Here is a 144,179-nt window from a genome sequence, read left to right as displayed (position 1 = left end):
GACTAAGGGGAGTGCATAAAACTGTATGGAGGACTATGAGGAGTGAATTATACCATGTGGAGAATTATGGGAAGTGCATTATTTTATATGGAGGTCTATGGGGTGCATTATACTATAAGGGGTGCATTATACTGTATGGAGGACTGCAATATACAGTATGGAGGTCTATGGGGAGTGCATTATACTGCATGATGGAATATTGGTAATGCATTATACTCTATGGAGGACTATGGGGATGCATTATACTGTGTGGAGGAGTATGTGGAGCACATTATACTATATGAATGATTATGGGGAGTGCACTATACTTTATGGAGGGCTATGGGAAGTGCATTTTACTGTATGGAAGACTATAGAGGGTGCAATATGCTGTATAGAGGACTAAGGGGAGTGCATTATACTATACAAAAAACTATGGGGGTGCATTATACTGTTTGGAGGACTATGGGAGGTGCATTATACTGTATGGAGGACAATGTGGAGTCTATTATTTTGTATGGAGGATTATGGGAATTGCATTAGTACTGTAAGGAGAACTATGGAGAGTATATTATGCTGTATAGAGGAACTGTGGGGAGTGCTTTATACTGTATGGAAAACTATGAGTAGTGCATTATACTATATGGAGGACTATGGGGAGTGCATTATACTGTATGATTTTTGTGTTTTTACTTTGTATTTTTGCATTCTGTGCAACCTGGGGTGTGGCCTCCCTCTCCTGAGCTGGAAATTGTATTTAAAGGCTTCCCTTGACTGGTGTCCAGTGGTTGGGACTGGGTCCTTGTCTGCCCTTATTCACACAGACGTCAACTTTGACACATGATAAGGTTATTAATACTAGACAGTGTAGAACCGCCCCGTCCACAGAGTCACCTTCTCGATGGTGGGACGGCTTTTATGCTATGTTTGATCAAATACAGTATTACTAAGAACTCTGTATGATTTAGATGCATGTTTGCTTTTTATTTATTTAATTATAGCAGGGTGTTATGAATGAGTCACCGGAGGAGGAAAAAACAAAAATGCAAGCTAAGCCCAGAAAACCGGAGAGGTTGGTAGCTAGCGGATTGCAGACCCCTGATCCTATTCACAACAAATAACAGTAGCCGTGGAGCGTTCCTACGGTGGTCCTAGACGCCTCTTCACAGCCGGAGAACTAAATAAGCCTAAAGAAAGAAAGGGGAAATCTAAACTGCCCCAGAGCAGACCCCAAAAGCAATAGACAGCCCCCAACATGTATTGTCGGTGAAAACAGATGAAAACACAAACACAGACAGAAAGACAGGCAGAGCAAACGATGGGGCCCAACTAACTAGATAGGAAAGGACAGAAAAGATGCTGGCTGCAATCCGCAAAAACCCTACCAAAAATGTCCCAACACGTCTGATAGGAAAAACAGCCCTGAAGTCACTAGACTTCAAAATCCCTATATCAGCACTCCGATATATTCTGAAGACAGAGCAAAAGAGATTTAACCGATCAGGGACAAAAATGGAAATTCAGCAGAGCCCCAGCCAGGGCTGGCAGAACACTAAACTAAGCAAATCAGACAAAATCTCATGGAACATTAACAGAGCAAAACTTAGCTTTAGAAGACAGGAACTGAACTGGAGGCAAGAGCTCAGAGCAGAGAAATCGCCAGCAACCCTACAGGGCATCGGCTGCCTTATATCCACTCAGAAATTCCGGATGTCCAATCGCAATCCACCTGTTCAGGTGACAGGTTTCTCCCATCCAAATCAGTTTCACCACCTCCTTTCACCAGCAGAGGGAGTTCCTCGGACATCAAAGGAGAACGAGAAAATGAGCTCACAACAGCAGGGTTTTTTCATTTTGTCTTTTGTAGGCTTTGTATGCTTTTTGGCCATGTGAACATGCATTTATATGCTGCATGTGTACCAACTCAAACCAAGCTCAATTTGTGTTTTTTCTTTGTATTTTTGCATTCTGTGCAAGCTGGGGTGTGGCCTCCCTCTCCTGAGCTGGAAATTGTATTTAAAGGCTTCCCCTGACTGGTGTCCAGTGGTTGGGACCCGGTCCTTGTCTGCCCTTATTCACACAGACGTCAACTTTGACACATGATAAGGGGTTATTAATACTAGACAGTGTAGGACTGCCCCGACCACAGAGTCACCTTGTCGATGGTGGGACGGCTTTTATGCTATGTTTGATCAAATACAGTATTACTAAGAACTCTGTATGATTTAGATGCACTTTTGCTTTTTACCTATTTAATTATAGCAGGTTTTTTCATTTTGTCTTTTGTAGGTTTTGTATGCTTTTTGGCCATGTGAACATGCATTTATATGCTGCATGTGTACCAACTCAAACCAAGCTCAATTTTTGTGTTTTTTCTTTGTATTTTTGCATTCTGTGCAAGTTGGGGTGTGGCCTCCCTCTCCTGAGCTGGAAATTGTATTTAAAGGCTTCCCCTGACTGGTGTCCAGTGGTTGGGACCTGGTCCTTGTCTGCCCTTATTCACACAGACGTCAACTTTGACACATGATAAGGTTATTAATACTAGACAGTGTAGGACCGCCCCGACCACAGAGTCACCTTGTCGATGGTGGGACGGCTTTTATGCTATGTTTGATCAAATACAGTGTTACTAAGAACTCTGTATGATTTAGATGCCCTTTTGCTTTTTATTTATTTAATTATAGCAGGGGTTTTTTCATTTTGTCTTTTGTAGGTTTTGTATGGAAAACTATGAGTAGTGCATTATACTATATGGAGGACTATGGGGAGTGCATTATACTGTATGAAGGATGATGGGGATTACATTGTACTATATGGAGGAATATGGGGTGTATTATACTGTATTGAGGACTATTGGGAGTGCATTATACTATATGAAGGATTATGAGGGTGAGTTATACTACATAGAGGACTTTGAGGAGGGCATTATATTAATTGAAGGACTATAGGGAGTGCATTATACTGTATGGAGGACTATTGGGAGTGCATAACACTGTTTGGAGGACTATGGAGAGGGCATTATACTACACTGCTCAAAAAAATAAAGGGAACACTTAAACAACAGAATACAACTCCAAGTAAATCAAAAGTCTGTGAAATCAAACTGTTCACTTAGGAAGCAATACTGATTGACAATCAATTTCACATGCTGTTATGCAAATCGAATAGACAACAGATGGAAATTATTGGCAATTATCAAGACATCCTCTATAAACGAGTGTTTCTGCAGGTGGGAACCATAGACCACATCTCAGTACCAATGCTTTCTGGCTGATATTTTGGTCACTTTTGAATGTTGGTTGTACTTTCACACTCGTGGTAGCATGAGAGGGACTCTGACCCACACAAGTGGCTCATCCATTATTTGCAAAATAAGGGTATGTGCACACGTTGCAGATTAGTCTGCGGAATTTTCTGCACAAAATCCGCATCTCTTGGCAGAAACCGCAGGTGAAAACGCCTGCTGAATTCTTGCGAAATTGATGTGGATTTCCTGCGGATTGTAATGCGTTTTTGTTGTGCGAATTTTGGATGAGAGAGAGACACTGGAAAACCCTGCTGCGGATCCGCAAAAAGAATTGACATGCTGCTGAAAAAAACCAATGCAAATTAGCGCGGATTTTTCCGCATCATGTGCACAGCGGTTCTTCATTTACCATAGACAAACATTGCCTGTGCGCTACACTGCGGATTTGATGCAAATCCATGGTGCAAGAACCGCGGCGGATCCGCATCAAAATCCGCAACGTGTGCCCATACCCTAAATGTTGCCAAATCAGACAAAGTGATTTTCTGAATTTGCTTTCTCATTTTGACTCTCATAGTTGTGGTCTACCTATGATGTCAATTAAAGGCATCTCTCATCTTTTTAAGTGGGGGGAACTTGCACAATTGGTGGCTGACTAAATACTTTTTTCCACACTGTACATGACTACACCTCTGAAAACAAACAGATTGACCACTGACATTCCACAGGCCCAATTCTTCTCCCTCCGACATCACATGGTCTGCCTGCTGAATTGAGATCTGCATGTTTGGCTGACTTTCATCTAATCTGTATGGGTTCTTTTAGTTTACATATTAGTAGGAAAGAGAGAAAAAGGACATTAAGCATTGATTTCATTATGGTATACCATCAAATCTGCATATTGATTATTTTTCTGGGCATGTGGGATGACTAAAAGAATTATTGCTATGTCACTGTACTTATCTCAAAGTATGTTGACAGCACCAAGGTTAAGTGGTGTGACGTGTAGCAGGATAGTAAAAACTGTACATATTGAATCCAGTACAGTCTGGAAGTAAGAAAGTACTTCTGTTTTGTAAAACACAAAAATTATTTGAATAAAATGTTGTATGTGCTGCCCTACATTCACCCAGGGTTACCAACTTGATTTTTTTTATTCTTCCAGGAATACTTATCTAAAAATCATAGAAGTCAATATATTTTATGAAAAAATAGGAAAATATTAACATTTTAAATGATATATGCTTATAGACCATAAGGCTTAAATGACCACATTAGCAGCATTCCCTGTACTAAAGAGATGATACATACAATCATAATAATCTGCACAGGCTTCTCCAGATTAAAAAAATATGTGGAAGCACCAATGTTTTTTTTCTACAGACGAGATGAAAAATATCCTCTTTTTAAAAACTCTATAGGAATTTCTGTTACCTTAAAATAACAGTTTCTTCATTTGCAGCTTGCAAAAGCTGAGAGTGACCATGTTGGCTTCATTTAATTTTTTTTCAGTATTCGCTATTATATTTGCTACAATGTATGCCAGATACAGCAACACATATACAGTCATGGTCGAAAGTGTTGGTACACTTGAAATTGTTCCAGAAAAAGAATTTCTCATAGAAAATGACTGCAATTACACACGATTTGTTATACACATGTTTATTTTATTTTTGTGCGTGTTGGAATAACACAAAAAAAAATAAAGGAAAAAAAGACAAATTGAACATCATTTCACACAAAACCCCAAAATGAGCTGGACAAAATTGTTGCCACCCTTAACTTAATATTTGTTTGCACACCATTTGGAGTAAAAAAAAGCAACAATCAATTGCTTCCTATAATCATAGACTTGCTTCTTACACCACTCACTTGGAATTTTTTCACCACTCTTCTTTTGCAAACTACTTCATGTCTCTCATATTTGAAGAGTGCCTTCTCCCAACAGCAATTTTAAGATCTCTCCACAGATGTTCAGTGGGATTTAGATCCAGACTCATTGCTGGCCACTTCAGAACTCTCCAGTGCATTGTTTCCATCCATTTCTGAGTGCTTTTTGAAGTTTGTTTGGGGTCATTGTCCTGCTGAAGACCCATGACCTACAACGCAAACCTAGCTTTCTGACATTGTATACTACATTATGACCTAAAATCCTTTGGTAATCTTCATATGTCACGACTCAGCTGTCAGGGGACCCGGGACCAGGGACTCCTTCCCTGTCCCTAACACTAAGGATCACCCTAGCTTGCCCTATTCCCCAGGATACTTTTGAAGGTGAAGATGTCGGGGCCTCCACCCTTGCCTTATCTCCTGAATCAGCCCTCCATCTGTTCTCTTCCCTCACCCAGGGAAGAGGAGAGCTGCCGTGCACCGCAGCACACCAACCCAACACACAAGGCAACACGAACAAGGGGTATACAAATATTCACTCACATATAACAGAGGAATGCATTGGGAAGTGGAGAACAGGGAAAAACCAAAGTAAGAGGAGAGAAAAGAATTATTACACTTACATACCCATGCGACAGTCACAGATAACTCCTCCAAACTTCTCATATAATCACCAAAACCCCTCTCCTCCAAGCCATGCAGCAAAAGCTAGATCTGATGATGTGTTTCAATCAGGACCCAAATTATAAATGGGATAGGAGTGTCTAACCGAGCTCAGCTGAGAGCTCAGACTCCTAGAGCTACCAACATGGCCTATTAACCCCTGTTCTGCCAAAAGAAATTAATACCATTTAAAAAGAATGGGAAGTGCTTCTTTCAGCACAGGAGTAGGAGCAATCAGACGCTGCGGTTTTCTGGCTCCTCTCTGTTGCGGTAACCCAGTGACACATATTTCATGATGCTTTGCACATAGTCAAAAAACCCATGACTTAGGACATAAACCAATCTTTCTGACCCTGGGCACTTCATTGCGACCCAAATTCCTTGTAATTTCATGATGCCTTGCACACAAAGGGATCAGTCTTGGCTTGGACAGGTTGATCAAGTGTTTGGGGATGATGGGGCTGGTGTGCAGCGGCCGGGTAGTCATAGATGGGAGGCACTGTGTGAGTCCATTCAGACCTTATTGGTTAAACGCACCAAAATTTGGTGGAACCGGGCCTTTTTAGAAAAATATATAACCCGCAAAATTATACCTAGGGGGCTTAGGATTCGTGTGATCCCTGCTTTTCCAATTGATGACGAAGATTTCAGGATCAACTGGGAAGAAGCTTGTAATAATTGTTCACTGACTTTCATGCAGTTACTGATTGGCCTGAATTCGAAGTCGATAGGCGAGCTGGATAAAACCATTGATACAGCACAGGCTGAGCTAAAGGCCGGTTGTCCTCCTGACACTCTAAACAATTTTGAATTACGATTGGAAAAAGTTCTTGATGAGACTGTCAGAAGGATACAGGAATCACAATCTTCTAAAATTAGTAGAGATAATAAGGATTTCCTTCTAAAAAATGTATACCAATGGCGCAAGAAGTTTGATAGAGGTGTTCACTCCTTACATCGGGCTACATCAGTGACCTCGGTCTCGTCATTAAGCACACAATCTGAGGCTTCTATGTCGTCCATGAACACTAGGGCAGGCAATAAGAAAAAGAGGAACTATGGATACCACCCGTACAAATGACATAATAAAAGTTCCGTTGATGCTGCTACCACTAATGATAATAAGGTAATTAATCTAAGCAGCCATGAATTATCTACCACTGATATGTCTTTATTGTCACGAGGTCTCTCTTTTTCTCCTGCCACCGGTCTGGATTCCTTTACAGTGATAAAAGACTTGCATCTCTTCGCGCGGTCACTGTTATTTAAGCGTTTTTATTTTGATGACAATTCTCACCAAATGTTCCCTACAGATGAGGAGCAGGCAGCTCTAAGGATTCTGGAGGATCTATCCTGTGAACATAATATGGTGGAGGGAGGTAAGATACCTTTATCCATTCGGCCACGATCCAGAAAATTTCCTCCACTTTCTACGTGTAGCAACATCGATCTATTTGTTAAGGTAGTTTCCCAGGAGGTGTTACGGCTTAATAAGAACATCGTGCATGATAATTTGACTGGTGATGAACGTCAACGCCTTAAATACTTACAAAATCTCCCTGACGTGGTGATCAAACCGGCGGACAAGGGGGGAAATATTGTAGTATGGCCAATGATTATGTATGAAAAAGAGGCCTATAGGCAGTTAAACAATTCTATTTGCTATAAAAAACTTACTTTCAACCCCTTGTCCGCCTTTGAGATCCAACTCAGGGAGATTATTACTAGGGCTATGGATAATAGCATCATCACTAAAGAGTTGGCAGCTGCACTAATTGTTGTTGAGCCAATGATACCAACATTTTATTTACTTCCTAAAATTCACAAGAATTCCACCAACCCTCCTGGTCGCCCCATTGTTTCTGGTGGGGGTAATTACCTTGAATGTGTGAATCGCTGGATTGATTCTATGTTACAGCCATTAGTTGAGGACCTCCCTTCATACCTGAAGGATACTAATCAGCTACTTCGCAGGATGGACGGTCTATCACTTGATGCGGGGACTCTGTTTGTTACAGCAGACGTAGAGTCACTGTATACTAATATAAGACATAGGGACGGTTTACATGCTATTAGCTATTTTCTGGAAATGTCTAAATTCAGCAGGGGTATGAGGGCTCTCATACTCGAGTTGCTTGAATTTACACTGACTCACAATTTTTTCACGTTTAAGGGGTCCTTCTTCCTGCAGCTCCAGGGGACAGCCATGGGCGCGGCCTATGCACCGGCCTATGCTAATCTGTTCCTGGGACTGTGGGAGAGGGACCTCTTCCTGTCGGATCATGAGATGTCGATGGAGCGTGTCCTTCTGTGGACGCGCTACATCGATGATGTGCTCTTGATCTGGCAGGATACACCCGCGTCTCTTGCACAATTTATTTTGAAGCTTAATAACAATGACCTGAATATACATCTCACTGTTAAATCGGATCCAGATCATATAGAATTCTTGGATGTTAATTTGAGACGAGATTCTTTGGGAAGGGTCCAGACGGACATTTTTAGAAAACCCACCTCTACTAATATGTTACTTCATGCGGATTCCTCGCATCCTGCCCATATGATACGGGCAGTAGCAACCGGCCAGTTCCTTCGTCTGAGGAGCATATGCTCTACAGACGATGACTTTGAGCTGCAGTCACGGGAACTTGAGAAACTCTTGAGTGAACGTGGCTATAGTCATCGGATAATTAAAAAAGCTTACCATAAGGCCAAATACAATTCTAGAAATCTTCTTCTATATAGACATTCTGAACAGGATACTGCTTCACAGCCCATCAGGTTTGTAACTAATTTTCATAGTCAGTTTGAAGCATTACGTAAGGTCCTTTCGAGATCTTGGCCGATTTTAATGGCTGACCCTGTTTTATCTAAAATTCTACCTGATCGACCACTTATTACCTACCGTCGTGCCAGAAATCTTCGTGATCGGTTGGTACACAGCCACTATGCCCCCGCTCCCCTGTCTCATTTTTTAGCCACCTAACCCCTAGACGGGGATGCGTTCCTTGTGGCCACTGTGTAGCCTGTGTTAATGTTGAACGTAGTTCTGTATTCACTGATTCCTCGGGATCACGTGAATTTGACATACGCAAGTTTATAACTTGCACTACTAAGAACGTGATTTATTTTGCTACCTGTCCATGCTCTCTGATATATATAGGTTTGACCACCAGACAGTTTAAGGTTCGTATCAGAGAGCATGTACTAGGCATTCAGGCCGCTGTGGAACACGAGGACGCTTCTACCCTGAAGACCTTACCCCGCCATTTTAAATCACATCATCATTGCGATGCTAGTGGTTTGAGAATTAAGGGTATTGATGCATTGGAGGTGGGCATACGTGGTGGCAGGGTCTCACGACGTCTAGCCCAAATGGAGACACATTGGATTTGGAGGCTTAACACGGTCCATCCCAATGGGCTGAATGAGAGTCTCAGTTTTGCTCCCTTTCTGTGACTGCCTGGCATGCTGTATATTTGTGCCATCTCCATTACCAGTGGTGTGGTTTTATTATGTTTTTAACTTTTTACTAATTTCTTTTCTTTTTTCTTCTTTTTCCAGTTTTGCACATTTTGATGTTATTGACTCCATGTTGGTTGCCTGATGATTTCTACCATCTGGATGAGATGCTGATTGCCTGTTTCCCCTCCTTTCCCTTCCCTTCCCCTTCCCCCTCTCCTTCCCACCCATTTTCCCTCTTGCCCCTATTATTAGTATTGGATATACAGTTTTTTGATACAGTTTTTTGATCTATTTCTGTAAATTTGAAGCATGTTATATGCATTATGTTAACTATTGTATATTATATACATACTATGTAATCCACTGATATTATGTGAAACGGTATTATTTTTTTGATGTTATCGCTTATATGATATTATATTGTATTTTGGACACTGCATATCCTTATTTATATACCTATGCTATTTTGTTCTTTGTTATAGCCTTAGATTCACAGTCTTTTCCTTTCACCGCGTTATTATTATTATCAGCATCTCCCTAATAATCTTATAGGCTGCGCCGCTGACGTGGCGCGTGCGCGTTCGGCTCCCCCGCTCCCGTGCGGCTTTCGGCGTCTCCCAGCCTCAGTGGTTGCCATGGTGCTCCCCTGTGACTTGACGCCGACGCCACTCGTGACCGCGGCTGCTGCGAACGCGGACGCGTCACTTCCGGTCAGATGGCGCTGCTACTTCCGGTTTCTCCGGTATTTAACTAGCATGGTTATTCTATTATCCATACCCCCTGATGAAGGATTAACCATCCGAAACGCGCGTCGGGGTGGGTGCTTGGACTCTGGGAGCCGCTGGGTGTTTGTCCTCAGGTACATTTGAATTGGTTTTTTCATCGTTGTGGCGCCATCTATGGTATATCCGCATAACTATGGGAATGTGTGCCATATTTGCCAACTATTTCTAATTGAGGACATTGGTGATTTGTGTATTTATGAAGACATTACTAGTTTATCACCTTTTGACTGGCTCTCCAGTTTCCAGCCCCTTTTCTGCTGTGCCTATTTGGTATGGTTGTGACACTACGGCCCTTTATCCCCATTTGTCCATATTTTTCTTTCATTTTTCTTTTTGTTGTAATGTGTAATTAATCATAACAATAAATTTACATTTTATGATATTATGTGTGGACCTTTTATCGCATTTTTTTTTAGCTTTGCTCACGTTCTTCTGTGTCTCAATATGCGATAGGTCATATTATCCCTATGTGTTTTCCCTATTATTGCTTTATTATGTTTGATGGGATGACAATTTGTCACTAGCATGCAATTAATCCTTGCACACAAAGTGCCAAGTGCCAGAGGCAGCAAAACAACCCCAAAACATCTTTGAATATCCACCATATTTGACTGCAGGTACTGTGTTTCTTTCTTTGTGAGTCTCATTCTGTTTTCTGCAAACAGTAGAATGATGTGCTTTATCAAAAAGCTCTATCTTCGTTTCAGCTGACACTTTCCCATAAGGACTTTGGCTTATTTATGTACATTTTAGCAAACTGCAGTCTAGCTTTTTTTATATCTGTGTCAGTAGTGGGGTCTTTCTGGGTCTATTGCCATAGTGTTTCATTCATTCAAATGTCAATGGATTGTTGGCACTGACACTGATGCACCCTGAGCCTTCAGGACAGCTTGAATTTCTTTGGAACTTGATTAGGACTGCTTATCCACCATGAGGACTATCCTGGTTTTCCACCTTTCATCAATTTTTCTCTGCCGTCCACGTCCAGTGAGATTAGCTACAATGCCACGAGTTGTAAACTTCTTGATTATATTGGGTACTGTGGACAAAGAAACATCAAGATCTTTGGAGACGGAATTGTAACATAGAGATTTCTGATACTGTTCAACAATTTTGATTCTCAAATCCGCACAGTTTCTTCTCCTCTTTCAGTTCTCTATGCTCAGTGTGACACACACAGATACACAGTGCAAAGATTGAGTCAACTTCCCACCTTTTTACTTGGTTTTAGGTGTAATTTTCACACAATTTTCCACAATTTTGGAAAGGTAAAAACAAAAACAAAACACAAAACAAATATCCTGGAATAAAAAAGTAAAAAAATATATTGCAAAAATTGCATGAAAGTAGTAATAATAGTAATAATAAGGGTATTTAGTTAACATAATTTTGATCAAAATAATGTAGAAGCCATCCCGCCACGTCACGGCAACCCTTGTGGGACAGTCCTAACTCTTGTATTTAAAACCTTTCCACTTGTCAAGTGACGTAAATGTGAACAAGGACAGAGGGACTGAACCACCAGTAATACTATAGGCCAGACAGGATGGATTTTCCAACTCAGACAGGGCGGTCACACCCTTATATGCACAGAATGCACAATGAAACAAACGAGAAACTGGGTCTGAGCAGAAAAAGTAAATTAATGTGCATGCAAAATGTAATTGCATATGAACACATGACCATTACACAGAGAAAAACAAAAACAAAACACAAAACAAATATCCTGGAATAAAAAAGTAAAAAAATATATTGCAAAAATTGCATGAAAGTAGTAATAATAGTAATAATAAGGGTATTTAGCTAACATAATTTTGGTCAAAATAATGTAGAAGCCATCCCGCCACGTCACGGCAACCCTTGTGGGACAGTCCTAACTCTTGTATTTAAAACCTTTCCACTTGTCAAGTGACGTAAAAGTGAACAAGGACAGAGGGACTGAACCACCAGTAATACTATAGGCCAGACAGGATGGATTTTCCAACTCAGACAGGGCGGTCACACCCTTATATGCACAGAATGCACAATGAAACAAACGAGAAACTGGGTCTGAGCAGAAAAAGTAAATTAATGTGCATGCAAAATGTAATTGCATATGAACACATGACCATTACACAGAGAAAAACAAAAACAAAACACAAAACAAATATCCTGGAATAAAAAAGTAAAAAAATATATTGCAAAAATTGCATGAAAGTAGTAATAATAGTAATAATAAGGGTATTTAGTTAACATAATTTTGATCAAAATAATGTAGAAGCCATCCCGCCACGTCACGGCAACCCTTGTGGGACAGTCCTAACTCTTGTATTTAAAACCTTTCCACTTGTCAAGTGATGTAAATGTGAACAAGGACAGAGGGACTGAACCACCAGTAATACTATAGGCCGGACAGGATGGATTTTCCAACTCAGACAGGGCGGTCACACCCTTATATGCACAGAATGCACAATGAAACAAACGAGAAACTGGGTCTGAGCAGAAAAAGTAAATTAATGTGCATGCAAAATGTAATTGCATATGAACACATGACCATTACACAGAGAAAAACAAAAACAAAACACAAAACAAATATCCTGGAATAAAAAAGTAAAAAAAATATTGCAAAAATTGCATGAAAGTAGTAATAATAGTAAGGGTATTTAATTAACATAATTTTGATCAAAATAATGTAGAAGCCATCCCGCCATTACTGGTGGTTCAGTCCCTCTGTCCTTGTTCACATTTACGTCACTTGACAAGTGGAAAGGTTTTAAATACAAGAGTTAGGACTGTCCCACAAGGGTTGCCGTGACGTGGCGGGATGGCTTCTACATTATTTTGATCAAAATTATGTTAACTAAATACCCTTATTATTACTATTATTACTACTTTCATGCAATTTTTGCAATATATTTTTTTACTTTTTTATTCCAGGATATTTGTTTTGTGTTTTGTTTTTGTTTTTCTCTGTGTAATGGTCATGTGTTCATATGCAATTACATTTTGCATGCACATTAATTTACATTTTCTGCTCAGACCCAGTTTCTCGTTTGTTTCATTGTGCATTCTGTGCATATAAGGGTGTGACCGCCCTGTCTGAGTTGGAAAATCCATCCTGTCTGGCCTATAGTATTACTGGTGGTTCAGTCCCTCTGTCCTTGTTCACATTTACGTCACTTGACAAGTGGAAAGGTTTTAAATACAAGAGTTAGGACTGTCCCACAAGGGTTGCCGTGACGTGGCGGGATGGCTTCTACATTATTTTGATCAAAATTATGTTAACTAAATACCCTTATTATTACTATTATTACTACTTTCATGCAATTTTTGCAATATATTTTTTTACTTTTTTATTCCAGGATATTTGTTTTGTGTTTTGTTTTTGTTTTTCTCTGTGTAATGGTCATGTGTTCATATGCAATTACATTTTGCATGCACATTAATTTACTTTTTCTGCTCAGACCCAGTTTCTCAATTTTGGAAAGGTGCCAAAAATTTTGTCTGACCCATTTTGGGGGTTTTGTGTGAAATGATGTTTGTTTACCTTTTTTTCCGTTTTTTTATTGTTCCAACACACGTAAGGTGGCCAGGGTGGTAGTCATGGCAACTGGCTGTTCTGTTCCCGCATCCTGGCGCCTCACAGATGAAACAACAAGTCCTTTCAGCTCTGTATGCGATACTGTACTCACTTCAGCTGGAGTTTCCACATTCCCTGTTATTTCAGCCTCTGATGCATTATTCCCATAAATCATTCGGTACTCCATATTCTTGCTCAACAGTGTAACTTTACTTAACAATAAAACAGACTTTACTTTGACGGTACACATCACTCTTTCTTTCCCTGTCATCCATACAGGCCCTGTTCTTACTAGCAGATTCCTCTGCCTGGCAATCTTTTAAGACAATCTGTGTTCCCCCTGTTTTTCCTGTCACCAGCTTCTTGTCAGCCCTGTGTCTGGCTCCTATGTGTAGAGGTGCCAGGAACGCTTTCACTGAGGCTCCCGCCCCAGTCATAGATCCCGGATCCTAATTACACATTTTTCTCTTTAATACAACACTTAAGAATATCAATAAAATTAATACAATCTCTGTCTAGTGACATTGGTGGGTCAACCGTGACCCCGGATCCGCTTGGTTGGAGCCCTGGAACAGAAAGTTCAAGTCTCTTTAGTGTTGGTCCATCTGACCCTGGTCCCATAGCTCCTGGGACTCGGACACATACGGTGTCACACAGCAAAAATTCAGGCCCATGGGCAAAACCTCTCCCGCTCTGGGTAGCCAAACGAGAGAAGTCTATTAAAACACATGACAACAGTCCATTCAGTCCTGACCCGGCTCGCTCCTCGGGTCCTCCTGCACAGGCTTCCCCTCCCTTTCCTTTTAGTAGATCACGGGCCCTTAAACACTCATGGGTGGCTTTATCAAGGAACAGTTCAGGATTAAAAGAGTTAAAGTTCAGGGTTAAAACAGCACAGTCCTTAAAGCAATCGCACACACAGTTCATACTGATTTACCCTTTCAGGGTTCCAGTCCCATAATCCAGCAGGGGATGCGCAATGGGCGCAAATAAACTTGGATGAGGAAGCGGGGGGAAACAAACAATTCTTTCACTTGTGACTGTATGGGTCACCTTCCGGCACTCAGTCCTGTTGCCGTCCTAGTCTTCCAGGCCAACTAGAGACACAGAACAGTCTCTCACATTTTCTTCTTCTTTGTGTGGGCCGAGGAAGGTGACAGGGCAGAAGTCGGTATGGGAACTGGGATGGGCGCAGATTCTTCACTCAACGATGCTGCGCCCGGCAACAATCCTCTCACGCAATATGGCCTCCATGCCTTTCAGACTTCTTCCGGTTCCAGTTCCTTGGGTCTCACAATGTCCTCGCCCTCTATGGCTTGCTTCTCCAACCACCAGAAAGGAAAGCCACTCCTCCCTCTCTCTCATCTACCAGTCCCCAGAGTGTGGGCCTATCTCTGCATGGGCCACAGATGACTTCCAGTCCTGACATCCAAGGCCTCCACGAAACTACATGCTCCTCCTCTGCATACTATCAGGTAATGGCATCTCTCCTTTGAAGCAAAGAAAAGAAAAAGATATACACAATTTTTGTGATCAACCTGAGCAAAAATATTTATTACAAAATTACAATATTAGTTCACACATAGGCATAGAAAAAACGGATATAAAAACAGTTAAAAAGTCAAGTAGCAATGCCGCTGGAATTTTACACAGAACACATCACTGTTATCCCAAAACAAGGGAGGGACTCATTACTCACCAAAAACTACAGGCCAATATCCCTATTGAATGTGGATCTCAAGATCTTTTCCTCTATAATAGCTAACAGGATAAATAAATGCTTACCTAGCCTTATTCACAAAGATCAGGTGGGTTTAATCCCAACAAGGCAGGCCCTTGATAATATCCGTAAAAACCTAAACCTTATTCATAACGCCAATAAACATAAAACCCCCTTAGCTATACTTGCTTTAGATATAGAAAAAGCTTTTGATACTGTTTCCTGGTCATATATGTTTAATATAATGCACAAATTGGGGATGTCGCAACAATTAATCAACTCTCTCAAACTCCTCTACAACAACCCAGTAGCGAATTTAAAACTACCCTCAACCTCTCCAGAACCAATAGTTATTAATAGTGGAACTAGGCAGGGTTGCCCCTTGTCTCCAGATCTATTCGCTATGGTGATGGAACCATTAGCGCAAAAGATCCGCCTACACCCCGACATTAGAGGCCAAACTATAGGTAAACGTGAATACAAGGTTAGTCTGTTTGCTGACGACCTTCTTTTGACTTTGACGAACCCACATGTGTCCCTGCCTAATCTTATAAATACACTGAAATATTTTGAGGAAATTTCTGGTTTGAAGGTCAACGTTGACAAATCAGAAATTATGTTTCTTAGTACTCCCCCTTCCGAACAAACCATAATTTTGGAGAACTTCCACTTCCACCATTCGAAGCACTATATTACCTAACTAGGAATCAGCCTTACAGTATCCAACTCCATGCTATTTAAGCATAACTATACCCCTCTTCTCCAAAAACTAACTCAATCTTTATCAAAATGGTCCTCCCCGTCTCTTTCCTTTTTAGGAAGAGTCCACTCGATTAAAATGGTCAATATGCCTCAGTTCCTATATTTGTTTTGATCGTTGCCTATCCCAGTGCCTCTGTTGACCTTCAAAATTATAAACTCGCATATAACACGTTTTATCTGGAATAATAAAAACCCCGTATTTCTCAGCAAATTTTGTACAGACACAAAAAACAGGGAGGTGTCTCTCTGCCAAACTTTTCTCTTTATTACAGGGCGGCCCAGATTGCCCAGCTGGCAGGGGTCAACGCAGAACAACACCCCCCCATCTGGCCACAAATAGAAAATTCGCTGATAGCACCTTATTCCTTGGAGAGCCTAATTTGGGCCACGGGACCTTTGCCGAAGGACCTAACTCTATATTCGCCATATACTTCTCACTCCCTACGTCTCTGGAGGGCGAACAGATTCCAATTTTCACTACAATCTCACCCCTCCCCTCTTTTAAACTTGTTTAACAACCCCATGTTTTTGCCAGGAGTTATGTCTCGGAACCATATGTGGTGGCAGCAGAATAAATTAACTAGGCTGCAAAATCTATCTACCCACTTTAAGCTAATGTCAAAACAAGAGTTTGTCGCAAAATATCAAGTTCTGAGCTCTGAGGTCTTTAGACTGGAACAAATTTTCCACTTCCTGCAAAATCTTACAGTAGGTTCTCCAAACATAAAACCTACAATGTATGAGTTATAATGTTTATATGACCCCCTTGGTAATGGCCTTATATCCCATCTTTATTCTATATTTAATCAACCTAGAGACGGCTTTAAATTGAAATTTATGGAGCAATGGGAAGTTGACCTACAAATTTCCCTTACACCTCAAAGGTGGTACAGATGTTACGAGAACATATTGAGAGGTAGTAATCAAGTTTCACTCACCGAAACATCCCTTAAATTGTTTCATAGGACTCATTACGTACCTAGCTTCTTGCACAATATTTACCCTTCTATCCCTGGCAATTATTTTAGAGGGTGCATGGATAGTGGGGATACCCTCCACATATGGTGGACATGCCCGATAGTAAAGTCTCTCTGAAAAGATGTGGTAAAACTGATTGACACTATACTGGGTAAGAAATTGCTTCTGTCACCGTCAGTACTATTGCTGGGAGACAGACCAATCAATGCCAATAATGGGACCTGTCGTCTAATTGACTTTATTGCAATGGCAACGAGGGACCACATAGCTAGCAGATGGAAGACTAGTACGCTATCAATAATGCAGGTGAAGAGAAGGGTTAATTTGATAATGTTATACGACAAAATAGAAGCCATTAGATCTGATTCACTTGATGTTTTTCGTAATATCTGGGACCCTTGGATTCGGGCACATGGGGATGATGACCTTTCCAGGATGATATCTTTATCCACATAGCGTGCTGACATGGTAGCTGTCTCCTACAATTGTAGTCTCTGAAGTGTACTCTCTGGTACCTCACGTCTATTTACTTTATATTATCGGCACTCATTATACATTCCCCTTCTTTCACTCCCTACTCTGTTAAGAATAGATTGATATTACTAAGTCAAGGATAATGTACAACATGCAATGGCGGATCTTAATAGGGGCGGATGGGGCGGTCGCCCCGGGCCCAAGGTTTTTTGGGGGCCCAGGGCAGTGGCGTATCCAGGGGGGGCAGGCAGCATGGGGGCGCAATCGAGCCGCCCGGCCGCCTAATGCAGCGGTCCGCAGTATGCCAGTATCTCCCCCCCCTCGGCGGCTGTGTTCTGCCACTACCAGTCCTGGGAGTCGGCGGTTCTCTGTGTCGGCTGTCAAGCTGACAGCCGACGCAGAGAAGGAGGCCATGCCGGCTCCCAGGCAGCAATTGTACTTGGCGTCTATAGACGCCAGTACAATTGAAGCTCTGACCGCCGGGTCAGAGCGACGTCAGCAGCGTGATCAGGTCATGTGATCACGCTGCTGACGTCACTCCCGGTGCCCAGAGCGAACGCTGGTGGTAAGTGTGCTCCTCTGTGGAGCTGAAGAACCACCGAAGATGGGGATGGGGGTTAATGAGCGGAGATGGGGGTTAATGAGTGGAGAGGGGGGTTAATGTGGGGGTGGGGGTTAATGAGTGGAGATGGGGGTTAATGAGTGGAGAGGGGGGTTAATGTGGGGGTGGGGGTTAATGAGTGGAGAGGGGGGTTAATGTGGGGGTGGGGGTTAATGAGTGGAGATGGGGGTTAATGAGTGGAGAGGGGGGTTAATGAGTGGAGATGGGGGTTAATGAGTGGAGAGGGGGGTTAATGTGGGGGTGGGGGTTAATGAGTGGAGATGGGGGTTAATGAGTGGAGAGGGGGGTTAATGAGTGGAGATGGGGGTTAATGAGTGGAAATGGGGGTTAATGAGTGGAGAGGGGGGTTAATGTGGGGGTGGGGGTTAATGAGTGGAGATGGGGGTTAATGAGTGGAGATGGGGGTTAATGAGTGGAGATGGGGATTAATGTGCGGGGGTTAATGAGTGGAGATGGGATTAATGTGGGGATGGGGGTTAATGAGTGGGGGGTTAATGAGAGGAGATGGGGGTTAATGTGTGGGGGTTAATGAGTGGAGATGGGGGTTAATGAGTGGAGATGGGATTAATGTGGGGATGGGGGTTAATGAGTGGGGGGGTTAATGAGTGGAGATGGGGGTTAATGAGTGGAGAGGGGGGTTAATGTGGGGTGGGGGTTAATGAGTGGAGATGGGGGTTAATGAGTGGAGATGGGGGTTAATGAGTGGAGATGGGGATTAATGTGCGGGGGTTAATGAGTGGAGATGGGGATTAATGTGCGGGGGTTAATGAGTGGAGATGGGATTAATGTGGGGATGGGGGTTAATGAGTGGAGATGGGGGTTAATGAGTGGAGATGGGGGTTAATGAGTGGAGATGGGATTAATGTGGAGATGGGGGTTAATGAGTGGAGATGGGATTAATGTGGGGGGTTAATGTGGGGATTGGGGTTAATGAGTGGAGATGGGGGTTAATGAGTGGAGATGGGGGTTAATGAGTGGAGATGGGATTAATGTGGAGATGGGGGTTAATGAGTGGAGATGGGATTAATGTGGGGGGTTAATGTGGGGATTGGGGTTAATGAGTGGAGATGGGGGTTAATGAGTGGAGATGGGGGTTAATGAGTGGAGATGGGGGATTAATGAGTGGAGATGGGGGTTAATGTGTGGAGGGGTTAATGTGTGGGGGGGATTTGGAGTGGGGGTACATAATGTGTGGGGGGATTTGGAGTGGGGGTACATAATGTGTGGGGGGATTTGGAGTGGGGGTACATAATGTGTGGGGGGATTTGGGAGTAGGGACGAGGGGTTATTGAGTGGGGATGGGGGGTACTTAATGTGTGTGGGGGATTGGGGATGGGGGGGATTTGGAGTGGGGATGGTATTTAATGTATGTGGGGAGATTTGAGGACACAAACATGAGGGCATGTATGAGGAAACAGTATGGGGGATGGGTGCAGACAGTAAGGGGTGCGAACGGGTGAATGCATGTGGACACAGTATGGGGAGTCGGGGATATGTGTGAGCAGACAGTATAGAGAGTGAGGGGGTAAATATATGAGGAGACAGTATGAGGAGGGAGGGGAATAGTGTGAGGAGACAGTATATTGCAGATATTTGTATTTAGAGGCATTATAATGACACTTCTATCTTTAAGGGGATCGTGTGGAGATTTGCTGCAGAAGACCGGAGAAGATGGAAGTCTGCAGAGACAAGATGTGGATGAGCAAACTCATCATGGGGTCTGGACAAGAAGAAGAAAAGGAGAACGACTCCAGAGATGACGTCATCTATAAGGTACCTGGATGTAAATATTATTTGTGATATTGACTAATTCTCATGTTTTTTATTTATGTCAGGAGCATTACAGGGGTTGTCCAGGTCTGTGCTGAGTCTGCAGACATTCTATGTGACTGCAGACTTCTGAATTCTCACAGTGCTCACTGAATGCTGTCAGGATTCTCTCGTGCTGGTAATTTACATACATGCGGTCACATGCTGACTAGACATGTGTGGCCTCACTCAATGAAAGTGAACGGAGCGAGGCCGGGCACGTCTAGTTGGAATGTGGCCAGAAGTATACAAATCACATACTTGTGTTGACATGACTGTATATCGGCAAGGGAGAATCCTAAATGTGTGCAGTGCATTCGTTGTGAGAATTCAGAAGCTGCAATGTCAGGATTCAGCTCTGCAGGTTCCAGTACTCATCACATGGACACCTCACTCATATGCGATTTTCATAGTTATGGTCCTGTGACAACGAGCTTCTCTTCCTGCTTTCAGTTTTTTACTGAACATTGAGAGCATTAGGGAGAGCAGCTCGTGGGTACATGACTAACTGTGCAAGTTGCATATGTACTTGGGGGGGGCGCCGAACCAAATTCTTGCCCCGGGTGCCAGAAAGCCTAGATACGCCTCTGGCCCAGGGGCAGGGGCCCAGGGGCAGGGGCGGGCTGGGCCGGGTGGCATAGAGGCAAATGCCCCCCGGACCGCTCCCCCAGTACCTGTACAGGGCCGGCCGTGCCCTGTGCTGTGACGCCGCCGGCAGCAGACAGCCGCCCGCGTCACATTCTATGAGGGGCCGGGAGCTGTGCACGGCCGTCACCTTGACGGCTGCTCAGCTCCGGCTGTACTTCCGGGTCAGATGTCGGGCGTGCGCGATGACGTCATCGTGCACGCGCCGACATGTCCCGGAGGATGCTGAAAGCAGAGGCGCTGCTGGGGAGCGAGCCGGCTGTGAGGTAAGTATGGGGAACTTTTTTTATTTTTTTTTATTTATAAAATGAATTAAATGGGGGAGGGGGTGAGTGGGGGCTGTACACAATGAAGGGGGGGTGACTGGGGCCTGTATATGATGAAGGGGGGGGTGACTGGGGCCTGTATATGATAAAGGAGGGGTGACTGGGGCCTGTATATGATGAAGAGGGGGTGACTGGGGGCTGTATATGATGAAGGGGGGGTGACTGAGGCCTGTATATGATGAAGGGGGGTGACTGGGGCCTGTATATGATGAAGGGGGGGTGACTGGGGGCTGTATATGATGAAGGGGGGGGTGACTGGGGTTGTACAGGATGAAGGGGGTGAGTGGGGGCTTCACAGGATGAAGGGGGGATGAGTGGGGGCTTCACATGATGAAGGGGGGTGAGTGGGGCTGCACATGATGAAGGGGGGTGAGTGGGGCTGCATATGATGAGGGGGGGTGAGTGGGGCTGCAAATGATGAATTGGGGGTAATGGGGACTGCACATGATGTGGGGGTAAAATTAACTGCACATGATGATGGGGTAGTGGGGCTGCACATGAAGTTGGGGGGAAGGGGACTGCACATGATAAAATGGAAGGGGGGATAAGGGGCTGCAAATGATGAAGCGGCACTGCAGATGAAGTGAGTGGGTGATAGGGGACTGCAATGGATGAAGTAAGGGGACTTCAAATTAAAGTGGGGACATTAAAGTGGATCCCCTATGGCCAGGATCACGTTGGGCGATTTTGTGCGTATTGGCCGTAGGCCTACAGCTTATGTGCAACGTCTTTTTAGGCCATGTCCACACGTGGTGGAATGGTGGCGGGTTTTCCGTATGGACCCGCAGCAAACCAAGTGCTGCGGTCCGTACGGCTGTCAATTCCCGCACGGGGACCGCAGCGCTCAGGTGGGAAGGGGGGTACAGGGGCCCAGGTTTTATGAACAGCCCCGGGCCCATAGTCCACTTAGGCTGGTTTCACATTTGCGTTTTTTAGCGCTGGAAAAAAACGCTAACCTGCGCATGCGTTTTTTCCCCTATATTTAACATGGGTGCGCATACCTGCGCGCTTGTAAGCGCATGTATGCGATTTTCATGCGCTGCGTTTTTTTGGGGTGTGCGATTGGATTTTCCAGACGCATCATGTTGCATTTTTTGGCCCTGCAAAAAAGCGCATGCGCACATATGCGCACGTTTTGCGCTAAAAATGGCCATTATAGCCTATGGATGCGCATATGTGCGCACTGGCATGCTCATGTAAGCGTTTTTTTGCATATGCGTTTTTTTTTTTTAACCATGGAATTTAGGGGTTTGAGTTAGAGTTAGGGTTAGTTAAGGGGGTTTAGGGTTAGGGTTAGGGTCAGGGTTAGGGTCAGGATTAGGGTTAGGGTTAGGGTTAGGGTCAGGGTTAGGGTTAAGTATGGTTTTGTTAAGGGTTAGGGTCAGGGTTAGGGTTAGGGTTAGGGTCAGGGTTAGGGTTAGGGTTAGGGTTAGGGTTAGGGTCAGGGTTAGGGTCAGGGTTAGGGTTAGGGTTAGGGTCAGGGTTAGGGTCAGGGTTAGGGTTAGGGTTAGGGTCAGGGTTAGGGTTAGTAAAGTCATGGTTTGGGTAGTGTGAGGGGCCACCTAAAAATGTTGGAAAAAAACGCAAACGCGGTAAAAACGCACTAAAAACGCATACAAACGCATAAAAACGCTGCGTTTTTTTCATGCATGCTCATAAAAATGCTTGAAAAAAACGCAGCAGTTGTATGCTTATGTATGCGTTTTTTCAATGCGTTTTTTTGCGGGAAAAACGCGCTGCAAAAAAAAGCAAGTGTGAAACTAGCCTTAATCCGCCACTGACAACATATTGTGTTTTTTTTTCTTATATACTTCCCCCTGCGAGGGAATCCTTGAACTTTAATGTGAATGTACTTCATGTTTAATGATGTTTCCTTTTCAATAAAACCGTGGAAACTAAAAAGCCAAGTAGGCAAGGAAACAGAAGCACTGAGCAATGATGGTAAAAGCCCAGGACACTAAAGCACAAATAAGCACTTAAAAAGATTCACAATACACTTTAATTACAGATATTCAGGTCACAAAAAGATAACAAATACATAGCTGGCATATAGGGATAACCCCATAAATAGGGATAACAAGGAGTGACACCTGTAGTCTTAGACAAGTGATTACTGCAAGAGCATAAGCTCTAAGAAAATAGTAGCACATAAACAACACTAAGTGTAGCTAATACACAACACTTAAATCATGTGGAGAATATAATCATTACACCATGCAAGCAACATTAGTTACCCATGAATCACAGCCAGTAAATGTGAGCCTGAACTCTCCTGATGAAGACACTTGTCGATTCGCATACGCGTGGGTTCTGAACTCCCCATGGACCGCACTTAGCACTTTCTTTATTCCTATGTCCGTTTGACCACTTGGACATTTCAGGCTCACATTTACTGGCAGTGATTCATGGGTAATTAATGTTGCTTGCTCTTGCAGCAATCACTTTGTCTAAGACTACAGGTGTCACTCTTTGTTATCCCTATTTATGGGTTTATCCCTATATGCCAGCTAAGTATTTGTTATCTTTTTGTGACCTGAATATCGGTAATTAATGTGTATTGTGAATCTTTTTAAGTGCTTCTTTGTGCTTTAGTGTCCTGGGTTTTTACCATCATTGGTCAGTGCTTCTGTTTCCTTGCCTACTTGGCTTTTTAACTGTTTTTATATACACGTTTTTTCTATGCCTATGTGTAAACTAATATTTGGAATAAATATTTTTGCTCAGGTTGATCCCAAAAATTGTGTATATCTTTTTCTTATTTTTGCTTCATATACTATGATTTATACACATGGCAGATCCTTGTTGCTGGTATTAAAGTGGTGCCTGCTTATTTCTATAATTTTCTGATGGTGTCTCTCTTTTGGGCACGCTTGTTCTTCTGGGCTCCACCTGTTGTGGGTGGAGTCACTTCCAGCTGCCCCACCCATTCCCTTAGATTCTGTTGTAGGGGTCGAGGCCTTTTCTTCTGCTGTGCCCATTATTATGCTGTATGTAGGACCATGGGGAGTACATTATACTGTATGGAGGATTATGAGGGTGCATTATACAGTACTGTATGGAGGACTATGGGAAGTCCATTATACTGTATGGAGGACTATGGGGAGTGAATTATACTGTTTTGGAGGATTATGGGAAATGCATTATACTGTATGGAGGACCATGGAGAGTGCCCTATACTGCATTGAGGACTAAGTGGAGTGTATTATACTATATGGGGGACTATGGGGAGTGCATTATACTGTATGGAGGATGATAGAAAGTGCATTATAATGTATGGAGGACTATTGGGAGTCCATTATACTATATAGAGGACTATGGGGAGTGCATTATACTGTATGGAGGATGATGGGAAGTGCATTATAGTGTATGGAGGAATATTAGGAGTGAATTATACTATATGGAGGACTATGGGGGTGCATTATACTATATGGAGCACTATGGGGAGGGCATTATACTATTTGAAGGACTATGGGGAGTGTATTATACTATGTGGAGTACTATGGGGAGTGTATTATACTGTATGGAGGACTAAGGGGAGTGCATTATACTGCATGGAGGACTATAGGGAGTGCATTAATGTAACATAATAACATAGTTAGCAAGGCCAAAAAAGACATTTGTCCATCCAGTTCAGCCTATATTCTGTCAGAATAAATCCCCAGATCTATGTCTTGCTAAAGAACCTAATAACTGGAAGATATAATATTGTTAGGCTCCAGGAAGACATTGAGGCCTCTCTTGAACCTCTCTACTGAGCTCGCCATCACCACCTCCTCAGGCAAGGAATAAACTATATGGAGGATTATGGGGAGTGCATAATGCTGCATTGAGAACTATAGTGAGCGCACTAATATACTATATGAAGGATTATGGGGAGTGCATAATAATGTATAGAGGACTATGAGGAGTGAATTATACCTTGTGGAGGATTATGGGAAGTGCATTATACTGCATTGAGAACTATAGTGAGTGCACTAATATACTATATGGAGGATTATGGAAAGTGCATTATACTGTATGGAGGACTATGAGAGTGTATTATACTGTATGGAGGACTATGGGGAGTGCATTATTCTATATGGAGGACTATGAAGGTACATTATACTATATGGAGGACTTATGTGAGTGCACAATGCTATATGGAGAACTAAGGAGAGTGCATTATTATTCTGTATGGAGGACTATGGAGTGTGCATAATACTGTATGGAGGACTATGGGGAGTGCATTATACTGTATGACGGTATGGAGGACTATGGGATTATTGTATATGGAGGTATATGGGGTGCATTATACTATATGGAGGGCTATAGGGGTTGCATTATACTGTATGAGGACTATCGGCAATGCATTACACTGTAAGGAGGAATATTGGGAGTGCATTATACTATATGAAGGAGTATGGGTAGTGCATTTTACTGTATGGAGGACTATTGGGATTGCATTAAACTATATGGAAGGCTATGTGGGGTGCATTATACTGTGTGGAAGACTATGGAGAGTGCATTATACTACATGGAGTACTATCAGGTGCATTATACTATATAGATGACTATGGGGAGTGCATCATAATAAATGGAGGACTATCAAGGATGCATTATACTTTATGGAGGACTATGGGGAGTGCATTATACCATATGGAGGACTAAGGGGAGTGCATTATACTGTATGGAGGACAATTGGAAAGTGCATTAGGCTGTACAGAGGTCTATGAGGTGTGTGTTATACTATACGGAACACTATGTGAAGTGCATTATACTGTAGGAAGAACTATGCGGAGTGCATTATGCTAAATGGAGGATTATGGGGTTCATTATATTATATGGAGGACTTGAGGGGGTATATTATAGTGTATAGAGGACTACGGGGAGTGGATTTTACTGTATGGAGGACAATGGGGAGTGCATTTCACTGCATGGAGGACTACGTGGAGTGCATTTTACTATATGGAGGACTAACGTATGCATTATACTATATGGAGGACTATGGGGAGCATTATATATGGAGGACTATGGTGTGCATTTTACTTTAAAAAGGATTATATGGTGCATTATACTATATGGGGATTATGGGGTGTACATTATACTGTATGAAGGGCTATGGGGAATCATTATACAGTATGAAGGACTATTAGAAGTGCATTATACTGCATGGATGACTATGGTGAGTGCATTATATTGTATGGAGGGTTATGGAGGGTGTATTACATTGTATGGATGAGTATGGGAAGTGCATTATACCATATGGAGGACTATATCGGGTGCATTGTACTATATAGAAGACTAAGGGAAGTGCATTATACTGTATCAAGGACTATGAGGAGTGCATTATTATATTGTATGGGGCACTATGGGGAGTGCATTATACTGTTTGGAGGACTATGAGGAGTGCATTATAATATATGGAGGACTATGGGTGGTGCATTATTCTATATGGAGGACTTTGGGGATTGCATTATTCTATATGGAGGACTCTGGGTGGTGCATTATACTGTATGGAGGACTATGGGGTGCATTATACTATATGGAGGACTATGGAGGGTATTATACTATATTGAGGACTATTGGGAGCGCATTATACTTCATGGACGATTAGTGTATTATACTATATGAAGGACTAAGGGGGTGGATTATACTGTGTGAAGTACTATGAATAACTTGCTTGTGAGGCCACATCTACAATATGGGATCCAATTTTGGGCCCCACATTTTAAAAAGACGTTCTGAAATTAGAGTCAGTGTAAAGGCGGGCAACTAGATTGTTTCAAGGGATGGAAGGCCTCTCATATGATGAGAGGTTGAAAAAGTTGGACTTGTTTAGCTTAGAAAAAAGACACCTCAGAGGGGATCTCATTTACGTGTGGTCAGTACAAAGGACTGGCGCATGACTTATTTATTCCAAGAACCATACTAAGGACCAGGGGGTACGCATTATGGGTGGAAAAAAGACTATTCAAGCAGCTAAATAGGAAAGGGTTCTTTACAGTTAGAGTAGTCAAAATGTGGAATGCCCTTCCACAAGAGATGGTAATGGCAGACACTATAACAGCTTTTAAAAAAGGGGTGGATGATTTCCTCAGTACACATAACATTGCGGGGTATAGATAATTTAGTGACAAAATAAAATTGGTGGAGGAAGGTATGGGAAGTATGGTAGAATATAGGGAGTGCATTTTACTGTATTGAGGACTAAGGAGAGTACATTATACTGTATGGAGGACTATGGGGAGTGCATTATACTGTATGGAGGACTAAGGGGAAGGCATTATACTATATGGGGAATTATGGGGAGTGCATTATACTATATTGAAGACTATGGGTGCATTATGCTATATAGAGGACTATGGGGACAGCATTTTAATATATGGAAGACTATGGGGTGAATTATACTGTACAGAAGACTATGATGAGTGCATTATACTATATGAACGACTATAGGAAGTGCATTATACTATATGGAGGACTGGTGAGTGCATTACACTATATGGAGGGCTATGGGGAGTGCATTATTTCATACAGAGGTCTATGGGGAGTGCATTATATTATATGGAGGACTATGGTGGTGCATTAAACTAAAAGGAGAACTATGGAGAGTCATTTAGGCTATTCAGAGGACTATATGGGGTGTTATACTGTATGGAGGACTATGGGAAGTGCATTAGGATATATAGAGGACTATGGGGAGTGCAATATATGGAGGACTATGGGGCTCTTTTTACTATATGAAGAGCTATATGGGGACTATAATAATATATGAAGGTCTATTTGGGGGGCAGTATAATATTTGGAGAGCTCTATGGGTACCATTATAATATTTGGAGGGCTATGTTGGGCCAATGAAATATTTGTGGGGCTATGTGGGAGCCTTTATTCTTTATGGAGGGCTATGTGGGTGCTATTATACTGTATGCAAGCAATTGTGAAAAAAGGTAAATTCAGCTCATCCTTTTTGACGAGTTTCTTTGATTCCAGGAGATCTTGAGCACGGATTCGCGTCTCTGCCAGATGCCTTGTAAATTCCAATGTGGAAGGAAAAAGAATCCAGCTCCAAGTAATAAAATCAATTTCCTTTAATCATATTCATTAAAAATAAAAATAGGCTATAAGACATACAGATACCGGGTATACCGGTGGAAGGGTGCCTGTCTATACTGAACGCATTTTGAACACACATGTGTTCTTAGACTCAGTGTTCTTAGACAGGCACCCTTCCACCGGTTTACCCGGTATCTGTATGTCTTATAGCCTATTCTTATTTTTAATGTATATGATTAAAGGAAATTGATTTTATTACTTGGAGCTGGATTCCTTTTCCTTCCACATTTGCATGCAAGCAATTATACAGTGTGAAGTTTTTCTTTGGGTCCATCATACACAAAGTATATGTATATATATATATATATATATATATATATATATATATATATATAGAAACACAAATTCAGTATATATATGTTCACACATATACAGTATACATGTGCATATTTACACAGATATACACACATACATAATTTATACACATATATAGACACATTATGTACTGAATTTGTACACTCATACATATATATATATATATATATATATATATATATATATTCAAACAATGTGAAAAACATATAGCCAGCTCACCATAAAGGAGTTCCTCTTGATGCAGTAATCAGTGTTCACCCTATACTTTGCACGGATCCAGGCAGAGAGTATGCCCCAACAAATAGAAATATGGATCCCAATTTCCTCATATTTCTATATATATATATATATATATATATATACAGTGCCTTGCGAAAGTATTCGGCCCCCTGGAACGTTTCAACCTTTTCCCACATATCATGCTTCAAACATAAAGATACCAAATGCAAATTTTTGGTGAAGAATCAACAACCAGTGGAACACAATTCTGAAGTTGAATGAAATTTATTGGTTATTTTAAATTTTTGTGGAAATTCAAAAACTGAAAGGTGGGGCGTGCAATATTATTCAGCCCCTTTACTTTCAGTGCAGCAAACTCACTCCAGAAGTTCATTGTGGATCTCTGAATGATCCAATGTTGTTGTTCTGTCCTCAATAATGAACCAGGATTCATGTAGCTTATTCAGGCAGCTATGCTGCTATACCGGGGTCCAATAAGGAGACTGTAGGTTGAATTTGTGCTTTATTGAACGTAGTGGTATATTGATGCGGTGAAACTACAAGTAAAACATATAAATACAATCAGTACTGGATTCATAGGAATACATAATATACATAACATACAGTATCTGCACTACTACCTGAGCAGGGGAGAGCTGACTAATCAGGCTGATCTAAGACAGAAATTATATACAGGAAGCATGTTTACGTACCAGCGATGCTGACACAAGGGGGAAGAGAAATGAGATGTTCCCAGGAAGCAGGCTTGAGAGAAAATAGAGGACTGGAGGGAAAAATGGGGGCTGTACTAAACCATAATGCTTTCCAAACTTACCAGGGTGCTTTGCAGAATACATTGTGAATGGAGGGAAAGCAAAACACAAGTAAAATAGAATAACACTGCAGTTATGACTTTGGTCAGTAGATGGAACCAAAGATACAGAAAATAGTAAAATACATAGAAACCTGTACATTCTATACATTACAGCAAATAACAGTATATTTCCAGATGGACATTCAAATATTGGATTAAATGTTGGAGACAGAACAGTTGTCCTAAATGACTAATGATGATAAATATAATCCACCTTTTTGTAATCAAGTCTCCGTATAAATGCACCTGCTCTGTGATAGTCTCATGGTTCTGTTTGAAGCACAGAGAGCATCATGAAGACCAAGGAACACAACAGGCAGGTCCGTGATATTGTTGTGGAGAAGTTTAAAGCCGGATTTGGATGCAAAATGATTTCTAAAACTTTAAACATCCCAAAGAGTACTGTGCAAGCGATCATATTATAATGGAAGGAGTATCATACCACTACAAATCTACCAAGACCCAGCCTTCCCTCTAAACTTTCATCTCAAACAAGGAGAAGACTGATCAGAGATGCAGCCAAGAGGCCCATGATCACTCTGGATGAACTGCAGAGATCTACAGCTGAGGTGGGACAGTTTGTCCATAGGACAAAAATCTGGCCTTTATGAAAGAAGGCAAGAAGAAAGCCATTTCTCAAAGATATCCATAAAAAGTGTCGTTTAAAGTTTGCAGCAAGCCACCTGGGAGACACACCAAACATGTGGAAGAAGGTGCTCTGGTCAGGTGAAACCAAAATTGAACATTTTGGCAACAATGCCAAACGATATGTTTGGCGTAAAGGCAACACAGCTCATCACACTGAAAACACCATCCCCACTGTCAAACATGGTGGTGGCAGCATCATGGTTTGGGGCTGATTTTCTTCAGCAGGGACAGGGAAGATGGTTAAAATGGATGGGAAGATGGATGGAGACAAATACAGGACCATTCTTGAAGAAAACCTGTTGGAGTCTGCAAAAGACCTGATACTGGGATGCAGATTTGTCTTCCAACAAGGCAATGATCCCAAACATAAAGCAAAATCTACAATGGAATGGTTCACAAATAAACATATCCAGGTGTTAGAATGGCCAAGTCAAAGTCCAGACCTGAATCCAATTGAGAATCTGTGGAAAGAGCGGAAAACTGCTGTTCACAAACGATCTCCATCAAACCTCACTGAGCTCGAGCTGTTTGCCAAGGAAGAATTGGCAAGAAAGTCAGTCTCTCGATGAACAAAACTGATAGAGACATACCCCAAGTGACTTACAGCTGTAATCACAGCAAAAGGGGGCGCTACAAAGTATTATGTTAAAGAGGCTGAATAATATTGCACGCCCTACTTTTCAGTTTTTGAATTTCCACAAAAATTTAAAATAACCAATAAATTTTGTTCAACTTCACAATTGTGTCCCACTTGTTGTTGATTCTTCACCAAAAATTTACAGTTGGTATCTTTATGTTTGAAGCACGATATGTGGGAAAAGGTTGAAAAGCTCCAGGGGACCGAATACTTTAGCAAGGCACCGTAGATATAAGATAAAAAACATAGTTCAGAGCACTCCTGGAGACAAGGTGAATAATCCAAGAGACATAGGACCAGATTAATCAAAACCGGTGATTTGATGAGAGGGCATCATGGAGTCAGACACTCATGATTCGCCTCTTTATGCATCTGGAGCATCTGATGCGCCACACCAGAAATCTTGCTCCAGTCAGCGACCAGACTGAGATTTGTAGTGTATTGAACACAACAGCTCATCATGAATTAGACAAGTTGTGGAGCACACCCCCACCACGCCCCAGCTTCAACTAATTTGTAGTGAAAATACAAAAATTAGCAAAATTTTGTTGCAGAAAAAGTTTAGGAAAGCTTTTAGGAATCAGGCCCATACTGCATCTTCACTGACTTTTCCTTATTTGTGTATATAGGGAGAGACCTGTCAATCTAATGGAGCGAGCAGGATGAAACTGGCAGAGACTAGCCTCCTTGTCTCTGGCCACACTTTCAACTAAGTTTTTCCCCTAAATGCCATAATGTTTCAGAGTACATCAGGTATTTGTAGTGCAGGAGCCATTCTCTAATACTGCTGAAAGTTTGGGAAGCGTGAATCAGCTGACAGATTATTACCTTTAATCATTTCTCTGATGTCAATCACATCATAAAACATGCATCCAGTTTCCTTGTTATTGCTAGAAATAAATCTATCTATTGGCATTGTAATTTCACAATGAAGAAGCTGTGGTATTTATTGGTGGATGCAAGAAATACTCAGTAAAAGGAGGAGTTAAAAGGAGGAGCTCACCTTCTTGCAATATGCCCTCTCCTGTATAAAAAGTCTCAGCAGAGATATGTTACAGTGCAAAGGTGCTGATTGATCCTGACTGAAGGCATCAGTTTCTGCAGAAATGATATTCTACTTGTTCCTCTCCCTCATGCTGCATGTTCTCACATCTTCTGCAGCAGAAGGTAAGCCAGGTCTCATCTTTTTCCTGCTGCCTTAAATTTCACTGACAAATTGCATTGTCTTCTGTTCATTCTACACAAATAAGGAAAAGATTGCAAATTATTATAGAACTCACACATCGTTTATCAGTGCAACATTTTCACCGAAAGGCTGAAGTGAAAAATGCTAAACTATTGGTTTTGTGTTGCTGAATTTATATGAAGATGTGACAATTGAAACAGCTAAAATACCAGTGAACTGTACTATATTTCTATCAATTATTTTATCTGACTGTAAAGCTGATCTTAACCACTAGGAAAAGTTAGGGGAGGCTAGAAATCATGACATCAGTTAATCTTGTCAATTAACATTATATCTAAAGTAGTTAATTATTATTATATTTTGCTTTGTAATCACAGATCGAAGTTTCCATTAATTTAACATTATTATACTATTATAATTAATGTAATTTAGATGTATTTCTGTCGTATAAAAGAGTAGTGCATTTAAGACTAGAGACAAGTTATACAGACAGAAAACGTAGTCATTGAATCAGTGTCAGGGCAAACCAATATTATCCTTTTGATGTGCCCAAAATCCAGGTTAGTGTCAAGAGACCACTGATCTATTAGGTTATTGTTCACATTGTGAATGGTACATGAAGTGAGATGCGTATTTTTCCATATTGTTTGATTTGCTTATTCATTGAGATAATATAGATAAGCATATTTATAGATAGATATAGATAGATATGGGTAGATAGATAGATAGGAGATAGATAGATATGGGGTAGATAGATAGAATGTTATAGATAGACATGGGTAGATAGATAGATAGATGGATGGATGGATGGATAGATAGATAGATAGATAGATAGATAGATAGATAGGAGATAGATAGATATGGGGTAGATAGATAGCATGTTATAGATAGATCCATAGATAGATAGACATGTGGTAGATAGATAGATCTTTAGATACATATACATACCATAGTAACTATGGCATGCTTAATATCATGTGTGCCTAAGGCTTATCTTTGCTTTTGCATATAGATCAGTTTCTGTCAATGTCACAATTATTCAAGTCATTGAATATTTCAGTTTGCTGACTTAGAATCAGTTCTTACCCAAGTCTACCTATATATAAGATGTAGAGAATTAACATTTAGTGTGACTTGAAATTTATATTAATACATGGGAACAATTTTAGTGCCTGTGAGGTAAAAAATATCTATTTATTGTATCAATAGCATGGACGTGCTATATACCAGTAGCCCAGCTTTTTCTCTGGTCTGAACATATACATCATCAGCATGGAGGACAGTTAAAAACTGTGTCCAATATCAGTTCTTTTTTCAACCACCTATGCCACTAGAGCGTTCCTATGATGCAGATTTCTGTTTTTCTGGTGGGATTGAAATTTATTTTTGACCCCATAAATGTCTGGGTAGTGGGTAATAACTTTATCAGTTTCCTTCTAATATAAAGACGTAAACTACAATATATGAACATGCTAGGCTTAGAATGAAGACACAACAACTTTTTAAAGAACCCAAAATAAGTTTAACTATCACATTTTGCCTTCCTGTTTTTTTTCCTTTCTGGGTAGGGGGTCTTATCAAGCTGAATACATTCTTCCAGAACTTTATAACTGAACAGCTGTAGTATAACCTTGAATATGCCAAGTTATCTACGCAAACGTCTAATTTCTGTAACTTGTGTAACTTTTAACACCTGGGCCATTTTTACACAATTCTTCATCTCTGTCCCATCTGTCTAAAGCCCCCATTACACATAGCGATATCGCTAGCAATATCGCTGTAACATCACCGATTTTGTGACATTATAGCGATATTGCTAGCAATATCGCTATGTCTGATACTTACCTCCAACCGGCTCCCCCGCTGGTTATCGCTGATCACGCGAGAACGTCCTAGATCATTTCTCGTCGGGCGCTTCCTGCTGGGCTTCCTGTGGCGCCGACGAGCGACGCGTGGACGCGGGCGGGAGGACATCTGGATCGCCGCGTCTGACAAGTAAGTAGCGACCCCCGACCGCTGCGATGTCGCTGGTGAGATCTGCCTGTGTGGCAGCTCACTAGCGACCACTTAGCGATGTACCAGCGATCCATATCATTTTCGGGATCGCTGGTGCATCGCTAAGTGTAACGGTACCCTAACTTTCAAACAAATCTATCAATTACTTTAGCTGTGTTCAGTCGTAATATCACTAAATCGGAACATGCAATACTCATAATATCATGATCATTTGGTTACATAGGATAGCATTTCCACATATTTACTTTTTTATCAGATGAATAAAATTAAAATTCAATATTTATTCCTCAATATCTCAAAAAGTTATGGAAATTGTCTTCTGGTAAATCTGCCTTTGACATTTATAAGAATGAAAAAATATCAAGGTAATCACAAATGAATGGTGTGTTTCAAATCCTCTCTGCTAGAGCTCTATGGTTGTGCCTGATGCTCAGGGGGTTGGACTAGATGACCGAGGAGGTCCCTTCCAACTCTAACATTCTATGATTCTATGATTTTACACTTAATAATAATAATCTTTATTTATATAGCGCCAACATGTTCCGTAGCGGTTTACAGTTTAACAGTTAGCAGGACATTTACACTGGCTGCCCCACAGCCTTTATAAAACCACTCATCAGCTACACAGCAGTCCATTGGGTCATTTATTAGATTATTTAGACAGGTCAAAGGCAAGTGCACAGAGTTAGCAAGTTAACAATCGTTCTTTGCACAAATACTGTCATTGTTCTTGGCAGAACATGTCCTTTTTACACAGGATGGCATTGTGCTTCCGAGAACGGTGATTTTTTTAAGGAAGCTTAAAAATCATTTCACCCAATGAACAAGTGTTAGCCCTTTAATCAGGTGATTGGCAGCCAGTTTATTGATTACACAATGTTAAATCTATGGATCACTATAACACAATTTTTCTTGGCAACATCACACCCTGTCACATAGTACAGGTTGGCTACAAGCTCCGCTTTCTTGTTGTACAGATGCATCTCACAAAATTAGAATATCATCAAAAAAAGTAAATTTATTTCAGTTCTTCAATACAATAGGTAAAACTCATATATTATATAGAGTCATTATGCATTTCATGTGTCTAGTTCTGTTAGTGTTGATGATTATGGCTTACAGCCAATGAAAACCCAAAAGTCATTATCTCAGTAAATTAGAATACTTTGTAACACCAGCTTGAGAAAATTATTTTAAAATCGAAAATATTGGTCTACTGAAATGTATGTTCAGTAATTGCACTCAGTACTTGGTCGGGGTTCCTTTTGCATCAGTTACTGCATCAATGCGGTATGGCATGGAGGCGATCAACCTGTGGCACTGCTGAGGTGTTATGGAAGCCCAGGATGCTTTGAAAGTAGCCTTCCACAGTGATACTGTTGCCTTTAAACCAGGAATTGGCACTTGTCCACACTGCCAAAAGTACCAAGTCCTGCTGGAGAATGAAATTTCCATCTGCAGTAAGCTTTTCGGAAGAAGGAAGCATGAAGTGCTCGAAAATTTACTGGTAGACGGCTGCGCCGACTTTGGTCTTGATAAAACACAGTGGACCTACACCAGAAGATGACATGGCTCCTGAAACCATCATTGATTGTGGATACTTCACAGTAGGCCTTGGAAATCAAGGTCCCAGAGTTTGGAGGAAGAGTGGAGAGGCACACAATACAAGCTGCTTGAGGTCTAGAGTGAAGTTTCCACAGTCAGTGATGGTTTGAGGAGCTATGTCATTTTGGATTTTAAAATCATTTTTTCAAGCAGTTATAAAGTATTCTAATTTACTGAGATAATGACTTTTGGGTTTTCATTGGCTGTAAGCCATAATCATCAGCATTCACAGAAATAAACACTTGAAATACATCACTCTGTTTGTAATAACTTTTTTTGTTGAGAATAACATCAAGGAGGTTTTACGTATCAAGGTCTATCTATTATCTATTTATATATCTATTTCATATCTATCTTTATATTTTAGTTACATAGAGTTGTAGTGAAATTAAACTACAGGAAGAATGGTGACTAATCTAACAAAATAAGTCAAATTAGATCAAATGCCAACAAATTGCATGGACAGCTAAAAAGAAACAAATGCTACTTTTTTGTATTTTTTGTGCCCCAGAGCAGATCTATTGAAATTATTATTTTATTCTGTTTACAGAAGTGGGAGGCATTGTTGTACAGTGGGGGAAATAAGTATTTAATCCCTTGCTGCTTTTGTAAGTTTGCCCATTGACAAAGACAAGAACAGTCTATAATTTTAACCCCTTTACTACCAAGGGTGGTTTGCACGTTAACTCCCGGGCCAATTTTTACAATTCTGACCACTGTCCCTTTATGAGGTAATAACTCAGGAAAGCTTCAATGGATCTAGGTGATTCTGAGAATGTTTCTCGTGAAATATTTTACTTCACTTTAGTGGTAAAATTTCTTCGCTATAACTTGCATTTATTTATGAATAAAACGGAAATATGGCAAAAATTTTGAAAATTTTGCAATTTTCAAACTTTGAATTTTTACGCCCTTAAAACAGAGAGTTATGTGACATAAAATAGTTAATAAATAACATTTCCCACATGTCTACTTTACATCAGCACAATTTTGTAAACAAATTTTTTTTGTTAGGAAGTTATAAGGGTTAAAAGTTGACCAGCGATTTCTCTTTTTTACAACACCATTTTATTTTTAGGGACCACATCACATTTGAAGCTACTTTGAGGGGTCTATATGATAGAAAATACCCAAAAGTGACACCATTCTAAAAACTACACCCCTCAAGGTGCTCAAAATTACATTCAAGAAGTTTATTAACCCTTCAGGTGCTTCACAGGAATTTTTTGAATGCTTAAAAAAATGAACATTTAACTTTTTTTCACAAGAAAAATTACTTCAGGTTCAATTTTTTTTATTTTACCAAGGGTAACAGGAGAAATTGGACTGGAAAAGTTATTGTGCAATTTGTCCTGAGTACGCCGATACCTGATATGTGGGGGGGAACCACTGTTTGGGCACATGGCAGAGCTCGGAAGAGAAGGAGCGCCGTTCGACATTTTCACTGCACAACTGGCTGGAATTCAGATCGGATGCCATGTCAAGTTTGGAGAGCTCCTGATGTGCCTAAACAGTGGAAACCCCCACAAGTGACCCCATTTTGAAAACTAGACCCCCCAAGGAACTTATATAGATATGTGGTGAGCACTTTGAACCCCCAAGTGCTTCACAGAAGTTTATAACGTACAGCCGTACAATTAAAAAATCATATTTTTTCCACAAAAATGATCTTTTCACCCCCAATTGTTATTTTCCAAAGAGTAACAGGACCCCAAAAGTTATTGTGCAATTTGTCCTGAGTACGCTGATACCCCACATGTGGAGGTAAACCACTATTTGGGTGCATGGCAGAGCTCGGAAGGGAAGCAGCGCCATTTGACATTTTTGGCTGGAATTGAGATCGGACGCCATGTCCCGTTTGGAAAGTCCCTGATGTACCAAAACAGTGGAAACCCCCCAATTCTAACTCCAACCCTAACCCCAACACACCCCTAGCCCTAACCCTAGCCCTAATGGGAAATGGAAATTAATACATTTTTTTTAATTTTATTATTTTTCCCTAACTAAGGGGGTGATCATGGGGGGTTTGATTTACTAATTATGGTGGGTTTTTATGTTTGGCAGCTGTCACACGCTAAAAGACGCTTTTTATTGTAAAAATAGTTTTTGCATCACCACATTTTGAGAGCTATAATTTTTTCATATTTTGACCCACCCAGTCATGTGAGGTTTTATTTTTTGTGGGACGAGTTGACGTTTTTATTGGTACCATTTTCGGGCATGTGACTTTTTTGATCGCTTTTTATTCCGATTTTTGGGACGCAGAATGAACAAAAACCAGCATTTCAAGAATTTCTTTTGGGGGGTGCGTTACACCGTTCCGCATGCGGTAAAATTGATAAAGAGGTTTTATTCTTCGGGTCAGTACAGTTACAGCGATACCTCATTTATGTTTTTTTGTTTTGGCGCTTTTATGCAATGAAAACAATTTTATATAAAAAAATTATTATTTTTGCATCGCTTTATTCTGCGAGCTATAACTTTTTCATTTTTTCGCTGATGATGCTGTGTGGCAGCTCGTGATGATGTTTTCAGTGGTATCATGGTTATTTATATCTGTCTTTTTGATCGCGCGTTATTGCACTTTTTGTTCGGCAATATGATGATAAAGCTTTATTTTTTGCTTTGTTTTTATTTTTATTTTTTAAGGGGTTCAATAAAGGGGTTAACTAGTGGGACAGTTTTATAGGGTGGGTCGTTACGGATGCGGCGATACCAAATATGTGTACTTTTAGTGTTTTGGGTTTTTTTTATTTTGAAAAAATGAATTTATTAGGGAATATTTTTTTTTTTTATTTATTTAGCGATTTTTTTTACAAATTATTTTTACACTTTCTTTTTTAACTTTATTACAGTGTCCCAGGGGGGACATAACTGTCATGTGACAGATCACTGATCTGTCACATCACAGATCGCTGTGACAGATCAGCGATCTGTCACAGGCAGTGCTACAGGCTTCCTCATGCCGGCGCTTTGCAGGCATGAGGAAGCCGCCTCCCTGCAGGCCCCCCGAAGATCCCCGCCACCATTTTGGATTTGGGGACCTGCAGGGAAGGAGACCCCCACAGCAGCGCTGCACATCGCACTGCTGTGGGGGTCTCAGGGAAGCATGGAGGGAGCCCCCTTTCGATGCTTCCCTAAACCCCCTGGTACACTGCGATCGTGTTTGATTGCAATGTGCCAGGGGTTAACGTGTCGGGGGCGGTCCGTGAAAATGTTAAAATGAACCTACCTTTAAAATTATAAACTATTCATGTCTTTGCCAGTGGGCAAACTTACAAAATCAGCAAGGGATCAAATACTTATTTCCCCCACTGTAGCTGATAAAAGGAAAGCTTCCAGCACACAATGCCAGATATCAGAACATCTAAGCTGAGTGTTTTACTGCCTGTCAGTCATCATAATTAGACAAATTACTAACATCATCTGGAAAGATTATAAAGATTTTTTGTTTCTACCACAGTTTACATAAAATGATATAATCCCAGATGTAGAATGTCATTTTATAAGAATAAATTGACATTAACTAGGGGTTATGTTATATTAAAAAATACAAGATAAAATATATCAATACATGTTCCTCTCTGACAGTCAGTACAACACTCATGCTATGTAAATATATGCTTGACAGTAGTAGAATGAAATGTTTTAAAAAGTAGTATTTTGCTGGTTTAATTGAAATTACTTAGTCACAATACCAGTAATAGATTGCTCCAAAGCAGACACACAATGATATCTAATAACTCCAATTACTCACACTATTGGGGGAGAGATATAGTCACGTGGAGATTTTTCTATGCATTGAGAAATATATTGTTTCCCATAAAAAGAAGTATGTGATGATTGTGTATCATTCATGTGACCCATACCGCCATATCTTACCCCCATTTAACCTATTGTGTGCTATACATTACATCAGTAGAGATAATGGTGACCATAATACAATAGATGTCTTGACCCCATATTACTATGCCTTGTGCTCTTTACTTGTGGTTAGAAACATTGGTATCATATTAATAGCTATAGAGAATGTAATATAATGACATTATATATCTGTAGATCAAACATTGCACATATGGACACTATTGAATTTGAGTTTGAGAAGTATGGGAATTAATAAACAATATGACACAGTATATGATAAAAGTACCCTTAAATGGGTAAATACATTAGAGACACTGATTTGCTACATAATAAGAATTTACTTTCTTCATTTTTTCTTATAAATAACAATGTTTGCTTTGGGTGTGTTTTATACAATGAGACTTGTTTTCTGTGGTAAATTAGTAAATTTCCCCCAAGGTAAGAGAACTACAGACAAATATATGAAAGGCTTATATCTGGAGCAAAGCTGTCATATCTCATCTCTAGCCATCAAATCACTATTAATAAATACAGCACAAGGTTGTATTGGTTTATTGCTACTAACTATATTAGAAAAGAGGTTGTAAACTGGGGAGAGTACAAATCTCAGCAGAAAACACAACCATTTTTCTGAATTGATCTTTTGCACACTTGTAAATTGCTTTATATGATGTCAATTAAATCTTTATTGACTTAAAGGATTATAAATACATTGCTGGCCTTTGAAGTAAGGTCAATAACAATGATCACATGTTATGAAGTCCTAAATAGAGATCGATCTATCTATCTATCTATCTATCTACAGTTGTGGCCAAAAGTATTGACACTAGTGTTGAGCATTCCGATACCGCAAGTATCGGGTATCGGCCGATACTTGCTGTATCGGAATTCCGATACCGACTTCCGATATTTTTTCAATATCGGAAGTCGGCATCGGAATCGGAAGTTCAAAGTTGATTGACAGCCTGACGTCATCATGATGCGCGGTGTGTGCGCATCATGATGCGCCGTCATTTCGGGCCTTCCGGGGGTCTCTGCCGGCCTGCCGGGGGGCTGTGCCGGCCTGCCGGGGGGCTGTGTGGACTGCCCGGGGTCTGTACCGGCCTGCCGGGGGGCTGTGCCGGCCTGCCGGTGGTCTGTGCACCCTGTGGGGGTCTGTACCGGCCTGCCGGGGGGCTGTGCCGGCCTGCCGGTGGTCTGTGCACCCTGTGGGGGTCTGTACCGGCCTGCCAGGGGGCTGTGCCGGCCTGCCGGGGGGCTGTGCTGATGTCCGGGGGTCTGTGCAAGCATCGTCCGATGGGACTACAAGTCCCATCTGGCGATGCCTGCTACCATGACAGTGATTGACACATTAGCCAATGATGGGACAGTAGTAGTCCCATCATCCGGCTAATGTGTTAAATGTTAAAAAAAAAAAAAAAAAAATACTACATACATACTACATGCATGCTACATACATACTACATGCTACATACATACTACATACATACTACATACATACCACATATATACTACATACATACTACATACATAACACATATATACTACATACATACTACATACATACTACATACATACTACATATATACTACATGCATGCTACATACATACTACATGCTACATACATACTACATACATACTACATGCATGCTACATACATACTACATGCTACATACATACTACATATATACTACATGCATGCTACATACATACTACATGCTACATACATACTACATATATACTACATACATGCTACATACATACTACATGCATGCTACATACATACTACATGCTACATACATACTACATATATACTACATGCATGCTACATACATACTACATGCTACATACATACTACATATATACTACATACATACTACATACATACTACATGCTACATACATACTACATATATACTACATGCATGCTACATACATACTACATGCTACATACATACTACATATATACTACATGCATGCTACATACATACTGCATGCTACATGCATGCTACATACATACTACATACATACTACATGCTACATACATACCACATATATACTACATACATACTACATACAATACATTCATACAATACATACATAGACATACAGTACATATAACATAGAGTAACATACTTTCCAATACTTGTCACATTGTTCCCCAAAGCCATTGTCTTTTACGGAATAAATATTAACATAACAAACCACAAAAATACTCACCCACGATCCGAAGCAGTCCACGAGTGTGTCCCACGATGATCTTGGGTAGAGAACTGCAGCATCAGCTGTTGCTGCCGTTCTCTACGGGCTGCAGGAATCCAATGACGGAAGGTAGGTATCCTTCCGCACTGTATTCCTCCGCCACTTAAAAAAAAAAAAAGTCCCTAGTCTCACTTTATGCCATTGCTGCGTGGGAATTTCCCACACAGCAATGGCATAAAGTGAGACTAGGGACTTTTTTTTTTTAAGTGGCGGAGGAATACAGTGCGGAAGGATACCTACCTTCCGTCATTGGATTCCTGCAGCCCGTAGAGAACGGCGGCAACAGCTGATGCTGCAGTTCTCTACCCAAGATCGTCGTGGGACACACTCGTGGACTGCTTCGGATCGTGGGTGAGTATTTTTGTGGTTTGTTATGTTAATATTTATTCCGTAAAAGACAATGGCTTCGGGGAACAATGTGACAAGTATTGGTAAGTATGTTACTCTATGTTATATGTACTGTATGTCTATGTATGTATTGTATGAATGTATTGTATGTAGTATGTATGTAGTATATATGTGGTATGTATGTAGCATGTAGTATGTATGTAGTATGTATGTAGCATGCATGTAGCATGCAGTATGTATGTAGCATGCATGTAGTATATATGTAGTATGTATGTAGCATGTAGTATGTATGTAGCATGCATGTAGTATATATGTAGTATGTATGTAGCATGTAGTATGTATGTAGTATGTATGTAGTATATATGTAGTATCTATGTAGCATGTAGTATGTATGTAGCATGCATGTAGTATATATGTAGTATGTATGTAGCATGTAGTATGTATGTAGCATGCATGTAGTATGTATGTAGTATATATGTAGTATGTATGTAGCATGTAGTATGTATGTAGCATGCATGTAGTATGTATGTAGTATATATGTAGTATGTATGTAGCATGTAGTATGTATGTAGCATGCATGTAGTATATATGTAGTATGTATGTAGCATGTAGTATGTATGTAGTATGTATGTAGCATGTATGTGGTATGTATGTAGTATATATGTAGTATGTATGTAGCATGTAGTATGTATGTAGCATGCATGTAGTATATATGTAGTATGTATGTAGCATGTAGTATGTATGTAGCATATATGTAGTATGTATGTAGTATGTATGTAGCATGCATGTAGTATATATGTAGTATGTATGTAGCATATATGTAGTATGTATGTAGCATGTAGTATATATGTAGTATGCATGTTGCATGCATGTAGTATATATGTAGTATGTATGTTGCATGTAGTATGTATGTAGTATGTATGTTGCATGTAGTATATATGTAGTATGAATGTAGCATGTATGTAGTATGTAGTATGAATGTAGCATGTATGTAGTATGCATGTTGTATGTATGTAGCATGTAATTTTTTTTTTTTTTTTTACATTCAACACATTAGCCGGATGATGGGACTACTACTGTCCCATCATTGGCTAATGTGTCAATCACTGTCATGGTAGCAGGCATCGCCCGATGGGACTTGTAGTCCCATCGGACGATGCCTGCACAGACCCCCGAAGCCTGCACAGCCCCCCGGCAGGCCGGCACAGCCCCCCGGAGCCTGCACAGCCCCCCGGCAGGCCGGCACAGCCCCCCGGCAGGCCGGCACAGCCCACCGGAGCCTGCACAGCCCCCCTGGCAGGCCGGCACAGCCCCCCGGCAGGCCGGCACAGACCACCGGAGCCTGCACAGACCCCCTGGCAGGCCGGCACAGCCCCCCGAAAGGCCCGTACAGACCCCAGAGAGGCTGTACAAGGGAAAAACAGGATTTTTCTTATTCCGATACCGGAAGTCCCATAGACTTGAATGGGACTTCCGGTATCGGAATCGGCGATACCGATACTTTTTTTTAAGATCGGCCGATCCATTCCGATCCGATACTTTGAAGTATCGGACGGTATCGCTCAACTCTACTTGACACCCCTGCAATTCTGTCAGATAATACTCAGTTTCTTCCTGAAAATGATTGCAAACACAAATTCTTTGGTATTATTATCTTCATTTAATTTGTCTTAAATGAAAAAACACAAAAAGAATTGTCCTAAAGCCAAATTGGATATAATTCCACACCAAACATAAAAAAGAGGGTGGACAAAAGTATTGGCACTGTTCGAAAAATCAGGTGATGCTTCTCTAATTTGTGTAATTAACAGCACCTGTACTTACCTGTGGCACCTAACAGGTGTTGGCAATAACTAAATCACACTTGCAGCCAGTTGACATGGATTAAAGTTGACTCAACCTCTGTCCTGTGTCCTTGTGTGTACCACATTGAGCATGGAGAAAATAAAGAAGACCAAAGAACTGTCTGAGGACTTGAGAAACCAAATTGTGAGGAAGCATGAGCAATCTCAAGGCTACATGTCCATCTCCAAAGACCTGAATGTTCCTGTGTCTACCGTGCGCAGTGTCATCAAGAAGTTCAAAGCCCATGGCACTGTGGCTAACCTCCCTAGATGTTGACGGAAAAGAAAAATTGACAAGAGATTTCAACGCAAGATTGTGCGGATGTTGGATAAAGAACCTCTACTAGCATTCAAACAAGTTCAAGCTGCCCTGCAGTCCGAGGGTACAACAGTGTCAACCCGTACTATCCGTCGGCATCTGAATGAAAAGGGACTGTATGGTAGGAGACCCAAGAAGACCCCACTTCTTACCCAGAGACATAAAAAAGCCAGGCTGGAGTTTGCCAAAACTTACTTGAAAAAGCCTAAAACGTTTTGGAAGAATGTTCTCTGGTCAGATGAGACAAAAGTAGAGCTTTTTGGGCAAAGGCATAAACATAGAGTTTACAGGAGAAAAAAAGAGGCATTCAAAGAACAGAACACGGTCCCTACAGTCAAACATGGCGGAGGTTCCCTGATGTTTTTCGGGTTGCTTTGCTGCCTCTGGCACTGGACTGCTTGACTGTGTGCATGGCATTATGAAGTCTGAAGACTACCAACAAATTTTGCAGCATAATGTAGGGCCCAGTGTGAGAAAGCTGGATCTCCCTCAGAGGTCATGGGTCTTCCAGCAGGACAATGACCCAAAACACACTTCAAAAAGCACTAGAAAATGGTTTGACAGAAAGCACTGGAGACTTCTAAGGTGGCCAGCAATGAGTCCAGACCTGAATCCCATAGAACACCTGTGGAGAGATCTAAAAATGGCAGTTTGGAGAAGGCACCCTTCAAATATCAGGGACCTGGAGCAGTTTGCCAAAGAAGAATGGTCTAAAATTCCAGCAGAGCATTGTAAGAAACTCATTGATGGTTACCGGAAGCGGTTGGTCGCAGTTATTTTGGCTAAAGGTTGTGCAACCAAGTATTAGGCTGAGGGTGCCAATACTTTTGTATGGCCCATTTTTGGAGTTTTGTGTGAAATGATCAATGTTTTGCTTTTTGCTTCATTCTCTTTTGTGTTTTTTCATTTAAGACAAATTAAATGAAGATAATAATACCAAAGAATTTGTGTTTGCAATCATTTTCAGGAAGAAACTGAGTATTACCTGACAGAATTGCAGGGGTGTCAATACTTTTGGCCACAACTGTATCTATCCCATATCTATCTATCTATCTATTAACCTCATAGCTATCTATATATCTATCTTTCTATCTATCCCATATCTATCTATCTATCTAGTCTATCTATCATCATAATGTATATATCTGTCAGAGTTTACATGAGGAAAGAGACATAGCGAATCAGAAAAACTATACTACATTTCTAATTGGAAGTATTTGCTAATATTATTATTACACCTACTACATATTGAGATAGGATCTTGGACATGGGAATACCCCTTTAAATTATTAAACATTGAGACTGAACTGCTAGGAAAAATATATTAAGTCTACTGTCAGCCTAAGATCTACCAAGAACCTGTGCTTCGTGGTTGGGAAACTGGAGGGCATATTAGTGACCTGATATAGAACTAGAGGTGCATAGGAATGCACCCCACTCTCCATTTACTAATATATTTAGAAATACACAGGATAAAGTTCCAGAGTTTGTGAGTTACTCCCTGAGGCATTCACTGCTAGAGGCCGCCATGCATATTAGATAGCTGTTGGCTAGCTCATTCAATTTCTCCTATTTCGTCATACTCATGAAACACTAACATTTATGTATTTTGCAATTGGAAACAGTGAGAATGCTCTTACCAGACACCCCGGGTGGCAGACTATGTTCAGGAAAACCAAAATGATTTGGTGTGTAAATTCAGACTAACCAACCCTTCTCCCTCCAATATTCTCTGTGATAAGACCCCTATACATATTAGAATGTTATCTGACTTTAACTTGTGTGTTCATCTAATTTAAATATAAATCAAGAATAAATCCTACAGATACCTTAGTTGAGTAGTAGTTAGAATTCCAGATGTTGAGATGTTGGAATGTGCTTAATGGGGTGTGTCTACATTTTGTTTCATATTTTAGACATCCCTTCTAAAGCTAAAGTACAGTTATGTATCATTAATGACTATGAAATTTCATAAACTACAGTACATATATCCAGTGATATAGAAATGTCACAGAGGTTGTCCAGCTCCAACAATTGTGAGTAAATGTGTTTACAATAGCAAGATGTAGAACTTACTAATACACTATAAATAAAGGGGTTGTCTGGGACTTTCAATTTGATGGCCTATCCTTAGTATAGGTCATCAATGTCTGGTTGGGGGAAATGAAACATCTGGGACTCCAGGCAATAAGCTGATCAGCTGTTCCAGGAGTCAGAGCTGCTCAGTTACAGAGCTGTACACCACAGCTCTGTCAACTATATAATGACTGTGGCCGCCTGTTACACATCCGCCCCCTATTTAAATCAATAAGGAGAGGTTGTGCAGTACTTGACCTTGGCTACTATTCAATCAACTGAGCTGTATTGTGCAGCTCTTTAACTGAGCAGTTCCAGCTGCCGCCAAGATTGGGAACAGCTGATCAGCGGGATGCCGGGTGTCACATCCTTACTGATCAAGCATTGATGACCTATCCTAAGGATAGGCCATCAGTGATGATGTCCCAGACAACTCCATTTGAAAAAGGTGCCCTGATCTAAATACATCAGTAACAGTCCCAACAGTTCCACGTCTTTGACACATGGTCATAATTCAGTGTGAAGGTCGCCGTCTAGCTTTCTTGTTCAAGAGCTAAGCCATCCCCCTTTGCTGTCAAGCCCAATACATAGACAGAAATCGAGGGTGGTTTCGCTTATTGAAATATTTAAACAGCCCCCTTCACCCACAGTACTGATGATGTGCAGATACATTATTCTCTATGTGTTACTGAGTACAAGCTGCAAGTAGCACTCATGAGACTAATGCAAATTTCTTTAGTCCATCACAACTTTGTTAAAAAAGAATGATATTAAATTATAATTAAAATTTAAATTTGAGTGTTCCTTAAAAAATAAATAAACTAAAAATAATTGTTAATATGGGATACCTAGAGTATGAGATGATGACATTGAATTTACATAAATTAGTCTAGAGGAGGAAACCCAGATAATCAACATGAACTCACCACTGATCTTATATGCAAGCCAAGCGTAAAAAGTCGTTTTACATCGTAATTTGTAATTGAATACTTAGTATCTTTGCTTAAATCGGGTTCGAGAAAAAAATTTTGTGATAAAGGTTTTTGCTACTTTTGGGGAAAGAAAGTGAGCTTCTTTTCTGCGACAACGTGCCTGAAAATGTGCCAGGATATAATGTTTCAATCTTAACTTTTTGTAAATAGTCTATTTTAGACTGCGAGAAGCTGGAAATAGATAAGCATTTTCCTGCTGCTTGCAGTAAGCTAAAACAAATAACATCCATGCACTGACCATGAAAGATTGGCCTCTAAATAAAGTATTAATGCCAAAAAGGTTTTGCATTCAAAAGTTAGAAAGTGATCTTCTGAATAACAAGTGCACGAATCAATGAGAATTTTAAGGTTCGTGCAGTATCTGTTAAAGGGACAGCATGAGGTAGGGGTCAAAACACATATTTCAGTGATGTGTCACATGTCATGCTGTGTGCTGTTGTTTAATTACACTGAAGGTTTTATCACCTGCTGTTTGTCATTGTCTGGACTACATCAGATACAGCAGCCCATGCATACTAGTCTGACTCCGCCCCCTCCTGTGATAAGCAGCTCATTGTTTATTGATAATTTAAATAGAGAGCCCGGTGTCGGGATCGCTGGTAAGTCGCTTAGAATGACAGGGCCTTAATAGTAATTTCTGACAACATATGGCAGAACCACATTCAGGACAAATTGTGCAATAAATTGTAGGGTCTAATTTCACCTATTAACCTTTGTGTACCTGACAAATTTGGAACAAATACAAAGATTATATTTTTATCACTAAAATGTCATATTTTCATGTCTTAATGTTATAAAATTCTATGAGTCACTCATGGGTTCAAAATACTAACTACACCCTTAGATGAATTCCTTAGTGTGGAGAAACAAGGTCAGTGGGTGCTCTCGCTGGCCCGGCTGCCTTTAGAATGACTGCATGGACCAGGGCTCATACCACTGAACGCCCACTCTATCTCCCCGTGGGCAACATACTACACAGACAAAACAGGGTTAGGGTAAAACAGTGTGGCAATACTTTATTGAACCACAACACCCAATAGCAAACAGAACAATCCCAGCAATTACCCCCAACATGGTGCACATTACAGGGCCTAACGCTTCCACTGACTCGACTGGATAACGGTAGATGTTAGGTCAGAGCTCCCAGGGTCGATATTCCACCTGTGATATACACACAGAGAAGAGATATTGACAAGCATAGGGAGATGACCGAGAACAGTCCATAGAGTCCGTAGAAGGTCCTAAGCCAGTTGACACAACATTAGAGCTCCCAGGGTCGCTATTCCACATGTGATATACACACAGAGAAGAGATATTGACAAGCATAGGGAGATGACCGAGAACAGTCCATAGAGTCCGTAGAAGGTCCTAAGCCAGTTGACACAACATTAGAGCTCCCAGGGTCGCTATTCCACATGTGATATACACACAGAGAAGAGATACCAACAAGCGTAGGGAGGTGACAGTCCATATTGTCCATACAAAGTCCAAAACTAGTTGACACGAGAGTCCCCAACTGGCTTATCTGACCATCTCCATGGAACCAGGCGACCAGCGGGTCCCAAAACCTGGCTTTCTCCAAACATATCCATGGTTCAGAGATGGTCACTGGACCAGATCTGTGTCCTTCCAACTGGAGCCGATCACTCCTAGGTTGTTTCCCTTAGAATCATAGATCCGTGTCCCTCGTGATGGTGCCATGATGAATTGACTGCAGTCCTCTCTCTCGTCCTTTGAGTGTTGTGCAGACTGGTAGCTCTGTGTGTGATGAGATGAGATCTGGTCTCTCCGTCTCAGGGTCTTTTTATAACCCAGGCAGGTAAGCTATTTTTAGAATTGCCCAGTGTCCTTCAGTACACTCTCACAGCCTTTACCTATATACCTTTGAAGTCAACAAACTGGTTATAGAATACAATACACAATTAGCATATCAGCTCACAATAAACACAGATAAGCACACACTATGTACAAGTCACTATTACAGACTTACACATTATGTTAAATGGTATGAAAGTATGTCTTCTTGACCCACCAGACATAAACACTTAAACCCACAAACCAATATACAGATAAAAAAACAACTCCCCTTGGATTGCAAAAACACAGTCGTCTGGGTAATTAAGATATAATCTGGTTTCTTCACACTTAAGGTACTGTCACACTTAGCGATGTACCAGCGATCCCGACCAGCGATATGACGCGGTCAGGATCGCTGGTACATCGCTAAGTGGTCGCTAGTGAGCTGCCAGACAGGCAGATCTCACCAGCGACATCGCTGGGGACGGGGTCGCTACTTACCGGTCACACTAGGCGATCCTGCGTCCTCCCTCCCGCGACCACGCGTCGCTCGTCTCTCCACAGGAAGCGCCACAGGAAGCTGACGATGAGAAACGGTCCTGGATGTTCTCACGCGATCAGCGATAACCAGCGGGGGAGCCGGTCGGAGGTAAGTATCAGACACAGCGATATCGCTAGCAATATCGCTATAACGTCACAAGTTATAGCGATATTGCTAGCGATATCGCTTAGTGTGACAGTACCTTTAGGCAGTGAAAATTGCAATATGGTGTCACCTGGGGGGTTTCTGCTGTTCTGGCACCTCAGGGGCTCAACTAATGGAACCCACAATCTATCAAAACAAAATCTGCATTCTAAAAGCGAAGTAGAACTCCTTCTCATCCCCATTTTTGGGGCTAAAAGCACATTTTCACAGCTCGATTTTATAAACTTCAGTGAAGCACCTGGGGGTTCAAATTGCACACCACACATCTAGATACATTCCTTGATGGGTCTAGTTTCCAAAATGGGGTTATGTTATGGGGTTTCCACTGTTTAGGCGTATCAGGGGCTCTTCAATCATGACATGGTGTTCAAAAAGTCAAACGGTGCTCCTTTGATTCCGAGACATGCCATGCACCCAAATAGTGGATTTCCCCCACATGTGGGGTATTGGCCTGCTCAGGAGAAATTGAACAACAGATTTTATGGTTCATTTATCATGTTACCCTTGTGAACATAAAAAAATGTCTGGCTAAAGTAAAATATTTGTGCAAAAAATTTATATGTTCATTTTTTCCTTCCACATTGCTTTGGTTCCTGTGAAGCACTTGAAGAATTGATAAACTTCTTGAATATGATTTTGAGGACTTTGAGGGGTGCAGTTTTTAGAATAGTGTCACTTTGTGGGTATTTTCTGTCATATAGCCCCCAAAAGTCACTTTAAACGTGATGTGGTCCATAAAAAATGGTTTTGTAAATTTTGTTGGGAACATATGAAATTGCTGATCAACTTTTAACTCTTCTAACGTAAAAAAATGTTTAAAAAATGATGCAGATGTAAAGTTGACATATATGAAATATTATTTATTAACTATTTTGTGTAGCATAACTCTCTGGTTTATGGGCATAAGAATTAAAGGTTTGATAAGTGCAAATTTTTTAAAATTTTTGACAAATTTCTGATATTTTCACAAATAAACACAAGTCATATCGAACAAATTTTACCACTATTATGAAGAACGATATCTCATGAAAAGGAATCTCAGAATTACTGGGATCCATTGAGGTATTCCAGAGTTACCACATAAAGTGACACTGATTTCCAACATTTGGACTGATCATTAAGGTCAAAATTGGCTCGATCACTAAGGGGTTAAGTGTCATGAAGGTAATAATATGCTTATCTATGACTACTACAGTTTTCAATGGTTCTATAGTCCAGTGTGTCACTACCTGACTACATGTGTGACCTGCTGATTCACACAATGGTTGCTGTGTGGATTGAAGGTCACTTTTTGAATTTTCTTAATGCAAGTCTGTCAGACTCCGAACATGGCTATAGAGCTTGTTCCGTGTCTTATAGATTTACATGGAGAGAGTAACTGTTGCTTAAAACATTGATATGGCAGGTTGCAGATGTGCTCACCTGGTGCCGGGGCAGACCAGAAAACTGCTAAAAACAGCGACCAGTGAGAATGTTACTGCTGTCACTACACTTATACACATGATACCTAACAAAGGGACAGTTAAAGTAAAGCTACTTTAAGTGACAATTAAAAAAAAATCTTTGCTGTGGAGGTTCTAAAGAACCTGACTACAGAGATGACTATTTGTAATCAGGATCCACTAGTTAGGCTGAAGTCTCAGTAAACGTGTAAAAAATTGGTCCGATTCTCACTGCCGAGAGTCGCACGAGTGTCATGCGAGTGTTATGTGAGTGTCATGGGAGTATTTTTCACACCTAGCATATGATTTACTTCCGAATGCAGAGCAATTGCTATCCGATAGAAATGCGATTTTAACATGAGTTTTTACATACAGCAATTCTCTGTCATTAACACATTGTTTTAAAATGAAATATACTTCAAAACACATACAGTGGGGGAAATAAGCATTTGATCCCTTGCGTCAGATGTTTTTTGTAGTTGATGATTTGATGATGAGGTTTGAGCACACGTCAGGGGGAAATTTTGGTCCACTCCTCTTTGCAGATCATCTCTAATTCATTAAGATTTTGAGACTGTCACTTGGCAATTCAGAGCTTCAACTCCCTCCATAAGTTTTCTATGGGATTAATGTCTGGAGACTGACTAGGCCACTCCAAGACCTTAATGTATTTCTTTTTGAGCCACTCCTTTGTTGCCTTGGCTGTATGTTTTGGGTCATTGTCTTGCTGGAAGACCCAGCCGCGACCCATTTTTAATATCCTGCCGGAGAGGAGGTTGTAACTCAGGATTTTACAGTACGTGGCTCCATCCATTCTCCCATTGATGCAGTGAAGTAGTCCTGTGCCCTTAGGAGAGAAACACCCCAAAAACATAATGTTTCCTCCTCCATGCTTAACAGTGTGGACTGTGTTCTTTGCACCATAGGCAGGATTTCTGTTCCTCCGAATACTGCGAGTTGATTTAATGCCAAAGACCTCAATTTTTGTCTTATCTGACCTCAGCACCTTCTCCCAGTTACTCACAGAATCTGCCAGGTGTTCATTGGCAAACTTCAGACTGGCTTGCATATGTGCCTTCTTGAGCAAGGGGACTTGCGGACACTGCAGGATTTTAAACCTTTACGGTGTAATGTGTTACTAATGGTTTTCTTGGTGACTGTGGTCCCAGCTGCCTTGAGATCATTAACAAGTTCCCCCTTGTAGTTTTAGGCTGATCTTTCACCTTCCACATGATTAAAGATACCCCATGAGGTGAGATTTTGCATGGTGCCCCAGATCGATATCGATTGACAGTCATTTTTTATTTCTTCCATTTTCTTACTATTGCACCAACAGTTGTATCCTTCTCACCCAGCGTCTTACTTATGGTATTGTAGCCCATTCCAGCTTTGTGCATGTCTATGATCTTGTCCCTGACATCTTGCCAATGTTGTAGAGGTTAGAGTCTAACTGATTAATTGAGTCTGTGGACAGGAGTCTTTTATAAAGATGACTATGGAAGACGGCTGTCTTTAATGCAGGTAATGAGTTGATTAGGAGCGTCTAACTGGCCTGTAGGAGCCAGAACTCTTAATGGTTGGTAGGGGATCAAATACTTATTTCTCATTGTAAAATGCAAATAAATTTATATAATTTATACAATGTGATTTTCTGGATTATATTTTTGATATTCTATCTCTCAATGTTAAAATTAGCCTACCCTTAAAATTATAGACTGTTCATATCAGTGGGCACACTTACAAATTCAGCAAGGTATCAAATACTTATTTCCCTCACTATAAACCAGAGAAAGAAAGGGAGCAAATGATGATTTGCAAAAAGTATCAATAATTTTTATTAGTAAGTAACATCCAAAGAAGTGCACAAGGTCATATTAAAGTGTCAATGTGACGCAGATGAGTACACACCTGACCAGCCCCTCTCCCCAAGATGGAAAATATTATCCTCATATAAGTATTCCAAGCAGAGTGCCTAGTAAATAAGAGCTCAATATATAATGCCACCCCGTAAATGGTTGATAGCCATGTGGCTCAGATTGCTCCAAGTGCCTGCCCTGAGCACTCAATCATTAAGAGAGGTAAATAACATCCATATAATGCAGGGAAGATAGGCATGAATAAAGGCGAGTCCCACTAGGAGACAAACATAATTGTAAGTGAGCTATCTTACCAGAAGAAGGAAAGGAGAGGAGGACCGTCTGGCAGTGACCCCCGACGCATGTTTCGCGGCGCAGAATGGCCGCTTTATTGTCACTGAACGTGACAATACCCCATATGTGACTGTACAGTGCAACTTAGCCATGTGGAGAGACTTGGGAGGAATGGAGCGCTATTTGCCTATTCAAGTGAATGGGTCTGTGCACATGTCAGTGTGTTTCCACGGACGGTGTGTCTGTGGGCAAAACACACTGACATGTCCATTTTTTAATGTAAGCGTGGGTCATAAAACATCCAGCACACGTGCATACGTATAACACACATGGATGTCATCCATGTGACATGAATCAGCACCAGGGAGCAGCGCTTACTGTAACGCTTCTACCCTGGCTCCCGTCCTTGTGTCACTGATGCGGCACATGAATGCCACACGTGTGCCGCAAGTATTACACACACGGACACTGACATCTCCAGTACCGAAAATATCAGGACATGTGAAAGAGGTTTTATAGTGGGTTTGTCTGTTTGGCTGCTGTCACACATTAAAGATGCTTTTTATTGCAAAAAAATAGTTTTTGCATCACCATATTTTGAGAGCTATAATTTTTCCATATTTTGGCCCACAGAGTCATGTTAGGTCTTGCTTTTTGCGGGAGTTGACGTTTTTATTGGTACCATTTTTGGGCACATGACATTTTTTGATCACTTTTTATTCCGATTTTTGGGAGGCAGAATGAACAAAACCAAGCAATTCGTGAATTTCTTTTGGCGGGGGCGCTTATACCGTACCACGTGTGGTAAAATTGATAAAACAGTTTTATTCTTCGGGTCAGTACGATGACATCGATACCTCATTTATATAATTTTTTTGCTTTGGCGCCTTTATACAGTAAAAACTATAATTATTTTTGCATCACTTTATTCTGAGAGCTATAACTTTTTATTTTTCCAGTGATGGAGCTGTATTGGGGCTTGTTTTTGTGGGACAAGATAACGTTTTCAGTGGTCCCATCTTCATTTATATCCGTCTTTTTGATCACGTGTTATTCCACTTTTTGTATTCCATGGTAGTGTGACTCTTGCCTTACCAACATAATTCTGTTTACCAGGAGCAAATGCACCTAATAGTGAGTAAGGAGATTAAGTAATTAATTAACATATATTACAAAATGGCAAAAGTTGAATCCAACTCGTCTGAAGGTGAACTTGTCCTTTAAGTAGATTCTAAGCTTATAATATACAAGCAAAAAATAAAGAAATATTTTAGTTAGAAATATATTAAATTCAACAAACTACCGTATTTTGCGGATTATAAGATGCACCGAATTATAAGTTGCACCCAAAATTTTGAGGAGAAAAATAGGAAAAAAAACTTTTTAATAAAATGGTGGCACCTCTTATAATCCATGCATCGTATTGCTTACTGGGGTGGTGGCTGCGGTGAAGCGGGGTCCCAGGGTCGCTGCTGGAGGCAAGAATGGTGCATTGGTGCAAGTCGCAGGCTGGGATGAGGGGGTGTTCCGATGTGCGCTGCTGCAGGTGAAAATGGCTGCTATGCTCTGTGGTGCGGGGTGCTCCGCCGGCATTTTGTGAAATATCTATTACTGCGATGCGGTGGCCTTCATGGAAAATGGCTGTCAGGCAACGCAAGCTCAGATTGAGTTCTTTGCAACGAGGTCTCGGGACGATATCCCGTTGCCGAGTTCTCAATCTGACCATATGCCGCCCCTGCTGCCATTTTCCCAGAGGCCACCGCATCACAGATGTGCGGGGAGGCTCCGAGAAAATGGATGCCAGGGGCGGCGCATGCTCAGATTGAGATCTCAGCAACAAGATCGCGTCTCCCAAGATCTTTACACCCGAGATCTCGTTGCCGAGATCTTAATCTGAGTATGCGCCGCCCCTGGCGGCTATTTTCTCGGAGGCCATCGCATCGCAGTAATTGATATGCAGGGAACTCCAGGCTTTCACAAAATGCCGACGGAGCCCCCCTGCACCACAGAGCACCACAGCCATTTTCACCTGCAGCGGCGCACATCGGAACACCCCCTCATCTCAGCCTGCAGCTTGCAGCAACGCACCACTCTTTCCTACTCCAGCAGCGACTCTGGGACCCTTTTCCACCGTGGCCGGTAAGGTATATCCGCATTATAAGACGCACCTCCATTTTCCCTTCAAATTTGGGTGAAAAAAGTGGGTCTTATAATCCGAACAAAACGGTAGATAATAGTAACAATAGAAAATTGTGAGAAGTATCGTAAAATGTAACTTTTACTGAAAATGCAGATAAAATCAAATGTCGCAGTGAGTTCTAAAAACAGATGATCAGATAACTGTGAGAGGACTAAGGTTCACCTGTTATACCAAGAAAATGGCGTCTTCACACCAAGTAAAGAATACAACACAAAGAAAATGTATTTGGTTGTTACCTCATGCATATTGTAGATAACCTGACTTTGTATTTTAACTCTCTTACAGATTGGTGCTATGATATTCAGGCAAAATCCATTCCTTGTAATGGTAAGAATTTGACACTAATTAGATTAGATTAGGTCGAGGTAATAAATAAAGCAAAATTAAATCAAGTATGCAAGTCTCAGAGAAATAAAAGTTAATAATAATGTTAACAAAATCTACTTTCATTTGGTCATGTCCAAATAAGGCTTTATATGATGCTAACATCAAATTCTATATAAAAAATAAAATATTTCACCCTTAACCCCTTAACGACCAGGGGTATTTCAGTTTTTGAATTTCCCTTTTTTGCTCCCCTTCTTCCTAGAGCCATAACTTTTTTATATTTAGATCAATGTGACCATGTGAGGACTTGTTTTTTGTGGGACAAGTTGTTGTTTTGAATGACACCATTGGTTTTAACAATTCGCGTAATGAAAAACGGGAAAAAAATTCCAAGTGTGGTGAAATTGCAAAAAAGTGTAATTCCACAGTTGTTTTTTTTTTTTTTTACCATGTTCACTAAATAATAAAACTGACCTGCCATTTTAATGCTCCAGGTAATACAAGTTCATAGACACCAAACATGTCTAGGTTCTTTTTTATTTAAGTGGTCAAAAAAATTCCAAATTTTAACAAATCCAGAATTTGTTTAAAAAAAGATGCTATTTTCCAAGACCTTTAGCATCTCTGGGGCTGGGTGAGGGCTTATTTTTTGCTTGCCAAGCTGCCATTTTTATTGATATTATTTTAGTGTACATAAGATCTTTTGATCTCCCGCTATTGCATTTTATTGCAATGTAGCGGCGACCAAAAAAACATAATTCTGGTAGTTTGAATTTTTTTTTCTTGTTATGCCATTTAGCAATCGGGTTATTTCTTTTTTATGTTTACAGATTGAGTGATTCTGAACACAGCGATTCCAAATATGTGTATATTTGATTTTTTTATTGTTTTATTTTGAATGGAGCAAAAGGGGGGGTGATTTGAACTTTTTGATATTTTTTTAATATTGTAAAAACTTTTTTTTACTTTTTGCTTGCTTCAATAGTCTCTATGGGAGACTTAAAGCTGCAATATTTTGATTGCCTCTGCTGCACACCAGCGATGATCAGATCACCTGTGTGTAGCAGAAATGCTCACTTGCTATGAGTGTGATCGCCAACCATGTGTTGGCGCTCATAGCAATCTGGCAATGACAACCACAGAGGGCTCCTGCAGACCTCTAGTTGTTATGCTGACCCATCGGTGATTCACAATCATGCGACGGGTTCACCGATGGGCAGGATTAGGCTAGTTTCACACTAGCGTATGGAGGAGCTGCAGACGGCTGCGGGCTTCCTCCGTGAAGCTCCGCCCCAGCCGCACCTCCTTCGGTCAGCTCCGCCTCGGTTGGCATGCGGCCTGCGTACCCTATTGTTAGCATTAGGTATGCAGGCCGTGCCAATGAATGCAGATGCCTCCGCATGCGTCTTTTTGATGGTGCGGCGAGCACACCAAAATGCAACAAGTTGCGTTTGGCGCAGGTCGCCGCACCGTCAAAAAGACGGTGCGAGTGAGCTGAGACTCGGCCGAGTGTCGGTACCAATCACAGCATGCTGCGATTTCCCTCACACGTAGAATACAGCCAAGGAAAAAAACGCTGATAGGAGCTGCCCCATAGATGAATACGGTCCGAGTGCATGCAATGTTTTATCGCATAGCATTTGTCCGTATTCATCGCTAGTGTGACACCAGCCTTATTATTAGTATTGCTACATCTATTGTGTATGTGCTCCGTATGCTGTTGCTCTGTTACCTTCATTTATATACTGTTTGAGTTTGATACGTGATCATTATTATATTATTAATATAGTTTTGCATTTTTTAACATAAGGGCCAAGTAAATGGAGTGATATTGGTGCCACTTGTGGAGGGACAAAACAGTCTCCAATTGACATTGTTACAAAGAATTCCAAGTTTGATTCCAACCTAATAGAATTTAAATTTGAAGGATACGATAAGGAATTGGAATTAGAATTAACAAATAATGGTCATACGGGTAAGTTTTGTCATATAGATAAACACATTGTATAGTGAAAGAGAGCTACTAATCAGTGCTGGAGGTGTGGTTGGACTAGGAGGCACATGACAGCTAGTCCGTGATAATCTCCTGCTGATTAAACACTGAATTTTTTGAAACAGAAACTCACAGCCCCATAAGTGATACATCCCTGAAATCAGGGTTTCAGCTCACACCATGCTGCTCTCAGAACACATGGTAAAAATATCTGCTGACAGAATCACTAAAGCCGGGGTCACACTTGCAACTGCAATGCGAGAAACTCTCTCGCCTCAATACCCGGCACTGCCTTCAATCGTGACCGGAGTGTGCGGCTGCATGTCTTTCTATGTAGCTGAACCCTCCGATCCGAACCGCCGGCGGCAGTGCCGAGTATTGAGGCGAGAGACTCGCGTGAGTTTTTCGCATTGCACTCGCAAGTGTGACCCCGGCCTTTAACGGCAATCCAGCTGCAATCCATTTCAGACTGGGTTCAGACAAGCATATGAAAAATCATCTGATTTTCATCTGTATTCTCATCCATGTGCCATCCATGTACCATCTGTGTGTCCATTTTTTACATCCCTATGACATCCATATGGCATCAGTATATATACTGATTAAGTACAATTTCTATGTTAAAGTGATCCAGCAGCAGAACAGATCCAGCCGCGATCAGTATTTATATTTAGCTATAAAAAAGACGCTGTCTGCATAAAATTTTCGTCTGGCTAAAAAAAATGATTGCTGCTTGATCCTTCTTTCTATATCACTGATGTTAGTGTGAACAGATCAGTTTTAAAGTATCAGTTTTTCATCACTTTGAAACTAATCCAGTTTTTTTTTTGCTTGCTGGATTCATTTCAAACAGATAATCACTGGACATGTGCACTCGATTTTTTTTCATATTGAGGTCTATGGGAAATGGATCATATAAGATGGTCATGTGTTCTGTCACCCATTAATAGATCCGCTTTTATTATAGGTCTATCGATTTGGGCATGCTTAGTGCTAATAAACAGATCCGATGACCATTCATTATCATCACTTTCCCATGGACTCCATCGTTAAAGAAGACAAATCCAGTTGCTATCCAATTTTTTGCCAGACACAAAAGCTGTTCGGAATACTTTTTTGATCCTGCTAAAACAATAGATTGACGTGGGGACATTCCTGTCCCTATTTAAATGAATGGATCCTGTGCAGGGTCTTTTTTTTCCTTTTTCCCCTCCTTACAGCAAATACAAAACCATAAATACCGTAACTTCTGGACATGTGAACTTGACCTTTTTAGCCGAATCAAAAAAACCATAGTCTGCACAACTTTTTGTGTCTAGCTCAAAAAGAAATGGAAATCAGTTAGAATTTTTTTTTACATTGATTTCTATTTGGAAAAGGATCATAACAGATAGTCATAGGTTACATCATACATTATCAGAGCCAATTTTCACAATGGGGCATGCAGAAAAAAAGAGGTGTTCAGAGACATCTTTAGTAAAACACAGATCCATTGCAAATAATACAAAAACAGATACAAAGGGGAAACCAAAGCATTTTTGCTCCCTTTTTAGTGGGTCAAAATTGTTTTAATGCAGGCTGCATTACAAACGGATGATAACTGGACATGTGAGCAAAGCCTTAGGCTTCTCATAGAGTTATCCACAATTAAAAGGAACTTGTAAAAAGACAGCACAAAATAGGACAGGACAGACTCACTTGTAAAAAGACAGCACAAAATAGGACAGGACAGACTCTTACCGGACAAATAGCTATATTGGTCTCTGAGATACTGCAGTGTTTTATAGAAAACATAATTTCAAGTGAACGGGGAAGAAAGAAAAAGAATCAAGCCGCTCTCAGGTGTCTAATTCCTACTCTGCACTCTCTCGTGGTGCAACACCCTGCCATGAATGTGAGATGGGGATGTAAACAATGCCATAGCTTGCTTTTGACAATATAAGTGTATTGGCAGAATAGGGACTCAAACATATTGTAATAATTCCACTTAGCTTCAGCTAGGTAAAACTATACGCCTTAAAGACAACTTTACTTAATGATATATGAAACATAAATATAAATGCTTGTTGCTTGTTGCTCCACTACCTTCATCTTGAAGACCCATCCTTAAGATAAGTCATCAATATCAGATAGGTGGAGTTCGGACACATGGAGCCCCCACTGATTAGCTTTTCTTAGTGCCAGCCGCGGCCAGATATTAGCAGTTGCAGTGCTGAACAGTTACTGTAGTTCCACACTTGTTTATTTCATTTGAATACGTCAGAGCTGTCATACCTGGCAGCTACCACTGCCCAGTTGACCGAGCTGTGCTATTCAGCTTGGCAACTGCCAACACCTAGCCACTGCTGGCACTGACAACAGCTGTTTGGTGGGGGTGCCAGGTATTGTACTCCTATCAATAAGGTATGAATAACCTATCTTAAAGATAGGACATCAACATAAAAGTTGTGGAGCAACTTGTCAAAGAAGACAAAATAAACCAGTAAATTAAAAAAATTCAATTGTAAATGCATTTCAGAACTGGCACGCATTTGGGTGGGTGTGATAATTTAAAGCACACCTATCATTAGAATTGTTTTTACTTAAAGGGATTGTCCACTACTAGGACAACCTCTTCTTGATCTGAATGTTAGATGTCGACAAAATAAAAAGACTTATACTCCCCTCCCATGCCGGTGTCGTTTCAGTCGTGTCGGCACTCGCATTCCAAGAGCTCTGTGCCCAATCAGTGCTGGCATCACTGTCCCCGACTTTGGTCAAATTGAACATCAACAGGAAGTCAGGGCTGTGGTTGGCCTCTCACTTCCCTTTGATGTGTAGGTAGGGTAACCGACAGAGGGGGTGACCCGCTTCTTGCCACAGACAGACACGAGACGGAGACAGACTTTGTGTTCAACAGGTCCGCTTTTATTGGCCGTCCTCCTGACGACCACAGCAATACACCACAGCAGCTTCACACTTCTTCGAACACCGGCCCCGGTACCTTCACTCTCTTTTCCTATAGTCGTGACGTGGGTGGCAGCCGTACCCAGGCTCTAGAACTTGAGTGGGTCCATAAGGTCTTTTTAGACCATATGAGAACAATTCTATTAAAGACCTGCGATAGTTGGCTGCCCTTCTTGTGGATTTTGCATTGGGGCTCCTAGAGCTTCAATTTATACCACTACTTGCTGTAAAGGAGGAGGAAGAGCAGAAAGCAGTAAGTAGCTTTTTGGTTCCAGTACTCAGCACAGCTCTAAAGCTGCTAGCAGCACAACAAAAAGAACCCACCAACTCTGCAATCTTGGAGGGAGAAAAGAAATATACAGTATATAGAAATTATCAGCATTGGCCACCAGCTTGTACTGGACAGTTTAGTCACAAAAAGCTACAAATTTTAAAGATAAGTTGGTGTACCGTTGTGGTACCATGTTAGCCAGAAAAATTGATTTAAACACTTTTATGCCCAACTATCACAAAAGTATTCTTGGAGTGATACCTTTATTGGCTAACCAGAAAAAAAAGCTTGCATATATTTTTTTCTGGTTAGGCTATTAAGGTATCACTCAATCAAAAAATACTTTTGTCATCATTGGGCAGAAAAGTATTTACAAAGATAAATTGAAAAAAAAAATGTTAAGATAATACGTGGTATATGTTTGTAGTGCAGAAACTAATGTGAAAATGTTAGCTTATCATAATCACAATACTTACCAAATTTACTACAGCATCAGTTCTTCTCTACAAGCACCGGTCAGGTACCCTGTTTGTGAATTGCATATGGATTTACAGAAGGTTGTCAATCCAACAACTGAAGGAGAGGGAAGGGATTTCTCCAGTGCAGACACAAAATTTCAGACTTCACTACATCTAGGTTTCAGACTAGGGTATTTTCTATCTGAGTGCAATCCGACAAAACATTGGATCACATTCACCCATTGTTATTCACAATATAATATACACATGTCAGATTTTGTTTCTCAGACCGCCCTGGTCCAAGGAAAATATTGTCTCATGCCAGAGTTCGATTCAATATTCGGATCGTAATTGCCCATGCAAGTTAATGAGTGCTTGGGAAACATCGGATTGCACACGGATTACATGCGAATGCAGTTCGATTTCCATGCACTTATGGAATGGGGATGATTGAGAAATTTCTTTTTTCCATCTTCTCCTCATCCTAGAGAATACTATCATCCGAGCGTTATTTGCATAATTGGCCCAATTCTCTTGGACAAAATAATGTATGGTCGTCTGCACTGCCCTAATACACATCTATGCTTAATTAAGCCCTATATAAGTGCTGTATTTAGTTTCGATATGCATTTTCAATATCATCTGGATGGATATATGCAAAAACATTTTGTCTTTCTTCTTTAGAAATGTTCAAAACTGACTCCTTTCTCTCCTCTATTACAGCGGTATAATGTCTGTAATGTATTGGTTAATCAGACAGTCATATCTTTCTTTAATATACTAATTTCTTTTAGTTCTCTGTTTCCAAATTGTGAAACATTTATAATGATTAACTTTAAAATACTATACTGGACTTTAGATATTTAGGGTAATTTGTAGAATAATCTGGCTAACTTCTAGTAACATTGCAGTACTAAGAATATATGGAACTAGAACAAGTACAGTATTTTTTTGGTGGCACTGAAATCTATACTATTGTGGTATTTTAGTTCACGTTTTGTGATAAGTATTGTCAATATTTGATTTTTAGCTAAACTATTGATAACTCAAGAAAAAGAAACTATACAAATTTCTGGAGGAGGCCTTTCAGGTACATACATAGCTTCACAGCTCCACTTTCACTGGGGCAGTAAAGGAAAACCTGGATCAGAACATAGTCTAAATGGAAACAAATATCCAATTGAGGTAAGATATTGTTATACTCTGTGTGCACAATTATTAACAATTTTCTATTTCTGATGATTCATTTTATTATTGAACAACTACTGTGCTGTCAGCAATCCAAAAGGTTAATAAACCTGCAATCTGAATATTTAAGAAAGTAAAAGTTTTTGCGGTGGTAGACAAAGTTGAGTTTTTTTCTTTCTAGGGCAAATATAGCTAATACTAACATAGCCACCTTTTTTTAAAAATTGTTGTGCACTATGAGCACAATTATTGGGTGTTTGGATTTTTGATGAGTCATTTTATCATTGAACAACTCTAGAAGTAGAAATTAGGTTTTGTCTTTCTTAGGAGAATATCTATGTGTTCAAAATTATTGGGCAATTATTAGTGTGCAGAATTATTATGCAATTAAAAATGAAAAATATAAATTTTCCAATCTCAATTGTTGATTTACATATTGTATGCTCGAAATAATAGTGAATAAAATAGAAAAACATTTTAGATAATATGACTTTAACCACTTAACCCCCGGAGGTATTTTCGTTTTTGCGTTTTCATTTTTTTGCTCCCCTTCTTCCCAGAGCCATAACTCTTATTTTTTGGTCAATATGGCCACGTGAGGGCTTGCTTTTTGCGGGACGAGTTGTACCTTTGAACCACACCATTGATTTTAACATATCATGTACTGGAAAATGTGAAAAAAAAATCCAAGTGTGGTTAAATTGCAAACAAAATGCAATTCCACAATTGTTTTTTGTTTTGCTTTTTTACTGTTGACTAAATGCTAAAACCGACTTGCAATTATGATTCTCCAGGTCATTGCGAGTTCATAGACACCAAACATACCCATAGAATCTCCATTTTTTGTGATCTTGGGTTGAGTGAGGCTTATTTTTTGCATACCGAGCTGACGATTGTAATGATACAATTTTGGTGCAGATACAATCTTTGGATCGCCAATTATTGCATTTTAATGCAATGTTGCGGCGGCCAAAAAAAACGTAATTCTGTCATTTTGACTTTTTTTTCTCATTACGCCGTTTAGCGACCAGGTTAATTCTTTTTTTATATTGATAGATCGAGCGATTCTGAATGCGGCGATACCAAATATGTGATTGTTTAATTTTTTTATTGTTTTATTTTGAATAGGGCAAAAGGGGGTGATTTGAACTTTTATATATTTTTATTTTTTGTATATTTTTAAAAACTTTTTTTTTTTACTTTTGGCATGCTTCAATAGTCTCTATGGGAGACTAAAAGCTGCCATAACCCGATCGGCTCTGCTACATACAAGCGATGATCAGATCGCCTGTATATAGCAGAATTGCTGACTTGCTATGAGTGCCAACCATAGAGGTCTGCTGGAGACCTCTGGTTGTCATGTCAACCTATCGGTGACCCGTGATCATGTGACGGGTCACCGATGGGAGGATTTCCAGAGCGCTTGCGGTAAGCATGTGTTAAATGCTGCTGTCAGAGTTTGACAGCGGCATTTAATGGGTTAACAGCCATGGGTGGATCGCGATTCCACCCGCGACTGTTAGAGGCACATATACCAAACAACAAAAAGTTAAACCACACCCTATAAGTGTCAAAGTCTTTAAGACAGATTTGTAGAGGCGCACGTCAAAACCAGGGAGTCCATCCTGGAGCAAGCCTCTAACAGCAATAGATAAAAAAGACAGTGCCTCAGACAATGTTGAAAAAAAGCCTTAAATTTTATTCTGCCTCCTGTGGCGATGTTTCAGTCCGAAGACCTTTTTCAAGTAGGTCTTCTTGAAAATGGTCTTCGGACCGAAACGTCGCTACAGGAGGCAGAATAAAATGTAAGGCTTTTTTTCAACATTGTCTGAGGCTGTCCTTTTTATCTATTGCTGTTAGAGGCACATGTCTGCTGTTCAAACCAGCTGACATGTATCGGAAAAGATGTGTGCTCAGCGCCAGAGCCCACATCAAAGGGAGGGTGTCCAACATCGGCGTTCTATTATGCCCAATGTCGGAAAGGGGTTAAATATCTTATACTAACCCTTTTTATATGGCAAATAAAGAATATGTCTGTTTGTTAGAAATTACTAACTGTAGCCTTACCGTGGTTGGTCTTAAAAACCACAAGCACATGCATCTGATATATGGTATTTAATTTTTACTTTGACATATGATGTCAGTATACAGTCAAAATGGGGATGCCAGGAGCAGGACATGAGTGAATATATATTACACATTTCCCACGACATATGACCAGTTGAGGACCTTATCCCATATCTACAATGGGGTTAGCTACAGTTTCACTCACTTTAATCCTTCAGTTAAAGAAGCAATCCCATTATTTTTTTCCACAAACCAGTGTAAATGTTAGTGTAGTGTTAAGTTTGTGTGTTAATATGCTAACGGATTGCCATCTTCTCCGGTGTCCAGTGCCGCTCCAGTCCTCTTCTGAGTCACATGACAGCAATGCCAGCTCTTCAGATCAAACTGGGTATAGGTATGTCTGAGCTGCATGTCACTTTTACACTGTAAATCTATGAGGTTTGTTTTAATGCTCCACAGTAGAGTTGAGCGAAACGGGTCGAAAAAATTCAAAAGTCGCCGACTTTTGTCAAAGTCGGGTTTCATGAAACGAAACCCGACCCTAGGATGAGGTCGGCCACGAGGTCGGCGACTTACGCGCCAAAGTCGCGTTTCAAAAGTTTGTTTTGCGCTCTTTTTCAGCCAATCAGGATCCACGGACACTGTGGGCAACGTGATGACATAGGCACGGGTCACCACCATCTTTCAGAAGGGCATGCAAGTGATTGGCTTGCTTTGGTGGGCGTCACTGGGGGTATTAAAGGGCGTGCACGCCGACCGCCATCTTACTTCTGCCGATCTCAGTATAGGGAGAGGTTGCTGCTGATTCTGTAGGGAGAGCGTTAGGCAGGGAAGAAGACGAAAAAACTGCTTCTGCTGCTAGCGATTTGGCCTGCACAACACACCAGTCACTGTGTGTGCAGTGCAAGGGGAGGCTATATAGTGGTGTATCAGTGGTGTTGGTTGTTGGGCTGCCTTCTAAGGCTTCCTGACAGGCTGGCATTGCTGTTTACCCACTGCTCTGCAAACTGCTTTTTTAAAAGCAATCCAATCTCCCTTATCCTCTAGTCACTTTGGTCACAGCTGTGCCATCGAGCCTGTCACATAGCGCTCAGATATTCATTGGGCCTCAAACTGCTTTTTTAAAAGCAATCCAAATTTTTTTTTTTGTCCTGCTGAGAAGAAAAAAAAACTGCTTCTGCTGCTGATAGCAATTTGGCCTGCACAACACACCAGTCACTGTGTGCAGTGCAAGGGGAGGCTATATAGTGGTGTATCAGTGGTGTTGGTTGCTGGGCTGCCTTTTAAGGCTTCCTGACAGGCTGGCATTGCTGTTTACCCACTGCTCCGCAAACTGCTTTTTTAAAAGCAATCCAATCTCCCTTATCCTCTAGTCACTTAGGTCACAGCTGTGCCATCGAGCCTGTCACATAGCGCTCAGATATCAGTGGGCCTCACACAATCCAAAAGTGTCCAGTGTCCAAAAGTGTGTGCAGAGATTCAAAATCTCACTTATCCTTTAGTCACTTAGGTCACAGCTGTGCCATCAAGCCTGTCACATAGCGCTCAGATATCAGTGGGCCTCACACAATCCAAAAGTGTCCAGTGTCCAAAAGTGTGTGCAGAGATTCAAAATCTCACTTATCCTCTAGTCACTTAGGTCACAGCTGTGCCATCGAGCCTGTCACATAGCGCTCAGATATTCATTGGGCCTCACACAATCCAAAAGTGTCCAGTGTCCAAAAGTGTGTGCAGAGATTCAAAATCTCACTTATCCTCTAGTCACTTAGGTCACAGCTGTGCCATCAAGCCTGTCACATAGCGCTCAGATATCAGTGGGCCTCACACAATCCAAAAGTGTCCAGTGTCCAAAAGTGTGTGCAGAGATTCAAAATCTCACTTATCCTCTAGTCACTTAGGTCACAGCTGTGCCATCAAGCCTGTCACATAGCGCTCAGATATCAGTGGGCCTCACACAATCCAAAAGTGTCCAGTGTCCAAAAGTGTGTGCAGAGATTCAAAATCTCACTTATCCTCTAGTCACTTAGGTCACAGCTGTGCCATCGAGCCTGTCACATAGCGCTCAGATATTCATTGGGCCTCACACAATCCAAAAGTGTCCAGTGTCCAAAAGTGTGTGCAGAGATTCAAAATCTCACTTATCCTCTAGTCACTTAGGTCACAGCTGTGCCATCAAGCCTGTCACATAGCGCTCAGATATCAGTGGGCCTCACACAATCCAAAAGTGTCCAGTGTCCAAAAGTGTGTGCAGAGATTCAAAATCTCACTTATCCTCTAGTCACTTAGGTCACAGCTGTGCCATCAAGCCTGTCACATAGCGCTCAGATATCAGTGGGCCTCACACAATCCAAAAGTGTCCAGTGTCCAAAAGTGTGTGCAGAGATTCAAAATCTCACTTATCCTCTAGTCACTTAGGTCACAGCTGTGCCATCGAGCCTGTCACATAGCGCTCAGATATTCATTGGGCCTCACACAATCCAAAAGTGTCCAGTGTCCAAAAGTGTGTGCAGAGATTCAAAATCTCACTTATCCTCTAGTCACTTAGGTCACAGCTGTGCCATCAAGCCTGTCACATAGCGCTCAGATATCAGTGGGCCTCACACAATCCAAAAGTGTCCAGTGTCCAAAAGTGTGTGCAGAGATTCAAAATCTCACTTATCCTCTAGTCACTTAGGTCACAGCTGTGCCATCAAGCCTGTCACATAGCGCTCAGATATTCATTGGGCCTCACACAATCCAAAAGTGTCCAGTGTCCAAAAGTGTGTGCAGAGATTCAAAATCTCACTTATCCTCTAGTCACTTAAGTCACAGCTGTGCCATCAAGCCTGTCACATAGCGCTCAGATATCAGTGGGCCTCACACAATCCAAAAGTGTCCAGTGTCCAAAAGTGTGTGCAGAGATTCAAAATCTCACTTATCCTCTAGTCACTTAGGTCACAGCTGTGCCATCGAGCCTGTCACATAGCGCTCAGATATTCATTGGGCCTCACACAATCCAAAAGTGTCCAGTGTCCAAAAGTGTGTGCAGAGATTCAAAATCTCACTTATCCTCTAGTCACTTAGGTCACAGCTGTGCCATCGAGCCTGTCACATAGCGCTCAGATATTCATTGAGCCTCACACAATCCAAAAGTGTCCAGTGTCCAAAAGTGTGTGCAGAGATTCAAAATCTCACTTATCCTCTAGTCACTTAGGTCACAGCTGTGCCATCAAGCCTGTCACATAGCGCTCAGATATCAGTGGGCCTCACACAATCCAAAAGTGTCCAGTGTCCAAAAGTGTGTGCAGAGATTCAAAATCTCACTTATCCTCTAGTCACTTAGGTCACATCTGTGCCATCGAGCCTGTCACATAGCGCTCAGATATTCAGTGGGCCTCACACAATCCAAAAGTGTCCAGTGTCCAAAAGTGTGTGCAGAGATTCAAAATCTCACTTATCCTCTAGTCACTTAGGTCACAGCTGTGCCATCGAGCCTGTCACATAGCGCTCAGATATTCATTGGGCCTCACACAATCCAAAAGTGTCCAGTGTCCAAAAGTGTGTGCAGAGATTTAAAATCTCACTTATCCTCTAGTCACTTAGGTCACAGCTGTGCCATCAAGCCTGTCACATAGCGCTCAGATATCAGTGGGCCTCACACAATCCAAAAGTGTCCAGTGTCCAAAAGTGTGTGCAGAGGTTCAAAATCTCACTTATCCTCTAGTCACTTAGGTCACAGCTGTGCCATCGAGCCTGTCACATAGCGCTCAGATATTCATTGGGCCTCACACAATCCAAAAGTGTCCAGTGTCCAAAAGTGTGTGCAGAGATTCAAAATCTCACTTATCCTTTAGTCACTTAGGTCACAGCTGTGCCATCAAGCCTGTCACATAGCGCTCAGATATCAGTGGGCCTCACACAATCCAAAAGTGTCCAGTGTCCAAAAGTGTGTGCAGAGATTCAAAATCTCACTTATCCTCTAGTCACTTAGGTCACAGCTGTGCCATCAAGCCTGTCACATAGCGCTCAGATATCAGTGGGCCTCACACAATCCAAAAGTGTCCAGTGTCCAAAATTGTGTGCAGAGATTCAAAATCTCACTTATCCTCTAGTCACTTAGGTCACAGCTGTGCCATCGAGCCTGTCACATAGCGCTCAGATATTCATTGGGCCTCACACAATCCAAAAGTGTCCAGTGTCCAAAAGTGTGTGCAGAGATTCATAATCTCACTTATCCTCTAGTCACTTAGGTCACAGCTGTGCCATCAAGCCTGTCACATAGCGCTCAGATATCAGTGGGCCTCACACAATCCAAAAGTGTCCAGTGTCCAAAAGTGTGTGCAGAGATTCAAAATCTCACTTATCCTTTAGTCACTTAGGTCACAGCTGTGCCATCGAGCCTGTCACATAGCGCTCAGATATTCATTGAGCCTCACACAATCCAAAAGTGTCCAGTGTCCAAAAGTGTGTGCAGAGATTCAAAATCTCACTTATCCTCTAGTCACTTAGGTCACAGCTGTGCCATCAAGCCTGTCACATAGCGCTCAGATATCAGTGGGCCTCACACAATCCAAAAGTGTCCAGTGTCCAAAAGTGTGTGCAGAGATTCAAAATCTCACTTATCCTCTAGTCACTTAGGTCACAGCTGTGCCATCGAGCCTGTCACATAGCGCTCAGATATTCAGTGGGCCTCACACAATCCAAAAGTGTCCAGTGTCCAAAAGTGTGTGCAGAGATTCAAAATCTCACTTATCCTCTAGTCACTTAGGTCACAGCTGTGCCATCGAGCCTGTCACATAGCGCTCAGATATTCATTGGGCCTCACACAATCCAAAAGTGTCCAGTGTCCAAAAGTGTGTGCAGAGATTTAAAATCTCACTTATCCTCTAGTCACTTAGGTCACAGCTGTGCCATCAAGCCTGTCACATAGCGCTCAGATATCAGTGGGCCTCACACAATCCAAAAGTGTCCAGTGTCCAAAAGTGTGTGCAGAGATTCAAAATCTCACTTATCCTCTAGTCACTTAGGTCACAGCTGTGCCATCGAGCCTGTCACATAGCGCTCAGATATTCATTGGGCCTCACACAATCCAAAAGTGTCCAGTGTCCAAAAGTGTGTGCAGAGATTCAAAATCTCACTTATCCTTTAGTCACTTAGGTCACAGCTGTGCCATCAAGCCTGTCACATAGCGCTCAGATATCAGTGGGCCTCACACAATCCAAAAGTGTCCAGTGTCCAAAAGTGTGTGCAGAGATTCAAAATCTCACTTATCCTCTAGTCACTTAGGTCACAGCTGTGCCATCAAGTCTGTCACATAGCGCTCAGATATCAGTGGGCCTCACACAATCCAAAAGTGTCCAGTGTCCAAAAGTGTGTGCAGAGATTCAAAATCTCACTTATCCTCTAGTCACTTAGGTCACAGCTGTGCCATCGAGCCTGTCACATAGCGCTCAGATATTCATTGGGCCTCACACAATCCAAAAGTGTCCAGTGTCCAAAAGTGTGTGCAGAGATTCAAAATCTCACTTATCCTCTAGTCACTTAGGTCACAGCTGTGCCATCAAGCCTGTCACATAGCGCTCAGATATCAGTGGGCCTCACACAATCCAAAAGTGTCCAGTGTCCAAAAGTGTGTGCAGAGATTAAAAATCTCACTTATCCTCTAGTCACTTAGGTCACAGCTGTGCCATCGAGCCTGTCACATAGCGCTCAGATATTCATTGGGCCTCACACAATCCAAAAGTGTCCAGTGTCCAAAAGTGTGTGCAGAGATTCAAAATCTCACTTATCCTCTAGTCACTTAGGTCACAGCTGTGCCATCAAGCCTGTCACATAGCGCTCAGATATCAGTGGGCCTCACACAATCCAAAAGTGTCCAGTGTCCAAAAGTGTGTGCAGAGATTCAAAATCTCACTTATCCTCTAGTCACTTAGGTCACAGCTGTGCCATCGAGCCTGTCACATAGCGCTCAGATATTCATTGGGCCTCACACAATCCAAAAGTGTCCAGTGTCCAAAAGTGTGTGCAGAGATTCAAAATCTCACTTATCCTCTAGTCACTTAGGTCACAGCTGTGCCATCGAGCCTGTCACATAGCGCTCAGATATTCATTGGGCCTCACACAATCCAAAAGTGTCCAGTGTCCAAAAGTGTGTGCAGAGATTCAAAATCTCACTTATCCTCTAGTCACTTAGGTCACAGCTGTGCCATCGAGCCTGTCACATAGCGCTCAGATATTCATTGGGCCTCACACAATCCAAAAGTGTCCAGTGTCCAAAAGTGTGTGCAGAGATTCAAAATCTCACTTATCATCTAGTCACTTAGGTCACAGCTGTGCCATCGAGCCTGTCACATAGCGCTCAGATATTCATTGAGCCTCACACAATCCAAAAGTGTCCAGTGTCCAAAAGTGTGTGCAGAAATTCAAAATCTCCCCTGTCCTATAGACACCTTGTACCTTGTTTTACATACTTTATAGTTTGTTGGATTTTGTCTACATTTCTACCAAAAATGAGGAAGGCTGGTGGAAGAGGCCGTGGAATTGGGCGGGGGTTGGCAGCTGGTAATGATGGTGTTGGTGGTGGATCTGATGGTAGTGGCAAGAGCAAAATAGGGCCGAATGCAGGAGGTGTTGAGCCTGCGTCATCGTCTGGCTACATAAGGCCTCGAACGCTTAGTTTTCTAGGAGTTGGCAAACCGCTTTTAAAGCCAGAGCATCAGGAAAAAGTTTTGTCTTACATTGCTGACTCAGCCTCCAGCTCTATCGCCTCCTCTTCTTCAGTTGTAAAAAGTAAAAGCACTGAGTCGTCATTGGAGGCTCATGTTGATGAACCACACCTTTCCTTGTGTCCTTCACCCCAACCAAGATTGAAGGATGACGCAGGCCATACTACTGATTACTCCATGGAGCTGTTTTCACATACCATGCCTGGATTATCAAGTGAAATGGTGAATTACCCAGGCCAAGATGAATCTTACATGGAGTGCACTGATGCACAGCCGCTGATGGATGACTCTGCTGGTACATTCAATCAGAGCACTACATTGTCCTCGCAGTGTACAGAGCCAGATTCTGACCCTGATGAGACTCAGGTGCCCCTTCCCGCACACTATACCACCATACACGGTGACACAGAGGAAGGTGCACATGACATAGAAGAGGAGGTGATGGATGACCCAGTTGTTGACCCAGATTGGCATCCATTGGGGGAAGAGGGTGCTGCTTCCAATAGCTCAGATGAGGAGCATCCACAGCAGACATCGACATCGCAACAGCTGTTATCTGGCAGGCCCGGAGCACTCCAAAGACAGGTTCCAAACATCAAAAGAGTTGCTGGACAGCTTGTCCAGAGGGTCAAAAGATCACAGCGTGCTAGGCCGCAAAATGTCTGCCAAAGTAGGAAGAGTGCAGTGTGGCACTTTTTTGAACAAAATCCTCATGATCAGGCCAAGGTTATCTGTAAGAAGTGTGCAAAGACCTTTAGCCGAGGGAAAAATCTGAAAAATTTGAATACCAGTTGCATGCTTAGACATTTAACCAGCATGCACTTGCAAGCGTGGACACAACACCAAACCTCAAGTGCCACATGTGCAACTGATCACAACGAAGGTAGTCATCAATGCTACATTGTTTCCCCCACTGTAAGCCCACCGGTTAGCACAGCAGCAAATGTTGAGGTGTCGTTGCAAGGCCACAGCAGTCAGGGAATCCCACTGTTATATCAACGAAAGACTGATTCTAGGCCATCAGAAAGAACACCAACTCCATCACCATCATCAACCCTCTCTCAGTCCGCCCTGTCCACCGCTACTTCCACCATATGCAGCTCTCAAGTCCAGCTCACCCTCCCAGACATTATGAGTAGGTCAAGAAAGTACTCAGTCTCTCATCCGCATACACTGGGTTTGAACGCCCACATTGCCAAACTAATCTCGTTTGAGATGATGCCCTTTCGGTTGGTGGAAAGCACAGCTTTCCGCGAACTCATGGCCTATGCAGTACCACGCTATGACCTACCCAGTCGCCACTTCTTCTCTCGCAAAGCCATCCCAGCCCTCCACCATCATGTGAAAGACCGCATTGTCCATGCACTCAAGCAGTCAGTGAGCGGAAAGGTGCACCTCACAACTGATGCATGGTCCAGTCGGCATGGCCAGGGCCGTTACGTGTCCATCACTGCGCACTGGGTTAATGTGGTGGATGCAGGGTCCACAGGGGACAGCGGTGGTGGGACAGTGCTGCCTAGCCCACGGTATAGGAAACAGTTGGCTGTAGGCGTTCCACCCTCCTCCTCCAGAAGCGAAAGCTCGTCCACAGAGCGCAGTCGTACGAGCACTCCATCTGCAGCTGCCACTGTTGCACACGATGTGTCCCCCTATCGAGCAGCTAGTGGAAAGCGTCAGCAGGCTGTGTTGCAGATGATGTGTTTGGGCGACAGACATACCGCCGAGGTGCTGGCCGAGTACTTGAAGCGACAAACTGAGTCATGGCTGGGCAGTGTACATCTTGAGGCAGGCAAGGTAGTTAGTGATAACGGCCGTAATTTTGTGGCAGCCATAGCCCTTTCAAAACTCAGCCACATACCTTGCTTGGCTCACACCTTGAACCTGGTGGTGCAGTGCTTCCTCAAAAATTATCCGGAGTTAACAGCCCTGCTCCAGAAGGTGCGAAGACTGTGCGCGCACATCCGCCGGTTACCTGTACACTCCGTTCGTATGCAGAAGCTGCAGCGATTGCTCCACCTTCCCAACCACCGCCTCATTATCGACATTGCAACAAGGTGGAACTCCACCCTGCACATGGTGGAGCGGCTGTGCGAGCAGAAGCAGGCCATAATGCATTTGTGGGAGGATACACGGCCAGGCACTTTGAGAGCAGACATGGAGTTGACAGGTGTGCAGTGGTCGAAGCTGAAAGACCTCTGTAAAGTCCTTCAGTGTTTTGAGGAATGCACACGGCTGGTAAGCGCAGACGATGCCATCCTAAGCATGAGCATCCCACTTATGCGTCTGCTCATGCAAACTTTGACGCACCTTAAGGAGCAGGCTTCTGCAGCCAATGTTGATGAGGAGGAAGAGGAGGAGGGAATCCTTGATGACATTCAGCCATTGTCTGCTCAGGGACCTCTCCTGGACGAGGTGGAGGAAGAAGAGGAGGAGGAGGATGATGGGGATGATTACTTAGGGGAGGAGGATGCATCTCGTGGGGCAAGTGAAAATGTTGGTGTGGCAAGGTCTGGTACAGGGTTTGTGCGTGACTGGAGGGATGTGGATTTGCCAGAAAGTGCTCCTCCAACCAGCACTCGCAGTGCATCATTGACACCGGGAACATTGGCCCACATGTCAGATTATGCCTTGCGGATCCTAAAAAGGGACCCCCGCATTGCCAAAATGATGAACGATGATGACTACTGGTTGGCCAGCATCCTGGATCCACACTATAAAGGCAAATTACAAAACATCATGCCACAGGAGAACCTTGACCTAATATTGGCTAATAAACAAGCAACTCTGGTAAATCGGTTGCTTGAGGCATTCCCAGCACACAGCAGCGGTGACGGTTCTCACACGAGCCGTACGGGCCGGGGGCAGCTTGGCAGAGGTGTTCGTGGTGCACACAGCAGAAGTGGCGTTGGAGACAGGGGTTTCATGACAATGTTGTGGACTGATTTTTCAAATACCGCTCACACAACTGGTAATACTGCATCGATGGAAAGTGACAGGAGACAGCAGTTGTCAACCATGGTTACAAACTACTTTTCCTCCCATATCGATGTTCTCCCACACAGGTCATTCCCCTTTGACTATTGGGCCGCTAAACTGGACACCTGGCCTGAATTGGCACAATATGCCTTACAGGAGCTCGCTTGCCCAGCTGCAAGTGTGCTATCGGAAAGAGTCTTCAGTGCAGCTGGATCAATCCTGACAGAAAAAAGGACCCGTCTGTCAACCCAAAATGTGGATGATCTAACCTTCATTAAAATGAACCATGCATGGGTTTCCAAGGATTTTGTCCCACCTTCCCCTGATGACACATAGGGTGACAGAAAAATGGCTTGCTTTGGTCCACCTCTTCCTGGAACTTGACCTATTTCGCCTTTTGCATCAGCTGAATGTCCAACATCAACATATGCCACTTTCTAAAACTCCCTAACTGTGCTGCCTCCCCCCCATGGCCGGGGTCACCACCTAGCGCACGACACCGTGCGAGTGCCGTTGCCCTGGACAGGTGGGTAGGCCGACTCTTGGGTGCGGGCACTGGCACAGGGTCCCTCATAGTGCAATCAAGTGTCTCTGACGGTGGTGGTGCACACCCGCCGTCAGACACACCGCTGTACTATGATGGGCCCAGTGCCAGTACCGACGCCCACGAGTGGGCCCCCCTTGCTTGGGCAGGGCCCCAGCATTTGCAATCTTTACCTCTCCCTGCTCCTCCGCTGTGTAATCTGGGCCGTCAAATCCATACTGTGCCTGACACCGTCTGAGCCTGCCTCCTGAGACATATATTTTGAATGTGTACGCTATCCATACATGTTATCCAGGGATACGGTACCCTTTCTAACCTTTGTGCAATCACGTGCAATCCATACTGGGCCTAACACCGTCTGAGCCTGCCTCCTGAGACATATATTTTGAATGTGTACGCTATCCATACATGTTATCTGGGGATACGGTACCCTTTCTAACCTTTGTGCAATCACGTGCAATCCATACTGGGCCTAACACCGTCTGAGCCTGCCTCCTGAGACATATATTTTGAATGTGTATGCTATCCATACATGTTATCCGGGGATACGGTACCCTTTCTAACCTTTGTGCAATCACGTGCAATCCATACTGGGCCTAACACCGTCTGAGCCTGCCTCCTGAGACATATATTTTGAATGTGTACGCTATCCATACATGTTATCCGGGGATACGGTACCCTTTCTAACCTTTGTGCAATCACGTGCAATCCATACTGGGCCTAACACCGTCTGAGCCTGCCTCCTGAGACATATATTTTGAATGTGTACGCTATCCATACATGTTATCCGGGGATACGGTACCCTTTCTAACCTTTGTGCAATCACGTGCAATCCATACTGGGCCTAACACCGTCTGAGCCTGCCTCCTGAGACATATATTTTGAATGTGTACGCTATCCATACATGTTATCCGGGGATACGGTACCCTTTCTAACCTTTGTGCAATCACGTGCAATCCATACTGGGCCTAACACCGTCTGAGCCTGCCTCCTGAGACATATATTTTGAATGTGTACGCTATCCATACATGTTATCCGGGGATACGGTACCCTTTCTAACCTTTGTGCAATCACGTGCAATCCATACTGGGCCTAACACCGTCTGAGCCTGCCTCCTGAGACATATATTTTGAATGTGTACGCTATCCATACATGTTATCCGGGGATACGGTACCCTTTCTAACCTTTGTGCAATCACGTGCAATCCATACTGGGCCTAACACCGTCTGAGCCTGCCTCCTGAGACATATATTTTGAATGTGTACGCTATCCATACATGTTATCTGGGGATACGGTGCCCTTTCTAACCTTTGTGCAATCACGTGAAATCCATACTGGGCCTAACACCGTCTGAGCCTGCCTCCTGAGACATATATTTTGAATGTGTACGCTATCCATACATGTTATCCGGGGATACGGTACCCTTTCTAACCTTTGTGCAATCACGTGCAATCCATACTGGGCCTAACACCGTCTGAGCCTGCCTCCTGAGACATATATTTTGAATGTGTACGCTATCCATACATGTTATCTGGGGATACGGTACCCTTTCTAACCTTTGTGCAATCACGTGCAATCCATACTGGGCCTAACACCGTCTGAGCCTGCCTCCTGAGACATATATTTTGAATGTGTACGCTATCCATACATGTTATCCGGGGATACGGTACCCTTTCTAACCTTTGTGCAATCACGTGCAATCCATACTGGGCCTAACACCGTCTGAGCCTGCCTCCTGAGACATATATTTTGAATGTGTATGCTATCCATACATGTTATCTGGGGATACGGTACCCTTTCTAACCTTTGTGCAATCACGTGCAATCCATACTGGGCCTAACACCGTCTGAGCCTGCCTCCTGAGACATATATTTTGAATGTGTACGCTATCCATACATGTTATCCGGGGATACTTTACCCTTTCTAACCTTTGTGCAATCACGTGCAATCCATACTGGGCCTAACACCGTCTGAGCCTGCCTCCTGAGACATATATTTTGAATGTGTACGCTATCCATACATGTTATCCGGGGATACGGTACCCTTTCTAACCTTTGTGCAATCACGTGCAATCCATACTGGGCCTAACACCGTCTGAGCCTGCCTCCTGAGACATATTTTGAATGTGTACGCTATCCATACATGTTATCTGGGGATACGGTACCCTTTCTAACCTTTGTGCAATCACGTGCAATCCATACTGGGCCTAACGCCGTCTGAGCCTGCCTCCTGAGACATATATTTTGAATGTGTACGCTATCCATACATGTTATCCGGGGATACGGTACCCTTTCTAACCTTTGTGCAATCACGTGCAATCCATACTGGGCCTAACACCGTCTGAGCCTGCCTCCTGAGACATATATTTTGAATGTGTACGCTATCCATACATGTTATCTGGGGATACGGTACCCTTTCTAATCTTTGTGCAATCACGTGCAATCCATACTGGGCCTAACACCGTCTGAGCCTGCCTCCTGAGACATATATTTTGAATGTGTACGCTATCCATACATGTTATCCGGGGATACGGTACCCTTTCTAACCTTTGTGCAATCACGTGTAATCCATACTGGGCGTGAGAACGGCTGGCGAGCTGTTAAGCAAGCTACAGCACCTGTGGTTTGCACACGTAAGTTTTTCATTTTTTCAGGAATGACGGTTAGGCCTAATTCTGGAACTGCAGTTGACCTGCACTTACTGGGAAATCATTGTTCGCGGGTAATAATTGTAATCAGTGATCCCCATCACTAACGTTGTTCAGCGGGTTATCTGCACCTGTAAGCGACAAACGCTGGCCTTTTCAGTGTAGCGCACATGCAGCCACGGACATGTAAGGGCATGACACACCAGTTATTGGCCAATCTCATGTTCCAGAGCCTCACGTGTCCCTCTAGTAAGCCGGACTCGGACCGCGGGGCATGACGGAGTCTCGTTCATTAACGGAATTAAGCTTGCAATGTGTGCATCTGTTCTGTAGCTGGCATGGTTGAGGTTTCCCAGGTGGAGTCGAATTTAACCGTAGGCTCCACTCCTGGTGGTGCCCTTCTGGACATTCCTTTAAGGTTCAGCTTTGCAACCATACTGCCCACGTAAAACAAACACTTTGCCTTCATGAACGCTGTTTGGAGGGTCATGACTCGTGGGAATAACGCCGCCCAAACAGTTAACCTGCTAGAGAGATCGTTCGTTGCTCCCAAGCATGACATCACACTCCCTAGGAAGAAGCTAATGCCACTGTGGCGACCGTACTCCTGGGGGCGACACAAGTGCACTGATGCCCAGCCACTGCTCGATGAATCTGCTGGTACATTGACCCAGACCACTACATTCCCCTCGCACGCTACACGGCCTGAATCTGACCCTGATGAAACTCAGGTTACCCTTCCCATATACAGTTCCAGCTTACACGGTGACAAAGAGGAAGCTGCAGATGAAAGTGCAGGTTCGGCCCACCCGCCATCAGACACACCACCGTACTATCAGAGGCCCTGTGCCAGTGCCGTCGCCAACGAGTGTGCCCCCCCTGCTTGCTCAGGATCACAGCACTTGCAAGGTTGAAATACTGTGCAGTGAGATGGAAGATGGGGACGACGAGGAGTCCAGACTAGTACAGGGATTCCCTAGCGAGGAGACTTATTTGATTGTTTTCAATGTTGGGACAGCAATTTTTGGGGAGCACTATACTCTGGAGAATGATAGATGGGGCCCACCATACACTGGAACATTCCAAAGGTGGACATCAGACACTGGAGCAGCATTTACAGGGCCCATTATACACTAGAGCATTAGAAATGGGGCCCATTATGTTTGGAGCATTATTTGGGCCCATAAGACAGTGGAGCTTCATCCATGGGGACCAACATATACTGTAGCATTATGTGGAGCTCATCATATACTGTTTCAAACATTATATGGGACCAATGATTCTGTATGGAGAAATAGATGGGCCTTGTCATGAGATGTAAAAAGTGAAGTATTTTTCATTGTACTATACCGCTATTTCTCTGCCGTATCGGAGCATGATGAGTTGTGGTATGTGTTAAAGGGGCGCTCTTTCGCCCAGGGCACATGAAAACCTGCAGCCAGCCCTCCCCCCCCACAACTTTAGCCAAATAACCCCCATTTTTCAGTGCGTAACTTGTATTATGAAGTTAATTAAGGTTGACAAGCTTAAGTAAGAAGAATTGATGCTTTTGGCATTCAAATGAGCACTGTAGGTGTGTTTCCTGTCCTCCTCTCACTGCCGACTTTTATTCCCCATTGACTTACATTGGGTTTCGTGTTTCGGGACGACCCCGACTTTTCCCTATAATCGGACGATCTTGCTCGACCCGACTTTTGGAAAAGTCGGGTTTCACGAAACGAAACTCGACCCTAAAAAACCAAAAGTCGCTCAACTCTACTCCACAGACTTACATTGTAAAAACCACTTCCAACTCACACATAAGTGTGAGCTGATGAGTCAGAAGAGCTATCACTTGACCCAGAAGAGGACCGGAGCGACACTGGTAAACTGAGAAGATGGCAATCCGTGAGTATAATAATGCAGCTGTAATACTTGTACATCTATACAGGTTTAAGGAAAACATAATGAGAGTGCTTCTTTAAGTGTTTCTTTTTAATGAATACATTTCACCCTATTATCTGCATTTATTGGAAGACTCACATCAAAGTTGTTTTCTCCATATCCTCTTCTGATATATTTATATGATGTTGCTATCTCAGTTTCAGCTTGGACTTTTTAATATGGTTTTGATGAAGATATATTTTTTTTTAACTAGATAAAAGGTGTTGGATCATGCAACTTTTTTGTACATTTAGTACTAAAAACTTTGGATCAATAACACATGCCTTAGGTATCAAGATAGCTGACCTAAAGTTGGAAAGTAGCTTTATACTTAAGCTTATTCATCTTCTTTATGGTGTCAAATACATTGTTGTTCTTTGTCAGATACCCATGTAAACTTTGGTTTAATTCTCTTTTCACCTGCTCACCCAACAAATAGAATACGATAATGTTTGAATAAGGATTACAGCTTTGCCTGCCACTGTGTATGTCCTAGATGTCCCAGTATGTCCTAGGTAAATAGGAAGTCATCAGTATTATGCAAATTAGCTAATTCCTTGTTTTATCATTATTTCTGCATCCTGCTAGTAATTGATATTTTGACTTCTTTAGCCCCTTTAATAAGTAAGGATAGCCTTGTTCTTTCAGTAATATGATCCCACTTTCAGTAACTCATGTCTCTAATACAGCTTCATATAGTACACGCTAAAAAGGAGGCAAGATCAGAACCTAGCGGCGGGAGCACCACAAGTGGAGCTAATGCAGTACTTGGATTCTTCTTTAAAGTAAGTTAATATACTTGAATTAAAATTCATTTAGTACTCCGCTCATTGTTTCTAATGCTATTTGTGCTTGGGATTGGGGTGAGTGATCACCCCTCTTATACAGTTATTATTGTTTAGCAACCATTGTATCTATCCGTTTCTATTTTTCTCTTGTTTCTTAATGTTCTTGGAATTAATCAATAAACTTTGATTAAACATAAAGTAAGTTAATATGATCACTTTGTTATAAATTCCAACTTTAGAGATGCAAGGCTAAAAATCATCAAGTAGCTGAGTATTTGAAGATGGAAAAGAAATGCTTATTAGTGATGGGTGAGTAGCATCGTTGCTCGGGTTTCCCCGAGCATGCTAGGGTGATCTCCGAGTATTTTGGCGTGCTCAGAGATTTCGTTTTCATCGTCTCAGCTGCATGATTTGCGGCTGCTAGACAAGCTGAATATATGTGAGGAATTCCCTAAAAAACAGGCATTCCACACATGTATTCAGGCTGTCTAGCAGTCACAAATCATGCAGCTGAGATGACGAAAACTAAATCTCCGAGCACGCCAAAATACTCGGAGACCACACGAGCATGCTCGGGGAAACCCGTGCGACGAGTATACTTGCTCATCACTAATGCTTATGTGTACATGTCACAGCAGAATAGAAAATTGGTATATGAAACAAGGGAAATAATTGATGTGCGTGAACATATAATCTCTAAAAATAAAGTTTTTGTTATTTTCGATTTCTTAAAAAATACCAAAACCCAGTGTAACAAATTCTTAGCAAAAGTGAAAACATAAGATACAAAATTATCTAAAATCAGACCACATAATAAAGATACTACTATATTCATATATGAAAGCAGCTTATAAATGCCTACAAAGTCCCATACTAATATCCTAGACTGATTCTACCTAACTGCGGAGGTCGGCACCCTAAAAGATATGAGGTACTCGGTGGCTGACCCTGTCTTATCTGATTGTCCCTTTTATAAGCAGGCGGGAAAAGGCAGGTGTATAATTAGAGATGAAAAATCAATATATAGAATACGGTGGACTTTGTCTAAGGTGAGTACATGGTAGAGTGTAATAGCCTGACAAACAAAGGATACTAGGCAATTAGGGAGAGTACCTCTCTTATAGGGAGATGATGGTGCCTCTCTTGTAGGTATTTACTATAGCTGCTAAGTAGATAATTACTGTAGATGATTTAATAGTGAACTTCTAGATAACTATACATCCCTTTTCTTAACCTATGGCTGATTCTGCCTCACAGTGGAGGTTGGCACACTAGTAGATTACAAGATGTGGTGCCCCCACTCGTTGACGGCTCTCCCTGTCTTTCCCTTGCTAGCCCTGTTATAGACAATAATAAGGGCTAATTATAATGTAGGGGTCCTAGCAGATTTGAAATTTGTCAATTATATTGTGAACCTGTGAAAGGATGACAAGTGTTTATTATGGGGATAACTCCTCTAAACGGGTATTCCTCCTAAAAAAAATCAAACCCTTATCCACTGGATATGGGATATTTTTCTGTTTGAAGGGGGCATTCAACTATTGAGACCCCCAGCTATACTATGATCAGAGCTTTAGAAGCTTGGAAACAAGGCTCTAAAGGCTCGCCCTGAATGGGCAAAGGTACCCATGCTCAGAATCTACCCCATTCATTTTTTCTGGGACGACCAAGTACAGAACTCAACTATCACTGGCAGTCCTAAAGATAAGCCAGTCAGGATGAGGCTACAGAGCCTTGGTCATGGGTCTTCAAAGCTCCATTCTCGGGATTGCTGGGTGGGGGAGGAGGCAGAGATCTGCACGTTATCCCCTATCCAATTTATAAGGAATGTTTGGGGCAATAACCCTTTAAGACTTCAAGAGGACCATGATTTGATGTTATAAAGAGGAAAATACTTGCCGGTCATCTGATAGTAAATCCCAGTATATACAGTGCCATAGTAAGATTAAAAGTAACATAATTGAAGAAGTTCAATACAGTTACAGTAGTTTAATTAATTTAAAGCTCCTTGGCCCCAAGTCAAAAACACTGTAATAGGGCTACCCATCTGTCATATGCTATTTTTAAAATACTGGTGTTTGACTGCTACCTCGGCACATCACATAGATAGTGAATTTAGTTGAGTATTAGGTAATAAAATATCAATCCAAATATGATTTCATTATATCTTATTGCAATATAACACATTTTCCATTCTCTTTGCAGGAGGGTAAATCCAATGATGGTTACACTAATTTAGTTAATGGCCTCAGCAAGATCAGCTATGAGGGTATTACAGAATTTATTTCTATATATACAGTGTTTTCAGTGATCATATGTTGAATAAGAAACCAGACAAACATATTATGATTGTAAGAAGTTAATGGTTTAAATGCAGAATTTAACCACATTTAAATGAGTAGATATGTAATTTCTATAGGGAATAATCATTGTAGTCATTGTAAAATTATTGCACAACCTTTCAGAATATTACTGGCTATTTGGGAAATTCTCTTTACTTTTATTTCTCGTGTTCAAATAATAGGATTACTTTGCAAATCCATTTATAGGATATATGTGCCATGACCTATGCAAGCCATCTATGCTTAACAGATCTATGATATTTGAAGCATTCATCTTCCTATATTTAGTAACCACCAAAGAATCCAAGAAAACACTGTCACAGTAAAGTGTATTATGTGACTTTTCCCCCTTACATTCATTAGATATAAACATATCAAAAAATGTCCAAAATGTGTATATATACCACCTCAAAAAAATTATGTATTAATCATGTCCGCCATCTCTGAATGGCAGAAAAAAAGGCAAACGTATAACAATATTAAAATTTCCAAAATGTATTACTAATTAAATACATACAAATAAAAATGAAACAAGGGATATACACAAAATTGCTGTGGGCCTAACATAGACCAAAGACCATGCAAAAATTGACAATGGGGAAAGTACTTACACATTTACATAAGAAAATAGTACTCTGCAAATTATATTTAATAAAGTGCTTAGTGCAATCAATTATTCACAGTGTATCTATTCATTGTGAATCACAATGAAAAAAGTGCTGAATACAAAAAAGGTGCTAATATTTAACTACTGCATATAAAAAATGCTAGCCCCCTAAAGAAACTGGCATTCCGTAAACAATATATAGAGATGCATTTGATGTATTAATTTGCTCACAGTCTATTTGCTCATACAGTAGTGAGCTGCAGTATAAATAGTGCCTAATACCAAGAGGTGCAGATATTCATCTACTGCGTATATAATGCTAGCCACCTAAAAAGCATAATAACATCCTCCACTTACATACAAGCAGGTCCCGGTATGATCGCCCACAGACACCCCGACAGCGCCGTTTCGCCTCACAGGCTTCCTCAATCAGGGGCACACTTTTTTCATTGTGATTCACAATGAATAGATACAATGTGAATACTTGATTGCACTAAGCACTTTATTAAATACTAGATGGTGGCCCGATTCTAACGCATCAGGTATTCTAGAATTTCTCTCCCTCTCTCCCTCTCCCCATCTCTCCCTCTCTCCCCCTCTCTCCCTCTCCCTCCCTTTCTCCCTCTCTCTCCCTTTCTCCCTCTCCCTCCCTCCCTCCCTCTATCTCGACTCACCTTCCGACAGCCCCCAATCTCCTCTCCACGCTCCTGGCATCTTCTGGTCCCAGTAATGCTTAACATGAAGGACTGGAGATGACGTCACTCTCGTGAGAGCGTGACGTTATCAGCCGTCTTTCGCGCAAAGCATTACTGGGACCGGAAGATGCTGGGCGCGTGGTGAGAGGGAAAGAGTCCAGGGGCCGTTGGAAGGTGAGTATATCACTATTTTTTATTTTAATTCTATTTTTTACAGGTTTGTGGTACCCAGGGCCTGGGGTAGTCTCCTCTCCTCCGGACCCTGGGTACCTTCCGCACATTGAGCGCTGCACTAGTCATCTCGCGGCTGCGTCGTCACTGACCTCTATGCGGCAGCGCCAATTCGCGGCTGGTCTGCGCCTGACGTGGCTGGCCGGGCGCGGCCAATCAGCGACGCGGGATTTTCGTTACAGACAGAATTAGATGATTGTATAGTAGATAATTTGCAGAGTACTATTTTCTTATGTGAATGTGTAAGTGCTTTCCCCATTGTCAATTTTTGCATGGTCCTTGGTCTATGTTAGACCCACAGCAATTTTGTGTATATCCCTTGTTTCATTTTTATTTGTATGTATTTAATTAGTAATAAATTTTGGAAATTTTAATATTGTTATACGTTTGCCTCTTTTTCTGCCATTCAGAGATGACAGACATGATTAATATTCATTAGATATAGTGTAAAAATGAATGACTTAAAATTGGAATGTAGCTTTATAATTAAGCTAATTCATCTTCCTTATGGTGCAGAATACATTGCTATTCTCTGCCAGATATCCATGTAAATTTGGGTTTAATTCCTTCCCCACCATAAATGGAATATAATAGTTATAAACCTACAAAAATAAGGAAGCAAATGACATGTATTTTAAAAGAATTAATATTAATCTTTAAGCAATTAGTACACTCAGATTAAAATTTCTTAGTTCTTGGGAAACACAAAATACCAAAAGGAACTGCAAACAATGGGATTAGGTATACCTTAATGGCTTTTAGAAAATATATGTTGCTCTTTAGTTTTGTAATGGATAGACAGGTAGATGTAATAATACATATGAGCCAGAAAGACATTCATTCATATAAACATTTCTCATATAAACTAGATTATGGCCCGATGCTATCGCACGGAGTGAGAGAAAGGGTCGTATTTGAAGGGAAAGAGTGAGAGGAGTGTGTGTATTGAGGAGGAGTGGTGTGTTGAGGGTTAACATGGAAAGAGGTGTGCGGTGACGTCACCGGTTACAACTGGACGGAAGTTGTTACAACCGGAAGCTGCTTAGAGCATTTATTATTATAGATAAGACCAGAAAGGATTGAACTATCCCAAAATGTCTTTCATGACAGTTAGTACTTGTAAGAATCAATGTACAGGGAAATCTAAACTCTCAAGCAAATAACAATCTAGGTTTAACTAGTCCCGTGACTTATTTAGGCAAAAATATAAGATTTCTCAAAAATAATTCAAATTATTACAGACATAAAGTGCTGTGTGCTTAAAATAAATCTGTCCAAGTGGACAAAGTGCAAGCTCATTAAGTCTGGGAGATAGTTTGTAGAGACAGTTAAATTCTTACTTAAATGCATATAAAAATGAAAGAAAAAGAAAAAATAGGTAAGGCAAACCAACATTTTTGCATCACAATTAACGCTTATGAAATTCAATGAGCAATCTACTTCTCCTTGTGAATAGTACATCTATGCTTTACAAGTCCAGTGGTTTAAATATAGTGCAAGGTACAACTTAAAGTGCTCTGAGTAAAGTTCCAAATTGAATTAATAGCAAAAGATTGTATCTGAGATTCATTGCGTAGTGTCGGAAATATGCATGGTGCTTATATAAATACTACCAATAGTGGTGCCAACCAAATGAATAGCAAGAGAGATGGGAGGAGAGCTCTAGGGAAATAAGGTATACATGATCTGGTTGCAGAGTGGCACCCCGACGTGCGTTTCGCATAAGCTTCTTCCTTGGTTGGGTTTTTGTGTGAATAAAATAGTGTTTTAATAAGATTATACAGTGATTGGGTTTTAAGGCTTTCAATATTTTTGCACCATCAAATGTGTATGTTCTTGAGCACACAAGTTTTAATCCTGCTGTGCACAAGTGCATGATATCACCTTTATAATAATGTAGCCACTTGAATAGCTGAAATTGAAATGTCCAGAACAGTTTCTCGGTGGTCATAAGCCCCCCGCAGAGATCAGTTCCATGAAAGTGTTACTAAAGCTTTGATCATGCAATTTATTGCACCTATTATAGGCACAGCATGAAGTTAAAGTGAGCTCCCTCTAGAGGTATAACATTTACATAGGGTCTATCGCTTAACAGGGTCATTCCATTAACAAAACTCAGGGGATCACTGGAGGTCTTTCCTTTGGGACCTTCACCAATTACTAGAAGTGTGGTGCCACAGTCTTCTCTGTTAATGGAGCAGTATGTGCAAACACCACTCTATTTACTGTGTATAGAAGTGGTGGTCATAAATACTCACCACCACTCACTTCATTTACAGTTGGCTGTTGGACCTATGTTTCTTGAGCTCAATGAAGGTTTCAGCAACCTGGCCTTCCCAGCAATCATACAGTTAGAATATATTTTGTAGATACGTTCTAAATGTTGGTTGTGGAATACCTTCATTAGCATTATGGTTAAAAAATTTTGGTCTTATCAAGATCAGACCTTATATAGTGATATAGTGTATATGTAGTGAACCTGGCTGTATGGCTTTTGCTGCTTGTTCTTGTGCAACAGTTCATCTTTAATAAAATCTCATTCCATTTTTATGACAAATATTCAATTATTTAGAAAGCAAAATAACCTTATTTTTTGTTTGTATTTCAGGCAACAGTACTACTGTTTCTAAAGTCAAGCTACAAGACTTGATTCCAAAAGATCTGAAAGTTTTTTACAGATATGAAGGCTCACTTACTACTCCTGAATGTGATGAGACTGTCACTTGGACAGTGTTTGCTGAACCAATTGAGCTGTCTAAATCCCAGGTAAATTGTTTTAAAATTATTGCAAATCAATCTCCACAAACATATTCTCACAATTTGTACTTAAATCTCAATTTAATTGAAAACCTTATACATGTAACTCTAGGGTGCTATGCAGATGTTCATTAGGAATTAAAGGTCTGGTTTGGAGTGAGCCCGCCCCATACCCAGCAGGCGATGACTGTGTATTACAGTCAGAACCTGCCGCTAACAATTGTGGGTGGAGAGAAGCGGCACTCTGTCGGCAATTGCTAAACTGTTAAATGCCAATGTCAATATCTGATAACAGTATTTTACTTGTGACGATGAGCGTGAGTGTCATTACTTCAGCCCATCGGTAAAAGGTAAATAAAAATTTTTGAGAAAAAAAATAAAAGTTTAAATCAACCTCCTTTCCCCAAATTAAAAATAAAGATATTAAAAAATACTCGTTTTCGAGTACACTATGTGGTAAAATGAATGGTGTCATTCAAAAGTACAACTAGTCTCGCAAAAAACAAGCCCTTATATGTCTATGTGGACAGAAAAATAAAAGAGCTAAAATGTGATGCGGCGTGAAGGGGTTAAATACCCCAGCATATTTATATATCAAGCTTATGGTCTCATTGTTTTTGTTTTTCAGATTGATGCTTTCTATGGAAACCTAAAATACGGTGATAACTTAGAAATGATTGAGAATTTCAGGCCTATTCAACAATTGAATGGTAGAAAAATCTCTACTTCAGGCGTAGATGCCGTATTGCCTCATACAAGATATTTGCTGATCTCATTGTTTGTATTTTATTTTACGTTAGTATCCTAAAGGGGTTAAGCCTCTACCGTAAACTCATGTTGAGTTGATGTCTAAAAATGCTGATGAACAGATTGGATGTACATATGGGCATTAAAAAAATGTATATATCCTGAACCGTGTCCACTGCATATACCATTTCACTTCTTCTTCTCTTTGCACTAAATTTGTGGCAGAACACACCTTAGACATCATATCATTAAAGAGTTAGTCCTGTTTCGGTCACAACTACAGGGTGGGCCATTTATAAGGTTAGACCTGAGTGGACCATTTATAAGGATACACCTAAATTAAATGGGAATGGTTGGTGATATCAACTTCCTGTTTGTGGCTCATTAGTATATTGGAGGGAGAAAATGTTTCAAGATGGGTGGTGACCATGTCGGCCATTTTGAAGTCGGCCCACCCAAGTGTATCCATATAAATGCAATGTTCATAGAAACAAAGCAAACTGCACAGCTGCTCCACCACCCTAGGTACCAGACTCCCTAGATTTCACCCACAGACAGACGCAAGATAAGCCTAAAAGGAACGGGTGCTCTAGTAGGTTTGCTCTGTTGAATATTAAATATTCTGATGTTGGGAGGTAGGCAGTCACCTGGTCTGGATCCGGATTTAGGTGATTCCCCTCCTCCCCACGCCATTAGGACCCGTGGAAGCGCAGTAGCGCGAAACGGCTGTCGTCCTATTTCTGTTCACATTGTACCCCTGCTGAAGATTCTTTTAATGATGGAATTAAATTGTGAATTCTTAGAACAGGGAGTGCCATTCTTTCTTCTCACATGGGTATTCATATAAATGGCCCACCCAGGTGTATCCATATAAATGACCCACCCTGTACATTTCAAGGTATGTGATCAGGTGATATCACTGATGCCTACTCCGACAACGATCTTGCAAGCATATCAGTAGGCATGATACCACCTACCCAGCTCACCTCCCGATACAGTGGAGGTGGCTCAGGATTAACCGTTTAATAGACCATCTTAAAATTCAACCTTGTATTATAACTATGCAAACAATGCAATGTAATTAATAAAGTTATGTAAAAATAACCATAAAGCAATAATTATATTTTGAATTTATTAAAGTGTGTAGAATATATGAATATATTGTAAGTTATTTTTACATTTCAGTACTATTGCTGTACAATTATTTAATAATCTAAAATATTACTAAGTAGCATGTAAAAATAACCAAACTAAAATCTCAGGTTAATTAATACTGTGAAGGAAATAATTATTTGATCCTCTGCTGATTTTGGAAGGTTGCCCACTGACAAAGACATGAACAGTCTATAATTTTAAGGGTAGGTTAATTTTCATATTGAGAGATAGAATATCAAAAATAAAATCCAGAAAATTACATTGCATAAATTATCTAAATTTATTTGCATTTTGCAGTGAGAAATAAGTATTTGACCCCTCTGGCAAACAAGACTTAATACTTGGTGGCAAATCCCTTGTTGGCAAGCACAGCAGTCAGACATTTTTTGTACATGATAATGAGGTTTACGCACATGTCAGGAGGAATTTTGGTCCACTCGTCTTTGCAGGTCACCTCTAAATCATTAAGATTTTGAGGCTGTCGCTTGGCAACTTGGAGCTTCAACTTAACTTCATCCATAAGTTTTGTATGGGATTAAAATCTGGAGACTGGCTAGGCCACTCTATGACCTTAATGTGCTTCTTTTTGAGCCACTCCTTTATTTCCTTGGCTGGAAGACCCAGACATGACCCACTTTTAATGTCCTGGCGGAATGAAGGAACTTGTCACTCAGGATTTTACAGTACATGGCTCCATCCATTCTCCCATTGATGCGGGGAAGTAGTCCTGTGCCCTTAGCAGAGAAATACCCCCAAAACATGTTTCCACCTCCATGCTTGACAGTGGGGATGGTGTTCTTTAGGTCATAGGCAGCATTTATCTTCCTCCAAACACGGCAAGTTGATTTAATGCCAAAGACCTCAATTTTTGTCTCATCTGACCACAGCACCTTCTCCCAATCACTCACAGAATCATCCAGGTGTTCATTGGCAAACTTCAGACAGGCCTGCACATGTGCCTTCTTGAGCAGGGGGACCTTACGGGCATTGCAAGATTTTAAACCTTTATGGCGTAATGTGTTACCATTGGTTTTCTTGGTGACTATGGTCCCAGCTGCCTAGAGAGTTTTAGCAAGTTTCCCCGTGTAGTTTTAGGCTGATCTCTCACCTTCCTCATGATCAAGGCTACCCCACGAGGTGAGATTTTGCAAGGTGCCCCAGATCGATTTTGATTGACAGTCATTTTGTATTTCTTCCATTTTTTTACTATTGCACCAACAGTTGTCTCCTTCTCACCCAGCGTCTTACTTATGGTTTTGTAGCGCATTCCAGCTTTGTGCAGGTGTATGATCTTGTGCCTGACATCCTTAGAAAGCTCTTTGGTCTTGCCCATGTAGTAGAGGTTAGAGTCTGACTGATTAATTGAATCTGTGGACAGGAGTCTTTTATAAAGGTGACAAAGTAAAACAGCTGTCTTTAATGCAGGTAACGAGTTGATTAGGAACGCCTAACTGGTCTGTAGGAGCCAGAACTTTTAATGGTTGGTAGGGAATCAAATACTTATTTCTCACTGCAAAATGCAAATAAATTTACATAATTTATACACTGTGATTTTCTGGATTTTAATTTTTATATTCTATCTTTCAATGTTAAAATTAACCTACCCTTAAAACTTACAAAATCAGCAAACTTACAAAATCAGCGAAGGATCAAATAATTATTTCCTTCAATGTATATTGTACATTTTTTCATACAATACCTTAATACTAATGATGCCATTTCAATATCTCCTTTGGAAAAGTTATTCTGTATCCCACTAAACATAAGATTGTAAACTCAGTTGAGCAAGGAAACTGACTTAATAAATCAATATGATTTGATTGCTCTATATAAGGTCTGATGTTAATAAATATCATAGCTACGTTTTTGTTACTTCTTCTGAATTTGTATTTGCAATCAATAAGACATCTGCTGTCATACTAAAAGAACTTAATATTGAAATGTAATGCAATCAGAAGAACCACATCCCGCTCTGGTATGCTTTTCCTTCTTTTCTAATATAAACTTTGTCAAATTATGACATTATTTTGTAAAATAAAATGCTGTGTCTAAAAATATTGCAATAAATGAAACATTTTCTTGAAGACACCAAAGTTTTTTTATGATGATTTACTGTTATCTAAGTCTGTGTTTAACATAATAAGGGTCATATTAAAGAGCTCAATTACTTTTATGATGTTACTGTAATGACCTTGGTGATATATCATGTAGTATTATACCTTACTAGATTTGCTCCAGTCAGATTCTATTAACATTAAGTGTTAAAATGTGAAAATTTGTAGTAGCTGCAAATCATAAAACAGTAGACCAGTTTTGATTACATGAAAGAGGACCTTTTACCATTTTTTACATGCTGACCCCTTACCAACGAACCGTCTTTTCACCTTCCTGACCAGGCCAAATTTTTCAATTCTGGCCAGTGTCACTTTATGTGGTAAAACTCTGGAACGCTTCAACAGATCCCACTGATAATGAAATTTTTTTTTTTCAAATTGTACTTCATATTAGTGGTAAATTTAGGTCAATATTTTTGTAAAATAGTTTATGAAAAAATGTAAATTTGGAATATATTGAGCATCAAATTGTTATGCCTTTAACACAGATGGTCATACCAGTTAATTAATAAGTAACACTTTCCAAATGTCTACTTTATATCAGCATTTTATTTATTAGAAATGTAGAAGGGTTAAAAATTTAGCATCAATTTTTCATTTTTCCAACCAAATTTACAAAATTTATTTTATTAGAGATTGAAGTGACTTTTAGGGGTCTATATGTCAAAAAAGACCCAAAAGTGACCCGATTTTAAAAACTGCACCCTTCAATAGCATTTAGGAGGTTTGTGAAACCTACGAGTGCTTCACTGGAATTAAAACAAAGTGGAAAAAATAAATGACAAATGTGTTATTTTCTACAAAAATGTTGCTTTAGCCCCAAAGTTTTCATTTTCAAAAGGGTAACAATAGACAATGGACCATACAATTTGTTTTGCAATTTCTCCAGAATACAGATATACTCCAAATGTGGTCACAAACTACTGTTTGGGTGGATTGCTTGGAAGGGAAAGTGTGCTATTTGAATTTTGGAGCACAATTTTGTCTAGAATAGATTGTGGATGCCATGTCACATCTGAAGAGCACCTGACATTACAAAACAGCAGAAACACTCATAATTGACCTTATTTTGGAAACTGCACCTTTTGACAAATTCATCTAGGGGTGTAGTGAGCATTTTTGATCCTCATGCAATTCACAGAATTGTATAGCATTAGGCTAAGTAAAGATAATATTACCATATTACCATTTTTTTCCCACTAAAATGTTGCTTTTGCCCCATGTTTTTAATTTTCAAAAGGGCTAATAGGAGAAAATGTAACATTTTTACCACAAAAATTTGGATTTTGCTCCAGATGTTAAATTTTCACACAGGGAAATTTGTCACACAATTTCTGCTGAATGTGGCAATACCCCTATGTGTTTGTACAGTACTGCTTAGCCATGTGGCGAGACTCTTAAGGGAAGGAGAGCTATTTGACTCTTTTAGCACAGATTATTCCCTGATGCCTGGATTAGATGCAGATTGGTGTTTGTAATGACACCCAGTACCGCTCTCCTCTATCTGCTCAATAATTTTTTCTTTTGTATACGTAGTTAGGCACACAGCAGGGCTCAGAAAGAAGAAATGATGTTTTGGAACGCAGATTTTGATGGAATAGTCTGCAGATGTCATGCTGCATTTGGAAAACCCCTGATTTGCCTAATGAAAACCCCCCACAAGTGATCCCATTATGGAAACTAGATGCCTCAAGGAATGTATCTAGATGTATGGTAAGCACCGTGAACCCCCAAGTGCTTCACAGAAGTTTATAACGTAGAGCCATGAAATTTTAATAAATCACGCTTCCCAAAAAATTTTGTTTTAGCCCCAATTTTTTTTATTTTCATAAAAGTAGCAGGAGAAAATGGAACCCAAAATGTGTTGTGCAATTTCTCCTGAGTACAAAGATACCCCATATGTGGTCAAAAGCTAGTTTTGAGGCACAGTGCAAAGCTCAGAAGAGAAGACGCACCGTATTGGAGTTCACATTTTGCTGTACTTGTTTGAGGGTGCCAGAACAGCAGAACCCCTCATATGAGACATTATTTTACAAACTACAGTATGGGTCGCTCTCGCACACCCAGGGCAGCGGGGTGTTCGGTACCGGGCCGGTGTCAAGGGGGGAATGTGTCACAGCAGCGGCGACCCGGTCCGTGGCCCTGGGCGCCCAATATCAATGGCGGTGATGTTAATGGTGTTAAAGTTTATATGAATAGTTCGTGACGCCACCCGTGGTGTTTGGCAAGTAAGATGTTGAGCCAACGCTGCATGCAGATCCGCTGGGACTGATGGTGTGGTGCAGCAAAGATGGTGTAGCTCCCCACAGGTGGAGCTGTAGTCCCAGGGCAGTGTAGGTGCAATGGATGAGGAGAGGCGCAGAATGGTATGGAGGCTGGTGCCCAGGTGTAGTGGTGCGGGAATAACTGGAGGACACCCGAGTATGCGGTTCCAAAAGCTTTACTCACTGTTTGCAGTTCACACAACTGCCTGCCTCCGTACTGTGTTCTCCAGGTCAGGGCTCCAGCCAACCTCCAGGCAGGATAGGATTCTCCCTTCCACACTGCGCCAACATGTACCTTACTGAACGACTCCTCCAATGCGCCTTTAGGTACGAAGCATTCCAGTACTTAGTTGCCCTGGAATGCCTCTCTCTAGGTGTTCCTAGTCTCCACTTGTATGACAGACAGCTGTAGCCTGCATCGGGGACTCCTCACTGAGTCCCGGCTCTCTATTCAGTTGCTGTTGTGTCCCAAGTCTATGATGGGAGTAAGGCGTTAGCGGCTCACTACTCCTCCGGTGTCTGTTGCTGGACATAAAGATCCAATCAACCTCGGGGACCGGGCCTCGGCCTTTGCGCTCTCTGGACTGGAAAGGTTCTCTCTCTTTCTCAACCTGCTTCCCACTGTCCTTCTATTCTCCTTCGTTCCGATCTGTTCTCTCTCTCTCTTATGGAATCTGTAGTCTCCGGTCTACGTCTCTTTCTCCTTCTGTTCCATCCTTAGGGAGCTCGTTCCACTAAGACCAGTCCTCAGCCTCTCCTGACTGACTGCCTTCCTCCGCCTTGAGCTCCTCTCAGGCTGACCTGCTGTCAGCCTGCTCTCTCCCTCTCAGACCCTCGTCTCACTCCCTTCTCTGGGACTCACCCCAGACTGACCTTCTGTCAGACTGACTTGAAATCCTACACCTTCCCTCTCTTTTATATCTAACTCCACCCGCCTCCCCAGCACCTCTCGTGTTACGAAGCCAGGGACCACAAAAGGCACCCTATGACCTTTCCAGCATAAAGCATGGATGGGTCCCTGCTGACCTATCCTGTGTGTGGGGTGCAGGTGTTGGAATGTGGAAGGAGTTCCCACCTTACCTGGATGGTGGGGCACTACACCTTAGGAGAAGGTGCAGTACCTCTGTGGCGACTGAAGCCTCAGGGGCGCCACACAGTACACCTCACAATTAATTCATCTAGGGGTGCAGTAACCATACTGACACCACAGGTGGGTCACAGAATTTTATACCATTGGGCAGTGAAGAAAAAAACTATTTTTACCACAAAAAATTGTTTTAGGCACAGATTTTACATTTTCACACGAGAAATAGGTAAAAAATGGCACCAAAATTTGTCACACAATTTCTGCTGAATGTAGAAATTCCCTATATATTGATTTAGCCACACTGTGTAGCCACACTGTGAGACTCGGGAGGCACTAAGCTCTTTTTTCCTCCTGGAGCGCAGATTTTCCTAGAATAGTTTGCTTACTCCATATACAGAGTCCCTAAGTGCTAGAAGAGCAGAATCACCCCTCAAGTTACTGCAGAAACTATACTCCTTTGAAAATTTATCTACAGGTGCAGTGATGATTTTGACTCCATGGGTGTTTTCCAGAACAAGCAGCAGATGTTGCTGAGTGAAAATTGCAATCTGCCATTGTAGTGACCAGTACGTTGTAGTGACCAGTACATTGTGGTACCCAGCTCATGCTTCTGGAGACACCCATCCATAAATTAGGTGGTCTCTCATAGCTACAGACATGTGGACACTAAATATAGTTTAGGCACACTGTGAAGTTCAGAAGGGAGGTAGCATTTGGATATGAGAGTGCAGAATTTGTGCAATTTCTTTTGGAGGGTGAGGAGCCATTTAGCTTTTCCATAGCCACAACGTCTACAATGCGGGCACCACTGCTGCACTGAGTTCCGGATGTCAAAATCAGCTGACACACGGTGGTGAATGTCCACGCACAGCTTCTGTGCGTGTGAGATCTCCATGAAGTATTCATACGTCAAAGGTTGGTAAGTACCAGCCGACCATGATGTATGGATACGTCCAGTGTCAGGAAGGGTTAAGGAAGGCATACAAGAGTAAAAACAATTGTGACTTTGATTTTTGCATTGGCGGGACACTTTTCTTAAAAGTAGCCTCTCAAAATAGAAAACAGACGAATGAGCTAAGCTTTCTATATTATGTACAGTTGAGTCAGAAGAAGTATAAAATCAGCTAACTGCTCAGCTATTTAAGCTGTGTTGGCCCCCTTAAAAAGGACTCTTCCAATTTTTTACTTGCTAAACTAGCAACATCATGATATTGTGGCTTAAGATCAGAATTAGACCTTTTTTTTTTCATTTTTGATATTTCTCGTCTTTGTGGCAGAAATATTTACATGACGTTGCCCAATCATAAACAGGAGGTTTCATGAGGGGAAAACAAAAAAAAAGAATATAACCTCAAAGAAGGTCATAACTGGCCTGTTAGTGTGATATTCTTAGACGGATGTGTATATGAAGGCCACACAGATCTCACTGCCAGAACCTACTATGATTTTGTAAATGAATACAAACGCCTGGGCCATGCACATACAGTGAACAAGTCGGTCAGACAGTGTTCACACCAACAAGAGACTGAAACACACAGAGAAACATAGTACAACAAATGTGAAAAAATACTCTGCTGTAAAAAAATATCTATGATTCTATGATTCTATCTAACAATAAACAGCAAGTGCTAGTAAAAAGATGATAACAAAACAGGGTATTTAGTTGATACGTTTTTTGCAAAAAATGTATACTAAGCCGCTCTACCAAACGCCAAGGTATACCCATCAGAGCAGTCCTAACCAATGTATTTAAAACCTGACAATGTGAACAGTACCTATATGAACAGGATTCAGCGAGGTAATGTCTGATGTGGACATGCTGTGTGAGACGGCTTTATATGTGCATGGCCCAGAAGAGAGGGGTGGAGACCTCCCAAAAACTTGCAAAAGCAAAAAACCAATTGAATACAAACGCCTGGGCCATACACATACAGTGAACAAGTCGGTAAGACAGTGTTCACACCACCAAGAGACTGAAACACAGAGAAACACAGTACAACAAACGTGATGATTTTGTAAATGCGGTTTGAAACCGCACCCGGAAGAAGCGAAAGCGAAACGCGCGTTGGGGCAGTGCAGCGTGTGTCTTTCACAGGACAGCATGGGTAAGCATCAAAGTTAGGGGGTTATTGGACCTTTATGTGCACTGACACTTTACATTTGTTAAATAGCAATATGTTGTTTCTTGGTCTAAGTACTACCTCTTGATATCTTGCACTATGCACTCTATGATAAGATTGCTTACCATGGTATGGACACAGTAGCTATTCTCTACCTGATCTCCTTTGTTTTTTGATTCTCTGGATTTGATACTACTACTGTTAATATTTGTATACTATTTGGTTTATCCTAATAAGTTTACACCTTTTTAATTATCAATTTGGACATTATTGCTCCATAATTTTTCCTTTTGTCTACATTGATATATCTTGGAGTCTCCCACTCTAATGTCCTGTCTGAGGCCCATCCACTGGGTTTCCAGTCCTCTTGGTAGGACAATATTAGTTCCCCTAGTTATGTTGTTTAGTCTGTGCTCCAAAACAGTAGTTTTCACGACATATGGGTATCTGCGTACTCAGTAGAAATTGCACAACAAAATTTGGGGTCCATTTTCTCCTGTTATCATGTTTAAATAAAAAAATTGAGACTAAAAAACATATTAGTGGGAAATTTTTTTTTTCATGATTCAATGTTATAAACACCTGAGGTTTCAAGGGGCACAGCTCACATCTGGATAAGTTCAATGAGGGGTCTAGTTTCCAAAATAATTTCACTTTTGCGGGGCTTCCCTTCCGAACCCTGCTGTGCACCCTAACAGTTGTTTTACTCCACATATTGGGGATTGAAGAAATTTAAAATTGTATTGTGCAAATTCTCCTGTTACTGTTGTGAAATTGTAAAATTTAGGGCTAAAAAATATAGCATCTGCCAATTATTCCAGCAAATTTTGCATTCAAAAAGTCAAATGGCGCTCCTTCTCTCTCAAGTCCTGCTATGTGCCCAAACAGTGGTTTTTCCCACACATGTGGGGTATCTGCTTGCTCAGGAGGAATTGCACAACAAATTTTGATGTCCATTTTTTTCCTATTACCCTTGTGAAAATAAATTAAATTGGGTCTAAAGTAAAATTTTTGTGAAAAAAAGTTAAATGTTCATTTTTTCCTGCCACATTCTAAATTCCTATGAAGCACCTGAAGGGTTATTAAACTTCTTGAATGTGGTTTTGAGCACCTGGAAGGGTGCAACTTTTAGAATTGTGACACTTTTGAGTATTTTCTGTCATATAGACCCCTCAAAATCACTTCAAATGTGATGTGGTCTCTAGTGAACAAAGTGTATTTTAATCTTTGGATCTTGGAATAATAATAAGTTCCACAAATGAATGTGTTAAATAAAATGTCCCTGTGCTGAGATAATCTTATAAATGTGCCCTTGCTATGTACTGTGTAATGGCTGTGTCTCACCGTACAGGAAAATGGTCTGATCATACCACATCTCCTGGGTAGGGGGAAGCAAAAGAGAGTATACAGACATTACAGCACGGGATCACAGCTGATTCTTTCTGTGTGGTGTAATCTTGTTTAAAAATAAGCATGGAAATGCTTTACCTCACAGATAGAATCAGCTTCAATCTCATGCTTTCCTGTCTATAGCCTCTCTCTTGCTGTAAGGTGTGACATGTAGTATGATCCGACCTTGTTCCTGCATGGCCAGACACGGCCATTACACAGTACATGACAGGGGCACAGTGATAAGATTATCTCAGCACAGGAAAAAAAAATGTAATACATCCAACTGTGAATCTTATTATTATGCCAAGATATATTGATTAAAATGGTGTTTATTTGTGGGAAAACAAACCCCTTTGAAGAAGTCGTCACTTTCTCTTGCTTGTGCATTTTTCCTCCCACACTAATCAGCACTTCAATCCATAAAATGGCTGCCGATGGAGGAGCACGTGACAAAACATGTCCATCAGTCTCTTCCAATGCCAAAACATCTCTCATCAATAAGCTGCTTTCTATTGAAGGAGGGTTATGATTATCTGGTCACCTATTCCTCCATCAGCAGCTTTTTTATTGACAGAAGTGCTGGTCTGTTTCTAAGGAAAGCTGCACTAACAAAAGAAAGTGGTCATCTTCTTTACTCTCTATTGTATAAAAATCTGTGCACCTTTTGTATTCAGAATAGCCTTCACCTTTTTCTCACAAGGGACTGTACATTTATGGTGTTGGCAAGATGTTGTTCCTGTATAGTGTTGTAAATATATCGCTCAGAGATAGTGCAGGATTAATAGGAACTACCGTCTGTCCCTGCCTTCTGGTGCAGGATTCAGAGGTAGCAAACAGCAGAAAATCTGCTATATGTTCTGAGATCAATGTACTCCAGTGTAGCCATTTAACTTATCAGATGCCATGATCAATGCTGACTACAGCACCTAAACAGTTTTACAGAGGGAAGGATCTCCTATAGTAGGTCCATCAGTATTCTGTGTCATAAATATGAGGTGTCATGTTCCTAACAATGACTCCAAGATTTGTCATATTAGGCCTTGTTGGTGGTAGCACCTAATAGGCTACTTGCCAGAAGAAGGTTAGGGCTACATGATGACATGTGTTGTGCGATATTGAGATTGTAGAGACGCATTGTGACATCGCATCTAATAACTTCCTATGCTTTTGCATTGCAACCTGTGACCTACCATGATTTCGACACAGAGTCGAAATGTTCGTATATGTGTTGGATTTTCTGTCACGTTATGCAATTTGCACATGATTTGTCTCCACTTTGGCTGTTTTATTCACAGCAAAGTCATGTGATCTAAAATACAGCATCCCAGACAATTTGCACAAATCCTTTTGTTTGAGTCACTTGTCAGAATACTGCTAGCACATGTTATCGTGTGACCCCAACCTAACACAAATAGGCATACAAATATCAAATTAATTTTTTAACATACTGTATTTTCTATAGCAGTAATGCAGTTCCAATGTGTATGGTAATAAATGGGTAAAAAAGGGTCAGGGAGTGATTTTTACAATTAAATGACTTTTCCTTGTCTGTTTGTTTATTACTTTTGACTATGGGGTTAGTAATGAGGGTGTCTTATTGATGCCTCTCTCCATAACTAACCCCTGGAGTTGATGCCAGCTAACATTACAAAGCTGACATCAATCCCCAAACCATTACCACACTTGCCACCACACCAAGGCAAGTGGGAAGAGCCGAGGCTAAGCGCCAGAATTGGAACATCTAATGGATGCGCCATTCCTGAAGCGGCTGAGGGCTGGGGTTATTAGTCTGAGAGGGGGTAAATATCTCAGTCTATTAAGATCAGCCCGCAGCGGTCTGTTTAACCTTTGTTGGTTATTAAAAATAGGTAGGACCCTCAGGTTCTTTTGTGTAGGTCCCTCCTTTTTAACAACCAGTAAAGTCTATTCACACAGCTGTGAGCTGTTATTAATATGCTGGGAATAGAGATGAGCGACTTTGCCTTTTTTAGGGTCGAGTCGGGTTTCATGAAAAGTTTCTCAAAAGTCGAGTCGAACGAAATCGGCCGAATATAGGGAAAAGTCGGAGACCCGACTGAAACACGAAACTCAATGCAAGTCAATGGGGAAGCAAAGTCGACAGGGAGTGGAGGACAGTAAACACACCTACAGTGCCCATTTCAATGCCAACAACATCAATTCTTATTACTTAAGCTTGTCAAGCTTATTTTACTATATAATAATAGTTACGCACTGAAAACTAGGGGTTATTTGGCTAAAGTTGTGGGGGAGGTAGGGCTGGCTCCAGGTTTTCATGTGCCCTGGGCCAAAGAGTGTCAGTGCGCCCCTTTAACACATACTACAATTCATGATTCTCCGATACGGCACAGAAATATAGGTATAGTACAATGAAAAATACTTCACTTCTTACATGACATGACTGATATCTATTTTAAATTCTACAATAGCTCAAAAAACGGACAGTATATTACTCCATACAGTATTATGGCCACCACATAGTGCGCCATACAGAATAGTGAGCCACATATATTTCTCCATACAAAATAATTTGTCCCATATAATGTTCCATACAGTATATGATGAGCTCCACATAATGCTACAGTATATGATGGTCCCCATGGATGATGCTCCAGTGTCTTATGGGCCTACATAATGCTCCATATATAATGGGCCCCATTTCTAATGATCCAGTGTATAATGGGCCCCACAGATGCTGCTCCAGTGTCTGATCTGCCCCATTTAGCATGCTCCAGTATATGATGGGCCCCATGGATGATGCTCCAGTGTTTGATGGGCCCAAATAATACTCCATACATAATCTGCCCTATTTAGAATGCTCCAGTATATGATGGGCCCCATGGATGATGCTCCAGTGTCTTATGGGCCCAAGTAATGCTCCATATATAATGGGCCCCATTTCTAATGCTCAAGTGTATAATGGGCCCTGTAAATGCTGCTCCAGTGTCTGATGTCCTCCATTTGAAATGCTCCAGTATATGATGGGCCTCATGGATGATGCTCCAGTGTATGATGGGCCCAAATAATGCTCCATATATAATCTACCCCATTTAGAATGCGCCAGTATATGATGGGCCCCATGGATGATGCTCCAGTGTCTTATGGGCCCAAATAATGCTCCATATATAATGGGCCCCATTTCTAATGCTCCAGGGTATAATGGGACCCACAGATGCTGCTCCAGTGTCAGATCTGCCCCATTTAGAACGCACCAGTATATGATGGGCCCCATGGCTGATGCTCCAGTGTCTTATGGGCCCAAATAATGCTCCATATATAATGGGCCCCATTTCTAATGCTCCAGTTTTTAATGGGCCCCGTAAATGCTGCTCCAGTGTCTGATGTCCCCCATTTAGAATGCTCCATTATATGATGGGCCCCATGGATGATGTTCCAGTGTTTTATGGGCCCAAATAATGCTCCATATATAATGGGCCCCATTTCTAATGCTCCAGTGTATAATGGGCCCCTTAGATGCTGCTCCAGTGTCTGATCTGCCCCATTTAGAATGCTCCAGTACATAATGGGCCCCATGGATGATGCTCCAGTGTCTTATGGGCCCAAATAATTCTCCATATATAATGGGCCCATTTCTAATGCTCCAGTGTATAATGGGCCCCATAGATGCTGCTCCAGTGTCTGATCTGCCCCATTTAGAATGCTCCAGTATATCATGGGCCCCATGGATGATGCTCCAGAGTCTTATGGGCCCAAATAATGCTCAATATATAATGGGCCCCATTTCTAATGCTCCAGTGTTTAATGGGCCCCATAAATGCTGTTCCAGTGTCTGATGTCCCCCATTTGGAATGCTCAGTATATGATGGGCCTCATTTGATGATGCTCCAGTGTATGATGGGCCCCATATATCATTCTCCAGTGTATAGTGCTCCCAAAAAATTGCTCCCAACCTTTAAAAAAATTAAATACCTCTCCTCGCTGGGCACTTCTCTACTCAGGACTCCTCAGCGTCGCCATCTTCCAGCTCTCTGCACTTGGACTGTTTAGGCAGAGGGCATACAGATGTGATGTCATCGCGCTCTCTGACCTGAATGTCACTGTTAGGAAAGGCGGAAGACGTCACGGCAGTGGAGTAGGGAGAGGTAAGTATTGCAAGTGCTGTGGCAGAGGAAGGTGCAGATGAAAGTGCCGGTTCCCTGAGCAAGCAGGGGGGGCCCACTCATGGGCGATGGCTCTGGCACAGGGCCCCTCATAGTACGCTGGTGTGTCTGATGGTGAGTGGGCCCTCCCACCGGCAGAGACACTTTTGCATACTATGAGGGGCCCTGTGCCAGTGCTGTCGCCCACAAGTATGCCCCCCCACCTGCTCCGGGAACCGGCACTTTCATCTGCACCTTCCTCTGTGTCACCATGTAAGGTGGTATAGTATGCGGGAAGGGGCACCTAAGTTTCATCAGGGTCAAATTCTGGCTCTGTAGAGTGCGAGGAGAATGTAGTGCTGTTGGTGAATGTACCAGCAGAATCATCTAGCAGTGGCTGTGCATCAGTGCACTCCATCTCTGATTCATGTTGGACTGGGGAATTCAGGATTTGACTTGATAACCCAGGCATGGTATGTGAAAAGAGCTCCATGGAGTAATCTGAAGCGTGGGCTGCCGCATCCTTCACTTTTGGTGGGGGTGAAGGACACAAGGAAGGGGGTTGTTCCTGACCAGAAGCCTGCACTGCCGACTCAGTGCTTGCAGTTTTTGAAACTTCAGAAGAGGAGGCAATAGAGCTGGAGGCTGTTTCGGCAAAGTAAGCCAAAACCAGTTCCTGATGCTCCGGCTTTAATAGCGGTTTACCTACTCCCAGAAAAGGGAGCCTTCCAGGCCTTCTTGTGCCAGACGATGTCACAGGCTCAACACCTGCTGCCTTAGCTGCTATTGTGCTTTTGGCACTACCAGCAGATGCACCACCACCACCATCAGTACCAGCTGGCCCCCCACACCCACGTCCGTCCGTGGCCTCTTCCACAATACTTCCTAATTTTTGTGAAAATGGACCCAAAATACCAGCAGATATATAGTACTGTATGAGGAGCGTACAGCTGTATAAGGTGTAGGGAAAAATTTAAATCTCCGTATATATATATTTCTTTAGTCACAGACGCTCTCCCAGTATGTATTTGATCGTAGCGGACAGCTCTATACGGTGTATGTATGGAAAAATGAAAATCTACGTCTATTTTTTTCCGTACTGACACACAGACGCTGTCTCAGTATGGATTTTACCGTAATCTAAACAGCAGATATACGGTTCTGTATCAGAAGCGGACAGCTCTATACGGTGTATGTATGGAAAAATTTGAATCTCCGTCTATTTTTTTCTGGAGTCACACACAGATAGCATGTATTTGTCGGTGATACCAGCCGGTACACAGTAGTGTGTGGGGAGCGTACACCTCTATACGGTGTGTGAAAAAATTAACACTCCGTAACTGTGCAGAAAAAAAGAATAAAAGTAGGAGTACTTTGAAAAAAGCAGTCTGCACAGCAGTGTGCACACAGCAATGCAGCTATCAGGTAGCCTAATAAGGCAGCCTAATAACCACCAGCACTGCTGCACATAAAAAAATCCTCCCCTGTCACTGCACACTAACTGTATAGTGAAAATTGCTATCAGCAGAAGCACATATTTTTTTTCTTTCCTGCCTAACACTCTCCCTATTGAGAAACAGCGGCAGCAACCTCTCCCTGTGCTAACACCAGCAGAAGTAAAATGGAGGTCGGCGGTCAGGGCTTTTATAGCCACTGTGACGCCACACAAAGCAAGCCAATCACTTGAATGCCCTTCTTTAAGATGGTGGTGGCCGCTGCCCATGTCATCGCGTTGCCCACAGTGTGCATCCTTACTCATTGGCTGAGAAAAGGCGCTGGAAGCATTATGGGAACGCAACTTTGGAGCACGGGTCTGCGACCGCATGGCCGACCTCACGCTATGGTTGGGTTTCAATCGGCGAAACCCGACTTTAGCGAAAGTCGGCGACTTTTGAATTTGACCGACCCGTTTCGCTCAACTCTAGCTGGGAACCTTTATCGATATTGGCCCCCTTTCCAGGATAATAACACTAGCCCACAGCTGTCTGCTTTCCCTCAGCTGTATATTAAAAAAAGGGGGACCCAGCAATGTTTTTAAAATTTATTTATTTCATGCATGCTATTCACAGATCACGGGTGTTGACTACAGCTCTAATTAGCGTTGCTTGTTCTCGATGATAGCAAGGACACCAGGCGAGTATGATGACAGTTGTAGTCAGCAACCCGAAGCTGTGAAAAGCGCTAACTGTGCTGCTTTCCCCCGCTGCCGTATCATTTAATTCCAGGATGTGTCACACGGATGTCATCCGTGTGTCAACAGTGTGCATGTGTACGGTACTCATTTTATCCGTGGTGCTGGAGAAAAAAAGACAAGTCTGAGGTTTTTCACACGGACCTGCACCACCATTGAATGCAATGGGTGTGTGTGTGTCCGTGTTTGGGGTTCTTAAAAAATGAACAACATACGGACATAAAAAACAGACGTGTGAAGGTAACCTAACTGTAATGACAGCAGAACAAAGTTAATGTATTATTTCTTCAGCACAGTGAACACCCTAAAAACAAAACCCTAAAAGCAAAACCCTGAAAACCCTTTCTTTCGAGTTATTCATTACCTTATATTGTACAGTATGTAAGCCCAAATGGTGCTGCATCCAGCAAAAACATACCCCCCTTATGACTAGATCAACAGTCAGTGATATAAAAAAGCTATGGCTTTTGGAATGCAGATATGAAAAAACAAAAAGTAGTTGCTTTGGCCGAAGATATTCTGCATTCTTAATGGGTTACAGTATTCTATTATTATGGAATTTACAGTATTCCAGTCGATCAGACCAAAATATTGTACAGATACAGCTGCCAGGGAGAGGAGAGCCAGAAGTCCTCTAATCTCCCCAGGTATGTAGAATTGCATTAGCACTTCATATTTTAGATGAGGGGTCAGAATATCACATTTGTATTGAGAAAAATGAACACTGAACTGCTCAAGAAATATTTATCTGACACGCAAATGTATATCAGAGTCCATCCTGGATATTTACATGTTTTCATTATACTGCTGGGTGGTAATTATAAATCGTCTTTTTATTGTTTTAATGTATAACTAAATGACTGCGGAAAGGTGTAGGGGTATCAAACTCATATTGTGGGGTGTGTATGCACCTGATATTAATAATAACATCCACACAACAAATATGAGGCACACAGTCATTTCTGTTATTCTTAATACAAGTATAAACAGTGTAAGGGCTAATTAGACATGCGAAAGCCTCTAGCAGGCTTTTACACTTACTAAAAATGTCTAAAAATGTATGTAAAACATAATTCCACTGATTTACAAACATATTTGAGCATGAGCATTTCTTTTCAAGGCTTCTTTAAGAAAGGGAATGCTCAACTGAAATCTACTGTATGTGGCTTTTTCTATTTTTTCTTTAGTGGGGTTGTCTGGGACTTTAACATTGATGGCCTATCCTTTGGATAGGTCATCAATGTATGATCAGTGGGGGTGAGACACCAGGCACCCTCGCCGATCAGTTGGCGGCAATCAGAACTACTCAGTTACAGAGCTACACAGCTATATTAACTGTATAATGGCCACAGCTGGGTACTGCACATCCACCTCCTATTTAATTCAATAGGGGGTGGATGCGCAGTATCTGGCCACAGCCACTATTTCTGCCTTTTTAAGGGCCCTCCATAAAATATGATGCCAAAAAAATGTTGCTCCCACCATATACAGAATGATGGCCATCACAGCTCCTCCACAGTATGCTTGCCTCAAAACTGAACCTCATATTATGGACTTAAAAGCTCCGCCAGACAGTATGATAGCCCCAACAGAACCCCCAAACAGTATGATGGCTCCACAGCTTCCTCACCCACAGTATATTGGCCAGTTAGTAAAGATTCTTCACTTAGGAGTTTTTCCCTCTGTGACGTTGCTCATAAAATGTGAATATCAGATCGATAGATACACTCCTCTCATTGCAATGGCAAAACTGAGGAATAAAAGTCATGGGTTTATAGAAATCACAGGATTGACAGACATGTTAATGATATGCAAATGATAAAAAAATTGAAACATGTAATCAGTACTGAAAAAAAATTGATGTCTGAAGAGTGTCCTGGCATATTGAATGCACTTGGGTATGCAGGTCATCAAGACCTGCTGGCAGCTAGTTTTGCAATTGCCTTCCAATGCTCAATGGGAGTCAAGTGCGGAGACACCATTGTAACACATTTAGGCCACACAGGCTACTCACATTAGCATGAACAAAATGTGGCCTGGTGTTATCAGTACACTTTGTTCATTTCGAGATGGTTCAAAAATGTTGCTACCATTTTTATATCAATTGCGTATCATTAAAATGCCTGTCTTTCCTGTGATTTCCATAAATCTGTGACTTTCCTTCCTTGTGTTCTAAATTCAATGTTGAAGAGGTTAACTAGATTTGGAAGGTTTGGTAATTACCAGGGAGGCTTATCATCCAAACAATCTGTACAAGTGTCATGGGGTTACCGCGACAGAGAGAAGCCAGAAGACCGCAGTGTCTGTTTGCTCCTACTCTTGAGCTGAAAAGAAGCACTTTACCTTTTTTTTTAACCCCTTCATGACCCAGCCTATTTTGACCTTAATGACCTGGCAATTTTTTGCAATTCTGACCAGTGTCCCTTTATGAGGCAATAACTCTGGAACACTTCAACGCATCTTAGCGATTCTGAGATTGTTTTTTCGGGACATATTGGGCTTCATGTTAGTGGTAAGCTTAGGTCGATAATTTTTGCGTTTATTTGTGAAAAAAACAGAAATTTGGCGAAAATTTTGAAAATTTCGCAATTTTCAAATTTTGAATTTTTATTCTGTTAAACCAGAGAGTGATGTGACACAAAATAGTTACTAAATAACATTTCCCACATGTCTACTTTACATCAGCACAATTTTGGAAACAATTTTTTTTTTGTTAGGAAGTTATAAGGGTTAAAAGTTGACCAGCGATTTCTCATTTTTACAACAATATTTACAAAACCATTTTTTTTAGGGACCACCTCACATTTGAAGTCACTTTGAGGGGTCTATATGGCAGAAAATACCCAAAAGTGACATCATTCTAAAAACTGCACCCCTCAAGCTACTCAAAACTATATTCTAGGAGATTATTAACCCTTCAGGTGCTTCACAGGAACTAAAGCAACGTGGAAGGAAAAAATGGACATTTTATTTTTTGCACCACAAATTTTCTTTTATCATTAATTTTTTTCATTTTCACATGGGCTACAGGATAAAATGGATCCTAAAATTTGTTGGGCAATTTCTCCTGAGTACACTGATACCTCATATGTGGTCATAAACCACTGTTTGGGCGCACGGCAGGGCTCGGAAGGGAAGGAGCACATTTGACTTTTTGAATGGAAAATATGCTGGAATATTTAGCGCTTGCCATGTCGCGTTTGGAGAGTCGCTGTGCGCCCAAGCACTGGAGATTCCCCCCAAGTGACCCCATTTTGGAAACTAGACCCCCCAAGGTACTTATCTACATGCATAGTGATCACTTTGAACCCCCCAGGTGCTTCACAAATTGATCGGTAAAAAAAAAAAGTACTTTTTTTTCACAAAAATTTTCTTTTGGTCTCAGTTTTTTCATTTCATTTTGCACCACAAATTTTCTTTTATCATTAATTTTTTTCATTTTCACATGGGCTACAGGATAAAATGGATCCTAAAATTTGTTGGGCAATTTCTCCTGAGTGCACAGATACCTTATATGTGGTCATAAACCACTCTTTGGGCGCACGGCAGCGTCCGTAAGTGAAGTAGCGCTATTTGACTTTTTGAATGGAAAATTCGCTCCAATCGTTATCGGACACCATGTCGCGTTTGGAGAGCCCCTGTGTACCTAAACATTGGAGCTCCCCCACAAGTGACACCATTTTGGAAACTAGACCCCTTAAGGAACTTATCTAGATGTGTAGGGAGCACTTTGAACCCCCAAGTGCTTCACAAAAGTTTATAACGTAGAGCAGTGAAAATAAAAAATCATTTTTTTTCCTCAAAAAAGTTTTTTAGCACGCTATTTTTTATTTTCACAAGGGTAACAGGAGAAATTGGACCACAAAAGTTGTTGTCCAGTTTGTCCTGAGTACGCTGGTACCCCATATGTGGGGGGGACCACTGTTTGGGCGCACGGCAGGGCTCAGAAGGGAAGGAGTGCCATTTGACTTTTTGAAATGAAAATTAGCTCCAATCGTTAGCGGACACCATGTCGTGTTTGGAGAGCCCCTGTGTGCCTAAACTTTGGAGCTCCCCCACAAATGACCCCAGTATGGAAATTAGACCCCCTAAGGAACTTATCTAGATGCATAGTGAGCACTTTGAACCCCCAGGTGCTTCACAGAAGTTTATAACGCAGAGCCGTGAAAATAAAAATTTTTTTTTTTTCTTAAAAAAAATATTTTTAGTCCGCAATTTTTTATTTTCACAGGGGTACCAGGATAAATTGGACCCCAAAAGTTGTTGTACAGTTAGTCCTGAGTACACTGGTACCCCATATGTGGGGGGGACCACTGTTTGGGCACACGTCGGGGCTCAGCCAGGGAGGTAGTGACATTTTGAAATGCTGACTTTGATGGCATGGTCTGAGGGTGTCATGTTACATATGCAGAGCCCCTGTGTGCCTAAACAGTAGAAACCTCCTGCTTGTGACCTCATTTTGGAAACTAGACCCCCCAAGGAACTTATCTAGATGTGTGGTGAGCACCTTGAACCCCCAAGTGCTTCACAGAAGTTTATAACGCAGAGCCGTGAAAATAAAAAATCATTTTTTTTCCTCAAAAAAAAAAAGATTTTTAGCCCGCAATTTTTTTTCACAACAGTAACAGGATGAATTGGACCCCAAAAGTTGTTGTACAATTTGTCCTGAGTACGCTGATACCCCATATGTGGGGGGGAACCACTGTTTGGGCACACGTCAGGGCTCGGAAGGGAAGTAGTGACATTTTGAAATGCTGACTTTGATGGCATGGTCTGCGGGCGTCATGTTACATTTGCAGAGCCCTTGATGTACCTAAACTGTTGAAATCCCCCACAAGTGACCCCATTTTGGAAACTATACCCCATAAGGAAGTTGCCTAGATGTGTAGTGAGCACACTGAACCCCCAAGTGCTTCACAGAAGATTATAACGCAGAGCCATGAAAATAAAAAAAAAATTTTTCCTCAAAAAAATGATTTTTTTAGCTCGCAATTTTTTATTTTCACAAGGGTAACAGGAGAAATTGGACCCCAAAAGTTGTTGTCCAGTTTGTCATGAGTATGCTGGTACCCCATATGTGGGGGGGAACCATTGTTTGGGCACACGTCAGGGCTCGGAATGGAAGTAGTGACGTTTTGAAATGCAGACTTTGATGGCATGGTCTGCGGGCGTCATGTTACATTTGCAGAGCCCTTGATGTACCTAAACTGTTGAAATCCCCCACAAGTGACCCCATTTTGGAAACTAGACCTTCCAAGGAACGTATGTAAGATGTGTTGTGAGCACTTTGAACCCCCAAGTGCTTCACAGAAGTTTATAATGCAGAGACGTGAAAATGAAAAAATAATTTTTTTCCACAAAAATAATTTTTTAGCCCCCAATTTTTTATTTTCCCAAGGGTAACACGGGAAATTAGTCCCCAAAAGTTGTTGTGCAATTTTTCCTGAGTACACTGATACCCCATATGTTGGGGTAAACCACTGTTTGGGCACATGTCAGGGCTTGGAAGGGAGGGTGCACCGTTTGACTTTTTGAATGCAAAATTGGCTGGAATCAATGGTTGCACCATGTCGCGTTTGGAGACCCCCTAATGTGCCTAAACAGTGGAAACCCCTCAATTCTAACTCCAACCCTAACCCCAACACACCCCTAACCACAACCCTAACCCTAACACATCCCTAACCACAAGCCTAACCCTAATTCCAACGCTAACCCTAATTCTAACCCTAATTCCAACACTAACCCTAATTCCAACCCTAACCCTAATTCCAACCCTAACCCTAATTCCAACCCTAACCCTCTTTCCAACCCTAACCCTCTTTCCAATCCTAACCCTCTTTCCAACCCTAATCCTAACCCTCTTTCCAACCCTAACCCTCTTTCCAACCCTAACCCTCTTTCCAACCCTAACCCTAACCCTCTTTCCAACCCTAACCCTCTTTCCAACCCTAACCCTCTTTCCAACCCTAACCCTAACCCTCTTTCCAACCCTAACCCTCTTTCCAACCCTAACCCTAACCCTCTTTTCAACCCTAACCCTAACCCTCTTTTCAACCCTAACCCTAACCCTAATGGAAAAATAAAAATAAAAATATTTTCTTTACTTTATTAGTTGTGCCTACCTATGGGGGTGATAATCGGGGGGTTTATTTACTTTTTCTTTCATTTTGATCACTGTGAGAGTGATCAAAATGAAAGAATGGAATCTGCAGCCGGCAGATTCGGGCGGGCGCACTGCGCATGCGCCCGCCATTTTCAAGATGGCGGCGCCCATGAACCGGACCCGCCGGACACCGGGAGCGACAGGGGGACTTAGAAGGTGCCGGGGGAGGTGAGATGGGGTGAGGGGGTTATCGGAAGCTGGCGGGGAGCAGAGGGAATGGGAGGGGGGCAGATGATGCCAGCGGCGGCAGATCGCCGGTGGGGGGGTGGAATCGGTGTTTCCAGCCATGTCCGATGCTACAGCAGCATCGACCATGGCTGGATTGTAATATTTCATCAATTTTCATTGATGAAATATTACTATCGCTCTGATTGGCTGTTTCACTTTTAACAGCCAATCAGAGCGATCGTAGCCACGTAGGGGCGAAGCCACACCCCCTGTGGCGAAGAACAAAGCACCCTGTATCTGCGGGTCGGGTGACCTTTCAGTGACCCCGGTCACCCGACCCACAGGGGGGCTTTAAAGTCATGACGCCACATAGGCGTCATGGGTCGTTCTGGCACGACTTTTCATGACGCCTACGTGGCATCAAAGGTCGTGAAGGGGTTAAACAGTGTAATCGGAGGTTAATCGGCCATGTTGAGAGTTCTGAGAGCTAGGGCTATCATGCTGAGCATGGTTAGCCTCTCCTATCCCCAATATAATCTGGGTCCTGACTGACACATATTGTCAGAGCTAAATTTTGCAGCATGGCTGGGAGGACAGTATTTAGTGGTTATATGAAAAGGCAATTAGTGGATTTATCTGTGACTGTTGCTTGGTTTAGTAAGTGTGATCATTCCTTTTCCTATTCCTATTTTAGTTTTTCCCATCCTCCACACCCCAGTGCATTCCTCTCTTATATGTGAATGAATATTTATATGCCTGTTATTTTCCATTGTCCTTGTTCGTGTTACCTTGTTCGTTTGGCTGATGTACTGGGTGCAGGAAGGGTACAGATGGAGGGTAAATTTAGGAGATAAGGCAAGGTACGTGGCCCGGTATCTTCACCTTCAGAAGTAACCTGGGGAACAGGGAGAGTTAGGGCGCCACCAAGTGATAGTGACAGGGAAGGAGCCCCTGGTCCCAGGTCACCTGACCACCGAGTCGTGACAGCAAGGCTGGTGTTGCTTCAACTTTTTTCCATTTTTGTAGATAGATTGATATGGTATCGATCAGGGATGGGCAATTAATTTTTCAGAGGGGCCACATGAAAGACCATGACTGTTGTGGAGGGCTGAACCAATAGGCCAAAATTAATTCTGCTCAATATTATTATCGATATTTTATAATTATTATATTATTGATAATTTTATTAATATTAATTGTATCAGAATTGTATATTGAGCAGAATTAAGTATGCTGACATCCCCTATATATCGTTTGAACCCGAGAACAGCCCCTTCTGTACATCGTATGAACCCCCAACAGCCACTTATATGCGGCATGAGCCCCACACAGCCTCCCCATATTAGGTATGAGCCCCACACAGCCCCTCTTTGTATGAACTACATGAGCCCCACACAGCTTCCCTATATACATTGCATGTTTCCCCATGGCCTCCCCATGTGCAGCATGTTGCCCCCATATGCAACACCATGTGCAGCATGTCACCCCCGTATGCAGCACCATGTCACCCCTCCATGTGCAGCACCATGTCACCCCCCCAAGTGCAGCACCATGTCACCCCACCATGTGCAGCACCATGTGCAGCACCATGTCATCCCCTCATGTGCAGCACCATGTCACCCCTAATATGCAGCACCATGTCACCCCATGTCCTGCACCATGTTACCCCCTCATGTGCAGCACCATGTGCAACACCATGTCATCCCCCCATGTGCAGCACCATGTTGTCACCTCATGTGTGCAGCACCATGTTGTCACCCCATGTGTGCAGCAACTCCATATGCAGCACCATGTCAACCCCCATGTACAGCACCATGACACCCCCCATGTGAAGCACCATGTCACCCCACCATGTACTGCACCAAGTGCAGCACCATGTCACCTCCCATGTGCAGCACCATGTCACCCCCATGTGCAGCACCATGTCACCCCTAATGTGCAGCACCATGTCACCCCCCATGTGCAGCACCATGTCACTCCCTCATGTGCAGCACCATGTGCAGCACCATGTCACCCCCCATGTGAAGCACCATGTTGTCACCCCATGTGTGCAGCACCATGTTGTCACCCCATGTGTGCAGCACCATGTTGTCACCCCATGTGTGCAGCACCATGTCACCCCCCCATGTGTGCAGCACCATGTTACCCCCTCATGTGCAGCACCATGTGCAACACCATGTCATCCCCCATGTGCAGTACCATGTTGTCACCCCATGTGTGCAGCACCATGTTGTCACCCCATGTGTGCAGCAACATCATATGCAGCACCATGTCAACCCCCATGTGCAGCACCATGTCACCCCCCATGTGAAGCACCATGTCACCCCACCATGTACAGCACCATGTGCAGCACCATGTCACCCCCCATGTGCAGCACCATGTTGTCACCCCATGTGTGCAGCAACCTCATATGCAGCACCATGTCAACCCCCATGTGCAGCACCATGTCACCCCCCATGTGAAGCACCATGTCACCCCACCATGTACAGCACCATGTGCAGCACCATGTCACCCCCCATGTGCAGCACCATGTCACCCCCATGTGCAGCACCATTCACCCCTAATGTGCAGCACCATGTCACCCCACCATGTACAGCACCATGTGCAGCACCATGTCACCCCTAATGTGCAGCACCATGTCACCCCACCATGTACATTGTACAGCACCATGTGCAGCACCATGTCACCCCCATGTGCAGCACCATGTCACCCCCCATGTGCAGCACCATGTCACCCCACCATGTACAGCACCATGTGCAGCACCATGTCACCCCTAATGTGCAGCACCATGTCACCCCCCATGTGCAGCACCATGTCACCCCCATGTGCAGCACCATGTCACCCCCATGTGCAGCACCATGTCACCCCTAATGTGCAGCACCATGTCACCCCCCATGTGCAGCACCATGTCACCCTCTCATGTGCAGCATCATGTCACCCCCCATGTGAAGCACCATGTTGTCACCCCCATAGCCTCCCCATGTCCACCCAAATAGCCCATGCACATAAGGAGAAAAAAACACCACATACTCACCTCGTCCCTTTCCCTGGCGCTGTGTTTCTCTCCCTGCCTCTTGTGCGTGGACTCTCTGGAGTAAACAGCTGACGCGATAACATCATCTCATCAGGTCAGCTGTTTCACACGCTGATTGGTGGAGCTGAAGGCTGCTATCAAAGCAACCTGGGTTTCCATAACACCTGAGCAGTACCACAGGCTGATCGCCTTCATGCCACGCCGCATTAATAGAGTAATTGGTGCTAAAGGAGCCCCGACCAAGTATTGAGTGCATTTACTGAATATACATTTCAGTAGGCCAACATTTCGAATTTTAAAATAATGTTTTCACGCTAGTGTTATAAAGTATTCTAAGTTACTGAGATAATGACTTTTGGGTCTTCATTGGCTGTAAGCCATAATCATCAACATTAACAGCAATAAACACTTGAAATAGATCACACTGTTTGTAATGACTCTATATAATAAAGTGGGTACGAAAAATATTCAGACCCCTTTACATTTTTCACTTTTTGTTTCATTGCAGCCATTTGGTAAATTCAAAAAAAGTTCATTTTTTTCTCATTAATGTACACTCTGCACCCCATCTAGATTGAAAAAACAGAAATGTAGAAATTTTGGCAAACTTATTAAAAAAGAAAAACTGAAATATCACATGGTCATAAGTATGCAGACCCTTTGCTCAGTATTGAGTAGAAGCACCCATTGGAGCTAGTAGAGCCATGAGTCTTCCTGGGAATGATGCAACAAGTTTTTCACACCTGGATTTGGGGATCCTCTGCCATTCTTCCTTGCAGATCCTCTCCAGTTCCATCAGGTTGGATGGTGAACATTGGTGGACAGCCATTTTCAGGTCTCTCCAGAGATGCTCAATTGGGTTTAGGTCAGGGCTTTGGCTAGGCCAGTTAAGGATGGTCACAGAGTTGTTCTGAAACTGCTCCTTTGTTATTTTAGCTGTGTGCTCAGGGTCATTGTCTTGTTGGATGGTGAACCTTCGGCCAAGTCTGAGGTCCAGAGCACTCTGGAGAAGGTTTTTCATCCAGGATATCTCTGTAGTTGGCTGCATTCATGTTTCCTTCAATTGCAACCAGTCGTACTGTACCTGCAGCCGAAAAACACCCCATAGCATGATGGTGCCACTACCATGTTTCACTGTTGGGATTGTATTGGGTAGGTGATGAGCAGTGCCTGGTTTTCTCCACACATACAGCTTAGAATTATCACCATAAAGTTATATCTTCATCTCATCAGATCAGATAATCTTATTTGTCATAGTCTGGGAGTCCTTCATGTGTTTTTTAGCAAACTCTATGCGGGCTTTCATATGTCTGGTACTGAGGAGAGGCTTCCGTCGGGCCACTCTGCAATAAAGGCCTGACTGGTGGAGGGCTGCAGTGATAGTTGACTTTGTGGAACTTTCTCCCATCTCCTTAATGTATCTGTGGCGCTCAGCCACAGTGATCTTGGGGTTCTTCTTGACCCCTCTCACCAAGCCTCTTCTCCCACGATTGCTCAGTTTGGCTGGACGGCCAGGTCTAGGAAGACTTCTGGTGGTCCCAAACTTCTTCCATTTAAGGATTATGGAGACCACTATGCTCTTAGGAACCTTGAGTCCTACAGAAATTGCAACGCCCGCTAGGGCCGGTGGGTACTCGGTACCAGGTCTGTCAGTTCTTCAGGAGATGTAACGGCAGCAGTGACCCGGTCCGTGGCCCTGGGCATGCAATAAAATGAATTTGGGAAAGTTTATAGTGGATTTAATGTGACGCCACCCATGGTGATCGGCAATGATAATATAGCCAACGCTGCAGTTCAGATCCACTTGGGCAGTTGGTGATGCAGCAGAGTTGGTACAGCTCTCCACGGGTAGAGCTAGGCCCCAAGGCAACAATGGTGTTAAATGTGATGGTGGTGGTCGTAGTGCAAGGCAGGTGATGCTGTACATAAGTCGGAGGACACAGTGGAGTGCAGTCTTCACACTTTTACTCACAGTTCTTCCAATTACAATCCCCAGCCGGGGTCCTGTGTCCTCCGGGTCGGTGGCCAGCCAGCTCTCAGGTAATTTGGGGTTCACTTTACCAGAACCCATTCTGATGTTCCTTTCATGGCCGTCTCACTGTACTGGCTCCCGCCTCTCCTGCCCTGCGCCTCACACACAGTGTCCCAAGCCAGCAGACTTGGATCCTGTCTGGCGACGTTCTCTTGGTCCCCTTGATCCTATCTGGCTGCCTTTTCAGCAAAGGTGTGGAGATTTGGCTGTGGCACTACAGATACTACAGCCTCCAGTTTGCTAGCTGAGCCCTCAGTTTCTCCACTAGTCTGGGGCCGGTCCCCTACTGCGACCTGGTTCCTCCACCCGATGACAGCCGGCGTAGATTCGGGCACCACGGGTGGATTCTTTACTTCCCGTGCCCCTAGGACCCCTTCTTTCTCTTCTCACTCTTCTCTAGCCTAGGTATGAGCTCCTCACTGCTCCAGTCCCCAGCACCAACTGACTGCTCCTGTTCTGTCACTCCCTTAAGCTCCTCCCCTTCTCCACTTTCCCCACCCACACCTTCTACCTAGTCCCTCCCTGGCCTAGAGAGGTCTAGTGTTGGGTGCTAGTGTATGGGTACTGGGTAGTGTCCCCTCCTTACCGGAAAGCAGAGTACCACACCTCTGGCTGAGGTGCAGTACCTCTGTGGCGACTGGACCCTCAGGGGCACCACAAAATTATTTTGTAACCTTGACCAGATCTGTGCCTTGCCACAATTCTGTCTCTGACCTCCTTGGCCAGTTCCTTTGACCTCATGATTCTCATTTGGTCTGATATGCACTGTGAGCTGTGAGGTCTTATATACACAGGTGTGTGCCTTTACATATCAAGTCCCATCAGTTTAATTAAACACAGCTGGACTCCAATGAAGGAGTAGAACCATCTCAAGGAAGATCACAAGGAAAAGGACAGCATGTGACTTAAATATTAGTGTCTGAGCAAAGGGTCTGAAAACTTATGACCATGTGATATTTAAGTTTTTCTTTTTAATAAATTTGCAAACATGTCTACATTTCTGGGTTTTTTTCAGTCAAGATGGGGTGCAGAGGGTACATTAATGAGAAAAAAATGAACTTTTTTGAATTTACCAAATGGCTGCAATTAAACAAAGATTGAAAAATTTAAAGGGGTCTGAATACTTTCTGTACCCACTGTATATGAGTTCCACTTTTTGTATTGAAGAACTGAAATAAATTAACTTTTTGATGATATTCTAATTTTGTGAGATGCACCTGTACATAGATAGATAGATAGAATCACATACAATCAGATAGACAGACAAATAGATCAAATTTCTACAAACTTGTGATTGCGTCACATTCCTACCTGGTGACATTTCTCAATTTGAAATTCACTCTGGCATTTCTCCTGCTACATGAGGTTGATACAACTCATAACCCTTTATAAAGACTTCATTGTAGGTGGGGTAGTCTAAAATCATCCAGTTTATCAGGGAATGTCAAGCATTGATTTGCCTGAGAAATGTCAAAGAATCTCTTTCCATTGGCAAGAACAGCTTATCATAATGTCCAAGTAATATAAATTGCATTTAAATAGTAGCAGACGTGTATGTACTTTACATGCCATAGCATATTCAAGGTTGTTAAAATAACAGATAAACTGACAAACTGTTTAAAAGAATGCTATTGGTGCATAGGCTTTTTTTCTTTATAGACAAAACGGTGCCGGTTAATGATTTTTTTAAAATGTAATATGACTTACAATGTTAAAATAAAACAATGGCTTCAAAGTACAAAGTGATCAATAACATTGTTTTTTCTAGTTAAAAATGCAACATTTTGCAACAAAGTTCAAGTAGGTTTCTTAACAGCATACTATAACAATGAAAACCAGATCAGTGATTAACATACAAGTGCTTCTCACTAAATTAGAATATCATCAAAAAGTAAATTAATTTCAGCTTTTCAATACAAAAAGTGAAACTCATATTATATAGAGTCATTACACACAGAGTGATCTATTTCAAGTGCTTATTTCTGTTAGTGTTGATGATTATAGCTTACAGCCAATGAAAACCCAAAAGTCATTATCTCAGTAAATTAGAATACTTTATAACACCAGCTTAAAAATGATTTTACAATCCAAAATGTTGGCCTACTGAATTGTATGTTCAGTAAATGCACTCAATACTTGGTCGGGGCTTCTTTTGCATCAATTATTGCATCAATTCGACGTGGCATGGAGGCGATCAGCCTGTGGCACTGCTGAGGTGTTATGGAGGCCCTGGTTGCTTTGATAGCAGCCTTCAGCTTGTCTGCATTGTTGGGTCTAGTGTCTCTCATCTTCCTCTTGACAATACCCCATAGATTCTCTATGGGGTTAAGGTCAGGCAAGTTTGCTGGCCATTCAAGCACAATGATACTGTTGTTTGTAAACCAGGTATTGGTACTTTTGGCAGTGTGGACAGGTGCCAAGCTCTGCTGGAGAATGACATTTCCATCTCCAAAAAGCTTGTCGGCAGAGGGAAGCATGAAGTGCTCTAATATTTCCTGGTAGTCGGCTGCACTGACTTTGGTCTTGATAAAACACAGTGGACCTACATCAGCAGATGACATGGCTCCCCAAACCATCACTGATTGTGGAAACTTCACACTAGACCTCAAGCAGCTTGGATTGTGTGCTTCTCCACTCTTCCTCCAGACTCTGAAACCTAGTAGTGGAAACAGCATCACTCGTTCGTCAATAGCATAATTGTCCTGACCATTGGAGGTAGTGGAGTTGAATCCCCTGACAAGTTGGTGGCAGCAGTTGGATCTGCATAATCTCTCTGGTGTTCTCCCTGACAAAATGGTGGCAGCGGTGGGATCTGAACAATTCCCCCTGCTGTTATCCCTGACAACTATTTTTAGAGAATTCATCCTTCCCCTTTTCTACTAACTTTGATTTATTTATTTTTCTTCCTGTATCACCATATTAATTGCTGTATTTTGGAGCCATTTTTTAGATATATTTTGATTCAGAGGATTAATGCAAACATAACTACTTGTTTCTTAGTTGATATACGTAAGACTGTGTTCCAATGCACATATGTGTTTTAAATGTTTTTATATGTTAATATTTCATGTTTCCAGAGTATTTTTGATATGTGCAGTCTTTCTTTCTTTATAAGTTAAATAATTATTTTTTTGACTACAACCAGTATCCTTGATTTACCTTTGTCTTGGTGACTTTGGCCAATTCTGTAAGTCTTCATTAACGCATACTATTTTGTAAAATGCATAAAAATTAATGTTTGTGACTAAATTTTACCTAAGCAAATTCTGAGATATACATGTACCAAAGATAAAGGAACAAAATGTGCAGAGTTCATATGTGTCACATATGCCTAAATGTCTACATGTCTATGTGTAGATCTTCACATGTGCTAATACTTATTATGCCAAATATTGCAGTGATCCAGATGCTAGTAAGAATCCATTGTGTGCAGAGCTTGAATATGCAACTGTTCATCTTCTCTCTTCTTTAACAGAAAAAAAAGAACTTTCACACAAAAAGCAACAAACAGAGGGCATATATACTATACTTTCAGATTGGTAAAGAGGGTGATTACATGAAGGTAACGTTCCCAATGTCACAGGAGGAAGTACCGAGGAGGGGATAACAGAAACACACTGTACTTCTTCATTTTAATTTTAGATGAGCTGAGTATATATATCTCATATAGCCATGTGCCTACATGAGCATATCTTCATAAAAATAATAATCTTGAGAGACCAAAATGAGGCCATGTCTGGGACTTAAAAGCGTGCACAATATTTTTAGGATTTTTTTTATACTCAAATGCATTAATTTTTGACTAAAAATCATTTTTGCATTTATTATTTTATGTTTTATTATTATTGCACTTGCACGTAAATCTTCTGAGAAAAGCTCAGAAAAAGACAGATAAAAAAAAGTTCTAAAGTTTCCTGTTCGACCGTCAGAACGAATCCACACCACAAATCCGAGCCAAATCTATGACGTGTGAATATATTCTAAGAGCTTTAAACTTTTTCTGGTATTCCTTCTTTAATGATATGGATAATGTCATGACAGAAGCCAAATCTTATAGAGAAATGATTGTTCAATAGAGAAAAATGAATAGACAGACATGGGATGTAGAGAAAAGAAAGCCTTGAAGCAATATTGAAGGAATTTCATAGGATACGCAAGCACACATTTATCTAGAAGCTCTGTATATACAGGGTGGGCCATTTATATGGATACACCTAAATAAAATGGGAATGGTTGGTGATATCAACTTTCTGTTTGTGGCACATTAGTATTTGGGAGGGGGGAAACTTATCAAGATGGGTGGTGACCAAGGTGGCCATTTTGAAATTTCCCATTTTGGCTCCAACTTTATTTTTTCCAATGGGATTAGGGTCATGTGACACATCAAACTTATTGAGAATTTCACAAGAAAAACTATGGTGTGCTTGGTTTTTACATAACTTTATTCTTTCATGAGTTATTTACAAGTTTATGACCACTTATAAAATGTGTTCAAAGTGCTTCCCATTGTGTTGGATTGTCAACGCAACCCTCTTCTCCCACTCCACTCTTGACACCTTGATAGCAACACCGCAGTGCAAATGCGCATAAAAACGCATCATGCGTTTTTTAATGCATTTTCTTGTTTTTTGCACATGGTTTTTGCAAAAAATGCATGCGTTTTTTTGCGCTGACGTGCGCATGACCATTTTTTTGAGACAGGTCGGATGCAGAAAAAATGCAGCAGGATGCAATTTGTGTGCCCGGGCGCACATTACAAAAAAACGCATGCGCATACAAACGCGTACAAACGCATGACAATGTGCACCCATGTTAAGTATAGGAAAAAACGCATGAGCATTTATGTGCAAAAACGCAGTGCAAAAAACGCAAGTGTGAAAGTAGCCTTAGGGGGTCAGATTCCTTGTAGGAATGCTCAGACCTGACATCCATAATGTGGTGGTGCACCATCTTTCTGGAAAAACTCAGGGAACGTGCCATCTTCAGTGCATAAAGAGGGCAACACATCATCATGCAGCAATTTCAGATATTCAGTGGCATTGAGGTTTCCATTGATGAAGAATGGCCCCACTCTCTTTGTACCCCATATACCACACCATACCATCAACTATGGGTGTCAGGTCTGAGCATTCCTACATGAACAGTTTCCTGAAAAGTGGATTGGTCATCGTGGGCAAGTTGAATGGCCCCCAAGGTCTCCTGATCTGAACCCCTTAGACTTTTATCTTTGGAGTCATCTGAAGGCAATTGTCTGTACTGTAAAGATATAAGATGTGCAGCATCTGAAACAACGGATACTGGAAGCCTGTGCTAGCATTTCTTCTGTGGTGTTGCTATCAGTGTGTCAAGAGTGGTAGAAGAGGGTTGCATTGACAATCCAACACAATGGGCAGCACTTGAAACACATTTTATAAGTAGTCATAAACTTGTAAATAACTCATGAAGGAATAAAGTTACGTTAAAACCAAGCACACCATTGTTTTTCTTGTGAAATTCTCAATATGTTTGGTGTGTCATATGACCCTCTTCCCATTGAAAAAAAAAAAGTTGGATCCAAAATGTACAACTTCAAAATGGCCACCATGGTCACCACCCATCTTGAAAAGTTTTCCTTGTCCCATATACTAATGTGCTACAAACAGGAAGTTGATATCACCAATCATTCCCATTTTATTTAGGTGTATCCATATAAATGGCCAACCCTGTAGAATGTTTACCGGAGCCTAACAAGAAATGTAGTGGACCTGGAGATTATAAAATGTCAGAAGCAAAACCAAGTCAACATTTCTGCAGCCTTAGTGCTAATATCAGTGGTTGCTAATGGATCACCCCCTCAGGGCCGTGGATTAACCGGTACAGGCCCGGTGTCACGGCAGCAGTGACCCGGTCCGTGGCTCTGAGTGTCCATGAAAAATGAGGATTGAAGAGGAACAAAGTCTATGTGTAGATAAGTTTGTGACGCCACCTGTGGTTTCTGGTCAGAGGTGACCAGCGCTGCAGTGCAGAACCTCTGGGACTGATGGTGTGATGCAGTAGAGTTGGAATAGCTCTCCACAGCAGAGCTTTTGTCCCAGGGCAGTGGAGATAGCAAAGATGCTGTGTTTGATGGTGGTAGATGTAGCAGAGTTGGGTAGGTGACGCAGGAAGAATTAGAGGACACAGCTGGGTGCAATTCCAAAGTGTTACTCACAGTTCACTTGCATTCAGGTGCCCGCTTGGTGCTGCGTCCTCCTGGTGAGGGGTCCAGCAAACTCCCAGGTAGATGGAGAACACCCTTCCAGGACTCCGTTCAGTGTGTACCTTTCCTGGCCATCTCCCTGTTCTGATTTCCTCTCTCCTGTCCAGTACCTTCACAAGCAGTGTCCCAAGCCAGCAAACTCGGATCTTGTCGGGAAAAACCTCTAGGTCCCTAGATCCTGTGTGTCTGCCTTTTCAGTGAATAATTATGGATTTGGCTACAGCACTTGCAATGCTCGTAGCCTCTGGTTGATCTAGTTGAGTCTGTTGTTCACTCCACTAGTTTTAGGGCCAGTCCCTATACGGCGACCTGATCCCTCCACCCGACGTTAGCCAGCGTAGAACGAGCCCCACGGGCAGTATGGTCGCTGCACCATGCCTCTAGGATCCCTTCCCTCTTCAGGGAGCTTCCTTCTGTCTCTTTCCTTCCAAGCAGCTCCTCCTGACAGGGAGCTGCTTCACACACATCCTTTCACTACCTCCCCTCAGGGCGGACTCCTCACTAAACTCTCTTCTCCCGCTCTCATCCTACTAGCTCCACCCACATCTCAACACACTTTACCAACCAGGCAGGGTTGAGATCATCCTCCCGTAGGGTACATCCAGATGTCCTGCTGGTATAGCGTGTGTGTTAGGTGCAGGTGTCAGAATACTGTCAGGTGCCTCCAGCTTACCTGGGGAGTGGGACACCACACCTCTGTGTGAGGTGTAGTATCTCTGTGGCAACTGGACTCCCCTGGGGTGCCACACTAATTGTGACTTTTCTCCAATAAACAGTATTACATATAAAATGACTGAAGGATGAATAGCATAGATTTTATCTCTATAGAATGTGCCAAGAAATGTTCATAGACCTAAAAAATGCAATTTCAGAGCATTGAAAGCAATGAACATTTATTGTATGTACTAGATATATAGAATGTTTTAAATAGTATACATGACAATTTGGTTTAGTCATGTTTTATAACATTTCTCAGGTATCAGAGATATATACAGCTCTGGCAAAAATTAAGGCCGGTTTCACATTTGCGCTTTATAGCGCTGCGACGGCCTGCGCACAGCTGCCACTAAGCCCCGCCCCCTGCCGGCTCCCTGCCCGCCCCATCCGGTCATCGCCGCCTACTAGCGCACATGGTCGCTTGCAATCTGCGCACCCTATCTTTAGCATAGGGTGCGCAGATCGTGCGCTGGCCGTGCGCTAGCAGGATTTTGCCGTGCGCTGCGCACTTTTGAAGGTGCGCCCTTGTGCGCCAAATGCAGCATGTTGCATTTCGGTGCGCACGGCGCACCTTCAAAAGTGCGCAGCGCACGGCAAAATCCTGCTAGCGCAAGGCCAGCGCATGATCTGCGCACCCTATGCTAAAGATAGGGTGCGCAAATTGCAAGCGCTCATGTGTGCTAGTAGGCGACGATGACCGGATGGGGCGGGCAGGGAGCCGGCAGGGGGCGGGGCTTAGCGGCGGCCGTGCGCAGGCCGTCGCAGCGCTATAAAGCGCAAATGTGAAACCGGCCTAAGAGACCACTTTCAAGTGTTCAGTTTGTCTGATTTTTTCTTTATAGGTATATTTTTGAGTAAAATGTAAATTGTTCTTTTAGTCTATAAACTTCTGACAACATGTTTCCGAATTTCCAAGCAAAATTTTTTTTTTATGACAGAAAAATGTTCAAAATTAAAAAAAACCCTCACTGCTTTCAGACCTCATATAATGCAAAGAAAACAAGTTCATAATCATTTAGAAACAACAATACTAATGTTTTAACTTAGGAAGAGTTCTGAAATCACTATTTTGTGGAATAACCGAGATTTTTAAAAACAGCTTTCATGTGTCTTGGCATGCTTGCCAACAGTCTTTCACACTGTTTCTGGCACAAAAATTTAAGCAGTTCTTCTTTGTTTGATGGCTTGTGACTATCCATCATCCTCTTGATTACATTCCAGAGGTTTTCAATGGGGTTCAGGTCTGGAGAATGGGCTGCCCATGACAGGGATTTCATGTGGTGGTCTCTTAATTTTTGCTAGAGCTGTATGTTGCATGGTCAACAGTGCTTTTATAATAACATATGCATTACATGGGTTGTAATTTTAGTGCCTATGTTACTGGCATTGTGAGAAATTCAGATATTGTAAGTATTGCACAGTATGAAATATAACCTTATCCAGCGTCGGACTGGAACACCTTGGGCCCACCAGAGAAAATCATTATTGGGGCCCACTATGTAGCTACATAGAGATAAATACAAGACCACCAATAACACGCTAATATCCGGGTATAATATAAGGTAGTACAAATCTTAATTATGTAGCAGGAGTTGGGGTAGCCTCCCTCATAGAATATAAAGCAGCCCCCTCATATAGTATATTGCAGCCTCCTCATAGAATATAATGTAGCTCCCTCAGCATGGGTTTGTAACTAATAAGTCATGTCAGACTAACTTAATTTCCTTCTATGATGGAATCACTGATTGGGTGGATCAAGGAAATGCTGTATATATAGTATATCTTGACTTCAGCAAAGCATTTGACAAAGTATCTCATACAATCCTTATTGAAAAAATGACTAAGTATGGAATGGACAAGTCAACTGTTAGGTGGATTCATAACTGGCTTAGTGATCAGACCCAAAGAGTGGTCGTAAATGGCTGCACATCCAGTTGGAAGAATGTCTCAAGTGGGGTACCACAGGGCTCTGTCCTGGGCCCTGTATTGTTCAACATCTTTATCAACGATTTAGATGAAGGAATTGAGGGTAAACTGATTAAATTTGCTGATGACACAAAGCTAGGAGGGATAGCTAATACTAGAGAAGTGAGAGAGAGGATTCAAAAAGATATAAATAAACTGGAGAAGTGGGCAGCAACTAACAGAATGGTTTTTAACAGGGAAAATGCAAAGTACTACATCTGGGCAATAAAAATGAAAAAAGCATATACAGAATGGGAGGAATAGGCCTAAGCAACAGCACATGTGAAAAAGACTTGGGTATACTAATAGATCACAGACTGAATATGAGTCAACAGTGTGATGCAGCAGCAAAAAAGGCAAATGCAATTCTAGGATGTATTAACAGAAGCATACAGTCTAGATCACGTGAAGTCATTATTTCCCTCTACTCCTCTTTGGTCAGACCTCATCTGGAATATTGTGTCCAGTTTTGGGCACCACATTTTAAAAAAGACATCAACAAACTGGAGCAAGTTCAGAAAAGAGCAACCAGAATGATGACCGGTCTGCAAACCCTGTCTTATGAGGAAAGGTTGCAGGATTTGGGATTGTTTAATTTGCAAAGGAGAAGACTGAGAGGAGACTTAATAGCTGTCTACAAATATCTAAAAGCCTGTCACATTGTAGAAGGATCAACTTTATTCTTATTTTCACAAGGAAAAGACTAGAAGCAATGGGATGAAACTGAATGGGAGGAGACACAGATTAGATATTAGAAAAAACTTTTTGACAGAGTGATCAATGAGTGGAACAAGCTGCCACGAGAAGTGGTGAGTTCTCCTTCAATGGAAGTCTTCAAACAGAGGCTGGACAGACATCTGACTGGGATGATTTAGCGAATCCTGCTTTGAGCAGGGGGTTGGACCAGATGGCCCAGGAGGTCCCTTCCAACTCTACGATTCTATGATTCTATGAATATAATGCAGCCCCCACATAGAAAATAATGCAGCCAACTAATAGAATATAGCCCTCTCGTAGGGTATAATGCTGTCCCCCTCATATGGTATAATGCACCCCCTCATACGGTATAATGAATCCCTTCATAGGGTATAATGCTGCCCCCTCATAGGGTATAATGCTGCCTCCTCATAGGGTATAATGCTGCCCCCTCATAGGGTATAATGCACCCCCTCATAGGGTACAATGCTACCCCCCTCATAGGGTATAATGCTGCCCCCTTCATAGGGTACAATGCTACCGCCCTCATAGGGTATAATGCTGCCCCCTCATAGGGTATAATGCACCCCCTCATAGAATATAATGCACCCCCTCATAGGGTATAATGCTGCCCCCCCTAATAGGGTATAATGCTTCAGCCCTCATAGAGTATAATGCACCCCCTCACATGGTATAATGCTGCCCCCTCCTCATAGGAAGCAAAAAGCAAAAAACACAAATATCCTGAACTAAAAGTAAAAAATATACTGCAAATAATGCATAAAGGTAATAATAATAATAAGGGTATTTAGTAAACATAATTTTGATCAAAATAATGTACAAGCCATCCCGCCACGTCACGGCAACCCTTGTGGGACAGTCCCTACTCTAGTATTTAAAACCTTTTCACTTGCCAAGTGGCGTGAATGTGAATAAGGGTCGAGCGGCTGAACCACTAGTAACAGCTTAGGCCAGACTGGATGGCTTTCCCAGCTCAGAAAGAGGGCGGTCACACCCATCCATGCACTGAATGCACAATGAAATGAATAAAAAACAAATCTGAACTGAGAAAAGTAAGTTAATGTGTATGCACAATGTAAGTGCATATTAACACATGACCATTAACCATAGAAAGCAAAAAACACAAATATCCTGAACTAAAAGTAAAAAATATACTGCAAATAATGCATAAAGGTAATAATAATAATAAGGGTATTTAGTAAACATAATTTTGATCAAAATAATGTACAAGCCATCCCGCCACGTCACGGCAACCCTTGTGGGACAGTCCCTACTCTAGTATTTAAAACCTTTTCACTTGCCAAGTGGCGTGAATGTGAATAAGAGTCGAGCGGCTGAACCACTAGTAACAGCTTAGGCCAGACTGGATGGCTTTCCCAGCTCAGAAAGAGGGCGGTCACACCAGTGGCGGATTATAATGAGGTCAATTTGGGCAGTTGCCCCGGGCCCAGTGGGGTTATGGGGTCCACAGCCCAGGCCAGTAAATTGCCCCATTATAATCCGCCACCGCGCAGGGCCGGATTAAAGGCAGGGCAGGCGGGGCTTCAGCCCCGGGGCCCCCACCACAAGAGCTTCTAAGGGGGCCCCCACCACATTCCTGCTGGCTGCTGCAATGGCACTCCATCTTCTCCCCACCTAAAAGTGAGTGACCATGGGGGCGGCATTATGTGCTCTGCTACCAGCAGCATCTACAAGTAGCGTGAACGCTGATGCTGCTGGTAACAGAGCAAAGGCTTGTGATGAGATCACAGGAGGTAAGGTGTCAGGGCCCCCGATCATGTGACCCCTGTCTCCTCCCTTCCTGTGACCTCATCACAGGTCCTGTGCACACAGCACAGAGCACTGAGAGCAGCCATGTATGTGGAGTGCGGCTCTGCGGGTGGAGGTAGGTGCTGGAGGCTCCATTATTCTCTATGTGGAGTGCGGGTGGAGGTCGGTGCTGGAGGCCCCATTATTCTCTATGTGGAGTGCGGCTCTGCGGGTGGAGGTCAGTGCTGGAGGCCCCATTATTCTCTATGTGGAGTGCGGCTCTGCGGGTGGAGGTCGGTGCTGGAGGCTCCATTATTCTCTATGTGGAGTGGGGCTCTGCGGGTGGAGGTCGGTGCTGGAGGCCCCATTATTTATGTGGAGTGCGGCTCTGCAGGTGGAGGTCGGTGCTGGAGGCTCCATTATTCTCTATGTGGAGTGCGGCTCTGCGGGTGGAGGTCGGTGCTGGAGGCTCCATTATTCTCTATGTGGAGTGCGGCTCTGCGGGTGGAGGTCGGTGCTGGAGGCTCCATTATTCTCTATGTGGAGTGCGGCTCTGCGGGTGGAGGTCAGTGCTGGAGGCCCCATTATTCTCTATGTGGAGTGCGGCTCTGCGGGTGGAGGTCGGTGCTGGAGGCTCCATTATTCTCTATGTGGAGTGGGGCTCTGCGGGTGGAGGTCGGTGCTGGAGGCCCCATTATTTATGTGGAGTGCGGCTCTGCAGGTGGAGGTCGGTGCTGGAGGCTCCATTATTCTCTATGTGGAGTGCGGCTCTGCGGGTGGAGGTCGGTGCTGGAGGCTCCATTATTCTCTATGTGGAGTGCGGCTCTGCGGGTGGAGGTCGGTGCTGGAGGCTCCATTATTCTCTATGTGGAGTGCGGCTCTGCGGGTGGAGGTCGGTGCTGGAGGCTCCATTATTCTCTATGTGGAGTGCGGCTCTGCGGGTGGAGGTAGGTGCTGGAGGCCCCATTATTCTCTATGTGGAGTGCGGCTCTGCGGGTGGAGGTCGGTGCTGGAGGCTCCATTATTCTCTATGTGGAGTGCGGCTCTGCGGGTGGAGGTCGGTGCTGGAGGCCCCATTATTCTCTATGTGGAGTGCGGCTCTGCGGGTGGAGGTCGGTGCCGGAGGCTCCATTATTCTCTATGTGGAGTGCGGCTCTGCGGGTGGAGGTCGGTGCTGGAGGCTCCATTATTCTCTATGTGGAGTGTGGCTCTGCGGGTGGAGGTCGGTGCTGGAGGCTCCATTATTCTCTATGTGGAGTGCGGCTCTGCGGGTGGAGGTAGGTGCTGGAGGCCCCATTATTCTCTATGTAGAGTGTGGCTCTGCGGGTGGAGGTCGGTGCTGGAGGCCCCATTATTTTCTATGTGGAGTGCGGCTCTGCGGGTGGAGGTCGGTGCTGGAGGCTCCATTATTCTCTATGTGGAGTGGGGCTCTGCGGGTGGAGGTCGGTGCTGGAGGCTCCATTATTCTCTATGTGGAGTGTGGCTCTGCGGGTGGAGGTCGGTGCTGGAGGCTCCAATATTCTCTACGTAGAGTGTGGCTCTACGATTCGTGACCCCCGTCACGTGACGAGGGGGGCCCACAGAGTCTGAACTGCTCCGGGCCCTGGCTACCCTTAATCCACCCCTGGGTCACACCCATACATGCACTGAATGCACAATGAAATGAATAAAAAACAAATCTGAACTGAGAAAAGACAGAGTGATCAATGAGTGGAACAAGCTGCCACGAGAAGTGGTGAGTTCTCCTTCAATGGAAGTCTTCAAACAGAGGCTGGACAGACATCTGACTGGGATGATTTAGCGAATCCTGCTTTGAGCAGGGGGTTGGACCAGATGGCCCAGGAGGTCCCTTCCAACTCTACGATTCTATGATTCTATGAATATAATGCAGCCCCCACATAGAAAATAATGCAGCCAACTAATAGAATATAGCCCTCTCGTAGGGTATAATGCTGTCCCCCTCATATGGTATAATGCACCCCCTCATACGGTATAATGAATCCCTTCCTTCATAGGGTATAATGCTGCCCCCTCATAGGGTATAATGCACCCCCTCATAGGGTATAATGCTGCCCCCCTCATAGGGTACAATGCTACCGCCCTCATAGGGTATAATGCTGCCCCCTCATAGGGTATAATGCTGCCCCCCCCTAATGGGGTATAATGCTTCAGCCCTCATAGAGTATAATGCACCCCCTCACATGGTATAATGCTGCCCCCTCCTCATAGGGTATAATGTGGCCCCCCCCCCTCATAGGGTATAATGCTATATAGAGAGAGATACAGAGATAGATAAATAGACAGATAGATTGTTAGGCGTCGGGTTCCTGTTGCTGCACAGCAGGAATCCCGAGCCCTGCTCCCGGCGGTCTCCCATTCCTCCCCAGCCGCAGAGGAGGTTGCTCAGCAAACTCGTCAGTCCCGGCACTCTGCCCAGACCACCTCCGTGGGTTTGCTTGCTGCTGCCACCTCTGGCACAGCTATGGCAATGCAGGCTGCTCAGCAGCGAGATTCTCCAGGGACTAAGTCCTCTTGTCGGGCCACTGAGCGTGCCCGTGGACTGATCTCCCTTTGGAGATCGAAGGTCACGTGCTCAGGTCCTGCTCCTGTTCTGATTGGCCCATCCGAGAAGCCAGGAGGGTCCCGGACACTCGCGGCTATAAAAGGTTCGCATGGCCGCTCGGCCATGCGCTAGGATACACTGTATTTTTGGACTATGAGGAGTGAGTGATGTATGCACGTATGAATATCTCTGGTGACTGACTCATTATGAAACCTCTACCCTTGGTACGCATGTGTTGTGAAGCCTAGCCTGCTAGCGCCCAGGCTTAGATGTAGGTAGGGCAGAGTCGGAGTCAGGCATTAGTCCCCATCAGTGACTCGGCACACCACAGTGCACGTGCTCCACGCTCCGCAGCCAGCGTCTATAGCGGTGTTCGCTGCAGCGACGCCGTGCGCTCAGAGGGCCTAGAGGAACTCTAACCCCGTGACCTTGGGGTAGAGTTCTGTGGCCGCCTTCTGTGCGCTTTTTGGCCGGGCTCTGTGAGCTAAACAGGCTCTGGTATTTGCGTTCAGCAGCTGTGCGGCTCTGTGAGTCAACAGAGTTCGCTCCTGTTCACACTGGGTGACGTAACCCACGTGTGACTGTTTTCACGCTGCTCTATTCTTCCACCATTACCTAGCAGCAGTGTAGCACCTCTGCACGGTGGACCCCGGGCTGCGAACGCACCTACTATTATTTATAATTTGGTGCATTCCGCCAGCCCTAACATTATCCTAGCGCCAGGGTCTGTCTAATAATGGCGGATGAACAATGACTGCACAGGTACATCCAGCAGCTGGAGGGTAGGTTGGCAGCGCTACAGCGTTCCACCTCAGCTGCGGATGTTACTTTGGTCGCAGTTCAAGCAGCTACAGAGGCTGTTGCTCGTGTCTCCACGGCCAGCCCTGCCCCGACCTTGTCTCGCCTCCCGCTGCCCGAGAAGTTCTCGGGTGATAGTGCATCATGCAGGGGTTTCGTGAGTCAGTGCTCCATTCATCTGGAGTTGCTGGCCACACGATTTCCCTCTGAGCAGGCCAAGGTGGGATTTATCATCTCCCTCCTGTCAGGCAGGGCCTTGGAGTGGGCCACCCCGCTGTGGGAGCACGGGGATCCCCTGGTACAGAGTGCCACCCAATTTCTACTCACTCTGAAGCAGGTGTTCCTGGGACCTCGGGTCACACACGACAACGCACTTCAGTTGCTGGCCCTAACCCAGGGTCCGTCTCTGGTCTGTCAGTATGCCATCCTCTTCAGAACTCTGGCCTCCGAGCTGGAGTGGCCAGATAAGGTTCTCATACCTATATTCTGTAGAGGCCTGGCTGATCATGTTAAAGACGCCCTGGCTACCAGGGAGGTGCCCACCACTTTGGAGGAGCTCATTACGGTCTCCACCCGAATTAACATTCACTTCACCGAGCGAGGGCTGGAGCGCTCCAAGTCCAGCCAACGATATAGGTTGGCGCCAAATTTTGCTAGACCGCTGGAATCTCCCGGTCAGCCGCCCGAGCCTCCAGAGGCCATGGAGGTGTCCCGCACGGGGTCCAAGTCCAGGCCTGCACGGGTTTCTCCAGTCTGTTTCCATTGTCGGCACACTGGGCACGTTGCTAACCAGTGCCCACAGCGGTTTGGAAATACTCACGTCTAGTGGTTATCGGAGGGGGCCTACTAGACACAGCGACTTTCTCCTCCAAGCTCCTGTTTAAAGGGGCGTTAAGGTACTGTCACACTTGGCGATGTACCAGCGATCCCGACCAGCGATATGACGCGGTCAGGATCGCTGGTGCATCGCTAAGTGGTCGCTAGTGAGCTGCCACACAGGCAGATCTCACTAGCGACATCGCTGGGGACGGGGGTCGCTACTTACCTGTCAGACCAGGCGATCCTGCGTCCTCCCGCCCGGCTCCACGCGTCGCTCGTCTTCACAGCAGGAAGCGCCGCAGGAAGCTGACGACGAGAAACAGTCCTGAACGTTCTCGCGCGATCAGCGATAACCAGCAGGGGAGCGGGTCGTAGGTAAGTATCACACACAGAGATATCGCTAGCAATATCGCTATAACGTCACTAGTTATAGCGATATTGCTAGCGATATCTCTTAGTGTGACTGGCCCTTTAGAGTTCAATTCTTCCAATCTGATTGTGGAGGTTTGCATGGACTCTGGGGCAGAGGGCAATTTCATGTCGTCTGCCTTCGCCCAACAACACGCAATCCACTTGGTCCTGCTACCTCAACCAGTCACTATCAGAGTGGTGAATGGTGCCACACTCCCGTCCCAAATCACCCACCAGACTGCTCCACTGAGAATCTCACTGTCTCCTTCTCATCAGGAAATGCTGTCTCTTCTTGTTATGCCCGAAGGTATTGACCAGGTCCTCCTAGGAGTTTCCTGGTTACGAGCTCACTCTCCTCACATAGAGTGGTCCTCGGGAAAAATCCTCGGTTGGAGCAAGTCCTGCGAGGGTAGGTGTCTGAGGGATTGCATACAGGTCGCTACCTCTGAGGTTCCCGCAGATCTCTCCTCGCTTCCCAAGCCATACCAGAAGTATGCAGACGCTTTCTCCAAGAAGGCGGTGGAGACTCTCTCGCCGCACCGCCCTTACGACTGTCCTATTGACCTCTTGCCCGGTGCTGAGCCTCCCCGGGGTCGAGTCTACCCCCTATCTCTCCCAGAGAGAGAAGCCATATCTCAGTATATCAGGGAGAATCTGGCAAGAGGATTCATTAGGAAGTCAGTGTCTCCGGCGGGAGCGGGATTCTTCTTTGTCCAAAAGAAGAATGGAGAATTACGTCCGTGCATCGATTACAGGGGTCTTAACACCATAACCGTTAAGAACAAGTATCCTCTACCCCTGATATCAGAGCTGTTCGATAGGCTACGGGGAGCGAGAGTGTTTACTAAGCTTGATCTGCGAGGAGCCTATAACCTGATTCGCATCAGTGAGGGGGACGAATGGAAGATGGCATTTAACACCAGAGATGGGCACTATGAATACCTGGTGATGCCCTTCGGGCTATGTAATGCGCCAGCCGTCTTCCAAGACTTTGTGAATGATATCTTCTGGGATATGCTTACCACCTCGGTAGTAGTCTATCTGGACGATATTCTCATTTACTCTCCAGATATTGACTCCCACCGGAGAGATGTTCGCAAAGTTTTCGATCTCCTGCGGGCAAACTCCCTTTACGCCAAGTTGGAGAAATGTGTGTTTGAGCAGGAGTCCTTGCCTTTCCTGGGCTACATCATCTCTGCCCAGGGTTTGGCCATGGATCCTGCCAAACTACAGGCGGTGATGGATTGGCAAGAACCCCACTCTCTCAAAGCAGTGCAGCGCTTTATGGGGTTCATAAATTACTATGGCCAATTCATTCCCCATTTCTCAACTTTGGTAGCGCCCTTGGTAGCCCTCACCAAGAAGGGTGCAAACCCCAACTGTGGTCGGAAACTGTCTCCAAAGCCTTCGCTTCTATTAAATCCCACTTTGCTAGCGCTCCCATTCTACATCGCCCCGATGTAGATAAGCCCTTCATTCTGGAGGTGGATGCCTCTTCTGTCGGTGCTGGAGCGGTCCTGTTCCAGAAGGACTCACAAGGTCGGAAGCACCCATGCTTCTTCTCTAAGACCTTCACACCAGCGGAGAGGAATTATTCCATCGGGGACAGGGGGTTGCTAGCAATGAAGCTGGCCTTCTCAGAGTGGAGACACCTCCTGGAGGGGGCTCGCCACCCTTTCCTGGAGTTCACTGACCACAAAAATTTGGTCTATCTACAGACAGCCCAGCGGCTGAATTCTCGCCAGGCCAGATGGTCCTTGTTCTTCTCCCTTTCACCCTGCATTTTCTCTCCAGGGAGAAGAACGTCAGGGCTGATGCTCTTTCTCGCTCTGTGGTGTCATCGAAGGAGGAGGCGGAGCCTCGGCTGATAGTCCCATCAGAGAGCCTGAGGACCATGGCTCCGGTTGCTCTCAAGTCGGTACCTCCAGGCAAGACTTTTGTCCCTGCCCATCTGCGACCGGAGGTCCTCTCTTGGGCTCATTCGTGCAGGGTGGGGGGACATTTTAGGACCAAACGGACCTCTGATCTCCTGGCAAGGACGTACTGGTGGCCGCATATGGCTCGTGACGTCAGGGACTATATTCAGGCATGTGTCTCTTGCGCCCAGAATCGGTCCTCTTGGCAGTGGCCCGCTGGGTTACTCTATCCCCTGCCGGTAGCGGACAGGCTCTGGGAGATGGTCAGTATGGACTTTGTGGTGGGTCTGCCCAAGTCCAGTGGCAGCACCGTCATTTGGGTGGTCACCGATCATTTCTCCAAGATGGTGCATCTGGTGCAACTCTCTCAGCTGCCTTCTCCACGGGGCCTGGCAGCGTTGTTTATTAAACATGTCTTCCACCTGCACGGCATGCCGGATAAGATTGTCAGCGACCGGGGTCCTCAGTTTGCGTCTCGGTTCTGGAGAGAGCTCTGTTCTCTGCTCAGCATCGAGCTAAATCTCTCCTTGGCCTATCATCCCGAGACGAACGGATTGGTTGAGAGAGTCAACCAGACCCTGGCGACATATCTGCGACATTTTGTCTCGGCCAGGCAGGATGATTGGGCATCCTTGCTGCCGTGGGCGGAGTTCGCTTTGAACAACGCTGTGGCCGACTACACCGGTCAGACCCCATTCCTCTTAAATTACGGCCAGCATCCGCGCGTCCCCGTGCCCATGCCCGTGTCATCCACTGACTCTAGGGTGGCAAACTGGGTGGTGGATGCATGTGACATTTGGGATCACATGCAGGATGCTATCTGGGCCTCCAAGGAGAGAATGAGGGCCTCCCGATGACGCACACAGGCGTCCTGCTCTGACCTTCGGCCCTGGCAACTTAGTGTGGCTTTCTGCCTGAAACATCAGGCTGCGGGCTGAATCCGCTAACCTCGCACCACGCTACATTGGCCCTTTCAAGGTCCTCGAGCAGATCAATCCTGTGGTCTACCGCCTGGCCCTTCCACCACACTTTGCTATTTCTGACATGTTTCATGTGTCCCTCCTTAAGCTGGTTCACATGGCCCGGTTTTCTGAGCCATCTGCCGGGACATCAGACCTGCCGTCTGACGAGTTTGAGGTCAATGCCATTGTGGGATGCAAGATGATGCGGGGCAAAAAGTTATATTTGGTAGATTGGAAGGGTCATGGTCCAGAGGCTGGGTCCTGGGAGCCGGTGGAGAACATCCATGCTCCACTTCTCATTGCGGAATTCGAGCGGAGCGAGGCTCGGAGAGGGGGGCCCTAGGAGGGGGGTAATGTTAGGCATTGGGTTCCTGTTGCTGCACAGCGTGAATCCCGAGCCCTGCTCCCAGTTGTCTCCCATTCCTCCCCAGCCGCAGAGGAGGTTGCTCAGCAAACTCGTCAGTCCCGGCACTCTGCCCAGACCACCTCCGTGGGTTTGCTTGCTGCTGCCACCTCTGGCACAGCTATGGCAATGCAGGCTGCTCAGCAGTGAGATTCTCCAGGGACTAAGTCCTCTTGTCAGGCCACTGAGCATGCCCGTGGAGTGATCTCCCTTTGGAGATCGAAGGTCACGTGCTCAGGTGTATGCATGTATGAATGTCTCTGGTGACTGACTCATTATGAAACCCCTACCCTTGGTACGCATGTGTTATGCAGCCTAGCCTGCTAGCTCCCAGGTTTAGGTGTAGGTAGGGCAGAGTCGGAGTCAGGCATTAGTCCCCATCAGTGACTCGGCCGTAGCCAGCGTCCATAGCGGCGTTCGCGGCAGCGACGCCATGCGCTCAGAGGTCCTAGAGGAAATCTAACCCCGTGTCCTTCGGGTAGAGTTCTGTGGCCGCTTTCTGTGCGCTTTTTGGCCTGTGAGCTTAACAGGCTCTGGTATTTGCGTTCAGCAGCTGTGCGGCTCTGTGAGTCAACAGAGTTCGCTCCTGTTCACACTGGGTGACGTAACCCACGTGTGACTGTTTTCAGACCGCTCTATTCTTCCGCCATTACCTAGCAGCAGTGTACCACCTCTGCACGGTGGACCCCGGGCTGCGAACGCACCTACTATTATTTATAATTTGATGCGTTCCGCCAGCCCTAACATAGATAGAAATAGAGATAGATAGAGAGATAGATAGATAAATATAGAAATAGATCGATAGAGAGAGATATAGAAATAGATAGAGAGATAGATAGATATAGAGTCAGATAGATATAGAGATAGAGATAGATAGATATAGAGACAGATAGATATAGATAGATAGAGATAGATAGAGAGATAGATATAGAAATAGAGAGATAGAGAAATAGAGAGATAAATAGATAGCTACAGAAATAGATAGAGAGATAGATAGAGAGGGAGATAGATAGATAGATAGATAGATATAGAGAGAGATAGATAGATATCGATATAGAGATAGATATAGATAGATATAGAGAAAGAAAAATAGATATATATATAGAGAGAGATATATAAAAACAAATCACAATACTCACCTCTCCTCCTCGCTCCCACGCTGATCCCGGCTTCTGTGTCAGGAGCTGCCCTGTCTGCCAGACACACAACGTCACCATCGCGCATTGGCTGTGAGTCAGCAGAGGGGACTGATGGGAGAGAGAGTGTCATCTTACGCTGATGCCTTCTCTCCCTTTACAATTGAGGGCGGCGCCGGTCCTGATTTACAGCCGCACAGCGGCTTACTGTGCTGGGGGGGCAGGGCGCATGGGGGAGTGGAGACCGTGAAATGATATTCACTGCTTCCCATGCCCATGTGGGCATGGAAAGCAGTGAATTTTCATTTCTCTTTAGCAGCGCGGACGGGGGCTCCTGCCTCCTGTCACCTGCTGCTGCTCCGCTGGCATGGGCCCCCATAGCAGCTGCATGGTGTGCGACACACCAGTGGCTGGGGGCCCCTGGAGCAGCGTGGGCCCTAGGCAACTGCTTGTCCTGTATGCCAGCAGGTGCCAGGGCCCACCAGATGCCAGGGCCCACCGGAGAATACTCCGGTTCTCATGAATAACTTCATGTAAGTTATTATTTTATTTATATCATGAAATACATTTTAACCCTGTGCTTTTTAAAAGATTGAATATGGAATGTCCTAGCAGAGCAGTTGTGCAGGATATTACTGGTGGACAATGGGAAAAGGCTCAGACAGGAAAAGTAAGGTGTGTTGTCTCCTCTCATCTACAATGTAACATTTATAAACTAAACTGGAAAATCACTTACAGAAACTGGTTCTCAACATTTTTCTAAACAATTTTAGTCCCCAGTTCATTGTCTCTTTATCATCCGATACTAGAGAGTCTATGACAATAACTTCCTAGGAAGAAAAAGATGTCTGTATATTTTGGAATGAGCATGACACAAAATAAAATACTGTTTAAGGGAAAATATTCCAAACTGGGTGACTGTTTCACTATAGAAAAAAATATTTCCTTTGTTTCAATACCATAAAACCCTTTTTACCTTAAAAAACACTATTCAGTCATTTATATTTTCAATTAAAGAATAAGAAGACATAAAATATTGCAATATACAGGTGCTTCTCACAAAATTAGAATATCATCAAAAAGTTAATTTATATAAGTTCATCAATACAAAAAGTGAAGTTCAAATATTATATAGAGTCATTACACAAAGAGTGATCTATTTCAAGTGTTTATTTCTGTTAATATTGATGATTATGGCTTACCGCCAATGAAAACCGAAAAGTCATTATGTCAGTAAATTAGAAAAATTAGCAAGAAATACCTGCAAAGGCTTCCTAAGCATTTAAAAAGGTCCCTTAGTCTGTTCCAGTAGGCTCCACAATCATGGGGAAGACTGCTTACTTGACAGATGTCCAGAAGGCAGTCACTGACACGCTCCACAAGGAGGTTAAGCCACAAAAGGTCATTGCTAAAGAAGATGGCTGCTCACAGAGTGCTGTATCCAAGCATATTGATGTATTGATGGAAAGTTGAGTGGAAGGAAAACGTGTGGTAGAAAAAGGTGCACAAGCAATCAAGATAACCGCAGTCTTGAAAGGATTGTTAAGAAAAGGCCATTCAAACATTTGGAGGAGATTCACAAGGAGTGGACTGCTGCTGGAGTCATTGTTTCAAGACCCACTGCACACAGACAAATCCATCACATGAGCTACAAGTTTCGCATTCCTTGTGTCAAGCCACTCATGACCAACAGACAACGCCAGAAGCGTCTTACCTAGGCCAAGGAGAAAAAGAACTGGACTGTTGCTCAGTGGTATAAGGTGTTGTTTTCAGATGAAAGTAAATTTTGCATTTCATTTGGAAACCAAGGTCTCAGAGTCTGGAGGAATAGTGGAGAGGCACACAATCCAAGTTGCTTGAGGTCTAGTGAGAAGTTCCACAATCAGTGATGGTTTTAGGAGCCATGTCATCTGCTGGTGTATGTCCACTGTATTTTATTAACACCAAAGTCAGTGCAGCTGTCTACCAGGAAATTTGGGAGTACTTCGGGTTGGATACATCTTAGTACTGTGGTGAACCCCTACCCATTACTTTTTACAGGTAAGTCGTACATGTCATCCTTATAACAGTGGACTGTGGTTGCATATTCCATACCATACAAATGGTTACTCTATTTAGAGTAACTTTCATACTTTATTTGATTTTTCTGCACCACAGCAATATTGTTTTAATGAATCCACGTTAGATATATAGACCCATGTTGGAATCTACTAGCAGCTCATTATATGACTTATCCACTTAGAGATAGTACTCTGCACTTTTTATCATTTTACATTACAACATTATTGCCTATAACGGTCCATATTTGGTATACAGGTCTATGTTGTGATTTGTTAAGCCAATTGCACATGTGCACTTTAGTGGTATATTACATCTTTGCTGCTATCATTGTTTTTTGTCCCTTGGGCAATGCGTCCCTTTTTTCGTGCCCCTGAAGATTTGTTTCCACCCCTACCTTATGTTGTCCTGCTTATTTTTGAATGATTAATTAAATATTTTGTAATATTTTGGGTTGTAAAGTTGGTTTCTTCTTAGATTGTCTTGCCATTTTCCGATATGCCCCTTTAACATATCCATGCTATACATGTTTTTCAAGTATAATTATTTTAATTTTTCTTGATAAATATAATAATATAAAAAAATTGTTTGGTATAATCTATTATTACTCTTATGTTACATGTATATTTGTTTTTTGAGGTATTGTGATTTAACTGGCTAACTTTGAAGATACTGTAGCCTCAGGAAAAATATGGTAATGTGAAATGTGGGGCATTCCTGAATCACTAACATCTTTCCAACTAAATAAATTTATTACAAAAATGGCTACCCAATGAATAACTAATCCGACTAACGACAAAATAGTGTCCGATGCTTTAAGAATTCCTAAACTTCAGTTCTTGGCAGCAGAAATCCCAAGAAATGTAATTATTTCTTTCTGTTCTTCTCAAACAAGGAATGATCTGCTATCAATAACCAGAAATTCCAATAGATTACCTTCTCTTTATGAAAACGTCCTCCTATTCAAAGACCTCACAAAAATCACCATCCAAGTTAAAAGATCCCTCTTACAAACCACTAGAACACTTCAAATTGCGGGCATAAATTACTGCTGGTGTCAGTCTATTAAATTTGGGACTAAAAAAGTCTATGCTACTTCACCAGAGGAACATTTACACTTTAACAATAATTTAATCTGGTTACACTTATGGACAAAAATATTTCTTCAATACATAAAGGAACATATTTTGATCGACTATCTGATTTACATCTGGATTAAACAACTATAGCTATATTAGAATTCTCATTCCCATTGGATTACAAATATGGTATGTTGGATAATAACTAATGTCTACCCTGGATTACAAAATTGGTTCCAATTGGAATAAAATACTCTGGACTAGGAACACTGATCAGAAATTGGGGCAGCTGAATCAAACTGAAATGGGCCCAGGCCATTCAAATGAGATAGTAACCTGAACCCCTTTACCCCCAAGGGTGGTTGGCATGTTAATGACCAGGCCAATTTTTACAATTCTGTCCACTGTCCCTTTACGAGGTAATAACTCTGGAACGCTTCCATGGATCATGGTCATTCTGACATTGTTTTCTTGTGACATATTGTACGTCATGATAGTGGTAAAATTTCTTTCATATGAGTTGCGTTTATTTGTAAAAAAACAGAAATTTGGCTAAAATTTTGAAAATTTTGCAATTTTCCAAATTTGAATTTTCATGCCCTTAAATCACAGAGATATATCACACAAAATACTTAATATGTAACATTTCCCACATGTCTACTTTACATCAGCACAATTTTGGAAACAATGTTTTTTTGTTAGGAAGTTATAAGGGTTAAAAGTTGACCAGCGATTTCTCATTTTTAACAAAATTTACAAAACCATTTTTTTTAGGGACCACATCACATTTGAAGTCACTTTGAGGGGTCTATATAATAGAAAATACCCAAAAGAGACACCATTCTAAAAACTACCCCCCTCTCATGGTGCTCAAAACCACATTCAAGAAGTTTATTGACCCTTCAGGTGCTTCACATGAATTTTTGGAATGTTTAAAAAAAATGAACATTTAACTTTTTTTCACAAAAAATTTATTTCAGATGCAATTTGTTTTATTTTACCAAGGGTAACAGGAGAAATTGGACCCCAAAAGTTGTTGTACAATTTTTCCTGAGTATGCTGATACCCCATATATGCAGGTAAACCACTGTTTGGGCGCATAGCAGAGCTTGGAAGGGAAGGAGCGCATTTGACTTTTCAATGCAAAATTGACTGGAATTGAGATCAGATGCCATGTCGCGTTTGGAGAGCCCCTGTTGTCCCTAAACAGTGGAAACCCCCCACAAGTGTCACCATTTTGGAAACTAGACCCCCTAAGGAACTTATCTAGATGTGTGGTGAGCACTCTGAACCCCCAATTACTTCACAGAAGTTTATAATGTAGAGCCGTAAAAATAAAAAATATTTTTTTTTTCACAAAAATGATCTTTTCGCCCCCAATTTTATATTTTCCCAAGGGTAACATGAGAAATTGGACACCAAAAGTTGTTGTGCAATTTGTCCTGAGTATGATGATACCCTATATGTGGGGGTAAACCACTGTTTGGGCACAAGGCAGCGCTCAATTGGCTGGAATTGAGATCAGACGCCATGTCTCATTTGGAGAGCCCATGATGTGCCTAAACAGTGGAAACCCCCCCAATTATAACTCCAACCCTAACCCCAACAAACCCCTAACCCTAATCCCAACCCTAACCGTAACCCTAACCATAAAGCCAACCCTAACACACCCCTAACCATAATCCCAACCCTAATCCAACCGCAACCGTAATCCTAACTTTAGCCTTAAACTTAACCCTAACTTTAGTCCCAACCCTAACCCTAACTTTAGCCCCAACCCTAACCCTAGCCCTAACCCTAACACTAGCCCTAATCCTAACCCTAATGGGAAAATGGAAATACTTTTTTTAATTTTATTATTTTTCCCTAACTAAGCGGGTGATAAAGGGGGGTTTGATTTACTATTTATAGGGGGGTTTATAGCGGGTTTTTATGTTTGAAAGCTGTCACACTAAAAGACACTTTTTATTGCAAAAAATAGTTTTTGCATCACCACATTTTGAGAGCTATAATTTTTCCATATTTTGGCCGATAGAGTCATGTGAGGTCTTGTTTTTTGTGGGATGAGTTGACGTTTTTATTGGTACCATTTTTAGGCACATGACTTTTTTATCGCTTTTTATTCAGATTTTTGGGAGGCAGAATGAACAAAAGCTAGAAATTCATGAATTTCTTTAGGGGGGCTTTTATTCTGGTCTGCGTGTGGTAAAATTGATAAAGTAAAGTAGTTTTATTCTTCGGGTCAGTACAATGACAGCAATACCTCATTTATATGTTTTTTATGTTTTGGCACTTTTAAACATTTTTTTTATGTAAAAAAAAGAATTATTTTTGCATCGCTTCATTCTGAGAGCTATAAATTTTTTATTTTTCCGGTGATGGAGCTATATGACGGCTTGCTTTTTGTGGGAGAAGATGACGTTTCCAGCAGTACCACGTTTATTTATATCCGTATTTTTGATCACGTGTTATTCCACTTTTTGTTTGGCAGTATGATGATAAAGCATTTTTTTTTTTGCCTTTTTTTTAATGGTGTTCACTAAAGGGGTTAATTAGTGGGACAGTTTTGTAAGTCAGGTCAATACTAAATATGTGTACTTTTATTATTTTGGATTTTTTTATTTAAATATTTATTTATTGATGGAATAAATATTGATTTATTATTTTTTATTATTTTTTAAAATATTTTTACAATTATTTTATTTTTTTTTAATTTAATTCTTACTTTTACACTGTGTCCCACTATGGGACACTCATTTTGTGCAGGCTGATGGCTTCTATAGCATGCATATCAGGGCTGCAGATTATGTGTACTGACCTTAGACTTCCTGACATGCACTGCGCATGACAGGAAGTCTGTCAGCTCTGTAGACCCGGATGTCATCCTGGTGACATCGGGTCTCCATGGCAGCGATTGGGACCCCGTGTCATGACGAGGGGTCTTCGATCCAACGGCAGAGGGGCTGTCACAGCTGGAAGCCCCTCTACCAGCTCCCGGAACGCTGCAATCATGTTTGATCACAGTGTTCCACGGGTTAAAGTGCTGGGAGAGGTCCGTGACCACTCCTGGCACTTAGTGCCGGGTGTCAGTTGTGAGAATCACCTGACACCTAGCCGCGGTCAGCCACGCTCCCCCTGTGAGCGCGGCTGATCACGTATGACGTACTATTCCGTCCATAAGCATTAAGGCCCAGGGAACATGGACGGGATAGTACATCAAATATCAGGAAAGGGTTAACATACAGATTTAATCTAAGTTCCACTTTTAATTTATATTACAACATTAAACTGAACTTACTCCCCAGGATTGACCTGGTAGACCTCGATCCTGACAAGTGTCCATATACTACAAAGAGCTTCTTAATGTACAATATGTTTGTTGTTAATCATTTGTCTTCTTTTACAGATTAGAATCGATTTTAAAGACTAAAGGTACGGTCACATTTAGCGATACACCAGCGATCCCGACAACTATACGACCCGGTCAGGATCGCTGGTGCATCGCTAAATGGTCGCTAGTGAGCTGCCAAACAGGCAGATCTCACCAGCGACATAGCAGTGGTCGGCGGTAGTTACTTACCTGTCAGACGCGGCGATGAAGACGTCCTCCCGCCCGCATCCACGCGCCGCTCGTCGGTGCCAGCAGGAAGCCCAGCAGACGAGAAACGGCCCAGGACGTTCTCGCGCGATCAGTGATAACCAGCAGGGGAGCCGGTCGAAGGTAAGTATCACACATAGCGATATCGCTAGCAATATCGCTGCTGCATCACAAAATCGGTGACGCTTTAGCGATATCGCTAGCAATCTCGCTTAGTGTGACGGGGCCTTAAGTGATAACTTTAGTAAGTGTAGTTCACATGTAAATACTAAAGCTAGTATTTATGCACACTTGTCTTCCGTATTTTTTATAGGGTTTATCTTTCACTTAGGTTTTTTTCCTTTTCTTTTGCCATACCCTGCCTCTTTTTATCCATCCTTCATAAAAATATTTATCCTCTTTCCTCTCCCTTACAATCCCTTTCCCCTTGTTTACCTTCCCCATTTTGTTATTGTATGTTTATGTCTATTTGTTAAGAAATTTCAACATTTCAATAATAATATTTGAACAGCATAAATTGTTCCTGTACAAGAGCCCGCTTCTATCTGTGTCTGCTCCTGGTGCTAATAATATGCAGGTGAGGGTAATTATTACCCCTAACATACACTTGGCATCTCCAACCCATTCCAGGGACATTACATGACACAATGGAAATGCAATATTTTTATGCCATCATTATAATAATCTGATAACAACACAATCCATATCTGTGATTGGGGGGGGGGCATATCTCTATGTGACATGGGTTTACGGTGACAGAGAGGTGCCAAAAGACTGCAGCACTTGATTTCCCGCACTCCAGCACCTCACCATGATATTAAACGGTGTAGGTTTCTGCTAGGAGACCAGAGGTTAAACTGCTCAGGTGAGAGCTGCTAGAGCTTTCCAATGTTGATAGTCGCAGCTGTTCAGTGTTGGCCACTCTCCTACATATACAGTGCTGTGCAAATTAATTGGAACGAAGCATTTTTTTTAAGTAAAATCGTAAGTTGGTTACCAGTCAGTGATTCAAACCAGTTTAACTGCTTTGAACAGGCACTCACACCTGTTCAAAGCAGTTAAAATTGGTTTGAATCACTGACTGGTAACCAACTTACGATTTTACTTAAAAAAATGCATTGTTCCAATTAATTTGCACAGCACTGTACTTGCCTCTGGCTTTCAGGGATACCAGTGTTAGTTTTTTGCTGCCTGGCTCTGGAGCTGGAATAGTTGATTGTTTGAGGAGGCATTTTAAGTGTTTATCTAAAGACTGTTGCTTTGTTATTCGGTAGTGTGCATTTCCTCATCCTCTCCTTTTTCTTTTTTCTTTCCTTCACTCACCAGTGTTCCACTCTATTGTTTGTGAGTGCATATTAGTGTGATTGGTATTTTCTTTTTTCCCTGTGTGTAAGACCTTGTTAGTCTGGTTCATCTATTTTCATACAATACTAATACCCAATTACCAGGGTGAAGGAGGAAAAAGATTAAAGGTGGATTCAGGTGC

The 144,179-nt window shown here is 42.6% G+C and overlaps 1 protein-coding gene across 1 annotated transcript; it reads left to right on the top strand.

Annotated features, from left to right (window-relative positions):
* Window positions 1-31,738: 31,738 nt before the first annotated feature.
* On the top strand, window positions 31,739-90,974 carry CA4 (carbonic anhydrase 4). Its single transcript, XM_073573399.1, has 8 exons — window positions 31,739-31,876; window positions 55,801-55,842; window positions 57,653-57,817; window positions 62,541-62,695; window positions 80,249-80,344; window positions 82,553-82,616; window positions 86,831-86,988; window positions 87,608-90,974. Exons 1-8 carry the CDS (start codon window positions 31,816-31,818, stop codon window positions 87,785-87,787), a joined length of 921 nt encoding a protein of 306 aa, XP_073429500.1. The 5' UTR covers window positions 31,739-31,815; the 3' UTR covers window positions 87,788-90,974.
* Window positions 90,975-144,179: the final 53,205 nt, after the last annotated feature.

The sequence above is a fragment of the Dendrobates tinctorius genome, unplaced genomic scaffold (genome assembly GCF_039654945.1).
Source record: "Dendrobates tinctorius isolate UK_male_01 unplaced genomic scaffold, ASM3965494v1 ptg000007l, whole genome shotgun sequence".
NCBI classification, from domain to species: Eukaryota; Metazoa; Chordata; class Amphibia; order Anura; family Dendrobatidae; genus Dendrobates; species Dendrobates tinctorius.
Note: the sequence above shows the minus strand (reverse complement) of the source record. Positions and strands in the feature narration are given on the sequence as shown.

What these genes read in the sequence shown, in the direction of transcription:
- CA4 (XM_073573399.1), top strand. Translation starts at nt 31,816, where the DNA reads ATGATATTCTACTTGTTCCTCTCCCTCATGCTGCATGTTCTCACATCT. An exon ending in GAAACAAATATCCAATTGAG is followed by an intron (nt 62,696 to 80,248) that starts GTAAGATATTGT and finishes TCTCTAATACAG; the next exon opens with CTTCATATAGTACACGCTAA. An exon ending in TTGAGCTGTCTAAATCCCAG is followed by an intron (nt 86,989 to 87,607) that starts GTAAATTGTTTT and finishes TTTGTTTTTCAG; the next exon opens with ATTGATGCTTTCTATGGAAA.